The sequence below is a fragment of the Lemur catta genome, chromosome 2 (assembly GCF_020740605.2).
Source record: "Lemur catta isolate mLemCat1 chromosome 2, mLemCat1.pri, whole genome shotgun sequence".
Classification (NCBI taxonomy): Eukaryota; Metazoa; Chordata; class Mammalia; order Primates; family Lemuridae; genus Lemur; species Lemur catta.
This window is the reverse complement of record NC_059129.1, coordinates 70,950,698-71,094,876: the sequence shown is the minus strand read 5'-3', so window position 1 is coordinate 71,094,876 and position 144,179 is coordinate 70,950,698. Positions and strand designations below refer to the sequence as shown.

The 144,179-nt window shown below is 35.4% G+C and overlaps 1 protein-coding gene across 1 annotated transcript; it reads left to right on the top strand.

Moving 5' to 3' along the window:
* The first annotated feature begins 34,079 nt into the window (after positions 1-34,079).
* On the top strand, positions 34,080-142,332 carry LMBRD1 (LMBR1 domain containing 1). The gene is made up of 16 exons (XM_045543810.1): positions 34,080-34,381; positions 38,518-38,694; positions 48,446-48,506; positions 63,199-63,296; positions 65,645-65,712; positions 69,558-69,646; positions 72,813-72,886; positions 85,883-86,008; positions 90,088-90,240; positions 107,738-107,802; positions 108,155-108,257; positions 108,807-108,911; positions 110,572-110,721; positions 112,159-112,237; positions 141,602-141,693; positions 141,866-142,332. The coding sequence occupies exons 1-16, from the start codon at positions 34,307-34,309 to the stop codon at positions 141,977-141,979; spliced, it is 1,629 nt and encodes a 542-aa protein (XP_045399766.1). The 5' UTR covers positions 34,080-34,306; the 3' UTR covers positions 141,980-142,332.
* The last annotated feature ends 1,847 nt before the right edge of the window (positions 142,333-144,179 follow it).

The window sequence follows — 144,179 nt, the reverse complement described above, 5'->3', positions numbered from 1 at the left end:
CCAAATGGCTCCTACAGGCTAGTCCAGGACCTCAGACTCATTAACGAGGCAGTTGTCCCCATACACCCTGTGGTGCCTAATCCCTACACTTTACTCTCTCACATTCCACCCTCCACCACCCATTTTTCTGTCTTGGACCTCAAGGACGCTTTCTTTACCATTCCTCTAGACCCAGCCAGCTACAATCTCTTTGCCTTTACGTGGGAAGATCCTGACATGAACATGTCTCGACAACTCACTTGGACTGTCCTGCCCCAGGGGTTCAGGGACAGCCCCCACCTCTTTGGTCAGGCTCTCACCCAAGATCTTCTTCAATGCCCCTTACGACCAAGCACTGTCCTCCAATATGTGGACGATTTATTACTCTGCAGCCCCTCATACTGCCCCTCATACTCCGACAGCCACACACAAACTGCCTCTCTACTCAACTTCCTAGCCTCTAAGGTCTACCGGGTGTCCCCCTCCAAAGTTCAGCTGTCCAAGCCTACTGTCACTTATCTTGGACTTAGTCTCACCCCCATGTCCCGTCATGTCACTGTTGATCGCCAGCAGGCCCTCCGTGACCTCCAGCCTCCCACCACTGCAGAACAAATTCTGTCCTTTCTTGGGTTTGTTGGCTTCCTCCGACACTGGATCCCTAACTTCTCTCTCCTTGCCAAACCCCTTTACAAGGCAGCACATGATGCCTCTGCTGGCCCTCTCTTAAACCCTCAGGCTGTCTGCTGCACATTCCTAAAACTTTGCGACTCTCTCCTACAAGCACCCCCTCTAAGACTCCCTCATCCTGAAAAACCCTTTAACCTCTACACGGATGAGTGCCAGGGCCTGGCCCTCGGCGTCCTCACCCAACCTCTGGGATCTACTCCCATTGCTACCCCAGTGGCCTACTTATCCAAACAGCTAGACACCATGGTCCGTGGCTTGCCATGCTGTCTCCGTGCCTTAGCCGTGGCTACTACTCTCACCAGGAAGGCCCTGAAACTCTCCCTGGGACAGAACTTACATGTCTTCTCCACCCACCGTTTACAGGACCTTCTAACTCACCACTCTTTAGCCCTCCTCACTCCATCTAGACTACAGGAATTCCATCTCTTATTTATTGAAAACCCCACCGTTACTTTATCTCAATCCCCAACTCTAAACCCTGCCACTCTGCTCCCCATTCCCTGCCTAACCCTGTCCTCACACTCCTGCTCAGAAATGATTGAAGCCTCTACTACCCCTAGACCCGACCTGTCAGATAAGCCACTTCCTACAGCAGACTTAACTTTCTTTGTTGATGGCAGCTCTGTCACCGGTGAGGACGGCAAACGCCGGGCAGCCTATGCCATAATCTCTGCCTCTCGGGTAATAGAAGCCTCCCGACTTCTGGAGGGCACCACCTCCCAAAAGGCAGAACTCATTGCTCTCACTCGAGCCTTACACCTAGCCCAAGGCAGGAGTGTAAATATTTACACGGATTCCAAATATGTGTTTATGATAGCTCACTGCCATGCTGCCATACAGAGAGAACGGGGCTTTCTCTCCACCAAGGGCTCCCCAGTTATTAATGCCACCCTTATCTCCCATCTCCTCAAGGCCCTTCAGTTACCCACCCAATTAGCTATCATACACTGCAAGGGACACCGGACGGATGGGTCCCCCGTTGCCAAGGGAAACAACTATGCTGACACTGTTGCCCGTAGTCTAACATCCCCAAAACATCCTAGTCTGGCTCCTCTTCTTTTCCTTTCCATTCCTTCCCTCCAGTCTCGCTACACTACAGAGGAGCTCGACAGCCTTCTCGTCCAAGGGGGATCTACCACCACCAAAGGGTGGGTCCTTCTTAAGGATGGCAAGCTGGCTCTCCCTAAGGCACAGGCCCTGGAACTCATTGGCCAGGTCCACTCCTCACTTCATATTGGCACTAAGGGCCTCTTCCACCTCTTACAGCCTCTATTTTCATACCCTGCCCTATATTCTCTCATCAAAACTGTGTGCTCCAACTGTGACATCTGTGCCTCTGTTAATCCTCAAGGGGGCTTCAAACCCCCTGTAACCACCCACCAGATGCGTGGTCACCTCCCCGGACAAGACTGGCAGGTCGACTTCACTCATATGCCACCTCATAGGCATTCCAAATATCTTTTAACACTGGTAGATACCTTTACAGGATTGGTTGAAGCCTTTCCCACTGCCAATGAAACTGCTGCTGTTGTTGCCTCCACTCTCATTACTGAAATCATCCCACGCTTGGGCCTTCCTTCCTCTATTCAGTCGGACAATGGCCCTGCTTTTATTTCTAAGGTTGTTCATCAGGTCTGTGAGGCTCTCAAGGTCGAGTGGAAACTTCATGTTCCCTACAGGCCGCAGTCCTCAGGAAAGGTCGAAAAGGCTAACAGACTAATCAAAGACCACCTCACCAAACTCATTATTGAGACCCACCAATCATGGCTTGACCTTTTGCCCTTAGCTCTCACCCGGATCAGAGCAGCCCCTTGGCATCCTACCTACCTTAGCCCTTTCGAACTCATGTATGGCTGGCCTTTTCTCATTAACCACCATCTTCCAGTCCTTTGGCCTCCTATCTCCCATATCTCTCCCTCCTCAGGCAACTTCTCCGGGCCCACGCGGACAGATATCTAACTCAGCCTCCGGAGACTGACTCAGATATCTCTCTCACCGGTATACAGCCCGGCGACTCAGTACTTCTTAAAAGTCTTCACCCCAGGCCCCTTGAGCCCTGGTGGATGGGGCTCCATACAGTCATTTTGACAACACTTACGGCTGTAAAACTCCTAAACTATCCTACCGGTTGTTGGCATCACATCTCACGCATCAAAATGTCCTCATCTCAAGATGCTTCCCCGTCCTACTCCTGCCACCAGGTGGGTCCCACTAAACTCCGTTTTATGCGGGCTTCTATGCCTCCTGGCCCTTCCAACAGTGGCTCCTGATTCAATATATGTCTGGAGATTTAAGGTACGCAAAACCCGCCCCTCAGGAGACACCCGTGTAGCCGGCTCTGCTGACTGCTCTCCAAAAGGCTGTCAAATGGCCCTTACCATTCCCCTGTCCCTGACATCCGTTGACGGTGCCCCACTCCCTGTTCTATGTTACCTATATGACCAAACTTTTGACTATTGTCAGGTGCAGTCTGACGTGTATGGGGGGGTGCCCTAAATTGTCATGCCACTTCCATAATACTAGATATCCAAAGGGATGGCGGGGTTATTATTATAGGAAATACGGTTGGGGACCTAACACATTCTATTTCTGAGACAAAAATAAACTTCAACTAGATATCCTTGACCCTTGGGACCAGCGTTGGGAAATTGGAGTCACAGGCAAAGTATACTGGAAAATGCACGACTATTACCCTTCAGCGACTATTCACGTCAGCCGTAAATACGTCCTGGCCCACCAAACACAGGTTCAAATATCTATCAATATTCTGGAAGCAGAACAAATTCTAGCAGGACAACTTTCCTCCCACCCTAAACACCCCCCCAACCCCCTGCTTACCTCCTGGCTAAATATTATTCAACATACCCTCGTCTTCCTAAACTCCTCTGAAATAATCTCTAATGTCTCCCACTGTTTCCTCTGTGCCTCTCTTCAGCGACCCCTACTGGCTGCTGTCCCCTTAAACTTTTCTAACCCTCAGAGGACTCCCTCATCCAGGTCCCTCATGCTCCACTCCACTCACCCAAGTTCCCCTATGGGAACCTGAGCCCACAGGCCAACCTAATGCTGACCGTATATGCTTTCTCACCACCCTCACTGACCCCAACCTACAACTTCATGGACGCTGCCTCACCAATCATACTGTGACCACGACCACCTCCTCGGCTCCGGCTCCAGGACAGCTCTTCTGGTGCAACGGAACACTTACCCGCTGCGTCAATACATCCACCCCGGGTCCTTGTTTCCCTGTCATGGTCGTCCCTCAATTAACTCTATACAGTGAGGCTGAATTCGGGTGGCTTCTCCCGGGACCCCGCTCAAAACAAGCCGTCTTCTTGCCGGTCATGGTGGGTCTCAGCGTGGTCTCCTCCATCGCAGCCTCAGGGCTTGCAGGAGGAGCCCTGGGCCACAGTGTCATTTCTGCCCAAGACTTTGCAGATCGCCTACAGCTGTCCCTGGAAACCACGTCGGCGTCACTAGCTTCTCTGCAGAGACAACTGACTTCTCTGGCTCACGTAGCTCTCCAAAACTGGAGGGCCCTGGACCTATTAACGGCTGAAAAAGGAGGAACCTGCATTTTCCTGCGCGAGGAATGCTGCTACTACGTCAACGAGTGAGGCCTTATAGAACAAAATATAAACAAACTCGACACCCTGAGCGAAGAGCTACACAATCGCCATGGGCAGAGTACTTCCTCCTTTGGCTGGATACAGTCCCCACTAGCCACCTGGCTGTTACCCTTAATAGGACCCATTGTCACCATTTGCCTAATCTTTCTCTTTGCCCCCTGTCTTTTACAGTTTCTCCAACACTGCCTGCAGGAATTATCCAGAGTAGCAGTAAACCAGATGCTTCTTCATCCTTACTCTCCCCTTCCAGTCACCGCCCCACCAGCCAACTCCGGCCCATAACCCCAACTACACCCCTCAAAAGCAGGAAGTAACCAGAAAGACCGTGGCGCCCTATTATCACTAAAAGGCCGGAATGTAAGGCTGGTGGCAGGTACCCCTCCCTTCCCTAATAAAAAAAGAGGAGGCTCCTCCTGTCCCTCAGTGCCCACCCCAAAACTGAAACAAAGAAATTCCTTACTCCTGGCGCTGACATCTCCTGGCCAAAGAAGCGCCCATCCCCCAACCCCAAGGACATATATAAACCCACTCAGACTTCTGTGCCGCGTGACTTCCCGGGCCTCTCTCTCTCACGGGGCCCGTGAACTTCGCCCGGGAGCACCCTAATAAAGCCTCGTTGCTTTCCCCTTTTCAACTCTGCTTGTCTTTGTTTCTTTGGCACCAGCTACTTCAAAGAAACCTTACAATTATTGCGAAAAATGCTATACAAAATGAAAAATGATTATCAGCATACTGGTTATTTCAAAAGTGTCAGGCCAAAATCTGAAACAGGATCTGCACTTTGACGTCTCACACAAATGTGCACTTCTCATCTCTGGAGATAATCAAATCAAACCCAGGACTGACAGAGGCCCAGTCCTTACACCCCACACAGAAATCTCAACTACAACAGAGGATTCTCATGCTAATGGGTGAAAATTGCTCCGGTTCTTAAAATAATGGTGAGAGGATGGTGGACTAATACTTAAAAGACTGATTTCTTCAAACGCTCTCGTAGCAAGTATTGGAAATGCCAAGTTAGCTGGGCCTCAGCATAGTTTTGTCTGCGAAACCACCTTCGGTTTAGGGATGCAGAGACCAACCTTATCACAATTATGGTGAAGAGAGCTATAAAAAAATGGCAAATAATTCTCAACCTAGTGGTTATTCCAAAAGTTCTGCCACACACCGCTTGGAAAAATCCAGTTACCTGGGCCTAGCCTTAGATTGTTGTGGAGAACCACTCGCGATTCCCAGCTGATGAATCAAATGATTCTGAAAGGAACAGTGAAAAGTGCGGATCCTGTTTCAGTCTAAAGACTGAAACAGGATCCGCACTTTTCACCTCTCACACAAATGCACACTTCTCATGTCTGGCGGTAGTCCAATCAGACCCAGGACTGACAGAGGCCCTGCACTTGCCACCCCAGAAAAATATCTCATCTCCAAAGAAGGATTCTTATGCTAAAGGTTGAAAGTGCCTCCGTTCTTGAAACAATGGTGAAAGGACGGAGAAATAATACTGAAAACAATCGTATCTTCAAAGGCTCTAGTGCCAGGTATGGGAAATACCAAGTTACCTGGGCCTCAGTAGAGTTTTCTCTGCAAAAAGCATCATAGGCTTAAGGATGCAGAGACCAACCTTATCACTATTACGGTGCAAAAACGCTATGGAAATGGCAGATAATTGCCAACATTCTGGTTATTACAAAAGTGTCAGGATAAAATCGGAAACACGATCCACACTTTTCACATCTCACACAAATATGCACTTACCAACTCTGGAGATAATCAGATCAAACACAGGGCTGACAGAAGCCCCGCACTTACACCCCACACAGAAAGCTCAACTACAAGGAAGGACTCTGATGCTAACGGGTGAAATTTGCTCTGGTTCTGAAAATAATGGTGAAACCATAGTGGAATAATACTTAAAAGAACACTTTCTTTATAGGCTCTAGTACCAAGTATTGGAAATGCCAAGTTTACTGGGCCTCAGCATACTTTTGTCTGTGAAAACTATCGTATGCTTAAGGATGCAGAGACCAACCTTATGACAATTATGGTGAAAAGTGCTACCAAAAAATACCAAATAGTTCTCAACCTAGTGGTTATTTCAAAAGTTGTGCCGCACACCTCTTGGAAAGATCGAGTTACTTTGGCCTAGCCTTCCATTGGTCTAGAGAAGGAATCGCCATTCCTAGCTGATGAAGCAAATGATTCTGAAAAGAACGGAGTGAGGAGCGGCAAGATGGCGGAGTGGAGGTTACCTCCTGGATTCGTGCTCCCGGAGAGGAAGGCATGGATCTCGACCTGCCACAACGCTAGAGGATTGCTCCCCCACAGGAACGGCAGGGTGAACCCACGGAGCATCCCCGTGGGACACAGAGAACAAGAAAAAACAGAGGCGAGTGGGAAATCAGACCGAGATGATTTGGAGAGTGCGGGACGGAAAACAGACAGCGGAGTGCGGGACGGCCGTACCTGCCTCACCGATGAGTGAGGCAGGTTCAGCTCCACAGCAAAGCGGCTTGATCTCCCCACTGACCTCCACATCCACTCGGTCAGGGATCTGACTGAAATTGGTGCAGAATCACCGCGGGAGACGCGGAGCTCCGAGGACAGGTGACATAAGCAGGAGGGAGCTTAGACTCGGGAGGGTTTCCGCGGAGACCTATCTCTTAAAGGTACAGGCGCGGACCTGCGCCGAGGCGAGGGGCTGCGAGCGTGAAATATTAAAGTGGGATTTTTTTTTTTCACTTTATTTTTCCTCTTCTGCGGCTCCCCGGCCGGGGAGCTGCTGCAGGCCCTGGCGCCTGCTGAGCTCTGAACATTCTCGCCGCCGGCGCGCTGTCGCCATCTTGGTTCCCACAGCTTAGCCACCGCGGATCCATAGGGGGTCGTGTGGTCCCCGCGCAGCTCCCTTCCACAGCCTGAGACCCAACGCCAAGAGCTGTGGCTCTGTGTGAACTCTGTGGATGAGAGACATAAGCGGGAAGGAGCTTAGACTCTGGCGGGTTTCCGCGGTGACCAAACTCTTAAAGGTACAGGCGCGGACATGCGCCGAAGTGAGGGGCCGGAAGCGTGAAATATTAAAGCAGGATTTTTTGCTCTATTTTTCCTTTTGGGCGGCTCCCCGGCCAGGGAGCTGCTGTGGGCTCTGTGTGAACTCTGTGGACGGGAGACATCAGCGGGAAAGAGCTAAGACTCTTGATCGCAGAATAACAGGTTTGTTTTTTTTTTTATCTCTTTCTTTCTTTCTTTCTTTTTCTTTTTCTTTTCTTTCTTGTTTTCTCTTTTACTTTTTCTTGTTATTCATATTGGTTTTTTTAAATATTATTACTATTTTTTCTATTATTATAGTGGTTTTTTGTTTGCTTGTTTGTTTGTTTGTTTGTTTTGTGGTTTTTTTTTTCTGTCTTTCTTTCTTTTCTTTCTTTTTCTTTTCTCTTTTTTGGTGGCCCTCTAGCCCAGGAGCTACTGTATACTCCTGAGTGTTCCACACCCCCAGCTCTGATTCCTATCGGACCCTGAAAATTGCCCCCCAGTGCCAGTGATCTGCGGGTGGGCAGCAGCAATTGGGCGGGCCAAGGTCTAACTGCTGCAGAGCCATAGGGTGCCAGGCGGCTCCCCAGGAGGCTCCATCCCCTGATCCGTAGACCCTCTCCAGGTCCCCTTCCCAGGTGTGAACACTGAGTGTTTCTCCAGACGCAAGAGTGTGGAGCCTAGACCTTGGGAACACTGGGACAGGGTAGACCTTTGCCCATGGGAGCTGCAGCAGCTGGAGCACTGAGTGAGTGAGGGTACCGCCTCCTCCCCCTAGCCAGTGTCTTTCCTGTGGAAAGAGACAGAAACCACACATCTAGAGGAAGAACCAAAAGACAGGGGGAAAAAGAAAAAGAGAAGGAGAGGCTTTCTGCTTGCAAATAGTGTGAATCCTGTCTGCTAACTGAAAGTCCACAACACAGTGATTTAACTTGCCAAACTGGTCTTAGGTCAAGCCAACCCTCTGGGGGTGGACCCACCAGAAGCAGTCCCCCAACTGAAAGAGAAAAAAACTCTAAACAACACACAACAGTCTCCCCCTCTAGACAAAGGAAGCAACATACCTAGATTGTTTCACAGCCTAAGAACAGAGTACAAGACGTGCTGTTAACTAGACTAAAGCTGTGACAAAAGATCAAACGATAGAGCCAGATGGGAAGGGCTCAGCGGAAAAATATGGGGAGCACATAAAACCAAAAGGAAACCTCGCCCCCAAAGAGAAATACCAGCTGTCCTCGAATTGGCACAAGCCAGATTCAGAATACCAACATGTTACCAGAAGAATTTCAGTTTTGGGTTATAAATAAGCTGAATGATATACAAGAAAAAATAGATAACCAACACAAAGAAACCACAAAAAAAATCCAGGATGTGGAAGAAAAATTCATTAAAGAAATAGAAATATTGAAGAAAAACCAAACTGAACTCCTAGAAATGAGGGATTTATTCAGGGAGCTACAAAACACAGTGGAAAGTCTCAAGAACAGGGTAGATCAAATAGAAGACAGAATCTCAGAGATCGAAGATAACTCTTTCCAATTAAATAAGACAGTCACAGAGATAGAGCAAAGAAATAAGAAAAAAGATCAGAGTCTTCAAGAAATGTGTGATTATGTGAAGCCTCACGTGAGAGTTATAGGCATCCCTGAGGGTGAAGAAGATAATAAGCAAGGGCTGGATAAACTATTTGAAGACATAATAGAAGAAAATTTCCCAGGCCTTGCTAAAACTCTAGATATACAGGTTCAAGAAGCTCAAAGAACCCCTGGTAGATTCATAGCAAATAGGAAAACACCACGCCACATAGTCGTCAGACTGACCAAAATATCCACTAAAGAGACCCTTCTACGAGCTGTAAGGAGAAAGAAACAAGTAACATACAAAGGGAGGCCCATTAGAATTACGCCAGATTTCTCAACTGAAACTTTACAAGCAAGAAGAAGTTGGGACCACATTCTCACTCTTCTGAAACAGAATAATGCCCAGCCTAGAATCTTGTACCCAGCTAAGCTAAGCTTTCTATATCAAGGAGAAATTAAGACATTCTCAGATAAATAAGGACTGAGGGAATTCACCAAGACAAGACCACCCCTGCAAGAAGTACTCAAAAGAGAGTTACACACGGATCATCACAACAAAGACCCATGAATGTAAAACCACCCAAGAGGTAAAGATCAAATTCTAGCCACCACAATGGCTCAAGAGAGAAAACATAGCAATGAAGTTCTACCCAATAAGATAAACAGAAATCTGTCCCACTTATCAGTTCTCTCACTAAATGTCAATGGCCTGAATTCCCCACTCAAGAGAAATAGACTGCGCCAAGGGATAAAAAAACACAAACCAAGTATCTGCTGCCTTCAGGAAACTCACTTAACTGGCAAAGATGCATTTAGACTGAAAATAAAAGGATGGAAATTGATATTTCAAGCAAATGGTAGCCAAAAGAAAGCTGGTGTGGCAGTTTTAATTTCCAATAACTTAGTCTTTAAACCAACAAAAGTGATAAAAGACAAAGATGGTTACTACATACTGGTGAAAGGCACAATTCAACAAGAAGACATAACCATACTTAATATATACACCCAGATTCATAAACCAAACCCTACTTGATCTAAACCAAATGATAGACAACAACACTTTAATAGTTGGAGACTTTAACACCCCACTGACAGCACAGGACAGATCCTCCAAGCAGAAAATAAGCAAAGAAATAGTAGACTTAAACAGAATGCTAGAACAAATGGGCCTGACTGACATCTACAGGACATTCTACCCAAAATCCACTGAATATACATTCTTCTCATCAGCTCATGGGACATTCTCTAAGATTTACCATATCCTAGGACATAAAGCATGTCTTAAAAAATTTAAAAAAAATAGAAATCATACCATGCATCTTCTCAGATCACAGTGGAATAAAAGTAATAAAATGAACCGTAACAGGAACTCTCATTCCTACTCAAAGTCATGGAAGCTAAACAACCTTCTCCTAAATAACAATTTTGTAAAGGAGGAAATTAAGTCAGAAATCAAAACATTCTTTGAATTAAATGACAAAGGTGACACAACTTATCCAAATCTATGGGATGCAGCTAAAGCAGTCCTGAGAGGAAAATTCATTTCCATAAATGCCTATTTCAAAAAGACAGACAACTTACAAATAGACAACTTAATGAATAGACTCAAAGAGCTGGAGAAAGAAGAACAGACTGACCCCAAACCCAGCAGAAGGTGAGAAATTATTAAGATCAAATTAGAATTAAATGAAAAAGACAACAAAAATACTATAAGGGAAATTAATAAAACAAAAAGTTGGTTCTTTGAAAAGATAAATAAAATAGACACAACACTGGATAGACTAACCAAGAGCAGAAAAGAAAAATCTTTAATAACTTCCATCAGGAACATAAAAGGAGAAATCACAACCGAAGCCACAGAGATCCATGACATTATCCATGAATATTACAAAAATCTTTATGCACACAAATTGGAAAATGAGGAGGAAATGGACAAATTTTTAGAAACACACAGCCTTCCCAAGCTCAATCAGGAAGAAATAGAATTCTTGAATAGACCAATATCAAGAACTGAAATTGAAACAGCAATAAAAAACCTTCCCAAAAAGAAAAGCCCCGGTCCAGATGAGTTCACACCTGAATTTTACCACACATACCAAGATGAACTGGTGCCCATCCTACATAAACTATTCTTCAATATTGAGAAGGATGGAATTCTCCCCAACACATTTTACCAAGCCAATATTACATTGATACCAAAACCAGGAAAGGATGCAACAAAAAAAGAAAACTACAGACCAATTTCTCTCATGAACGTAGATGCAAAAATTCTCAATAAAATCCTAGCAAATCGTATCCAAGTGCTTATTAAAAAAATAATTCATCACGACCAAGTAGGCTTCATCCCAGAGATGCAGGGGTGGTTCAACATACAAAAATCTATAAATGTAAGTAACCACATAAATAGAAGCAAAAATAAAGACCATATGATCCTCTCAACAGATGCACAAAAAGCATTTGACAAAATTCAACACCCTTTTATGATAAGACCACTTAACAAAATAGGCATAAACGGGACTTACCTAAAAATGATACAAGCCATATATGACAAACCCATGGCCAACATCATACTGAACGGGGAGAAATTGAAAGCATTCCCACTCAGAACTGGAACCAGACAAGGCTGCCCACTGTCCCCATTACTTTTCAACATAGTATTGGAAGTCCTTGAGAGAGCTATCAGACAAGAGAGCAGAATCAAGGGTGTCCAAATAGGGACAGAAGAGATCAAACTCTCACTCTTCGCCGATGACATGATGTTGTATCTGGAAAACTCCAAGGACTCAACCAAGAGACTCCTGGAATTAATTAACGAATTCAGTAATGTCTCAGATTACAAAGTCAATACACACAAATCAGAGGCATTCATATATGCCAATACCATTCAATCGGAGAACCAAATTAAGGACTCAATACCTTTCAAAATAGCAACAAAGAAAATAAAATATCTAGGAATATATTTAACTAAAGAGGTAAAGAACCTCTATAAAGAGAACTATGAAATGCTAAGGAAGGAAATTGCAGAACATGTAAATAAGTGGAAGTCCATACCATGCTCATGGATTGGAAGAATTAACATCATTAAAATGTCTATACTACCCAAAGTAATCTATAGATTCAATGCAATTCCTATTAAATTACCAACATCATTTTTCACAGATTTAGAAAAAATAATTATACACTTTGTATGGAATCAGAGAAGACCCCGTATAGCAAAAGCAATCTTAAGCAATAAAAACAAAATGGGAGGTATTGATTTGCCAGACTTCAAACTATACTACAAAGCTGTGGTTCTTAAAACTGCTTGGTATTGGCACAAGGGCAGGGACACAGACCAGTGGAACAGAACAGAAAACCCAAATATAAAACCATCCTCATATAACCATCTAATCTTTGACAAAATAGACAAAAACATACTCTGGGGACAAGAGTCCCTATTCAATAAATGGTGCTGGGAAAACTGGATAGCTACATGTAGAAGACTTCACAGATTTCACCTCTCACAAAAATCAAATCACGGTGGATAACAGATTTAAACCTTAAATGGGAAACGATTAGAATTCTAGAAGAAAATGTAGGAAAGACTCTCACAGACATTGGTCTAGGCAAAGAATTTATGAAGAAAACCCCTAAGGCAATCGCAGCAACAACAAAAATAAACGAATGGGACCTGATTAAATTAAAAAGCTTCTGCACAGCCAAAGAAACAGTCATGAAAATAAACAGACAGCCTACAGAATGGGAAAAAATTTTCGCATACTACACATCAGATAAAAGACTGATAACAAGAATCTATTTAGAACTCAGGAAATTCAGCAAGAAAAAATCAAACAATCCTATCAAAAAATGGGCAAAGGACAAGAATAGAAATTTTTCAAAAGAAGACATAAGAATGGCCAAAAAACGTATCAAAAAATGCTCAACATCCCTAATCATCAGGGAAATGCGAATCAAAACCACAATGAGATACCACTTAACTCCGGTGAGAATGGCCTTTATCAAAAAATCCCAAAACAACACATGTTGGCGTGGATGCGGAGAGACAGGAACACTCATACACTGCTGGTGGGAATGCAAACTAGTGCAACCCCTATGGAAAGCAATATGGAGATACCTTAAACAGATTCAAGTAGACCTACCATTTGATCCAGCAATCCCATTATTGGGCATATACCCAGAAGAACAAAAGTCATTCTTTAACAAAGACACCTGTACCCGAATGTTTATAGCAGCACAATTCACAATCGCAAAGATGTGGAAACAACCCAAGTGCCCATCAATCCACGAATGGATTAGTAAACTGTGGTATATGTATACCATGGAGTACTACTCAGCTATAAGAAATAACGATGATACGACATCTCTTTGGTTCTCCTGGAGAGAGCTGGAACCCATTATACTAAGCGAAGTATCCAAAGAATGGAAAAACAAGCATCACATGTACTCACCAGAAAACTGGTTTCACTGATCATCACCTAAATGTACATCGGGGAAGGATACCAATTGGATATCAGACTGGGATGGGGGTGGGGGGAGTGGATGGGTGTATGCCTACATGACAAATGCGTTGCACACCCTCTCGGGAATGGTCATGCTTGAAGGTGCAGACCTGGGGAGGTGGGGGGGGAGGGGATGGAGGTATGACTACATGATGAGTGCCAGGCGCACTGTCTGGAGAATGAGAACGGACGCGCTTGGGACTCTGACTCAGGGGGATGGGCAGGACATGGACAATGTATATGACCTAAACTTATGTACCCCCATGATGAGCTGAAATAAAAAAAAAAATAAAAAAAAAAAAATAAAATAAAAAATAAAATAAAATATAAAAAAAAGAATATTTCCAATTCCACTCTTATAGTTATTTTAAAGTATAACCTAACTTGTTGTTTATGATCACTTTATTGTGCTGACAAACATTTGTTCATTCTATCTAACTATGTAACTATATTTTTGCACCCATTAACCATCCCCATTTTATCTCCCTTTCTCTCTATCCTTCCCTGCCTCTGGTCACCGTCATTCTACTCTCTGTCTACCTGAGGTCAATTGTTTTTAGCTCCCACATATGAGTGCAAACATGTGAGATTTGTCTTTCTGTCTTGGCTTCTTTTACTTAATATAATGTTCTCCAGTTCCATCCATATTGTTGCAAATGGCAGGATTTCATTCTTTTTGTGGCTATATAATATTCCATTGTGTATGTGTACCACAATGTCTTTATCCATTCTTCCATTGATGGACATTTATGTTAATTGCCTGTCTTGGCTATTGTGAATACCATTGCAGTAAACATGGGAGTGCAGCTGTCTTTTTGATATACTAAATTTTGCCCTCATGGCCTAATCACATCCACAAAGGCCCCACCTCCCAATACCATCACATTGAGCATTAGTATTTCAGCATATGAATCTGGTGGGGGACATAAAGATTCAGAGCATAGGGCACTATTTGAGTAAAAACCTTAAGCATTCCAAAAATACATAACAGTAGCCTTGAAACTTGAGCACACATAAACATCACATGTCTACATAATTACCAATAAGTTTTGTTTTCTGGAGTTAATTTTAAGTCAAATCAATTTTAAAATTTTTGTATAAAACAAAAGCAAGATTATGCAGAAAAATCTTGTAAAAGAAGGGCAAAAAGGGGCTTATTAGTTTGCTAGAACTGCCATCACAAAGTACCACAAACTGGGTGGTTTAAACAATATTTATTTATTGCCTCACCATTGTGGAGGCTAAAAATCCAAAATCAAGGTATCAGTAGGGTTGGCTCCTTCTAAGGGCTGTGAAGGAAGGATCTGTCCCAGGCCTCTGCTTGGTTTGCATATGGCCGTCTTCTCCCTATGTCTCTTCACATCATCTTCCTCGATGCATGTCTGTTTCCAATTTCCTGTTTTCATAAGGACAAAAGTCATGTTGGGTTACAGTCCATGCTAATGATTCCATTTAACATAATACCCCTGCAAAGCCACTGTCTCCAAATAAGATCATGTTTTGAGGTACTGAGGATTAGAACTTCAATATATTAATTTTGAAGAGTCATAATTCAACCCATAACAAGAGGTAACTAGCATTGCCAAATATTCAAATATACCAAAAAGCCAGTGTGATGCCGATATGAATAGACAGACTTATGCAACAGAATAATAAGTACAGAAATAGGCCCAAGCACATAAGCAAATTTAGTGTATGATAAAGGAGGCATTTACAATCACAAAGGAAACAATGATCTTTTAAATAAATGATATTGTAACAACTGATAGCCATCTGGAGAAAGATAAAATTGTATTTATATCTTACATTATATACCATAATAAACTGCAAAAGGGTCTGAGATCTAAATGTAAATACCAAAAGCATATAAATAAATATTAAAGGAAAACATGGGTGAATTCTTTTATAAACAAAGTGTGAAGAAAGCATTTTTAAGTCTTTCTTAAAACAAAACAAACAAAAAGACTGATTAATTCAACTACACAAAATTTTATAAAATGCACTTAGCAAAAAAGCAACATAAGCAAAGTCAAAAGACAAATGATAGACTCAAAGAAAATTAATGCATGTGTATTACAGTTTGGCTAACTTCCTAAACATACAAAGAACTATTAAAAATCAGTGGGGAAAAAAAGACCAAAATGAATAGAAAATGGGTTTTAAAAAACAAACACACACAAATATATCTCAGAAAAAAGTTAAAATAGTTCAAAATATATGAAAAGAAATCTCAACCTCAGTCATACTAAAAACTGCTAATAAACACTGTAGTGAGATATTATTTTCTACCTCTCAGATTGGCAAAGATTCAAATTCTTGACTACTCATTCTGTTGATGAAGTGCTCATTCATTGCTGGTGAGAGTGCAAAATGAACATCCATGGTGTATGTCTAGAAGACCATGGAAACTCTCCAGGAGACTGGTACCAACTGTCATAGTGCTTGTTGCCCCACACTGAACTTCAGAGCCTAACATATATGGCTGTAATTTCCCTTCTGTCTTCCAAATCTCATGCAAAATGTCCTTTGTGGCCAATACTAACCTGGCTCTATAAGGTCCGATGATTCTAGGAGTTGTAACTCCAGCCTAACTAAGTCAACACAGTGCAAGATACAGATGGTAAACTGAGCCTCTGAAGGTTTTAGTTATTTATATAGGGGCCCCCTGCAAGTGAGCTGCAAGTTATTTGATTTTAAAACTGGTACTTTTTTTTTGACACATTATGTTCAAATTTTTACCCAGCCTTGACTGTATATAAGTGGGAAAAAAATACCTGTAAGTGGAGGCGCTGTTTTTTTGTACAATCATGTATATGCTTAGTATAATATTAAATACGTATAACTGTTCTTGGTTCCATGTCACTTCTGTAGATAGACACATAGCAAAATACATGAGCTATGTGGTTGGAAATGTTGTCCATGAGAATATTGGGGAGCCAGCTGCTGCTCTGACAGGAGGGAATCCTGGTGTTATCTTTGCTCTTGGTCCCGGAGCTGTTGGGAGGCATCTAGTGGAATGATCCCTAAGTAGTGTTGGCACAAGGAAGCCACTTGTGGAGCTACCTACTGGTTCTTTAGTGTTTGGGTGGGCAAGATTCCTGGATGACAACAACATATCTGTGAATTTGCTATACTATAGAGGCACTTGTAACTGTTTTGAAAATGAATATTTTTGCAAGCAAGACAAATGAAAGAACTGCTAATAAAGGGTACAGAGATGGCTTCATGGGAATGTAGTTTGTACAGTCACGTGAAACGTCACATTCACCAGTGCCCTGTGCTGAGGTTAATGGTCTGCTCTCACTGTCTTAAAATTCTTAATAATATGTATTTTTAAACTTGTTTGAACTTTGATTTTCTTTAAGTGAAATCCACTGGGGAAATGGGACATGTGCATGAGCAAAGGAGATAAGTGGAAGAAACACAAAAGCTTTATATTTTAATATCTTTAATGACACATTTTTTCCTGCTTTTTGAACAAAGCGTCCTGCAAATGATGCAGCCACTCTAGAGCACAGTGGTAATGTGAAACCAGCCCCCTCCAAAATGCATAAAATAGATATTTGATGTATGTGTTAAAACTCACATCAAGCCAGGCGTGATGGTGCACTCCTGTGGTCCCAGCTACTGGGGAGGCTAAGGCAGGAGGACTGCTTGAGCCCAGCAGTTGAGGGCTGTAGTGCACTATGCTGACTGGGGGTCTGCACTAGGTTTGACATCCATATGGTGACCTCCTGGGAAGAGGAACTACCATGTTGCCTGAGGGGTGAACTGGCCCAGGTTAGAAACAGAGCAGCGGGTCAGAACTCCTGTGCTGATCAGTACTGGGGTGAAGCCTATGAACAGCCACTGCACTCCAGCCTGGGCAGCATAGAGTGACTTCGTCTCTAAAAAAAATAAAATTTAAAATAAAAAATAAATAAAAATTTTTAAAAGCCCACATCAATAGAAGTCAATAGTGAAAGACCACACTGTCATGCAGTAGTAAATTCTTTTAATTACTTAAAAATTAGCAAAAATTAGCAAAATCGGGTTGTCCACAGTATTGAACTACAGAATACTACATCATAGACTTATTAAAGAAAACCAGGATATTTGATAGGGAGCACGAACCTTTGGAAATTATAATCCTGGAGACAGACATCACTTGTGCCATGCTCTGCAGTGGAATAATGCAATAGATGGACATAGCTCCAAATAAAAAGCAATGATTACAATGCCTTGGGATTTGGAATTTGGAGACTCCCAACTTGTCCTTTGCAGCCACTGGATAAAGCAGGGAGGTCAGGCAAGTGTATCTGGAAGACAGAATATGGTTCTGAGAACTAAAATAAGTGGCAGCTGGGGTACCCCCAGGAAAGGCAAACGGAGCAGATGGGCATGTGACAGGAGAGGAGGATGCACAAGGGAATGGGCAGCGAGGCTGCTGGCTGGCCTGGGCCCAGGACGTGTGGGAGTAAGAAACTGGATAGCATACCCCAAGCGAGAGAGAGAACATTCCCTTTTACCAACAGGTTCAGAAGGGAAACAGTAAAGCAGAAGAGATTGTGGGGGAAAGAAAACACCAGATATATTCATAACAGGCAAAGAATTATATCTAAATTAACTGCTCCAAAAAATTGGGATATAATATAGTCATGTCTCTTTAATGTTAAATGAATTATTAAATCTCCAAAGTGTCTGTTATCAAGACGTTTAGTATCACCTTCTTGAGGTATTTTCCATTCACTCCACACAGCAACATCCAATAATCCCCAGGCATACTCATTCTGAAAGCTTCAGTGATGCTTCTAGCCACAGAGAGCCAGGGCCAGAGAGTGAGTGTGGTCCACAACTCCACTGCTGATTCCTGCTGCTTTGTGTTGTTGTTGGAGACTGGCTTGGTGGAGCTCCAGAGTCTTGCCTGTTGCTGCAGGGAAGTTCTCGCTGGTTCAAGGCCATATGCAAAGTCCGAGTGGTGCCCCACATTGGGAGACAAGGTGGCTTCTCTTTTAAATTAACTTTCTCTTGTTCAGTCCTTGTTCTCCAAAGCCTAACCACTGTGGCAGGGTCAGGAGACACTTTCTAGACCAAGTCAGAATAAATCCTCATGCAAAGCTTGAGGACCAACTTAAGTATGTTACTTTAGGGATCTACTTTTCCCAAAATAATTTTGTTTCAAAGGTTCCTTGCTCATCACCCTGAGGCCTAATTGGAGTGCTGTGATGGTCCAAACAGCTGAGTTTCCCAAATTTATATCTCAGGGAACAGGGTTTGGGGAATCAGTTCATTTTTTTCCCAGAAGGCCCTGGATTCTCCTCTCCAGTAACCACCTTTTACATACCAGGACTTTTGTGGGGGTACCATTGATCAAACTTAAAAAATTCAATTGCCCCTTTTCCCATGCCCACCATAAATGAGTCTATTTTCCCTGCTCTTACATAAGTGAGATTGACCTGCAGTGGTTCTTCATTGAAAAAACAGCTGTTTGAGACTGACTTTCTATCTTTCCTCTTAGAGTTAACAGAAGCCGATGCAACTTCTCTTATTAAAATGTGTGTGTGTGTGTGTCTCCAATGTATCTACCATACTCTATTTTGCACAAATGATTCACTATACATCGAGGTGATTAAAGAATAGTGTGTGTGTGTGTGTGTGTGTGTGTGTGTGTGTGTGTGTGTATTTATAGTTTTTTAGAGTGGCTGTTTCATTCATTCATTTGACAAAAAGTTATGGATCACTTCCTATGTGTCAACACTGAGGATGTAGATACATAGCCCCAGGCCTAGAGGCTCAAGTGGAAGAAATGGATAAGTAAATAGATCATTTAAAAAACAACATAGTAAATGTCTATGCTAGCTAATGAGTACAGTGTTGTGCAATTATAGAAAGGTTGTATTAATTAGGCCTTTTTTCTTTTTGCAAAGACAGAGGTTGCCTGAGAATGTCTTAAGTCATGTGGAGCTTATTAAAAGCCTCCATGTAGAAAAAAGAAAAACAAAAATGGAGCTCATTCATTCCAGCCTGTGGGAATCCAGGAAATTCTACCAAGCCAGCCCCCACAGAAAGAACTGGGATCTTCCTCTGTAGGGCTGAGTTTCATGGACTTTAGGAATGTAGAAAATCATTCAGGATCCAATTAGTTCTATGAAGTCCTCCACTAAATAAACTTTTTTTCATTCTTTCTCTTACTTGCTACTACTGTTTACATTTTCATTTACCTCCTTTCTGATTCATAGCTTGTGTTTCTTATTATTTTCTCTTGGTTTTGGTTACTCACAGCTTCTGCCTTTTGACTTCTATTGCCAGATATTTGTTATTGCCTTCTTTCTGTATAGATTTCTTTTTCTGTTCTGTTTACTAACTGATCAACTCTCTCCCTCTCTCTCTCCTCTAAATTTAAAACTTCCTGAATTTATATTCCATTTATCCTCATTGTCATTGTTGGGCAAAACTCCTGGGCCTGCCCCTCATTTCCTACCATCCAGTCTGCAAATTGGTTGCTCTCCTCTTCCACAACCTCATCACCTGGCCAGACTCATACAGGGCATAACACGACCACTGATGTGTCTGACTATTCCCTGCAACAAGGGTTGTGGGCAGGGTTCAAAGGGCCTGTGGACATGACAGGCACTTGATGACTAAGTCTGCCCAAGACAAAGGTAAATGTCAATATTTATAATAATTTATGAAATCCTTATAACAACATTCAAGTTACTAATCACAAAATTTTGTTGAAAATATAGTACACAGTTATACAGAGGGCATAAAGATACCTTTATAAGGTGGTGCCTAAAAGCTTTTAGGCTTCTATCTTGCCGATTATAAGCTTTCAACTTGAAGCCACACAGGAGTGGTTTCATGTGAGTGGCTTTATGTGAGTTCTAGTGTTATAATTTTTGGTTATTCGGGTTCACTCTTCTACTGCCTAGTTTTATGTGTATACCACACATAAATGTGTAATTGGATATTTTGTGAGCCTATCAGATATTAATATTTAAGCACAACTATTACAACAGGCTAAATTTATAGTCACAATTTTAGTAGTACATTTACAAGAAACATTTTTGTAATTACCTTATTTAGTAAAGTAAGATAATTAATAATTGAGTATTCTCTAAGTCAAAGTTTTTCATTCTGCATTTTTATTTCATAAATAATCTTGGATCATTTGAAGCATCTGATAACTGAGTACTACCTTGTAATTCATATTTACTGTCCCATTTGTCCTGAATAAAGGTCAGATGACAATCAGAATGAATGTGTGAAAGTGGTTCCTTGGTTGGAATAGGAAAATGTGATGGTAGAATAGATAGATCCATGATGATAATACAGACTTAGCAACCTCACAAGAACCTCCTTGGTTAGCCAGTGTCATACAGTATTCACATTATAAATAAATGGTTTTAAGAATCCTATCATGTATATCTCATTTTGTAATATTTCATTAGCAGAAAATTTGCAATGATAAATGGTTCTATTTCCAATTCCAGCACTAATTGGATTACATACCCATTTAATGCATATTTCAACAGTGCCAATACTCACATTATTTCTAAGTGAAGAAGAAAATTCATACAATTATCAAGTGACTCCACTTCAAAACTGGCACTCAAGGATCATTCACTAGTTGAGATTTAGTTAAGCATAAAGCCTGATTATATTTAATTAGCAAACAAAGGTTTGAAGTTATTAATACCACTTTGTACCACATACTTATGAGAACAGACATTTTCTAGATTTGTGTTATTGAAATCAAAATCCCAAAACAAATTAATTATAAAACCAGACATGAGTCTGCATCTTCCCACTGTTAAACTTAAGACTGGATGATTTTATTTCAGCCAAATGCCATCATGCATCACATCAAAATAATGTTATTGACATGGATTTTATCTTCTTTTTAATTTGTACTTGAATTTTTATTTAAACTTGTATAAGACATAGAAGATTAAGACATTAATACATAGTTTTATATTTTTACTTACTTAAATAGCATCAGGAAAATAAGATGACACTAGATTTCCCTAAAATGTTTCCCTATTCAAAAAGGATCATCCTTCCACATATTCCTCAAGTTTGAGAAATAACAGCTAATCATGTAAAAGATGGGGGATTTTATTCATGTTTAATTCCAAAGCAGAGAGTTACTTCTCAAGAAAAAATCAGTCAGAAGAGGGAAAAAAGAAAACCCAGATACTTGTAGGATATTTGGGAGTGGAAGCAGTATACATAAAATTCAGTAGGGTGATGGAAAGGTGAGGGGGGCACAGTTAAACAGGAGGTGGTGCTTAGTGTAAAAGGCCAGCCTCTATAGCTGTCAGGAAAGTTGTCTGGGAAGGAGTCAGAGAGAGGGAGGTGAGAAATTTTTCTCACCTGCAAAGCAGATCCAGAAGACTGAAACTTTTAACTTTGTGGGGGCTTCTCCTTAAGGAAAAGAATAGAAAATTATGAATACAAAGTTCCACTCAAAAGTAAATTTTCATTTAGAATGAGAAAAAAAGAACAAATTAGAATTTGTTTTTTAATTCAGCACAATTCACAATTGCAAAGATGCAGAAACAACCCAAGTGCCCATCAATACATGAGTGGATTAGTAAAATGTGGTATATGTATACCATGGAGTACTACTCAACTACAAAAAACAATGGTGAACTAGCACCTCTTATATTATCCTGGATAGAGCTTGAGCCCATCCTTCGGAGTGAAGTATCATAAGAATGAAAAAACAAGCACCACATGTACTTGCCATCAAATTGGTACCAAATTAGAAATGTTTAACAGCTGACAAATACCATACACACACATCACAAAATCTAGAAAAGTAGCCTGGACTTGATTCTGGCTCCACACTTTCAAAACTTGGTTCTCTCCCACTACCCACAAACTTCTGGTGTTGGGCGGTGTGAGATATATTCCTATCACAATACAGACCTCTGGGCTTGCCTTTTGTGTCACAGTGCTCATTAAAATGGATTAGTGGGCAATAAGAGTGTCCCTGGAAGCCACTCCTGTACCTGGATGCCTTGCAATAATTTAATTGTACATGAGAGTAGCTATGTGCCACATAAATACATCCCACTCAACCTAAACTAAATGCATCCTTAACCCTGCTTAACCTGAGCTGGATCCTCAGAATGCCTGTGGTCACTCAAATGACACTAGTATGAGGGGAAGTATAATGGATGAATAGTCAAGATGGAAAGAAACAGAGGCCTCAGGAGACTGAAAATATACTATTTACAAAAATTTTACAAAAAACATAGGACTGTATGAATGCATGACTATGGCTTCTTTCAGGACCATGAAAAATGCCTGTACAAGTGGGTCATTGCAGTTTAAGCTTCATTAGCATCATGGTAAATCTGCCCCTGCAGACAAATGAGAGAAAATGAAAGTAAGGTCTAAAGAGACTTAAAAGAAATTTAATTACCACAATTACCCTTTGGTAATTTCTCAAGAGACAATAAGATTTCACTTGCTTCTAATTATATTTTTACATCCAACCGGTGTTTCTTTGCGTGTGAGTCTGTAAGACTGGATTATGAGTAGCCTCAGAAACACACAGGTTACAGGTAATTAGAGAATATTAATAGTAAACGGATGATTTGGGTAGGTGATTAAAGACTGAATGATTTTTTAAAAAGTTGTGAAAACTTGAATTTGCACATGGTCATCGGGGGAAAAAAAATCTGGCCCGAAGAAAAATCAATTGTTATTGTCAGAAATGGGACAATTCTCTATCTTTTATGGAACTCCATACTCCCTTCAAAATTAAGCATATTCTAGTGCTAGTCAGACATTAATTGTCATAATGGCTTAGCAAAGAAAAGGTAGTGTGCATGTTTTTCTTTTATTGCTGAGCTTGCTTAAAAGATATTAAAAGTAGGCTGGGCGTGGTGGCTCACGCCTGTAATCCTAGCACTTTGGGAGGCTGAGGTGGGAGGATTGTTTGAGGTCAGGAGTTCGAGACCAGTCTGAGCAAAAGCGAGACCCTGTCTCTAATAAAAATAGAAAGAAATTAGCTGGACAACTAAAAACATATAGAAAAAACTAGCTGGGCATGGTGGCTCATGCCTGTAGTCCCAGCTACTCGGGAGGCTGAGGCAGGAGGATCGCTTGAGCCCAGGAGTTTGAGGTGGCTGTGAGCTAGGCTGATGCCACGGCACTCTAGCCTGGGCAATGGAGTGAGACTCTGTCTTAAAAAAAAAAAAATTAAAAGTAAAATTTTTGAGGATTTTCTATCAAATCTAACTACTATGGACTAAAAATAAAATCCTAAGCCCTCTACTATTGAACAGATCTGTCTCTGCCAAGGGAGACCCCAGAGAAACCTTAAAACTGAGTTCCCAGCCATGAAGGGGTGGGAGGTATAAAGCACAATTCCACATGAGCATGTTTTCTCTTTTCATGAATATTCATGACTCCTCCTATAGCTTGTAAAATATGTATATATAGCCACCCCACTCAGTATAAAATCCTTTCCCTTTGTCCCTCCCTTAAAGCACTTGTTCCTGTCTTGTGGCCAGGAGACCTGTTTCCCAGCCTGCTGGAATGGCCACTGCAGGCTGAAATTTTATGAGAAGTAAAGCTCTGCTTTTTTCAAATTATAAACCTCATTTTTTTTATTAGTTAACACTACCAAAGCTGCCTTCCATTTTAATATGAGAAAACTTTTGCTTCTCTGAAACAACAATGAATCCAGAAATGCATGTGGATATGTTTACATATTGATGGAAGTAATTTTAAAAATCAAAATTTGGTAAGGTCACCTTTTTAGAAATAGCATTGGCTTTCTATTTGGCACAATTTTTAAGTTGTCACCTAGCAAAAGCCTACCTATCATTGCTGCTAAAAATGAAGCAGATACAGAATCTATAGTACTAAAGTCACTTGGTCTGTTAAGATTTGATTAAGTATGTCACAAAGAAAAATAAAAAATAACAACCCTTTTTAAATGAATAAACCTTTTATTTCAAAATTAAATGAAAATACTAATGATCTATAAAAATTTTAATGTTTCGTTTTTCCCCAGGGCTAAACCTAACCAATAGTATTTTTTTAAAACATCAATTTATTCATGTTTTTGAAATGAGAAGCATCCTTATAATAGGAAAGCTGTATTATATTATATTTTATTTTTATTTTTTGAGATAGGGTCTCACTCTGTTGCCCAGGCTGGAAAAGCTGTATTTTAATATAAAGATGAAACATTATGTATTCAGTTATTCTGCAGAGAATTAGAATCTTTTTTTAACCATGGATTTCATTGGCTGTCTTCATTATACACAATACAAAAGGAACAATGGACTGTAATTAAAACAAGGATATTGGGCCTTTTCTTATATAGAAATATCAGTTTCTCATTAACTACACAAGAATTGAAATAGCATTGGTTTTATTTATTGTTAAAACATATAGAATCTGAAAAATATTAAATATGTTCTCTTTGTCTTTACCAGGAGTCCTGCTGTCCTGGGTCTTACTCCCGTTTGAACAAGTTTTCCTCTTCTGCTGAGTATCTCCCATTAGCCTCTCCAGATGCATTTGCCACCCTTCTCCACTGTGCTCTGTGCCCCAGGAGGCTGATCATTACACCAAATAGAATCCTTTCCCTCTGGTTTCCTGCTAAGTTCATTCAAAAGGAGAAACAAGATAATTACACCCTGGCTCTCTCCTTGGGGGACTGCAGGTTGACAATGGTTGCTAGGAAGCTCCTTCCTAAGTGGGTCTTCTTGACCAATTCTAGTAACTTCTGAGAAAGGCAGTATCTTTTCAAGGGTGGTAATGGCTTCCTGTTTGACAACCCTACTTACTCACATCTTCGTAAATAATCCAGTCATTAAACTCTCTTCAGTCACCCCTTTTAGACTTACTACTCTCTGTTCTTTCCCAGAATCCTGACTGACTTATCACCTTCCTTTTATCTGACTACCTCATTTCTTCAGAGTTCAAGTTATCAAAAAGATGATCTGACGGCCAAACCCAATTGATGTACTAAGTAAGAGTAGCCCATGCTTTTTTTAATTTATCTTAGAAACAAGTTCAAATCTGAATCACATCTAACAAAAACCACCTTTGACCTCATCCTTTATTTTTTTTCATTTTCCACCCCTTGTTAGTCAAACTTCCTAAAAGAATAGTTTACATTCATGACCTTTACTGTCCTAGTTCTCCTCCATTCCTTAATCCAATGCAAACTATCTACTTCCTAACCAATCCACTGAAATTGTTCTAGAAAAGTCATTAATGATCCCCATATTGCCATAGCTAGTGGGCACTTACTACTCCTCTTACTATATTTGACATTGACAACTGCACACTAGTTTTAATAGTTATCTTCTCCCTTTGTTTCTATGACATATCTTGATTATATTTTCTAACCACTCCTTTCCTTATGTTCACCTCTTAAAGTTTACAGTTTTTTAGGGCTGTCTATTTAGTGGCCTATTATTCTCACTTCTACCCGTTTCCCTGGGAATTTTCTCCATTTCCATTGCTTCAACTTTCACATAGTACAGATGACTCCAAAAGTCATATATCTGTGGCAGGTCTCTTGGCTGACTTTCTTGACTATACTTTCTACGACCTAGAGCTATCCATGTCCCTTAGGTACCTCAAACTCAAGATAACACTGGAAACACACTACCTTGTTTTCTTCAATTGAAGGTGCCATTGATTGTAAGATACACCATCATTTTTTAAACTATTTTTTAAAAAGATGCCAATTATAGTGGTAAGATGCCATTGATTTTAAGATGCAATGTAGAGGTTAAAATTTAAAGGAAAAATGTACCTCTTAGAATCTATAAAATACAGTATATTACTGTCATTCCTCACCACCAAACTGCTCTTCCTCATATGTTCCCTATCTTAATTAGCGACACTGTCATTCTCCACATCTCTCAATTGGATGTCCTAAAAGGCATCTCTAATGTCAACTTGGCTAGGCTATAGTACTCATTATTCAAACACTGACTAGGTATTGCTGTAAAGGTATTTTGTAGATGAGATACATATCTACAGTTAGTTGACTAAGTACAGTTGACTCTTGAACAACATGGGGGTTAGAGGTGCTGACTTCCCCCCATGCAATCAAAAATCCACCCATGCCTTTTGACTCTCCAAAAACTTACCTACTAATAGCCTACTGTTGACTGGAAGCCTTACTGATAAAAAAAAACAGTTAATTAACACACATTTTGTTTGTTACATGTATTACATACTGAATCCTAAAATAGAGAAAAGAAAATGTTATTAAGAAAATCATAAGGAAGAGAAAATATACTTACTATTCATTTAATGGAAGTGGGTTACCATAAAAGTCTTTTTCCCCATTGTCCTCACGTTGAGTATGCTGAGAGGAAGAGGAAGAGGAAGGGTTGGTCTTGCTGTCTCACAGACGGCAGAAAAGCGGAAGAAAAATCCATGTATAAGTGGACCTGCACAGTTGAAACCTGCACAGTTCAAGGGTCAACTGTAAATGAAATTATTCTTGATGATCTAGATTGCTCTGATTCAATCAGTTGAAGGACCTTAAGAGCAGAATTGAGGTTTTCCTCAGAAAGAAGAAATTCTACCTGTGGACTGTCAATGTCAGTTCCTCCCTGACAATTTCCAGCCTGCCCTTCTTAATGGCTTGCTCTATGAATTTCAGACGTGCCTACCCAGCCTGCACAATTGCATAAACCAATTCCTTATTTTCTCTTTCTCCTTCTGGTTCAGTTTCTCCGGTGAAACCTTGACAGGATCCTACATCCTTCCTCTTTCTTTTACCCTCCACACTTGGACACCATGTCTTGAAACTTAATCTTTATTAGCATCTCATAAATTTATCTTCTCCTTTCATATTGACAGCCTCTGTTTAGCTTTCATCATCTCTTGCCTTAACTGTAGCAATGGCATCTCAACTGAAATAAATTCCTGCTACAATTCTTCCCACCTCCAACTCACCGTTCAGTTTATCCTAAAAGGACTTTTCTAAAATGCAGGTCTGACTATTTCTCTTCTATGCTTAAAAAACTTCACTAGTTCTCGTTGCCAACAAAATGATGCCTAAGTTTCTTAGTGGGGCACGTACGTCCATGTATGATCTGTTCTCTAACTGGCTAATTCCCACGATTTCCACACTGATGGCTTAAGCAACACTGAACATGGCATCATAGGTTTCAGTGCCTTTGCACGTGCTGTTCCCTTGATGGGATATTTGCTCACTCTCCTCCTAGTCTGTTTGATAAACTCTTTTTTAGTCCTTAAAACCTAGTGGGTGAATATGATTAACAATTTATATGTTAATATAAATTATATTTTATATATGTAAGTATATATATATTTTTTCAAAGAGCTAGAAGAGAGGATTTTGAATATTTACAACACAAGAAAATGATAAATGTTTGAGATGATGGCTATGCTACCTCCCCTGATTTGATCATTACACATTTTATACATGTATCAAAATATCACCTTATATCTCATAAATATGTGCAATTATCATGTCATTTAAAAAGAAAAAAATGAAAAAAAAAACCACCTTAGCCCTATGTTAACTCCTTCTAAAAGTTTTTCATAACCCCAATGAATATATTTCATATTTTTAATTAAAAATATTCTTAAAAACAGGATTCAGATATAATGGTTGGCATTCCCTATTTTATATATTTATATTATTAAAAACAATAGAAAAGTTTATAGAACATATTTGGCGATAAATGAAAATGTAAAGATAAATGTCTTTAGTCTATTAATTATTTAAAAACTTAAAGATCATTTTAAAATTATTTCACATGGGCTGCGGATATGGTTATCTACAAAAGAGCTACTTTCACCTCATAAATTCTAATAAGACCAATTGGTTTTATGAAATTTTATGACCTATAAATCATTAACATGTGGGAATTGAATACTAAAGGTTACACTTTGAATTCAAATATAAGCTGAGAAATTCACAGAAATGAAGCAAACAAAACTACACTATGGAAAAGAATAGATGAATAGATGCTTGAGTCAGGAAAGGAACCCTATTGTTAGAAAAAAGAGCAACACACCAAAAAAAAGCACTTTTTGTTAAAATTATTGAGTGTGCTATGGATCATTCTTAAATGTCATAAATTTAAAAGCAGTTTTTATTATAATTTCTACTCATTATAAACTGACTTTGACATTACCTTATGTTTGAGTTTTATGTGGAAGTTTATTTTTTATACCTGAAAGTTCATAAACACCAAGTTAAAAAATTATACAATGAAAACACTTAGAAGTATTAAATGATATTTTAACTGTCTAAACTATGAATAAATCATTTCTTTCATAGCAAGAAGAAAAATCTTAAGAACAAAACTAACATGCATTACTAGTGCATGTGGAAATACTTGTTACATTAGAACTTTATAAACTGTATCCATTAAGAGCTTATAATTGTAGAAATATAGAAATGCAAATTTCATAAGTCACATTATGATATTGTGTGCAATGTAATTCTAGGATGACAAATTGGAAATTTGCTTCTGTGTCCATAAATCAAAAACACCCAGATATTAACATTTCAGTGACATTTTTCTCCTTAGCAGCTTTTATATCCAATGAGATAGATGAAGTATGTTTTTTAATGTACTTTATAGATTGGGGCTCAAAAAGAGCTATTTTTATTTTCAATAAAAATAATGTAGACCATAAATATTTAGTTTTCATAGATTGGCTCTTGTGCAAGAACCCTTGGCTCCCTACTGGGTTATATACAAATGAGCAGATGTTCTAGCAGAACCAAATGGACCTCTCAGCTATAGTGCTTATTACCTTATAAACACAGTTTTAGCCTTTTCATAAAGAAAAGAGCACACTTCTTAGGGTTGTGATGACCAATTTAGTTAGATGACAGTGGAAGGATTAGGGAGGAAAACGAAATAATGTAGTATTGGGAATGAAAGACAGGTGGGCTTAAACTTCCCCAAGCCCACATTAATGTTCACCCTGGATCATTGTTAAATCCTTTTGACAGAAGATTAAGTATAAGTAGTGCATGGAGCACAATAGAAAGCTAAATTCTAAATCAACACATTATGGATCAGGACAGACACGTGCAAAGTCACTAGGATCTGAGGCCAGTGAGGCTTAACTGTAACCTGACAGAAGGAATTAAAATAGCTAAAGAAAGAATTTGTCAATCAGAAGGAAGATTATCTGTTAGCAATAAAAGTACAGACAAAATGACAGTTGGAAAGTGGAAATTTGACTGTTTTATTTGGACTTGGATAGTTCCATGTTTTCATCCAAGAATATAACAAATTTGAACAATTTGATATATAATAATCAGCTATTTTAAAAAATATATCAATATGTTAACATTCAGTGGTGCAATACACATAGTTTGGATACATAACTAAACTGTAGTGTAAATATAATTTCAGGGTACAAACCGTATCCACTACTACAGTTCCTTATGCAGTTAACTTGACTCTTTTCAGGGGCTAAGTCCTGAAGCCATTTCTATAGGGCTCTTTCCAGTTCAAGTGCTAGTTAAATCTCTGTCTTCTACTTAGTGGTTTTTGGATTCAAGAAGATAACAGTTTTTTTCTTTGTCCTTTTTACCTCTTTTGTGTTTCATTGACATAAATTTTTCTTCCAGACTGTTCTTCTTTTCTTTTAATTAATACTTTCAGTATTTTTTTTGGTCTTTCTACCAATTCCTGTGTAAGAATTTTATAAATTTATCTCCCCATTTATGTCAATTGATCATAATCCTACCTTTGGTTTTCTAAAAGCAGCTCATAAAGGGAATGAGATACTGTTTTTATACCTCCTGGTCCACAAACCCACCCTAAACTCCCAGCTCAGGGAGGGGAACCCCTTCAATGCCATGGAGGGTAAAGGTGAGAAAAGTGTTTTTGCTTCATGAACTCTTTTATTGAGAGTTTTGACATCTATAGTCAGGGCATTTTTCTTTTTTTTGTTCTTTGTCTGGTTTTGGCATCAAGGAGATCTTTCTGTAGGTTATCACTGCTTGGTCTGGTTTCCAATGGGGGGCTACTCCCCAACTTTCTGTTTTCCATGTATTCCTGGTTTATTCCAAGAGAATTCTCAGAAAGGCTTCCTCCAGTAGAGGTTTCTGCTTCTCTCCTTACCTTTCCACAGGAATAAGCACATGGATAGGGTGATTTTCAGGGACAGTCCAGTAAAGCCTTCAATATGGATTTAATGGGTTCATGCTGTGTGTGTGTGTGTGTGTGTGTGTGTGTGTGTGTGTGTGTGTGTGTAGGGGTAGTATGGGGAGGAGCTAATCAACACCCTTTCTTCACCAAGATACTTCTCAGTACAGGTCTTTATGTCAGCTCAGCACCAGGTACTTCCGTGTGTCAGCCAGCCTCAGCAGTTGCAACAAGCTGTAAGGCCTCTCCCAAAATTCAGGTCATACCCTTCAGCTTTAGGGGTAATTCTCTTCTGTGTCTTCCCTCAACTGGCTTTAGGGGAGGAGGACTATTCAAAAGCTGAGGGATAGAGGAATGAAGAAAGAATAGTTGCTCCTTCACAAACTTTGCTTTTCTACAAAGGCCACTAGCTCTTTTAGTATAGCCAAGGAAGGGTTTTGTGGGATGCCTTCTCATATTAAACCCTTTGGGGTTGATTGGCTTTTTATGGTCATTTCTTTGAATTTAAAATGGAACAGAGTCCACAGAAATCCTGGTACCTTTCCATGAGTTGCTGGTAGGAGATAGAGCAAGTGCATTCAACAGTAACTACAGGGGAGCAGGAAAGGACTATCTATTGGCTTTCTATATCCTCATTGAACACATTAGAATGTACATGCAAAGACCTAGCTCTTAAAGGGAAGTAACTTAGGGCAAGAAGGATTGTGAATTTACAAGAACCATTTCTGTTTCTAAATTATTTATGATTGAAATATTTATAAATGAGCGTGCATTCCCTTTGTAATTGTAAACAACCACCTGGCCACAACTTTTTGTGACCAGAGCAGCACCGGTGAATGCTCATGCAGAGTGACTGTGTGTGTTCTAGGGGTAAACACTGTCACCACCGTGCTGGAGAACAAGAAGGCTCAGCTGGTGGTGATTGCACATGGTGTGGATCCCATTGAGCTGCTTGTCTTCCTGCCTGCTCTATGGAAGATGGGGGTCCCTTACTGCATTATCAAGGGGAAGGCCAGGCTGGGGTGTCTAGTTCACAGGAAGACCTGCCCCCGTGTTGCCTTCACACAGGTTAACTCGGAGGGCAACAGAGCTCTGGTTAAGCTGGTGGAAGCTATCGGGACCAATTACAACAACAGATATGATGAGATCTGTCATCACTGGGGAGGCAAAGTCCTGCATCTGAAATCTGTGGCTTGTATTGCCAAGCTAGAAAAGGCAAAGGCTAAAGAACTTACCACTAAACTGCGCTAAAAGTACACTGTTTGTTTTCTGTACATAAAAATAATGAAAGTTATCCTTCAAAGAAAAAAAGAAAACCAACCAATAAAGATATTATTTTTAACAAATTCTGGGCTGATTCAGAGGCTTCTTAACTTTAAGGGCTTCATTCAAGAGAATGTGCTCAGCTCTTGCTGGTCTGGTCTATATGTTAAATAACTAGTACATCCTGGCTAGACTTAATGGAGAGAGGGTTGATATGCATGCCTCTTCCTGCCTCAATGCCCTTTTTCTTCACTCTCTTTCAATTTTGCTGATTAAAAATGCTACTCTCCTTGTAACTAGTCACTCTTATCAGCAACACAGAGATGTAAGGCTTTTCCAACCTGAAAATAAAGCCACTGCTCAATACTACTCCAACACTTTGGTGGTCAGAGGCAGCAAAGGGAATAAACCAATTTATTAAATGTGCTTAATTCTATGGAGGGCACATCAGATATTAAAAAGTTTCAGTCCAGACTCAGTAAAAGCTTCAATTTCACATATAATTTAAAGTGGTGTGGAAGATTTTTGTCTTTAATTTTTTGTCTCCTTCCTAATTATGTGCAGAATTAAAAAGGGATTCAAAAAGGATTTATTCTATAACTCTCAGACCCCTCGCTAAATAAAATTTCAATAAATGAATTAGAGAGAGGAGAAGAGAAACTGATGAAGAGATTTCCTTAATGAGAACTGTTGCTGATTTGTGGAATCCCACCCTTAACCTCAAAGAGTGGTATGTGTGTTGTGGGAGAGTTGGAGTGGGGTGTTATCCTCCTAACCCTCTTAACACTAGCCTAGTAAGGGAGGCCTCAAGGGAGCAACTTGGAGAATTTGAAATATAGCAGCTGAAATCGAGAGACCTAGAATGCTGGCATCTGAGTCAGGCCTGAGAGAACCATAGTCAACTGTGGAGTTGAGTTAGGGTTGACTCCCTTGGGGATATCCAAGAAGGGCTGATTCCTTTGATGGTTGAATTAGGAGAATGCTGCTACATTGGGATTGGCCTGTGCTCCCAAATTTGCTGGTATATGGTATGTATGATCATTTCCTATAAAAGGGATTTGGGTTATGTGGGGGGGGAATGGGGAAGGACTGGCCTGGAGTTGTCTTAGACCTCCCTTCCAAGCCAAGTGGGCTTCTAGAACAGGATCAGAAAACTTCAGCAGGAAGATGCTTAAAGTGCCAGCAAATTGGAAAATCATTGGGGCAGCTAGTTAACTTTTATTCAAAGTCAGCCATTCCTGCAACCTGGTGAGGAGTTCTGCTAATCAGACTGCCCATTCTGCCCTGTGCACTATGGACAGTATGCCCTGGGAGGAATTCTCAGTAAATATCTGGAATAGAGATGTCTCTACTCATTTTAAGGAAACTCTAAGAGAGAGGTCTCCAGAGATGTGAATGTATTACAGAAGAAAGAGCCAGGTTCAAACATCTGCAGGTCTAGAGGGCTTAAAGTCAGCTTATGATGATACCAGTTCACATTAAAGCTATATTCTCTTGTGTTCTCTTCTTCCCTCCTTATTCTATCCCGGCAGGGAGGACTATCCACCACCTCCCCGCCCCCTTCCCTTCTATAGGCTTCTAGCCAGAAGTAGGTCCTAGGTAGGGGATAACTTATAACCAAATAATAAATTGGGAAGACATGGTGGTACTCATTCATGGAATTGTGTTTTGGCATCAGAAGCTATGCTTGTTTAATTTGGTGGTTAAATATGTACCCATACCCCAGTGGACCTAGGTAAACCATCCCAAGAATTCTCTCCTTCTGGTTCACTAGGAGCTTATGGCTGTGTCTGTTTTGTTCACTTATGCCCATTACAAGAGCCTCCAATTTCATTATGAATATGCTCACAAACTCAGATACCTTTACTGTATCAAGCCATCATAGAAATTCACAGGCATGCACAGATCTAAATAGAAAGGCCATAACATCATGGGATAAGTTAGTTCTCTGCCAACCAGTTGTCCCGGTTGGGCACCATTGCCAAAAATTATAAAGTCATTTGGGCAGCTGATAAACTTTCATTCAGAGTCAACCATTCCTGCAACCTGGTGAGGAGTTCTGGTAATCACACTGCCCATTCTGCCGCGGACACTATGGACAAACTTCGTTTGGGAGAATAAATGGAAACTCTTAAACGTGGCTTGGATCTTCAGGGCCACCTAGACCATCCTTTGTGGAGTTGCCAAGCTTCTCTAGTCAGTCAGCTTAAGCTGAGTCAACAATTAAAAAAAAGTTGCCTCGCTGTGAGACACCACTATATTGCGCAGCCCTCGCATCACAGCGGGCGCAAGATCGAGCAGCGTCGTGACGTCATGACGCCCCGGACGCGCCCCGCCTCTGAGACGTCCTCGACGCCCCGCCCCCGCCCCGCCCAGCTTGTCGCTCGTGGGTCGAGTCTCCTTGGCAACCACTTGCTCCGCCCCCTCCGCCCCTTTAACCTTTAGGGTGTGCGAGTGCGGCTTCCCTCGCACTCTCTCCCTTTTCCCCCTCCCCTCCCCCGGGTCCGTCCGGACCGGAAGCGAAGATGGCGGTGGTGGCTGCAGGCGCGGCCTCGGCGGATCTGGTGATCGGCTGGTGCATATTCGGCCTCTTACTGCTGGTAGGGGAGGCGCTTGGAGTTTTCCCAGTGTTGGGACTGGTGGGAGGCGGGAGGGGCCGGTCCTGTAGCTGGCCTCTCCGGGTCCGGGAGACCCTCCCCGCCCCGCCTCGGACTGTCAGGGCTCCTCTGCGTCCCCGGAGTGGGCCACGGCGAGGGCGGCGCTTGGGGGGTGGGGGCACTGATTTACGGCCGCTTTGGCTTTCCTTTCTCTGATGACTTCTACTGTTGCTGGTTTCCTTTTTCAAAACTCTTGCCCTCATCCCTGACTTGGGCGCTGGGACCGGTGGGGTTTGGGGGCGGAAGAGACCCTCGGGGTTGGGAAGGGGATGGCGGCCCTTGGTTCCCTGTAAAACGGGAGCACACGGTGCAGGGAAGCAGTTCAGTAGGCGCTGGCGTCGTTTGACTTGTCTGCTTCTCTGAGATGTGTTTTTTCCCGTGTTCCCTACCCTTGGGGTTAGTGAGTCTTCAGCCTTCTGTGCCCATTGTGCGATTCTGCCTTGGTGACGTGAGTTGCCCGTTCTAAGTGTCACATTCCTTTCCAATCTTTTGAAAGGTGTAGATACCTGTGTAGGGCAGAGCTATAGCCCTTTTCATTGCCAGTGTCAGGGTATTACTACCACCTGCTTGTCCTCAGGTGCTTTCTTTTCCAGCCATCTTATTTCTGCTTACTCAATGAGAAAAACGTGGATTGTAAATGGCCCAAAGTGGCCTTGTTATTACTTCCTTTCCCCATATTAAAACTCTATGGTTTATTTTATTTAAGAGTTCAGTTTGTTTTTCATTACACCCCTCCGCATTCTTAGAATCCTCTCTTGCCTTGTTATCTTTATCCCGTTCTGTTGTTATTTCCTGTTCCAATGTATTTTGATCTTTAGCATAAAAAACAAAAACCTTCAGTATGGAAATCAGGCTTGTTTGATTTTACTTTAATTATCAAAGTCCACTGGAGTGTTTTATGTAGTGTGTTCTAGTAAATTTTTGCAGCAGAGACTCTACAAAATAATAATAAAAGATATTGTGAAAATTTAAGAAAAGGCTTCTCTTCCTATTTCTCTTAACTGCCTTCACTCTCACAGATAAAAAACACTGGCTTTACATTGGAACATGGTTTACTCCTCTTTCATGGTGGAAATGGAAACCCCACAGATGCACTGTGGTCTCCAGAGCTCTCCAGTCCATACCTGGAGAGTTCCCTGGCTTTTCCAGTTTGTCAGATTCAGTTTATTTAGAAGAAAACAAGCAAGCATGTAACCAGTACCAAAGTCTAGTGGGACTCCCTTGGCAGTTATTAATAAGCATCTAAAGTACAGGGGTTGTGCTGTGAATTGTAGGAGGATGCAAAGGAAACAAAACATGGCCTCTAAAGAGGGTATGAAGATAGGTGGGAAAACTAAAATTCTTGAATCATGATGTATTTTAAGTACTGAAAGCCACAGTATGATTTTATAAATGAAGTAGGACTTTAGAGAACAGAGAATTGCAGTACACTTTAGAGAGATGAGGAAGGGAAGCCATATAAGTTGGTGATATTACAGCAGGAACAAGTAAAATGAGAAGGGGATTAGGAGTTTGAAACTTGGATGTTGGAGTGGAAAAAACATTAGTAATAAGGACCATTGTTTAAATTTCTGCAAATCTCCTTAATTTCTGGTTTATTAGAAGAGAGTTGGATTTTCATGTCTACTTCTACATTCAGTCTTTTGGGATATGTTATTTTGGTTTAAGTATATGGAGAAAATCCAGTTTCATGATATATAATTGGAAGCAGAAGAGTATGGTTTTTTTTTTTTTCAGATAATTGTGGAAGCTTCTTAAAGGTTAGTTGCTAAAGGGATCTGAAACCCTATCAGTGAATTTTTTGTTTTCCGTAACATTAAAATCTGTGAGTCCATTTTGCACTTTGGATCTTTTACCCATGCATGGTTTTATAACATGGTTTTACCACGCATTGGTCGTTTAGAAAATATTGGTTCACTGAGTTATGCACATCTTTCAAATATGGATATATTTTATTACACAGTATCAAAATATCACATTCATTAAATCACCTTTGATTTTGTCAGAAATCATCTCCAAAAATTCTAAGTACTGAGAAGTTGTCAGGCTCATGGTTGTGGATACAAATTTTTCAAAATTCTAATTTTCATTTGAAAACTTGAATTTTATCATTGGTAACAAATACTGTCAGTTTTTCTTGAAGTGGTATGTTCCCTTTGTTCATTTGACAAAATCTGCCAAATACTCAAGTGTTAGTTTGTCAATTCTTTCAAGTAAAAGTGGTGTTCCTTAAAAAGAGTGGCTGGGTTGGTGCTTCTTCGAGGTGCTTATCCTAGAGACAGCCATCATGCCTTGGTATGCAGCAGAAGGACTTTATGCAGGCTTCATATTTTACCCCACAAAATATTAAAAAGACTCGAGGGTTGAAGTTTAATAAAATTTTTACCGCTTCATCAAGCACAGTCTTAAGTTGATCTCTTTTTGAGTGTGTGGTGGTGAAAAATGAAATGACTACTAGAGAAGTTTGGTGCCATTATCTTGATTCATGTAGTTTTACCCACCATAGCTTGAGTGCAAATGTCAGCACAGTGAAAAAAAGGCAGATGACATCTTAGTATTATGAGAATAGTTTTCAACTTTTGAATTGCCAATAAGGGTTTTGGGACTACCAGGGGGCTGGGGACTTTACACTTTGAGAACTGCTGCCAATCAACTGCTAAAGAATCAGGACGTGGATGTTGCCTACTTTTGTGATTTTGGGCACACAGAATGGACTTCAGTTTCCTCCCTGCATAAGGAATGGTTAGATTTGGTCCCTCATGCCTATAATCTATCTATTAATATGTTTACTGTATCAAATCTAAACTATCTCCAAGGTTACACCACCTTTAAATTGTATTTCCCATTAATATAGGAGCCAGTCTCGATTTGGTAAAACAAGTTTATTGCAAAAACTCCTTAAAATGAGCATCACTTGGGAACTTGTTAGAAATACAAAATTTATGACCCCAGTCTCACTGAATCAGAAGCTGCAGTTTATCAAGATCCCAGGCAGTATCTATGCTCATTAAGTTTAATAAACATACATCTATTCTCATTCCTTCCTCTACGCTAATGTTTCTCAATCTTGGCCCCTCATTAAAACCACCTGGGGAGTTTTAACAATCCCAATGTCCAGACCAATTAAATCAGAATCTCTTTGAAGAGGTTGGGGAACTATTCTAAACCTTTCCTTATAATTGTTAGTTGTATATTATTTTTTTTTATAAAATGCTCTAAGATGTTATTTCATATGTCATTTAAAAACAATCACTACTATTTGTTAATATGTAGTTACTATGGGCAGTTACTATGGGCAAGCACTATGTTAAACTCTTTACATCTAATTTAATCCTTACAACCTGCTATGAAAGAAGTGTTCTTATTCCCAATTTATAAATGAGGACACTTGGTTTATTTTATAATATAGTAGCTATTGATGACATAAACAAAAAGTTCTTAGAGGATCTCAGTTTTAAAACTGTAAAGGATGTCTGAGACCAAAAAGTTTGGGAACCTCTGGCTTAACTCATTTTCCACTGGAAAGCTCCTTGTTATTCACATGTATTCATTTTCAGTGTTGACTTTTCTTTATTTTAATGCCCTTTAAAATTTGAATGATAGTAATATATGTTAATTTCATGGTGATTACTGGCAGTTAATCTTTAGCTGAATGGTAGTCTTGAACTGTCATAATGGGGTAGAAATTAATTTTTGTCCAAGTTATATTCTGTGATGCCTCAGTAATAAGTCTAGGATGGGACAACTTCTAGTTATATCTCCTTTAGGTTGGAGAGTTCCCCAGGGAAAAAATATTCAAAGTTAGTTAAAATGATGATGTGTGAAATCATTAATGGTTGTACCATATTTGATGAGGAAATATTAATATGTAACTGAGCACTGTTGTTAATAATATGTGTGTGTTTGCACCAAAGTGAAGTTGTACAGCAGTCATGAAATAGGCTTTGAAAATTCTAAATCTTGAACAAGTTTATAAGGTATATTGGACTTTCCTTACACATCTAAAAGAGCCTTTACTTGACCTCCGTGTAAGAGAATACACAAGGTGGTAACAACAATTTCTTTTTGTTCTATTTCAGGCTATTTTGGCATTCTGCTGGATATATGTTCGTAAATACCAAAGTCAGCGGGAAAGTGAAGTTATCTCCACCATCACAGCAATTTTTTCTCTAGCAATTGCACTTATAACATCGGCACTTCTACCAGTGGATATATTTTTGGTTTCTTATATGAAAAATCAAAATGGTACATTTAAGGTAAATATTATACTTTATTTTTTTTCTTTTCAAATTTCTGGCACTTAATTTTTAAGTTTAGCAGTCCAGTATACATTGTGTTTTATTTTTGTACCTGGGAATAAATGAGAATGGAAATGCAGCATAGAGGCTGTGAGAATGTGACAACTAATATGATAGAGTAGAAGCAGACTTATAACTGACAACTATTAACAGTCTTGCAAATGTGAAGAATGCCTTTTGTTAACTGGAAAAAATTTTAAGTATTTTTCGTAATTCGCTTGAAGCTTATTTGATTTTATTTACATTAATGCAATAAATAATTTAGAAGGGCTTTTGTTAGTGGCAAATCAGAATTTTAATCTGTTTCATATTGAGTTATTTAAGTCAGTATGGTATAGTGGAAAGATTGCTAGACTGGGCATTATAAGACCTGAGTTCTGGTCTTGATTCCTAACTATCTAGCTAGGTACTATTGGCCAAATCACTTAATTTTCTGGACATCAGTTTCCTCATTTTAAAAATGAATGGTGTGGACTGAAAGGTTTCTGAGTGCCCTTTCCATTATGTCAGTTAAAGTTTCTTAATAGTTTACGCGTCTATGAGGCAGGCACTGTGTCTTTGTTATTATATCCCCAAAATCTCGCACATAGTGCTTAAATATTTGAATGGTATAGTATTTCAATTATCTCAGTGATAAATGGTTACAAAATAACTTTCTGAATGGGCCAAATAGGCATAAATCATTTGAAATTGGGCCAAATGTCATAAATCATTTGAAAATATTTTTGTAGTCAGGTTTAGATATATTCTGATTGCTGTAAAAACTACACATTTTTTTCTATAGTTCAGTCATTCATTTAACAAGTATTGATTATGCCGAACCCTGTAATGTTATAAAGATGGTAACTAACATTTATTGTATATTTACTGTGTGTCAGACCCAGGTTTTTAAGTGTTTTACATATATTGACTTCCTTTGAACTCTCAACCAATACTATGAAGCAGATAGTATTATCCATGTTTTTAATGGGTGAAAAACAAGGTTCAGAGAGGTGAAGTAACATAGCTTGTAAATGCTATGGTGGGAATTTGAAGCTCTGCAGCCTGGCTCCAGAGCTCTTAGTTCACAGATTTCTTGGGAAGATGGCCTGTTAGGAAGTATAAGATACTCTCAAGTAGCTCAGTAAATAGACCAGTGAGTCTACTTTTTTTTTAATGCTTAATTCACATTTTGTATTTTGGGCTGAAACATTTTAGAAGAAAATAACTATTTTTTGTGGTATCATTGTGTTTTCTCTGCTTTTTATTTTTGGGATAGAAGTAATACATACACCTTTAATAATTTTGGGCATAGATAATTAAGTGGTTGAGGTTAACGTTATGAAGTCAATTTCTCTGAGAAATAAATGCCATCTTAGAATTAAATTCTATAAAAATGTTTATTTAATTTCTTTTGGCTCTGCATAGCTGTGTTTCTCAGATAAAAGATTTTTACATTTTACATTTTTTTTTTTTTTTTTTTTTGGCCGAGTACAGGGAACTTTATTGATGGTACATGACAAGGTGGGGCTCCCTAGGCCCCTCCCGTTCTTCAGGGGCTCTGGCATGGAAACTATGTCTTGTGGAGGGGAGATTCTCAGTGAGGTGGGAACTGAGTAGGCAGGGACACCCCAGCAGCTGAGGCCTCTCTGTGCTCTGGCTGGGGCTGGTGGTCCAGGGCTCTTACTCCTTGGTGGCCATGTGGGCCATGAGGTCCACCACCCTGTTGCTGTAGCCAAATTCATTGTCGTACCAGGCAATGAGCTTTACAAAGTGGTCGTTGAGGGCGATGCCAGCCCCAGCATCGAAGGTGGAAGAGTGGGTGTCACTGTTGAAGTCGGAGGAGACAACCTGGTGCTCAGTGTAGCCCAGGATGCCCTTGAGGGGCAATGTCTAGATATTCTTTTTATTTTAAAGCAGTATAGTATGATTCCAAAGGTACCATATGTAATTATAAATTTCTAGGTTATTTTCATTTCTAAAAGCTGTTAAGTTCAAATAGGCAAGTATATATGTATGTAGATAATGTATGAGTATTCTGATAGAAGCAGTATAATTATTATCCCTTATATAATTATTATCTGAATAAGAGATTTTTTAGTTTTGAATTTAGAATATTTGATTTATTTAGATTGTTGTGGGGAAATGTTTTTATTTTGAAATTTCTAGAGTATTTTCATAAAATTATGACCTTTCTCTTAGATTAAGCAGTTGTTTTGGGCACATGTGTAAATTAGTAGTCACTTTCTGGGTCCAATTTTTTTTTTTTTTTTCCTTTTCATTTTTTTTTTTTCTTTTTTTTTTTAAATCTACAAGATTGCATTATACTTGTTTGAGCAAGATTTTTAGGAATCCATTCACCTAAAGAAGCAAAAATATTACCTATAAAAACTTGGGTGTTTCTTTTATTATATGTCCCCTAATAGAAGAAAATACATAGCTGTAGTTAATGTACTTATTTATATTTGTTAAATCTAAATGTGGCACCTTTTAAAAACTGTTTTCATTTTTAGGGTATTATTTATTCAGCAATTGTTGGTTCTCCTTTTCTTCTATTTTTCATTACTAAGTGGTTTCTAGTTCTGTTTGTTTTTAGCCACCTCAGAAATTAGATAATGTATCAGTTTTTTTCTTGGTACTTTGATACTTTTTTTTGATACTTTGAAATATTCTTTGTATCTGTCTCTCCTCTCACCTCTTTTGTTTTATGGGGATAATTAGTGTCATTCACAGGAGTTTTAATTTGAAGCTGGCTATTTGCTATCTCTCAAAAACAGAACTAAAAAGATTTTTGAGAACTTTTTCCTAATCACTTCTGAACAGTATTTTCTTTAGGAAGTTATTGCTGAATTCTCTTTAGGTTCCTAGAAAGAATTAGTTCTTCAGAGTTCATGGCACAGTTTCTTACACTTCATGTAATTTTAGTCACATTAAAGTAAAAAGTATATACCACAATGGCTTTAGTCTATTTCAGCCTTATTAGTTAGGATAAATGACATTGTTTTCCATGATACGGTATTTTTAATTTTTACAGTGTGCATTTTTTATTCCTAATGTATATGCATTCTCTAACTTTATCCGTTTCTACCTCAAATATTTTGAAGTCTCACTCTAAGTTACTTATGGACTTGCTTGTAAAGTATAATTATTTGGAAACTCAACATGTCAATGATTGCTAACATTTCCCTTAAGAACAGAAGGTGCCCAGGCTTTTCTGTGAGCAGGCAGTCTATACTACTTTCTTCATTTTTGTCTTAGTTACCCTTTTAGCTTTCTCTGCCTTCTTATGGCAGGGGTATGTTGTTAAGCCCAAGTTGTTTCTGTTGAACTTCCTTTCAACATATGGCATTATTGATAATTCTTACTAGATAATTTGTTTCTGCCTTTGTTTTCTATCTTAATAATTAACTTTTTTAGATTAAAAAAAGAATCTTAAAGTACAGCTAGAAGTGCTCTATTAAACAACCTGGTATAATAGGCCAATAGTTTTGGATGGTGATATACACAAAGTGTACCAGTAAAAAAAAATTAGAAATTGATACTATGTGAGCAAATATTCTTTATTTTATACAACATATAAAAATTTTTAAAAATTAGTAGCTAAGATATGGTTTTAAAACATTTAGTGTTTTGATGTTCATATCTCACTCTCCCCTGCCCTGATGATTAAAGAAATTTAACAGATTAATATTATTAGTATGAGAGTCTGATTAGGTTGTGGGTAATTCAAGTAGGGGAATAGGAAGGCCAGATAGCTGAGATTACTTGAGATGAGACCGCAATGAGGAGCCAGTCTATTAAAGTAAAGAGCCAGTGGGAGAGAGCCTTTAGGGAGAAGAAACAGCAACTACAGAGGCCCTTAGGCAGGGGTGAATTAGGCTTATTTGGCTGAAGTTTGGTGTTGAAGATTTTGCTCGGGTATAAGCTGAGATCCAGAAGAAGGTGGGGCCAGATTGTTTATGACTTTTAAGTCATGTTAATGAGTTTAGATTTTTTCCTAACTGTAATGGGAAATTAATGAAGGTGAAAGATAAAGGTGACCTGGACTAGAGTGGTGCTAGTGGAGAAAAATTATTAAGATTGGTATATATTTTGGAGGTAGAACTGCTTGAATTTGCTGATAGATTAGATATGGGCGGTGCAGGCGAAGGAAAAAGAAAATTGGAGCACCACTGCTTTGATTTTTGTGTACCTTAGAGAAATAGGGAAACCTGGAGAAATAACAGGGCATGTGCATGTGTGTGGGTAAGTAAGGGAGTATAGAGAAAAGAGTTGTATTTTGGCCAAGTTACCTTCAAAGTGCTTATTATTCAACTTCATATTCAAATGGAGGTGTCAAGTAGGGAGTGGAAGCTCTGGGGATAGTTTAGAGCTGGAGAGAAGTATTTGGGAACCAACATATGGATGATATTTAGAACTATAGAGTGACTAGTAGCTGAGGGGACCGAGTAGTCAGAAAACTTGCATTGGACCTAGGATTGGAGTGTTCCTTTATGTAGAGTCCAGCCCACGGGGAGAAGCTGCAACCTGAGAGATAAGAAGGAAAACAGAAGAGGGAGAGGCTTCATGGAGATCAGAAGTATCTGTTGGTTTTGGTCAGTGTTGACCATGAAGAGTGATTTTTGGCATGGGGTGGGTTAAATGTGGACAGGGAGGTCAGGAAGTAGTGATTAGGGAATGCTGACAACTTTTCAGGAAGTTTTGTTCTCTAGGGGAGAATTAAGGGGGGCTGACAGATTTTTATTTCTGGTGGTTGTGTGTGTATATCTCTGTTTAATGGAAGTTACTAGAGTTTGTATATTTTAGGATTTAGTAGAGTGGGAGAAATTTTTGAGAGAGGAGAAAGGGTGTCATTGCAGGTGCAGTGTCCTTGAGAAGGCACAGGGGTTGGGGTTTTCAAAGCGAAAGAGTTGGCTGTGTAAATAGGAATATGGACAATTTGGAAAAAGGATGGCCTAAAATTTGCATATAAATGGAAGTAGGTTTTAGATTTGATAGTAGGTTGAGTGAACTCCTATCTTTTGGATTCAAATTATTTAAGGGACCTCTAAGTCAGTGTTTCTTAACTGTTGACATTTTGTGCTGGATAATTCTTTGTTGTGGGGTGCTGTCCTGTGCATCACAGATGTTTAACAGCATCCTTGGCATTTACCTACTAGATTCCTGTAGCACACTGACCCCTCCCTCCAATATCCCCAGACATTATCAAATGCCCCATGGGAATCAAAATGACTCCTGAGTGAGAACCACTGGTCTAAGGTGAGGTTATTAGGTAAAAGTGAGGAGAGTCATGTTGGAGATTTGGGTTGTACAGAGGGTTTCAAAAAGTCAACTTGAAGAATGGGAAAGGGAATTTACATATGTGACCAACTACATCCTTATTCTATGGAATTCATATCCTTTTGCTTTCTTCTGAAACATTCTTCATTAATATTCTCTATTTAATATTAGTTCTTGATGTCTCACATTTCTTTGGGTCTTAAATAACTCTGAAGTTCCTCTTTGGGAAAAGTTTCTACTTTGGGAGACAGTAGTTTATAAAACATATCAAGGGCCTAGCAGTTCTCAAAATATAGAAGAAGGAAGGTTTCTTAAACTAAGCTCTCTTGATAGTACATCAAATACCTTGGAGGCAAAAGAATACGTAAAAGCCAAATTCACTAATAGTACTTGAGTGATGTTGTATATTTTACACATATTTGTAGGTTTAAAATAGTAACAGTAATATTCTTACTGCCAAAGAATTGGCTAGACAAAAGATCATTATGGAGTAAAAAATGCTACATTTCTTCCCCCCTCCCCCCAAAAAATCTGTGTTGAAAGGGATGCTAAATTTCAGTGATTCTTTTGCTTTAAATTACTTTCAGACTTTCTACTTTTAATTTATTTTTTTGTGAGATTGGGCTTTTGTCCAATTTTAAAGTTTAACTTTTAAGTGATTCTCAATGGGGACATTATTACCTTCTGGGGTTGTTTTGGAAATTGATGGGAATTTACGTAGTGTATAATAAGTAAAAAGGAATAGATGTAATTATTGTCTGGCCCATTGATACATTGTTCTTAATTTGATCATCCTCATCAAAAATCCTTTTAAACTTCTGTTTTGATGCAGAAACAATCTCTAAAGAAGCACAGTTCTTAGGAGCTGAAGCTTTGATTATGTACGTATTCACTTGGATACTTGAATCATTGATGAAAAAATTTTCAGTCATTGCCTAGAATTTTCTCTAGTGCTTTCCCATTCCATGTGGTAAGCAGTATTTATACTTTATTTCCATTTTTCTATATATGGATGTTTCTTTCATTAAGAGTACTTCGTGGATATCCATCTATACCAGTATAGGTCTCATTGTTTTAATGCCTACATGTTATTCTATTTTATGAGTGTACAATAATATATTTTACCATTTCTCCCCTGAGCATTCTGATTGTTTTCAGTTTCTTTTTTCTTTTCTTTTTTTTTTTTTTTTAAATATTTTTGGCTGGGCGCAGTGGCTCATCCCTTTAATCCTAGCACTTGATCGCTTGAGGCCAGGAGTTTGAGACTGGCCTGAGCAAGAGCAAGACCCCATCTCTGCAAAAAATAAAATTAGCTAGGCATGGTGGCACGCCTGTAGTCCCAGCTACTTGGGAGGCTGAAGCAGGAGGATCACTTGAGCCCAGTTATTTGAGGTTTGTTGACACCACTGCACTCTAGCCCAGGAGACAGAGCAAGACCTTGTCTCAAAAAAAAAAAAAAAAATGACACTACCCTGAATGCTGTTGGGTAAAGGGCTCTTGGGTGAAAACCAATAACTGTTAACTTGGTTCAGGCTGAAAATTACTAGGATAAGGGTCAGTAAGTGCTCAGGTTCTTATATGACTTGACATTATGCAAAGAGATAAGGTCTCCCAAAGTGCAGATCCTTCATGAGAGGTGCCTCAACCTCCTTTTCTTCTCTCTTCTTATACAGGAAGTAGAAGAGTGGTCTTGCAGGTAGATAAACTGTTTGAACTTGAGTGCCAAGTTGTCTGAACTGATTAGGTACAAGCTGTTCAGTAGGTGCTAGGACATCCCAGTTACTGAGCACCTGAAGACTCTGGGCCCCTTTGTCTCATATGTAATTGAAATTGGTGCAGCTTCTCTTGTGTGGAAAAGGTAGGGCTCATTTGGGCTAGCTTGTTGCCCAGTAAGAGCTCCTGATGTAATTCACTGGACAATACTACTTGTCTTTAGAGAATATCTGCATACTGGTATCCAACCTAATTTGTGTGAATAGTTTTAGGATAAATTCAACAAAGTGTCTAGATTATAGGCTGTTTTTCTTATTGCTGTGTAGGAGATGTTTTTTTCTCCACATTTTGACACTATTGGATGTTATTGTTTCACATTTTGTCAATAGGTAGGGGAAAGTTACTATAATAATAGATTGCCATATTTTATTAGTAAAATGTAATAATTGGGTAATTCCTTATTGGCTTTTTTCAATTTTTTTTATGGCCCTAGCATATATGTTTTTTTTTTTTTTTTTCAGATGATTTTTAGAATGAACATGTTAATATACTCTACCCCCTAGAACATTGAGATTTTGATTGGCAATATATATTAATTTTAAGATTAATTTGGGGAGGAATTGGTATTAAATATTTAAAATCTTTACATATAAAACCATCTACCGCCAACCAACTGATCTTCAACAAAGTGAACAACAACATACACTGGAGAAAGGAAGCCCTACTCAATAAATGGTGCTGAGAAAACTGGACAGCCACATGCAGAAGAATGAAACTGGACTTCCATCTCTCACCATATACAGAAACTAATTCAAGATTGATAGAAGACTTAAATGTAAGGCATGAAACCATAAAAATTCTAGAAGAAAATATAGAAAAAACTTGTTTCTAGACATTGGCCCAGGCAATGAATTTATGACTAAGACCCCAAAAGCAATTACAGTAACAAATAAATCAATCAATAAATAAATGGGATTTGATTAAAATAAAAAGCTTCTGCACAGCAAAGGAAATAATCAACAGAGTAAATAGACAACCTATAGAATGGAAGAAAATATTCACACACCATACATCTGATAAAGGGCTAATATCCAGAATCTATAAAGTATGCAAGCAAATCAGCAAGGAAAAAAAAAACCGTTAAAAAGTGGGCAAATGACATGAATAAAAGTTTTTCAAAAGAAGATAGAAAAATGGCCAAAAAACATATGAAAAAATGCTCAACCTCACTGATCAGCAGGGAAATGCAAATTAAAACCACCATGAGATGTCAACTTACTGTTGTTAGAATGGCCATTATTAAAAAGTCCCAAAACAGTAGATGCTGGCATGCATGCAGGGAGAAAAGTCATTGGAAATCAAGAAGTGGGGAGAAGGGGGTGAGGGGAAGGGAAAAACCTACTTATCAGGTACAATGAACACTATTTGGGTGATGAGCGCACTAATAGCCCTGACTTAAGCATCATAAAAGCTATCCATTTAACAACATTTGTACCTCCTTAATATTTTGAAATAAAAAATAAAATGTTTACATGTGAGAGCAGTGTAGTTTCCATTTATAATTTAGTTTTTTTATATAGTTAACATAAACTTTTTACTTGCCCTATTAAGTTTTTTTGTAGTGTTTATTGCTATTAGGAAAATACTGTTTTTATTGTATGTTGTATATCAAGGTTTTGCATTTATAGAAGTTTGGGTTTTCTACATTTTCGTTTAGGCATTTATCAGCAAGAAATTCATAGATACTCATTGTACAGGTGTTTGTAGGCAAAAAGGAAAAAAAAAATCCTAAATCATTTTAAGAGAATTAAATATTGCTATCCTTCCTTAAGAACACTAGTAGTGGGATGTTGGCTTGAGCTTTTAAAGTGTTTATAAAAAAAAGTTGACCTGTATTCTAATTTGAGCCTTCCTCCTTAATAGCAGTGACAAGTCCCTTAGATTCTGCAGGTTTTATTTTTCACATGCACAGAATTTAGAGTTAGACAAAAAGACTTGGCATTGTACCTCAGCTCTAACTCAGTAACATATAGCTCTTTTCTATTTTACAAGATTAATTTGAATTATGTTTTCTAAGTTTAGTAATTTAAAGAACACTTGTGTAGGATGAATGCAAAGGAGTATAGATTGACTTTTAGTTTTTTTAAAAATGTACTATATGCTCAAATGTGTTCTTTCTAAATTACAGATCAGCTTTGTCACTCTGCATAAAATTCATCACTATTTTCCACTGTCCTTAGGACATAGTCCAAAATACTAAGCATGACTCACAAGTCTCTCAAACATATACCTTGCTCCTCCCTCCCTCCACCTGCTTTCTCTTACCTTTCTGTAAGCTCTAGTGAATCTAAATTTAGCTTCTTGCAGTTCTTTCAAACCTTCCTTGTATATTCTTTCCTCCCTCCTTTACTCCCCTTTCCCTCCCTCCCTCCATTTCCCTGAGAATATCCTGTGTCCTGTCAGGTCTCAATATAGTCATTTTTGTGAAGCCACCCTGATCTTCTATCTGAGTTAGGTGTTTTTGTTGTGTTTCCCCAGAACCATATTTTTGCCTTATTTTAGCATTTACATATTGAAATTTGTCTGTTATCTGTCTTCTACTTCTTGAAGACATGGACCATACCTTATTTGAATTGATAGATTTTAGAAATGATATTCCATCATATTAAAGATTAACTATAATCGTTGGGCAAAGGAATGTTTCATTAATATTTATATTGTTTCCTTTTTATCCTAGGACTGGGCTAATGCTAATGTCAGCAGACAGATTGAGGACACTGTATTATATGGTTACTATAGTAAGTATCCTTAAGTTTCATTTCCTATTTGGGCTGCTAACCAAAATATAGAATAAAACTGTGTATAAACATTTAATTTTGATATTACAGATGAGATTACTGTTTTCTACATCAGGAATAAGTAATAAGCATTATTATCAAAATCCTGAAACTTCTTAACCTATTTTGCTTCATTTAGGTTCACTTGTAACACTTCTTTGTGGTGGTTCAATTCAGTTACTTTAAATCTTGCCTCTCTCCTTTTGTTACCATTACCAGTTTCCCACACTTGTGCTCTTGATTTAAAGTCTCAGTTTCTAAAATTTTTTTCTAAGTATTGACAATAGTAGAATGCACTCTAGGGGAATTTGTACCATCAACTTTATTGTACTCTACAGAGCCTTTTTTTTTTTTTTTTTGAGACAGAGTCTCACTCTGTTGCCCGGGCTAGAGTACTGTGGCATCAGCCTAGCTCACAGCAACCTCAAACTCCTGGGCTCAAGCAATCCTCCTGCCTCAGCCTTCCGAGTAGGTGGTACTACAGGCATGTATCACCATGCCCGGCTAATTTTATATATATATATATATATATATATATATATATATATATGTTTTTAGCTGTCCATATAGTTTCTTTTCTATTTTTAGTAGAGACGGGGTCTCGCTCTTGCTCAGGCTGGTCTCGAACTCCTGAGCTACAGAGCCATTTTAACCGGAGTTGGTTGGTCCCTTCTTCTTTTCTCCTTCCTTTTCTTCCCTAGTGTTAGATTATAAAAGTTTTATGAAACCATCTAAATGTTTCCAAAATTGTCTTTGAATAAACATGAAACTCATGCTTTTATAAAAATGTATAATTGCTGATTTAGTAAAGGAATGCTTTTTTTCAACAATAAATTAAGATGTTGAATAAGATTTCAGTAGGAAATTAAATTGGAAATTGAAAGAAATCTACAGATGTTTCTATTGATGGGATAATTTTTTCAAGAGTTTTATTGGATTTTAATTTAGCTGCTTTGGCTCTAACCTTTGCCTTTTGTCCTGATGTAAAATCTATAGGACCCATGAAATTCTATTTCTTTGGGGTAGATTTTAGATTTTTATGATACTTTAAAATAGAATTTAATATTTCTGATAAATACTTTAAATATAATAAAACACAATTTTGACCCATTAAGTTAAAACCTTTGAAGTGGTGCTATATTAAGTGGAATGTTGCCTTTTCAGTATAAATTTATTAAAAGGATGCAAATTCTTCAAAAACAGTTTTGGGGAAGGGGTCTATCACGTGTGTGACACTAAAGTATAGTTATCCTATAGAACACGTGACAAGACAAGACAATTTGTATATTGGTGAAGTCTAAGTCCATACATATCTTATCATTGAACCTAGAGACCACTGGACTAATCCATTGTATTATAACTAAAGTCATAAAAGACTTACAAAATGTAATGTTAATTTATGTAGCTTTTTTCACTTGGTTCCGTGGAGAGAATTAAGCCTATAGCAAAGGTTTTTAGTGAGTATTTTTCTCAGTCCTCCTAAAGATAGTGTGTCCTCAATCTTCCCAAGGATAATGTGTCCTTAGTATCATCTTAAATGCATAGGAGATAAGTTAATCATTACAAACATTGGATGCTTTTAGGGGCTTATGGCTAGATTCTCTGCAGAATTTATGTTGTAGTGAGAACTATGCCTTGGAATAGGATGGTAGAACACTGATCTGGGGAAGAAATTTGTTTGAAAGCAAAGTTATGAATAGAACATTTCTTTATGACCATGGAATCCAAACAAAATTTAATTGGATAATATTAAATGTTATTGTCATAATGTTAGTCATGGCTACCTCAGCTATGGCTAATATGTCTTTAGCTTTGAACTCAGTAGTGACCCACAGCTAGAGCCTGAAATGATTGTGCAGCTTCTGAGATAGTTACTGTCCTCAAGCCCAGCTGTTTTCTCCTGAAACTGCCTATTAAGTGTCTTCTGGATCTTGGGGACAGCACAGACTCCAAATAATCCAAAATACTGTTTTTATTTATCCCTTCTGTCAGATTCTAAGTTCATCCGATCTCTTCTAATGTATCAATACATTTTCATTGTCTAACTTTGCCAGGCATTGTGTAAGACTTTCACATTCAACATTTTTTTTTAATTTACATGATCATTTCCCCCCCTCCTTTTTTTCCTACCTTTTACAGATGAGGAAATTGATGTTGACAGATGTTAAAAATCACTTTGTTAGTGAGTGGCATAGCCCAAAGTAAATCTAATTTCCTAAGCTGGAGCTTCTTACCATTAAGTGAGCTGCCTTCTAATAAGTGGTTCTGGGGATGTTACCTATGGGAATTAATCATTGAACCCCCAGAGCATCTTCAGAAATCATCTGGGGACCTTTAAGTAATACAGAATGCTAAATCATGTCTGGAGATTCTGATTTACTTTGGTGTGATAGGCAGCCTGGGAATCTATTACTGAAAAGTTAAAGGTGCTGATTCTGATTTTAGATGCTTAATTAGTAATAACAGAGTAGATTAGATACATACTTTCTTTCAAAGAGTTACTGATACAGGGTTTTTCCTATACTTGTCAAGTTTTTTTTTTTTAGGTGCCAATTTAGTTGCTAGTTTAGATGCTAGTTGGTTTTCTATGGAAGAGAAACTGGTTGAAAAGATTTAAACTCTTAAAGCTCTCAAAGGAGAGTTTTAGTTGTCTTATTCAATGAAGATGTGTAGGATTGTTAACTATTAAATACTTTGAAATTAGTGATTGAATTTTATACCCTCACTGTCTTTTCATATTCCATTATGTTAAAATCCACTGGTCCATTTGTACTTTGAATGGTTCTTTTACCCATGCACAATTTTTGACATTATGATTTATTCATTTGGAAAATATAGATTCACTGAATAATACTGGTCTTCCAAATGTTGACACATATCGTTATACACTGAGAAACTACATTCATTAATATCATCATTATTCTTATCAGAAAAGTCTGTGTATATATATTGAGAAGCTGTACAACTCAAGGTGATGGGTTTACACTTTCCAAAATTCTGATTTTCTCATGAAAGCTTGGATTTTTTCATTGGTAACAAATACTGTCACTTATTTTCCTTTGAAGTGACAGTCTCACTGTTCATTTTTTAAAAAGTCTGCCTAATACTGAAGTCTAGATAACCATTGCTCATCTATCAGTTCTTAGAAGTAAAAATGGCTAGTGTAGCTTACAACTGAAATAGCCCAAATAGCGTAAATGTTATTGAGACATTGTGAGATACAAGTAAAGTATGGTTTATGTATACTTCCTTCACACAGAATATTAAAAGGATGTATACTCAGATGTGGACATTTAATAGAATTTTTACTGCTCTGAAAGGGACTTCGTGAATAAAAGTCTCAAATCCCCCTTCCCCCTGAAGAATACAATGACTGCTAATGCAGTTTGGGTCTACTCTCTGGATTCCTTCTTAAGGGCCAGCAGTTTTGTCCAGTGTTGTTTTTGCACTATCAGTTTAAATGTAAATGTAGTGGAAAGGCAAATAAAATCTTGGTATGACTATGAAAATAATTTTGATATTGTGGATACCCTGAAAGGATCTCTGCAAATTCTAGGGTCTGGGAACCACATTTTTGAAGATCTTCTTTTATATTAATAGAATTTTGGGGGTTTTATCCTGGAAAGTTTGCAGAAGTCAGGCTGACTGCTGCTTCTACTTATGGATGCTAATTTGAGAAGAGTTTATGTGAGACCTTGAAGTCTTTTGACTTCTCTGATTTCTCCACCTGTGAAATGGTGATAAAATAGTACCTCCTTCATAGGATTAGGAGTTGTGAGACTTGTGGTTAGTTCTAAATAGGTGTTATCCGCTGTTGTTTATTCAAATCAGATAGGAGAACAAGAGAAATAAAATTTCTGTTAGTGCAATGATATGGGAAAGTTAATATTGAAAGAATTGACCTAGTTATGTTATCAAATTTCCATCTTTTTGACACTATTGTTTTGAAAACATCTCTAATAATATATTTCAGTGCTTTTTCAGACAAGATAGACTGGGACTAATTTTGGTGACTTGTTTGATTCAGGTCTGTAAAATACTTTTTGATACAATACTGTGTGTCCTGTCTCCTGCCCCTCCCTCTTGCTGTTTAAAAGAAAGTATTCTAAATCACAGGGGTATTTTCTAAGTGGTTTCTGGTCAACTTTGCTCAAGAGATTAGATAAAGACTCTTTGCAACCCAGTAGCCTAAGAATTTGTATTCAAATGGAAATATTAGGAAAACAAGTGATGGCTTGTACTTACAGCTAGTATGACTTGTACATTCTGTCTCTAAATAAACTACTGATTTGTCACATTAATGTGAACTTTCCTTCACACTGCAGATTTTAGAGAGACATATGCTCCTTGTTTTTCTTCTTACATCCCTGGTTGTGCCTTTTGAGTTTCCTTTGCCTTTTTTTTTTTCTCGTCTGGCCAACCTTTTTAATGTTTATATGCCGCAGGTATTAATCCTTGGACCTATTTTCTGTCTCAATCCTTTGATGATTTTATATTGTTGCTTGACTCTAAATGTCACCTAAATGCCAAACTCCCACATTTAAATCTTTGTACAGACCTCTCTGGAATTTCATTTTTTTTCATGAATTTCTATCAAGAAATCAAAGACATATCAAATTTAACATTTCTAAAGGAACTGACCTTCAATTTGTTATACACTGGAAGGTTAGAGTTATTCAGGCCAGAAACCTTGGAGCCATCTTTGAATCTTTATTTTTTCACATTTTGTATCAAATATGGCAGGAAATTCTCTTGTGCTTGAGTTTCTAGATTTATCCAGAATCTGATCACTTCTCACTACCTTCTGGCTACTATCCTGTTTAAGCCACCATTGGCTTTTTCTGGGTTATTACAGGAACCTCCTAACACGTATCTTCTCTACACTTGTTTTATTCATAGTACAGAATTCAGAGTGATCCTCTGAAAACATGACAAATTTTTGTTCCTCATCTGCTCAAAACTCTGAAATAGCTTCCCATTTAATTCGCAGTGAAAGACAGAGTCATTATTACAGCCTACACAGGTCCTTATGTGATCTGGAATTCTTCCCCACCCCACAAACCTCTCTGACCTCATCTACTACTCTCCTGTGGTAGGCAAACTCATCTCTACTTCCTACTATTCATGCCCTTAGGTGATCCCCTCCTCTTGACTGTGTTCTGGACCTAGTAATTTTCTTCTAACAAAGAGAATGTGGCAAAAATGGAATGTCACTTCTGAGATTAGGTTTTAAAAGACAGTGACTTTGGCTTGCTCTACTCTTTTTTCTTGCCTGTTCTGATTAAGCAAGTTGTCATGTTGTGTACTGCCTTATGGAGAGGCCTACATAAGTAAGGAACTGAAAGTGGCCAACAACTATGTGAGTGAACTTGAAAGCAGGTTCTTCCCCAACAAGCCCTGAGATAATAACCTTAGGAGAAATTCTGAGCTTCAAGACCTAGCTAAACTGTGCTCATATTCTTAACTCACAGAATCTGTGATAATAAATGTTCTTTTAAACCACTAAGTTTTGAGTAATATGTTACACAGAAGTAGATAACTAGTACATCTTCCTGTCACTGTTTATATTAATGTTGCTGTTAATATTACTTGAACATTCCATTTTCACTTCTACCTTAGGGCCTTTGCTTTATGTTCCCTTTGCCTAGAATGCTTTTCTTCCAGTTATCTGCTTGACTGCTTTAACTTTTTTAACCTTCAAGTCTTTGCTCACGTGTCACTGTGTGAATGAGGCCTACCCTCAGTCCTTGGTCTCTTTTATCCTGGTCGACTTTTTTTCTCTATAGCCTATAATCACATTCAGATGCACTATATAATTTAGTTATATTTATTACTTGTATCTCGTACTAGAATTTACACTCTACTAAGGCAGGGATCTTTATCTCTTTTGCTCCTTCATATATTTCAAGCACATAGAACAGTTAGCACATAGTAGGTGCTCAGTGAGTCTTTTATTTGTTGTGTAACTTAGAGCAACTCACTTAAGCTGCTTCTTCTGTTAGTAAGAGAGGATAATGTATACTTCCATATTGTTAAGATTGAGTGGGCTGGGGTAAGATTTCAGCCATGGCCAATTAAGAAGTTTGGCAGATTCTCTCCCCCAAAAACAATTATAAAGTTGGACAAAACTGAACAAAGAAACAACTTCAGTGCTTTGGCGATTAACCAAAGGCATACAACAGTTGGAGAAGTGTGTTTGTGTTTAAAAACTGTTAAAGGAAAGTGGTACTCTGTAGTATTTTATCCTGGCATTGTTACCTTTCCCCACCCCCACTTCTAGCTTGGTTATTTCATGACATCTACCAGGGTAGGGTGGGCCATGAGGACCAGCAGCTGTACTGCTCTAGTAGAAGGGGACTTACACAGTTGTATTGTGCTCACTTCTAGAGGTACTAATGGTGGAACCGATAATCTTGGAGTCAGGTGAGTAGAGATGGCCAATGATTCTGCTTGCACAGAATTGTGATTTTGATTAGGACAAACATATTCCTGGCCGAAAATATACACATGTATATTGGAGACTGGAGGGGGCCCAAGCTAGTCATATACTCCTGGTTGCCCTAAAGGCTGAGTACATGTGTAAAGGAGACCAGAAAGGGCTCAGCAGAAAGTAAAAGCCTGGGCCGACTTGAAAATAGTCTGAACTTTTCATATACTCTCCTACCAACATACAGATTCATTGGCAAGGGCTGGAAGCCTTACTGGCTCAAAGTATTTGGGCAGAATTTCTTTCTGGTCATTGTATGATATTAAGCTATATAGACACAGGGGCAATCCCCAGGAAGCTGGGCTTAAAAACAAGAATTAAATAAATAATAAAAATGACCAATTAGAGATATCAGCGGCTGCACACTTTGTGGAAAACAAATTCCACAGAGTTAACCCTGACCAGTAACTGAACAAACAATAATCTTTAGAGGCATATAGCACAATCCAGAATTGCTAAGGTATATTATCTAAAATATCAGTTTCAGTATAATTGTGAAGTGTGCAAAGAAATAGAAAGATGTGACCATGTTAAGGAAAAAAGCAAACATTAGAAATAGTATTTTCAGATGTTAGATTTAGCAGAGACTTCAAAGAAGCTACTACAAGTGAGTCCAAAGCACTAAAGGGAACAATAAATTAAAGGAAAGTGTGACAAATAGAAAAAATTTCAATAAGGAGATAGAAATGATTTAAAAAACAACCAAATGGAAATTCTGAGGTTGAAGAGTATGGTAACTGAAATGAAAAATTTACTAGAGAGAGGGTCTCAATAGCAAGTTGTTTGACATGACAGAACTTGAAGGTAGATGATCTAATTTGAAGATCAGAGAGGAAAGAAGATGAAAGAGAAATCGACAGAGCCTCAGATACCTGTAGATCAACATCAAGTTTACCTATGTATGTATAATAGGAATCACAGAAAGAAAGGGGCAGAGAAAAATATTTGAAGAAATTATAGCCAAAAACTAATCTATACATCTAAGAAGCTCAGTGAAGCCCAAGTAGGAAAAATAGAGATCCAGACCTACACACAACATTGTCAAGGTATTGAAAGACAAAGACAAAGAGAAAATCTTTGTCTCTGACAAAGTAAAAAGGTACATGAGAAACATCTGTATAATTAATGACTAACTTCTAATGTGAAACAGTGGACAACAGAAGGCACTAGAATGACATTTAAGCTACCAAAAGAAAGAAGAAAATCAACCAAGAGTTCTATGTCCACTAGAAATTATCCTTAAAAAATGAAGGTGAAATAAACATTCCAAGATAAGAGAGAATTCATTGCTAGAAGGACCTGCATTACAAGAAATAGTAAAGGATGTCTTTCAGGATGAAAGGAAATGACACTAGATAGTAAATCAAATTCACAGGAAGAATGAAAATCACCAGAAATTGTTAAATAGTTAATGTTTAATATAAAGACACTATAATTTTTCTCCTTTTCTTACCTTTATAAAAGACCTAAGATTGTAAAAATCAGTAATTATAACACTGTAATACTGAGTTTATAATGTATAGACATAATATGTGAAAATAGGACAAAGGAGAAAAGAGGGATTTGAACTATACTGGAGCAAGTTTTTGTTTTTATATTTTGTCTGTATCTGAATATTTATTGAAGCTGGATTGTGATAAATGAAGGTATGTGGTGTAATCCCTATAACAAACACTAAGAAAATGACTCAAAAGTATACTTACCAAATAAGTCAGGAATAAAAGGTTACACGAGAAAATAACTATTTAATACAAAATAAGGCAGTAAAGGAGAAGCCTGGAACAACAACAACAACAAAGGACAGGAGACATAATAAAGTGCAAAATGGGAAATGTAAATATAGCCATATCAATAATTATGTAACATTAAATAAATGATCTAAATATCCCAAACAAATGAGAAAGATTAAAAAAATCAAGATCAATGAGCTGTAGATAAGAGAAACACCTTAGATTCTAAGACACAAATAGTATGAAAAGAAGATTAGAAAAAGAGATGCTATGCAAATGGTAACTATAACAACTGAACACACTATATTGATAGCAGACAAAATAGACTTAAAAACAAATATTAGAGACAAAGAGGGATATTTCATAATGATTAAAGAGTTAATACATTAAAGAATAAATTATAATTGTATATGGCTATAATAACAAAGCTTTAAAATGCACAAATCCAAAACCAACAGAATAGATAGGAGAAATAGATACTTCAACAGTATTAGTTGGAGATTTGAGTAGCCAACTCTGTATATTGATCGAACAAGTAGACAAAAAATCAGTGAGGGTAAAAAAGACTTAAACAACATTACTAACTTACAAATATAGAAAATTGTATCTAATGTATGCAGAATGCAACTTGCTTAAAGTACTCATGAAAGATTCTTCACTATATAATATTAATAGGTCATAAAACAATTCTCAGTAAATTTAAAAGAAGTAAAAATCAAAGTGTTTTCCAACTACGATAGAATTAAATTAGAAATGAACAAAAGAAAATCTTGGAAACCCACAAATAATTGTCAATTAAACAACATACTTCTGAATAACTTGTGGGTCAAGATGAAATCACAAGGCAGACTGGAGGACATTTTGACCTGAATAAAAATAAAAATGCAACATATCAAAATTTATGGAATGTAGCTCAAGCAGTATTTGGAGGATAATAGCAGCTTTAAATTCCTCCGTTAGAATTCTCAAGTACTTACACTTCTGCCTTAAGAAGGTAGAAAAAGAAGAGCAAACTGAACTTTAAGCAAGCAGAAGGAAAATAAAAGAGAAGTCAATGAAATAGAAAACAGAAAAATGACAGAGAAAAATCAAACCAAAGTAGGTTCTTTGAAAAAAAAAAATCAGCAAATCTTTAGCTAGACTGAAGGTATGGGGAAAGGGGAGGGGAAGAAAGAAGATACAAGTTATCAAAATAAGGAATGAAAGAGGTGGTATTACCAACTTTGTAGGAATTGAAAGGATGGTAAAGGAATATTATGAATAACTTTGTACCAATAAATTAGACATTTCCTAGAAAGACACAGCTTTGTAATGACTAATTATTCTATCACAATATTGACTAAGTTTTTCTTTGTCATAGTGTTCTGATTTAAAGGTTAGCTGTTTTCACTGGTAGTTGGGAAGGATACATTTTTTGAATTTTAACAATTTAAAAGCCTAATGTATGCAGCTTAATTTTCATGTGAGTTATAATTTAATGACATATGAGCTTTTAAAAGGTCGATTGTTTGCTTTGGATATATTAAAAAATTATAGGAATTACTGTATTCTTTGCCACAGTTTTTGTCCATGGCCTTTTAAGAATTGATGGCTCTGTATTCACTTGTTTTGCTAGTTCTTGGTAAGTTGTTTTAAAAAAGAACTTTTTTGTGAGTTAAATTTTTGTCAATTTCTGTAGACATGAGGTTTTAAAATTTTTTCTTAATGTGTTCTTTGATGTTAATGGTCTACTAAAACAAAAGTCTATTTATCTTCTACTTGCTAGTAGCAATCTTTTAACAAAAACATTTGTAAGTAAAAGCATGCTTTATCTTAGGCTATGAGAGTATTGTAACTGTTGGAATTGAGAATAATTTGCCTTTTAAAATAGCTATGCATTTGAAGTAGAACTTTAAAAGAGGCAATTTCTGTTTCATGAGGGTGGTAGCAGCAATGTTTTTTTTCCCCCATTTGCAGACTTGTAAGCGAAACTTGAAATTAGACCTGATCCAAAACATATAATAAATGTTAATTTTGTCTTTACAGTCTACATTTATGGACTAAAGGAAGAAGTCTTTATGAAGGACACTAAGAAAGAACAGTCAGCTTATCAGAAGATAGCTTAGAATGTGGCATAAGGGAAATATATTTAGAACAGTTGTTCCTAACCTATTATGAGTCATAGACTACCGGAGGAATACTATAGAGTCTCTCCAGGTGCTGATTGCTAAAAACTGTCTTTTTGTGGGCACTCCTACCAGCTACATATGAAAATTTTGGTTGCCATCCTTGTATCTGTTTACTGTCAGGAGTTGCCGCAACCACTTTTTTGACTTCTCATAATAGATAAGTTTTGCTAGTTCTAGAACTTCCTTAAGTTAAATCATAGAAAATACACTCTTGTATCTGGGCCTGTTCATCTGTGTCTCATGCATCTTTTTTATTGCTGTGTGATAGTCTTTTATATGTATACATTTCTCAATTTGCTTATCTATTCACTGTGATAGACATTTGGATCATTTCCAATTTTTGTTTACTGCAAATAATGTTATTATGAACATCAGTCTTGTTGTGAAAGAGTTAATTCAGCTGACCTGATACTGTTGACTCTTATCTGCCTTTAGAAAGGGCTTGCTTGTGTGGCTGACCCTTGACCAACTCCTGAGAACTTAGCCCTTGTGATGATACCTATGTTACTAATTGATAAGGTGGTTTTGTACAGTTGGGTATGGGGCCATGCAGTACCAGCTTATTTAGATTGTTTGTGCAAAACATACAATTTTTGGTGAACTCTTGATTTTCTTTTTGGGGTCCATAGTTTTGGTAATCAGAGCTGGTCACTCAGGCAAATGTATCTATGTTACAAATCTCCAATAAAAACCCTGAACTCTGTAACTCAAACGGACTTCTCTGGACAGAAACACTTTGTACATACTGTTGTAATTCATTGATGGAGGAATGTGATTTTTGAGTCATGTGGTAGGTGTATGTTTAACTTGATAAAAAACTGTTAAACTGCTTTTTACAGTGTTAAAAAAATTTTTTCACTCCTGCAACTAAAGTATGCGAATGTTAGTTGTTTTACATTCTCGTCAACACTTGGTATTGCCAGTTTAATTATAGCCATTCAGTTGAGTGTGTGGTATCTCATTGTGGGTTTACTTTTCCATTTTCCTGATGACTTATAACGATGAGCATCTTTTTAAATGTGCTTATTGGCCACTGTGTATATCATCTAATGTGAAGTATAAGTCTTTTTGTCTACTTTTTCAAATGGGTTGTCTTTTTAATGAGTTAAAAGAATTTGTTTTATACTTTGTTATGCTAATTGAATATGATGTTAACTTATGCAGTCATAAGATCATTCATCATACAAATTCAGGAATGTGAGGAATGTTTATACAGTAGTCATTAAGCTCTATCTAAAGGCCAAAGCTACCAAGTACTGAGGCTGAAGTGAAACCTTACTGTATCTGTTTATTGAAGTTTTTGGTGTGTTGCTATCAGCCCACTAAAGTCTCTTGCGCTAATTCATGTTTTTTTCCAATTTTACACAAATTATTTGATTATTTTAATTATAATATTTGTACGGTATTTAGGGTGATTTACAATCTTGACATTTTATGTTTAATTTTGTAAAACTTTGGAATAACTTAGTTACTTTTTGAATATGTTTCTGTTGGCTCTTATATTTACAGTAGAAATGTTAATACTCTCTACTCTTTGGTTTATACTAGAAACACTAGTAGTCATTACCCTAAAAGATTTATTGTCACTATTAGTTGCTCATAATATTAAAAGACTGCATAAATTTCATTAAATATCTATAATGCCAAATTCAGAATGGTAGTCATTTTGAGATTGGTCAGTATAAATTAACTCTGACCCTTCTATTGGTTATTTAGGGTTCTGTTTACTCTTTGAGTTTTTTTAATCTGTGTTGCATGCAGTAGGACTGTTTCATAAGTGGCCTCCAGATAAATCCAGATAAATGAGAGAGTGCTAGCAAATATTGACATCATGTTTAAAAATTCTGTAACTCCTAAATTATTTTTTCAACAGATAATAAAACTGAGGTTTTATTATACATTTCTAACAAATACTTTTTTCCCCCCCTAGTATTTTAGTTGTGGCAAAACATACATAACGTAAAATTTACCATCTTAACCATTTTAATTGTACAGTTCAGCGATATTAAATACATTTATAATATGCAAGTATCACCACCATTTATCTCCATAATTCTTCATCTTGTAAAACTGAAACTCTATACTCATTAAACAATAACTCTCCATTCCCCACCTTTCATCCCCTTTCTGACAACTACCATCGTACTTTCTGTCTCTATGATTTTGACTCCTCTAAGTATTTCATATAAGTGGAATCATACAGTATTTGTCTTTTTTTGACTGTCTTATTTACTTCATTTAATGACCTCCAGGTTCATGCATGATGTAGCATATGTCAGGATTTCCTTCTTTTTAAGGCTGAATAATATTCCATTTTATGTGTATACCACATTTTGCTTCTCTGTATATCCATCAATGAACACTTGGGTTGCTTCCACATTTTAGCTATTGTTGAACGTGGGTGTACAAAGAACTCTTCAAGACCCTGTTTTCAATTCTTTTGGATACTTACCCAGAAACGGAATTGCTGAATCATATGTAATTCTATTTTTAACTTTTTGAGGAAGCATCATACTGTTTTCCACTGCAGCTATACCATTTTACATTCCCACCAATAGTACACAGAGTTCCGGTTTCTCCATATCCTTGCTAACACTTGTTACTATTATTATTTTTTGATAGTAGTCATCCTAATGGTTCTGAGGTGGTAACAAATGCTTTTACAAAGGAATGCAATAGTTATTCTGTAATTGCTTTGTATAATTATACTGGTACTGTTATTTTTCATGAACTTTCGAGTATGCAAATAAATGTGAATACACAGATTTTTAAAGACAGGTTTCTTAAGCTTAAGTCCCAAAATGTTTCTTATGTTGTTTTTATTATTAAATGTACTATGTCTCTGGCTATTCAAATTTTAACTTAAGCCCTATATTGAATTTAAACAAATATTTTGACTACTGGTTAAAAGAATCTCAAATCTAACATTTTAAAGCAGATAAATAGTAAATCCTATCAGTTAACTTTGAATCTAATTTAGAATCTAATCTAAGAATTGAAAACTGGGTCTTAAGAGTTCTTTGTACCCTCATGTTCATAGCTGCATTTATTCCCAATAGCTAAAATATGGAAGCAACCTAAGCGTCCCATTGATAGACTTTGCAGTGGTCCTCAACCTTTTTGGCAGCAGGGAATGGTTTCATGAAAGACAATTTTTCCACAGATGGGGTTCAGGGGAAAGGAGGAGAAGCTCAGGTGGTGATGTGAGCAATGGGAGCAGCTGTAAATACAGATGAAGCTTTGCTTGCTCACCCACCCCTCACATCCTGCTGTGTGTCCCAGTTCCTAACAGGCCACTGACCGGTACTGGGCCGTGTACCCCACGGGGGCTTAGAGACCACTGAGATAGATAATCTAATTTTACTGTTTTGTTATTCCTCTTGCTTTTTCTCTATCTTAATTTGTGTAAGATCAGTAACATAATACTCCAAATTTTTAAACTTAAGATGGAGAAATTATTTAATATTTTTTTTTTTTTGAGACAGAGTCTCGCTCTGTTGCCCGGGCTAGAGTGAGTGCCGTGGCGTCAGCCTAGCTCACAGCAACCTCAAACTCCTGGGCTTAAGCGATCCTACTGCCTCAGCCTCCCGAGTAGCTGGGACTACAGGCATGCGCCACCATGCCCGGCTAATTTTTTCTATATATATTTTTAGTTGGCCAGATAATTTCTTTCTATTTTTAGTAGAGACGGGGTCTCGCTCTTGCTGAGGCTGGTCTCGAACTCCTGACCTCGAGCAATCCACCTGCCTCGGCCTCCCAGAGTGCTAGGATTACAGGCGTGAGCCACCGCGCCCGGCCTAGAAATTATTTAATATTTATATCAAAGGAACAATATCATTTATAGCTGTTTCTTTAACTTGTCAGAGTGGCAAATGTTGTGCCAACGGTACTAAAATTTAAATGGGAGTGAATACAAAATGTAAAGTTCATTTAAATGAGATAGTTCACAGGAATTTCTCGGCACTGCAGTTAGTACATAGTAAGAGCTCAGATGTTAGCTGATACCATTATTGTTGACACAATTGTTGTTGTTTTTAGAAATTGCCCCATATTTAACTCGAATTATGATTTGTTATTCTAATAGTGCTATTGATTTCTTGGGACAGGGGATAGAAAAGGGTATCACATACTATACACATAGAGTCATGAGTGTAGGGAATCAGATTGGGAAGAAAATTTGGAAAGTGAGTATATATACATATAGATAGATAACTATGATTAAATATATATGTAATTAATAGAACTAAGTTTATGATTTGTTTCCACAGCTTTATATTCTGTTATATTGTTCTGTGTGTTCTTCTGGATCCCTTTTGTCTACTTCTACTATGAGGAAAAGGATGATGATGATACTAGTAAATGCACTGTAAGTATCTTTATTTCAGAAGTTTCAATATAGGAAAGAAAAAGATTATCTCCTCCTTTTCAAAGAATGACATGACTCTGAATTTATGTTAAAGGAGTGTTTAATCTAATAGAAATATAATATTAGCCACATGTGAAATTCTAAATTTTCTAGTAGCCACATTAAAATGAGTAAAAAGAAACAGTTGAAATTAATTTTAATTATACATTATATTTAATGTAATAGTAATATACCAAATATTATTTCAAATATGTTCAACATTATTAATGAGATATTAAATTTTGAAATTTAGATTGTTTTTTTTACATTTACAGCAATTCAAACTAGCCACATTTCAAGTGCTCAGTAGCCGCATGTGGCTTGTGCCTATTGTTTTAGACAAAGCAATGCTAGAGCCAGGGGTACAGAATTTTTTCTGTAGAGGGCCAGGTAGTAAATAATTTAGGCTCTGTGGGCTATATGGTCTCTGTCTCAACTACTCAAGTCTACCATCATAGTGTTAAAATATCCAGAGACAAAACTTAATGAGCATTTTGTAATCCACTAAAACAGGACAGATGTGGCACACAGAATGTAGTTTGCTGACCCCTCTTCAGGGGCGTCCAGAAGGATTGCTCGCAGATTGTTTTTACTCTTCCATGATAACACTAATACAGAAACCTGACAGATACAGCACACACGCGTGTCCAAAACTGGAGACCAATATCACTTTAAGTATTGCTATAAAATGTTTAACTAAAATATTAATAAATATAATTCAAGGGTACCTTAAATATATTAATATTGTATAATATAACAGAGTTGGGCCCATTTCTTGATTGCATGGGTGGTTTAGAATCAGGAAATCTATTAATATATAGTAATTAATAGGTCAAAGAAGAAATTATATGTTGGAAGATATTTGTCAAAATTGAATGCTTTTTCATAAGGGGAAAAAGTGTAATACGAATAAATGTCTTCTTATTGAGTTACAGAAATTTGTTTTATACCTTGTTTATGTTTTGTACTTAAATACAAAAATAAGTGTATTCACTGAAAAGCCAGCATCATGCCTAATCATGCATGAAACCTTAAGAGCATTTGCATTAAGAAGATCAGGAGCAAGTAATTAGCAGTATTTTAAATGACTCCTAGGATGATAATCAGTACTGTGTGTTAAAGACAAAAAAATAAGATGTTTAAATAGTTATAAAGAAAATCAAAATTATTATTTGTAGATACTGTGTGACTCTGTATTTAGAAACCTAAGGTGTGTAAGGTAAGGTAGCTGGTTGCAAATTTAATAAAATTTCAATGAGATATATGTGGTCTCTATTCACTTCTAAAGCACATCTTCTTCCACCCTTTGGTTGATTTTAGGATCCTTTTTACTTTTTCTTTAGTTTTTTCCCTAAAGACTATCTTATGTTCTTTGTGAACAAGAACTTACTATATGAAACATGAATTTAAATTTTAAAAGGTGATTTTTAGAGACTTCATTAGTCTGAGAGGACAAATGTTATTTCTGACTGATTTAAAATATAAAATTATTACTAACTTCTCCATCCATGTTCAGAATGTCTATTTTTTTGATCTTTTTTTTTGTTTTAATCTTTTTTAATCTTACATTGTGGGCACCAAGCAAAACACAGCTTTTAAATTCCCAAGTTCCTTGTTTCTAGTCCTTGTTCAATCACTTATGACCTTTGTGATTTAGGGCAAATTATTTAACCTCCTTGGGCCTCAGCTTCCTTATCTCTAAAGTAAGGATGACAGCATCTATTTTAGGGTTGTTGTGAGAACTAAATGAGTTAAAATATGTAAAGTTCTTAGAACAGTGCCTGGCATGATATATGTTATATATTGAAGTATATAAATATATACACATATGTGCATGTATACATACATGCATGTATATATGTGTGTATATATAATGTATACACACGTATGCATATATACACACAAACATGTATATTGTGTTTATTATTATTATAAACCATTTTGATGAATTGGATTGGGGGCATTGTAGATTCTGATTGTTGTCTGGGGGAATATTTTATTAAATATTCTGATAATTTTACTAAAGATGCCCACTGGAGAATGAACTATGCTTTAGATGTGTTACTTTTCACAAGGGCCTAACCACTGAAAAGATGTGAAAATCTCATGTATTTTGCAGAGATACTTAAGATGTGTGGTATACATGTTAATTTTTCTTTAAATTTGAAGGTTTTTTTTTTTTTTAGCAAAACTTTACACTGTAGACTATAAATGTGTATTTGATATGAAAATACTGTTATAAAATATAAAACATTTTATATTTTAAAGGGCTTGCTAAATGGCATAACTCTTTTCTCCTTGGCATCTAGCAAATTAAAACCGCACTCAAGTATACTTTGGGATTTGCTGTGATTTGTGCACTTCTTCTTTTAGTTGGGTAAGTCTTGACTTTTTTTACCTTGACAATGGAAATAGAATTATTTGAGTAATAATAATAATAATAATAATAATGAGGCTCATTCAGAAAAATCTAGGAAAGGAAAAAACAAAATGTGAAAAAAATAACAAACCACTTTTTATATCACCATTGAACAGTAGCCACAAAATTTAACATTTTTATCTGTTATTCCATCTAAACATTTTTTATGTGCTTGAATACATGCAGAGTGCCCCTTTCTTACACGCACCCTACATGTTTTAGTTTTATACAAATTTGATTATATTTTACCTAATTCTTGGTAATCTACTTGTCAACATAATGTAGGCCTCTCTACAGGATAGTAAGTGTAGATCCATCAGTTTTGTCTGTTTTGAATTCCCTTCTTAGATACAACAATACATTGACTGATCTTCTAGTAATGACTACCTAGACATACATGATGTTTGCAGTTTTCCCGTTATTATAAAACAACACTTTGGTGAAAATCCTTGTCCTTGCATCTTTTCAGATTTGACCCATCAGTCTTTAAATCTTTGTCAAGTTCCTTCCTTAATTCTTCTTAAGTTTTTATACTAGTATCAACAAAGTTTTGCATATTTATGCATCTAAAATTTGTCCTTGTTAATGGAAGACATCCTTGTTAAAATACGTCTTGATTCTTTTATTTTTTATGTTAGGAAATACATTAGATGCTAATACTTTTTTAAAAGTTTCTGTTTATAGTTTAGTCTCACAAATTTCAATAAATAACTTTCAATAAGTAAAATATTTATTACATGTAATTTGTAATGGGAATAAAATTGTTCAGTAACTTTTTCTAGTTCCAAAAGTTCTTAGAATGCAAATGTTTTATAGTCAACTCATATTTCTAATTCCCTTTGCCTGCCTTGATGTGTCATAAAAGAGTACTTTTTGAAAGGATATTTTTTTTATGGTTTTATTATTTATTTTTGCTACTGAATATATTCTTTAAAGTTTTTTTTTTTTTTTTTTTGGCTTTGTAAAGAAAGCCGAATCTACTTATGTTAATTTGCTTTGTTAATGTGGAGGTCCCTTGTCTGTAAACCTAAATTATCTAGAACAGGAATCAGCAAACTTTTCTTAAAGGATAGATAGTAAGTATTTTAGGTTTATGACCCATATGATTTCTATAGCTCAATTATTCTCTTGTAGCTTTGAAGTAATCACAGACAATGCATAAAAAAAAGAACATGCCTGTGTTCCAATAAACTTTATTTATAAACATAGGCAGCCAGTAGTTTACCAACCCGATTTAGAACATGACTGAGAACCATCAGAATAGAACTACAAATCTTGGCAGTTGCCAGAATAAAAGAATAGTGAATTAAAGACTAATAGTGTTTTTGGTTATCCAGGACAATGTTCTTCTCATTACCATATGTAAATATTTCAACAAGGTGTACATTTAGGTTAAATGATCAACTAAATTTCTAGAAGTATTTTTGAAGGTCACATACTCCTAGTTTAATTGATGTGTTTTTGCTGATTAAACAGTGGATGATTTTATGGCAAAGATGTGGTCTAGGTTTAACTACTTCATACAGCTCATACATTTTTGGAACACTTGTGTGTTGGATACTGTGCTAGGTCTTGGGGCTACAGATGGAGGATCATAGTTTTTGTCCTCAAGGTTCACATCAGGAAGACATGCAAATAAATATCTTGAATTACAATAATTAAGTGCTCTAAAAAGAGATAAATTCTAGATATTCATGGTGGAAGAGCAAGTTCTTACTCTGCCTTTTAGAATTGGGAGACTTAAGAGGAAGTAATATTTGAACTGAGATTTAAAGAAGTGGTAATTGATCAGCTAACTTGATAAAGAAAAAAATATGAATAGCATGTATAATGTATTAAGTATGAAATTTCCAGTTTCCTTAAGTACTAAGTTTGACAGTTGATATCTCTGGCATTTCACTTTGACACTTGTTTTATTTTTATTGTGAAGGTACAGCCTCAGTCTTGCAAATGCACATTTTGGCTTGTGATTATCTTTCAAAATTTTTTTTAGAGCAATTTTTTTAAACCATGGATAAGGCAAAAATTCGTGTTATTTTCAAATATTGTTTTCCATTGTGGAACCAATGAAGACAGCTCAAACTATCAACGAAGTGTTTGAGAAGCATGTGGCTAATGAACGCATAGTACATGGATGGTTTGAGAACTTCCTTTCTGGTAATTTTAATCTTGGAAATGAGCCATGTGGGCAACCCGAGACCGAAGTGGATAATGATGAGCTGAAAGTTGTAGTGGAAGCAAATCCATCTCAACCTACATGTGAATTAGCAGCAAGGTTTGATGTTACTATTCCAACAATATTGGAATTTGTTTCAAATGGCCAAGGTAAAGAAGCTGGATAGATGGGTACCGCATGAATTAAACAAGCATCAGAAGAGAAATCATCTCAAAGCTTGCCTTTCTTTACTGTCACAACATAAAAGTGAACCATTTCTACACCATATTGTTAGGTGTGATGAAAAATGGATCTTTTTGACAATCACAAGCATTCGGCACAATGGTTGGTTAAAGATGAAGTGCCAAAACACAGTCCAAAACTGAATATTCATCCCCAAAAGAGCCAATGGTGTCTGTTTGGTGGTCCAATGCTGTTACCATTCACTACAAGCTTCATGAACCCTGGTCAGTTGATTACAGTCGATGTCTACTGCAACCAACTGGACAGAACAATGAGGATGCTTTCGATTAAGCAGCCGAGATTGGTCAATAGGGACAGGCCAATTCTCTTGCAAGACAATACTCAACCACATGTCACACAAACAATGCTGCTCAAACCACAGAAGCTGGACTTGGAAACTCTCTGTCATCCACTGTATTTACCAGACCTTGCACCAGCTGACTACCATTTCTTCCAGGCTTTGGACCACTTCTTGCAAGGAAAATATTCAGTTCTCAACAAGCCAGTAGAAAATGCCTTTTGCAATTTCATTGCCACTTGCTCTCCTGGCTTCTTCACTGCTGGCACAAACAAGCTACTGTTAAGATGGCAAAACTGTGTCGATAGTTTAGGCACACACTTTGATTAATTGTACTACTTCTTGTTTACCTCAGTCTCTTGATTATCTTCTTCTTTATTGATATGGGCTAGATAATAAATAAAGTGACCATTTATTTATTCTGTCTAGTTCCCATTTTCTCTCAGTCTAAGCTCCTAGAACAAGTTACTTCTACAGTCCCCCTTCAGCTGTGGATGGAAAAACAAATAGAAACTACTTACATTATGTCTATCTGGTAGAATCTTGAAACATATAGAAAAATACTAAGAAGAAAGTAAAAACCACCCCTGATCCCACAATGAGATATTTATTGTTTATTTTGATATATTTATTTTCTGTTCTTGTCTAATGCATCCATATAAATATATTGAGATAGTTGTGTATATTTATATTCTGTTCTACTGATTTAACATAGAGATCCTTAAACATTTTTTGTGCCATGGACTGTTTTGATCATCTTAAATGATAGTCCCTTCGCAAAATATTATTTATTTATTTTTGTTTTGTTTTTCCCAGATTCATTAAAGTATAATTGACAAATCACAATATTTTAAATGCAAAAAATAAAATATATGAGAAACGAAACTAATTTTACTGAATACAGTAATAAAACTATTAAAACAAATTGATAAAATAAATGCATAGATAAACTTCTCAACACTCTTCTGTGCATGTTGCAGATCGATTAATTGTTTTGGGAAAAAGTTGATCTTTGTTTTTAAAAATTACTGAACATTTTGTTTCAGACCATTGTGTTTAACATTTTATCTTTAAAGCCATTAAACAAAGTTATTTTCTGCTTTGTAGTGCTTTTGTTCCATTGAGTGTTCCCAATAACAAAAATTCTACAGAATGGGAAAAAGTGAAGTTCCTATTTGAAGAACTTGGAAGTAGTCGTAAGTATTCTTTTTTAAAAACTCACAGTAATTTGTATTTCCTGATCTTTGGGACTTTTGAGAAAGCCTGTTTTTACTTTGTTAAGAATTCAACCTCTCAATTTTCTAACTTGTTAAATGTATGCTAGACAAAGTAGGACCTTTGTGGTGTTAAGGCTCACTTTTAGCTATCTAGCTATGATGTAGCTAGTTTCTTGACTGCTTTATAACATTAACATGTTGGAAAAAAATGTAATCTTTTCATCAAAGTATTTTAACAGTGAAGGTGTTATAATTTCTGTGTGACCTTTAATTTACTTAGGGTAATATAGAATAATATGTTAAAGAAATGTACTGGATGTATTGGTTTTATTGGCAATTTTTAATTAGTAAGAGAGAAACCTATGTATATATTTGAGATTAAGTAATCTTTTATGCAGAATATAAATTAGAGACTTCATATGAATTAAATAATGTTTTATTATAAATTTACCTCACCAAAACATTTTAGCATTGCTTTTCCAGAAATTTTCTTTAACTTAGTCCATGTGACATGAGATTTTAGAGGAAAAAAAGCTGGGCAGGTTCAGGGGGTTGGGTTAAGATAGCTTTGGCATTAGAAAATGATGTTAAATAAGAATATGTACCATGTTACTCAGAATTTCATGTGCATTTGAACACAGTAACTTGATTTTCAAAGAAATCTAGAATACTTATTTCTATAACCATTATATTGGAAAAGTTTATTGCTTTTGTACTTATTCTAATAGGTACTGTACATTCATTGATCACTTCTTTTTATCCAGATAAAATATTAAATGATGATTAAATTACATCTTGGAGTCTGCTGTACAAGTTCTTAATTTTCTTGCTTTCCACTTAAGATTTTGTCTTGTAAATTGTGGTCCATTAATATCTTGCTGATACCAGCAAGAATAAGGATGGTACACCTGGCATCTTCTAATAATACTGAATTGTCAAGATTTATGCACCTTGATTCTATTGCTAAGAAATAAATTGCTTCTTTTCTTCTAATTAGCTCCTTCATGTATTTTTAGTAACTAATCTTCTGTCCTAAACTTTATTTCATAAGTTATACTTTGAGTATTAGTATAACTTGATTAGGTAGGTAGCATTATTCTGATTTCTGTAATCTCATTCTCTTTAGTTTCTTTTTGTCTCAAATCTTAAACACTATATTCTAGAGTATATTTTGATTATCACTTTGGATCAGCTGTCTTTTTAGGTTCAAAACAGTCACCCAACTATTCTTAATTCTAGTCTTATTTGTCCATTACCACACGTTCCTGCATTTTTCAGGCATGAAGGATATTTAACCTTTTTTAAATATATGTTTTACATGTATTAATAGTAAAATGTATAGATCTTATGTATACATGTATATAATCACTGTAACTGATTGCATTAAAGGTATAGAACACACCCATCACTCTAGAAGTTTTCTCAGTATGGCTATTCAATTAATATCATCTCCCATGAGAAATACCACTGGTACAGTTTTTTCCACTTTATTAGTTTTGCTTTATTTTGAATATCATACGTGGAATAATATGATTTTTTTGTATGTCTGGCTTCTTTCATTAATGCTTTAAAATTCATTTGTATAAGTAGTTCGTTTTTATTGCTGGATAGTAATACATTTTATAAATATGCCATAACTTGTTTATCAGTAAGATCTATTTATTATATCCTAAAGATGTATGTGCCCAGATCATAGACCCTACCATGTCAAGAGAATTTATCTTCAAATGTCTTTAGCGCATGTTTGTTCATCCTTTACCCAAATGGGAATAATTCATAGTGATTAATTTTGCATAATTTGGTTTAGATGGTTTTGACTATTAGTAATATTAACTTTGTGATTGGCCATATACGTTAGCATAATACTCCATTTTTATCAAATCTAAGACACATAATTTTTGACATTTTTATGTCTGTTTTTGGGGTGTATTTTATAAGTGATGATAGTACCTTAAAATTGCTATCAGCCGGATACCAGCCCTGTCCTAGTTGTATGAAAACCTTCTGTTGATACTTCTGGTAAGAACAAGAAAGTAACAGCATCAAAATGTCTTTGATTTGATAAAATGTATTTTAAAAAATTTAGGCATAAAAATTTGCCTTGCGTAATTTGTGAATTTGTTAATAACATACTTTATGGTGTTATGCGAGGTCTGTCTGGGAAATATCCAGTCATGAAATTGTTCTTGCTATATTAACAATGGCTAGATACTTTCCAGACAGACCTCATATAAAACTGAGAAATGAGTTTTAAGAAAATAGATCATTATAATTTTATTGGTATTTATAAAAGATTAATGTTAATTCATTAAATTAATCAAAACCTTGTATTTGATTCCATAGGACCTGCATTTGAACTAGATCAATACAAACCTAATAGGACCTGTATTAAAACTGGAAAAATTATTACTCCTACTTAAGAATATTCAAATTTTCCTAGTATTTCATATATAGTCTGATATATTTGTGTGAAAGTATCACCCCTGCCCTCATGTACTGGCTTTTGTTTAAAAAATTTCCTAAATCCAACCCGTTAACATAGTATTCCCTTTTTTGGTGTTACATTTGAATCTGTTTTCCATGGTGTTTGCTTTTACTTTTCTATCAAGTAGGCAAATTAGTCCTTTCAAATTATAAAGTGAAATAAACTCTTTAATTAAGATTTTAGTTTTATGCTATATATTAAAAACTTGTCTGAAAATTAAGAACAAAGAAACTAAGTATCAAGACTGAGGGGAGAAAGGAGAACGATTAAGGTCAACAACTTTCCTATATAATATTATTTCTCAGGGTCTGTCATTGAGAAAAGCCAGGTGATCTTTTTATTACCTTTTGAGCATCTCTTATTTTGTTGATTTCTTTTTAGCCCAATAATTAGTAATTTTCCTCTTAATTTTAAGCGGTGAAGGAAAGAAAATCTTAGCTAGTCTGAAAGATCTTTTATAAATCAATTCGTGAAGAGCTCTTTACAAACCCTTTTCTCTACTTGAAGTTCGCACTTCAAGGACATGGTAAGATATATTGGTTTTTATTCCTTCAGAATGTCTAAGGAGACCAGTTTTTTTATATTTTGTATTGATTTGCTGAATATAAACATTTGCATAGTATATGTGTACATTTTTTTAAAGTTTTTCTTTCTTTACAGATGGCTTAGCTGCATTGTCATTTTCTATTAGTTCTCTGACCTTGATTGGAATGTTGGCAGCTATAACTTACACAGTAAGTGTAATGGTGATAATGGAGTTAAAGACTTGCCTTAGAAAGCAATTTTTTTACCTTGGTAATCTATTGAACTTAATTGTATTTTCCTTTTTAATATTTTAGTTCTTTTTTTAATTTTTAATTTTTTTTATTTCAGCATATTATGGGGTACAAATGTTTAGGTTACATATATTGCCTTTGCCCCATCCGAATCAGAGCTTCAAGTGTGTCCATCCCCCAGATGGTGCACACTGCACCCATTAGGTGTTAATATACCCATCTCCTCCTCCCCCCTCCCACCTGCCCTACACCTGATGAATGTTACTACTATATGTGCACTTAAGTGTTGATCAGTTAATACCAATTTGATGGTGAGTACACGTAGTGCTTGTTTTTCCATTCTTGGGATACTTCACTTAGTAGAATGGGCTCCAGCTCTATACAGGATAATAGAAGAGGTGCTAGATCATCATTGTTTTTTGTGGCTGAGTAGAACTCTATGGTATACATATAGCACATTTTATTAATCCACTCATGTATTGAGGGGCACTTAGGTTGTTTCCACATCTTTGCAATTGTGAATTGTGCTGCTATAAACATTCTAGTATAGATGTCTTTTTTATAGAAAGTCTTTTGTTCCTTTGGGTAGATGCCCAGTAATGGGATTGCCAAGTCAAATGGTAGTTCTACTTGTAGCTCTTTGAGGTATCTCCATATTACTTTCCACAGAGGTTGTACTAGTTTGTGGTCCCACCAGCAGTGTATGAGTGTTCCTATCTCTCTGCGTCCACATTGACATTTATTGTTTTGGGACTTTTTCATAAAGGTCATTCTCACTGGAGATAAGTGATATCTCATTGTGGTTTTGATTTGCATTTCCCTGATGATTAGAGATGTTGAACATTTTTTCATATGTTTGTTGGGCATTAGTCTATCTTCTTTTGAAAAGTTTCTGTTCATATCCTTTGCCCACATTTTGACAGCCAAGGAAACTATCATGAGAGCAAACAGCCAGCCTATAGAATGGGAGAAAATATTCGCATGCTACATATCTGATAAAGGGCTGATAACTAGAATCTATATAAAACTCAGGAAAATAAGCAAGAAAAAAATATTTTAGTACTTTCTTCAAGTTTTCTTCAGTTTCTTTGCTTAAGAGAAAAGTTTGAGCTACTTAGTCACAATCATTTTATCTGTATTTGGGAAATTTAATATTCAGAAAGAAATTTTATAACTTATGAACTCTGAAGGTGGTTGTATACTATAATAGATTTAGTGATTTATAAGTGTACTAGGACTCTGAACCATAGACCAGTATCTGTTACTGTTTCAGTAGATTTATCCTACTTGGGGATATAGGGATTTTAAAATCAGATAATTTATATAACTTGATACTTCTCTAGCATATAGGATCTAATCTTATCCTATCAGACTTTAATTTTTTTTTAATCTTTCTAGAAATGGTAAGGTGTGAATTATAAATGACTAACAAAGTTGTGTACAGACTGCTCTTTGAGTCTTTTGCTCAAATTATAGAGGAACAGCTAGTAATAAGTGCTGCTTTCTTATCTACCCCCAAGCATGTAAGAAGCATTAAAATTATCTGGAACCTTTCAGATTAATGAAGTTTATGTTTAAAGCACTCTTAATTCTTGCAAAGATGGAAAATACTGGTTATAAAGGAAACATTTTTGGATGTTTACTCAGTATGTCTTCCTTTAGACATAAGAAATGGGCTATTAGTGTAATAGCAGAATCTAGTTTTGTTACATGCTCATTCATGTGTCATAATGTGTAATAAAAGAATCCTAAAAGACTTGCCTTTTAATATCTTACAGAAGCTTATTTGGGTAGTCAGTTTTATTACTCCTTATAATTTTTGTGTTTTTATGCCTTACCATATAAGGAATTTGCCATCTAATATCAGTGGGTGATTATCCTTCTATCTCACAAAATATGTCTACACCATGTTAGTTATTTGTCTTTTAAGAAGCATTCACAACTTAACAAATTAGAAGTTAGGTCTAGATTCTAATTGCTATTCTCTGACTGATTTGTTATGTTAATCTTGGGTTTATCTTTTAACCTGCTTGGATCAGTGTCTTCTCTATTAAATGGAAATAGAAAATGCCTCACAGGGATTTTTGAAGGTCAGATGATACTGTTTGTAAAAGTGCTTTGAAAACTATAGGGAAAAGAGGCTATAGCAGTCGATGAAAGATTAGTTAAGAGTAACAAATGGAAAAAGACTATATAATGTCAGTGTCAAGAATTATGAAGGGGGGCCCAAGATTTTACCCTACTTGTAGCCTGTGTATTTATGGATGGTGGCTGAAGATGCAAGACTTCTGTGTCAGAGACAAAGAACTTTGTCACTCACAGCAATAGCAGTAGCCATAGGATCAGCATTTTTCTTGTGTTGGTTCCCTGAATCCCAGTTCCCACAGGGCAATGGAGAGAGAACCAGTGTTCTATAAAATTTGGATTCAGTCAAAAGGCTGCACTCAAGGATGTGGCCTCAAGGCCGCAGATTCCCCATCCCATTCTCTAACATCTGAGCAGAGACCTGAAAGGAGTGAAAGCAAGCCATGATGGAAGAGTAAGTGCAAAGATCCTGAGGTGGGAACATGTGTGCTGTATTCAGATACTAGCAAGAAGACAAAGCTCAGTTAACAAGGAGAAGAGTGGCAAAAGGTTAGATGAGAGCAAGAGGCCATATGACGTGGAGCCTTATAGACCATGGTTAGGGTTTTGTATTTTATTCTAATTGCGGTTAGAAGTCATTGGGAGGTTTTAAATGGAAAAGTAATGGGATCTGAGAAACATTTTAACAGTAATACCCTGGTGGCTCTGAATTATATAAGCTGTGAGGGTGAGGAGTGGGAGTGGAAAAAATAAATGGAGTTATTAAAACCATTGGAAAGACAGCTGCTCTGTAGGAACAATATTATTGTAAAGGTAAATATCTTAAACTATATTTTATATTGTTCAAATTGAAACTTTGAAAATTATCATTTAAATAATCAACTAAGCAAAATATAATAATCATACTGAATGAGTTAAAATATCTTTAGAAGAGCTTTACTTTTTTAGAATACATCAAGTCCTTATATAATGCCATTTCATTCAATGTTGTTTTGTTATAATAGTGCTGAAGAAAAAAAAAAAATCAATTCCTGACTGGAATACTGTCTGTGTGGAGTTTGCATGTTATCCTCATGTAAGCATGGTTTTTCTCTGGGTATTCCAATTTCCTCTTGCATCTCAAAATGTATACTTTAGTTTACTTAGCATGTCTAAATTTGTCCTAGTAGGAGTAGGTGTGAGTGTGTGTACCCTACGATAGAATGGAATGGTGTTCTATCCAGGGTGGGTTCCTGCCTTGTGCCCTGAGCTGCCAGGATAGGCTCTAGCCACTCATGACCTTAAACTAGAATGAACAGGTTGGAAAATGAATGAATGAACGAATACAGATTATCGTAAAATAAAAATCTGTAAATGATACAATATACAAATGCACAACAACGAACAATGCGGTATAAAAGCATTCAGCTAGCCCAACATATTTCTTATTGTTTTGAACTGTGTGGTGGTAGGAAGTGCACCTTAGAGTTTTCGCTTTGCAAACATTTATTCCTTAATTTCATCCGCCACCACTACAAACTTCATCACTCACTGATTCACCAAAACTTGGGTGATTATTTCAGTTGTTTTTATTAATCTTTCGTAAATATAGGTACAGCTTACCTTTATTTCAATGTTTAATATTAGAAGTGTTTGGGTCTTTATTTAGAAGTTTGGAGATGTTTTTCTGACCAGAAATAGGCCATAGGAACTTAATCAATTAGCCTGTGGTAAAATTGGTTTCATTGTACATTTTGCTTAAAGTCACAGTTTCCAAGAGCCCATCAATGACGTTAGTGAAGGCTCACTGTACAGAGGACTGGGCTGAAGGAAGCTGGTCAAACAACTAGAGGACCTTGTGCCCGGACTGAGACTGGGTACCAGAAAGACTTAGAAGAGTTGCTGAATAGCTAGGCCGGGGCCACTTAAGGCCTAAGGTCAGGGGAGAGATTCCAGTGTACTAATAATAGCACACTAAGATTCAGCTACCTAGGAGTTATATTTGTTTTCTTTAAGCAGCATGAGGACTAAAATTATGATTCTTGGTAGACAGGCTTAAGTGTGGATCTTAAGTCCATTGGTCCTTTGACCTACTTTACTATCTAAATTTCTTCATCTTTAAAGTGGGATAATATTTAAGAAATAAAGTTGTGAGGATTTAACTAAATAATCCACCAAATCTTGCATTCTATTGGCCACCCAATAAATGGTCACTGTTAAGCTTAAACAGGTGAATATTCACAACCTCTTTACTCTCAGTGAAAGCAAACCAAATGCTAAAAACAATTGTATGATGATCAATGAGAATGGCTTATTCAAAGACAAGGAAGTCAAAGAGGCATTCATAATTGAATGATGGTTAGTTGGGGTTGGGGGAGTGTGGATAGACAGATAATGTCATACAAATAGCACTATAAGTATGCTCAAAGTTTAGAGAATGCTTTTTACTAAACCGTGGTTTGGTCAGTTTTAATACCTATGGTGCATAGAGGGAGAAAGGGTAGGTTAGATGTGATCCTGTTCAAGGGAGCATTCATGGTGTGTATAGCTGAGTTCTAGTCATGCATGTGAGTCATTGTGTGAAATCTGGTATCTGATCCCTAGCTTCCCCATTGGTAAAAGTGGGCCAGTAATACTCAAACTTTAGCAAAAATTCACTGAAAATCAACCACTTACAGATAACTGGTTTTATGATAGATATACATGATTAATAGTACTAATTATATTTTCTTATAGTTGGAATCCAAAGTTTTCTCCTGAGTAATCATGGAAAAGCTTGATAATTGGGCTTTTCCTATGATGTAGCATGAAAGAGGGTATAGTACATATTCATGAGGAATGGAAGAGATATAATTTTAATTAAAGTACCCAGAGTGGGAAATTAATACTTAGAGTACTTTGACCCTGTGTATAGAGAATTAATTATTAAATGAAAAATCATGCCTGTTACAGAATTTGTAACTAATGTTTTATATTGAGATTAGACATGTTTTTGTACTTTATATGTATCAGTCAAGTGTGAATTTCTTAGATATGTTATTTTTGAAACTAGTTGATTATTTAAATTTTACTAAGGTTCTGACTACTATACCATATCTTAATGAACAGCCAAATAATTGGGCATTCAGTTTTAGGAGGAGAATGTCAAACAACGTATTAGCTTGCATATTGTTCTAAGTTTACATTGAAAGGGAATCTGATACTTTTTAGATTTAAAAAAGTGAAACCCATAGGCATAAATATCTATGTAGATATTTTAATTTTTTGGTGCCACCAAGTGGAGAAATGTTGAATAATATCTTCATGTACAGTGTATCATATGGACCAATGAAGTGCCCATAGAACCAATGACTGCTAAACTTTTTATTATATACCCTTGTTAATAAAACTTTAAATGTGCCCTCCAGGATATTTTTGAATTATAAATACATATTTACATATTATTATGCTAATATAATGTGAAATATAAACTAAAAGATTAAAGACAATTAAAGTAATAAATTAAGGATTCCCAAATACACAGATAAAATACAGAATATTTTCTTCTTGTACCCATCCAAAGTTGTCTTATCCCCGTGTCTTAGTTCAGGCTGCTGTTAACAAATAATGCCGTAGAGTGGGGTGGCTCAAACAACAAACATTTATTTCTCACAGTTCTGGAGCTTGGTAAATACAAGATTAAGGTGCCACCACATTTGGTGTTTGATGAGGGGCCACTTCCTTGGTTTGCAGTTCTTGTATCCTCATATGGTGGAGAACAGAGGGAGAGGAAGCAAGCTCTCTTGTGTTTCTTCTTATGACACTAATCTCTTTCATAAGGGATCCACCCTTATGACTTAATTACCTCCCAAAGGCTCCACCTACAAATACCATCACACTGGGGACTAAGCTTCAACATATGAATTTTAAGGAGACACATTCAGTCCATGGCACCTTATGAACTAGAACAGTGGTTCCCAATAGCGTTTGAGATAGAAATCCCCTTTAAGAGTCAAGTTTTTCAGGTTTCCATCTGATACCACATTTCATTGAGTATATGCCACTGATTGTAAGATGCACCATTACTATAAGGAAAAATCCCTGACATTGCTTTCGTTTTTTTGTTGTTGCTGTTGTTGAGACAAAGAGTCTCGCTCATCACCCTGGGTAGAGTGCAGTGGCATAATCTTACCTCACTGCAACCTCAAACTTCTGGGCTCAAGAGATCATGTTGCTTCAGCATCTCCCAAGTAGCTGGGAGTACAGGCATATGCCATGATGCCTGGTTAATTTTTCTGTTTTTAGTAGAGATGGGATCTCTCTCTTGCTCAGGCTGGTCTTGAACTCCTGAGCTCAAGCGATCCTTCTGCCTCAAAGAGTACTAAGATTACAGGCATGAGCCAGTGTGCCCGACTGCTTTCGTAATCATTTATAAGTTTTTCTTTTTCTTGTTTTTTGTAGAGATGGGATGGTGGGGGGGATCACTATGTTGCTCAGGATGGTCTTGAATCCTGGCCTTGAGCAATCCTCCTGCATTGGCCTCCCAAAGTGCTTGGATTCTAAAGCATGAGCCACCGTACCTGGCCATTTATAATTTTTGTTTTACATTTAGTGAGAGAGATTTCTTGGACTTTATATAAATACTTCTCAAAAGTTGCATCACTCTTCTACATACATAACAAGGAAAATATAGTAAAATAAATTGAAAAACTTCATATTTGGAGTCTGAAAATTCTGAATCACTTTTTGAATTGGTTATTGATGTCCATGTTTTACTATACAATACAGATGCTATGACTTACGATGGGGTTACTTCCTGATAAACCCATCGCAAGTTGAAAATACCATTAAGTTGAAAATGCGTTTAATACACCTAACCTACCGAACATTATAGCTTAGCCAAGCCTACCTTAAACGTGCTGGGAACACTTATATTGGCCTGTGGGTACACAAAGTCATTTAACACAAATCCTGTTTTATAATAAAGTATTGACTATCTTATGTAATTTATTGAATGTTCTCATACGTGGGAGCTAAAAAAGTGTATTGTCTTTTCTGCTATCAAGAGAATTGATGCAACTTTTCTTGAGTGCTCTAGTCTTGTCTCTGGGATTTTCTTTGAAGCTGCTACCATACCCATTCTGTAAATTTAAGTTATTTAATTGTTGCTTTTTGTCTTGACCGTGTGAAAGGCAATCCCTTTTCGTATACCTAAAAAGAAAAATGCAAAATAGCTTCTATTTTGGATATATCCCTTTCTTAAGCTATGAAGCACTTGACTCTTGCTTTGAAAGAAAATATAAAATTATGCTCATTGTTCCAATGAATATTTGCTTTACTATTTATGCTTCTTAATTCTCTTTCCCCTTACTTACATACTCTTTTTGTGTCAATGTCACATCATAGTACTATCTTATGCAGCATAAGTGGCAATTAAACTCAATAATTGTACCAAGAATGCATGTGACTCAGTTGAAATGACTATAATATAACCAGCTGTGACCAAATTTGTGAATATGCAAGTAATGATAATATGTTATAACTTCTGTCTACCCAGTGATTATAAAATGCCTTCAATTTCAAGATGCATCCGAATTTCACTGATGTTAAATTTAAGAAAATATATATGTCTTAAAATCAGTGAATACTTAAGAGGAAAGTCTTGACTGCTTATATTGTTCCATTAGTTGTAACAGCATATATGTCCTTGAATAATCGGTTTTACAAATATGTGGAAGACATTTATTCAGTCTATCTGTAATGCTTGGTGTTGACCCTTTGCAGTAATCCAAAGCTCAGAGTTGGAAACCATTGTTACAGATAAAGGAGAGGTGGGTAGAGAAACGGTGCCATTCTAAACTGAGCAGTGAAAGAATGTATTAGGAATGTATTTTGTATACATTATTTTAAAAACATTTCCGTTTTAAAATAGAGTTAGTGATTTATTCTTGGAAGTCGAAACAAATTGGAGGCAATTATGGTTGACCTAGAAGCATTTTAAACTATTTAGCCTTGTTGATGTTCCAGAAATGCACTAGAGGGCAGTAGTAAGCAATAAAAGTTTTGTGTTTCTGAAAAAGTCTTTTTGCTGTATATTTTCTTTAAAAAAGTCTGAGGTTAAATTCAAAAGATTGTTGTTTAAAGACCGTAAAAGTTATAATGTTTTGTATTAGGTTATTAAGTATAAAATGTCCAATTTTCTTAAGTACTAAGTTTGACAAGTTGATACCTCTGACATTTCACTTTGACACCTCTTTTATATATATATATATATATATATATATATATATATATATATATATATATATACACACATATATATATATATTTTTTGTGGAGGTACATTCTCATTCTTTCAAATGCATGTTCTGGCTTGTGATTGTCTTTCAAAAAAATGTTTGTGAAACCATGGATAAGTCAAAAATTTGTGTTGTTTTTGAATATGAGTTCCATTGTGGAGCCAGTGCAGTGTAAACAGCTTGAAATATCAACATATCAATGAATTGTTCGGGAAGGATCTGGCTAATGAATGTACAGTGTGTTGATGGTTTGAAAAGTTCCATTCTGGTGACTTTAATTTTGGAAATGAGCCATGGGGGTGACTCGATACCAAGGTTGATAATGATGAGCTGAAAGTTGTAGTGGAAGCGAATCTGTCTCAACCTACCTACGCGTGAATTAGCAGCAAGGTTTGATATTACTATTCCAACAATATTGGACCATTTGAAACAAATGGGCAAGGTAAAGAAGCTGGATAGATGGATACCACATGAATTAAACGAGCATCAGAAGATAAATCATCTTGAAGCTTGCCTTTCTTTGCTGTCATGACATAAAGGCCAACCATTTCCATAGCATATTGTTACATGTTGATGAAAAATGGATTTTTTTGACAATTGCAAGCATTCAGCACAATGGTTGGATAAAGGTGAAGTGCCAAAACACAGTCCAAAACCGAATATTCATCAGAAAAAGCTAATGGTGTCTGTTTGGTGGTCCAGCACTGGTATTATTCACTACAGCTTCATGAGCCTTGGTCAATCACTTACAGTGGATGTCTACTGCAATCAATTGGACGAAATCATGAGGATGCTTGCTGCAATTGAGCAGCTGAGATCAGTAGAGACAGGCCAATCCTCTTGCAGGACCACCTGTTGCAAAAGACAACGCTGTTCAAACTACAGAAGCTGGACTTGGAAACTCTCTGTGATCCAAGTATTCACCAGATTTTATACCAGCTGACTACCACGTCTTCCAGGCATTAGACCACTTCTTGCAAGGAAAAAGATTCAATTCTGAACAAGCTGTGGAAAAGGCTGTCTGTGATTTCATTGCCACTTGCTCTTCAGGCTTCTTTGCTGCTGGCATAAGCAAGCTACTGTTAAGATGACAAAACTGTGTTGATACTTTAGGCGCATATTTTGATGAATTGTACTGCTTCTTATTTGAGATATAATAAACTTTTGATTTGAAATAAGACATTTTATATTTAATGATCTAATATAATGTCAGGCTAATCATAATCTAAATATTGTAGTTAAATTTCCTGATAATGATTGAAATTGTAGTCTAAAAAGAAGCTAAATATTTGGTAACCAAATGATGGCGCCTTTCTTCTACTTGTTGTCTTCAGACAATTAAAAATATAAAACAAAGTTGTGTTCTGGTCCCATGTTACCAGAAGTTGTTACTAAGGACATATTTTTATTTTCTAAAATCTTTTTAAATAAGCTAAACTCTAATTTATCAGTTCCATATAAGGAAATAACTGTGTGAATTAAGAGCTTTCTCTTCTTAAAATGTTTGGTCAAATATTATCTCTCTAGAGAAATTATTTTATTAATTTAATAAATGTTTGTTCTTAGAGTAAAGGTAGGAGGAAAAAGAATTGGAACCTAGTTGTTATGTCCTATTTAGTTTACTGTAGTTGTTACTAGTCTGGTTTAGAAATCTGTTTAGCCAAGTTTGGCAGATCTAGTAATAAATGTACAGACTAGTAATGTTAATATACATTGTTATGCGTTATAATTGAGTTGTAAGCAAGGCACATTTACAAGTTAGGGAAGGTTTCTCAGATACAGTGTAATTAAGCTGAGACCTGAAGGGCACTGAAATTTGCTAATGAAGTAGGGTGAGAAGATAGGCAGTCAGATGAGGGCACTGCATGAATTAAAGTGTAGATGCTGGACAAAACTTGACGTAGTATAAAATTGTATGTTTTAAGAACTGTGAATAATTCAGAGGCATGAGTTAAGGATAATTAGTTGGTAGGGGTCAGGTCACAAAGGGCTTTGTATGCAAGATTACATTAATTGAAGTCTATTCACAAGACCAATAATTCTACCTTTCATTGAAAAACAATAGCAAAACAACTTTTAAAACCAATATTATATGAAGTTTTGATATATACAAAAAAACAGATGAACAGGTAGAATTGCTCTGGTTAAAGTAGTAGCAGGTCCCTCCATGGCTAGCTGCCTTGTTATCTTCTGTAGAGACCCTACAGGCATCTTCCCAGAATCCTAGGAATTTATACCAGAACATTTTGCAAAACACCCTTAATAGTCCTGGAGAATTTTAAGGGATATTAATTAGTGGAATGACATAATCTGACTTGACTGTTACAGTGAGATCACTTCAGAAACAGTGGAGAAGGTGGATTTGTAGAAAGTTACGCTAGCAGACCAGTTAGGAGAATTTAGATGACTTTGTATTTGGCAGTGGATTCTAAATAAGGGCCATGTTAATAATGACAGGACCAAAAGATTCCTTAGGAAACAATTTTGAGTATTGAAGTTAGTACATTGGGGGATCCAAATCTATCCAAAAGAAAATAAGTATTGAGGTAAAATAAGCCTAGTTTGGAGGTGGTTGGGAGGACAAGGAAACATAACTGGGTATAAAATGAGTTTAGCAAAATATTATTGCCTTGGCATTTGATTGTAAAAAGCAACATGACATTGGACTGTTAAAATGATATGTGAACATGAGGAATTGATAAATAATCATTATACTGTACATTCATCAGAGCCTTAAACAATAAAGGATGTGGAAATACTGGAATAATCAAATAAGTCAAAATGATAATAAGGATAGGAAAGTCCTATAAGGAAAGATTAAAGGAACTGTGAGATGCTTTGGTACCTTGGACCTTATAATTCATATTTTCAGTGTTTTGAGGTTATAAAATTTAATATTAAAAATATAAATTTTAAACCCAGTTTTTTCCTTTTTATATTTACCAAAGTATACATTTTACAAATATAAATTTGATAAGAATTGTATTAACCAGAAGGAAATCACTCTACAGGTTGAGCATCCCTAATCCAAAATCTAAAACACTTCTTGTCCCAAGCATTTCCTTGCGGTCCCCAACCGCAGGCCGGGCGCAAAGCTCTACTGCCCACCCCACCCCACCCCCATCCCCTGTCTGTGGAAAAATTGTCTTTCATGAAACCGGTCCCTGGTGCCAAAAAGATTGGGAACCACTGGGATAACTCAACCACTACACTATCTACATTATATTTTCTTCTAATACTAACAAAATCTTTCTTCATTGCTCTTTTTTTGGAAGGTAGGGAAATCATGAGAACACTAACTTAAGTTTTAGCAATATCTAAAAGGCAAGGTTTTAAGTATTTCTTCTCTAGCAAATATAACAATTTGTACATTGGGTAATTATATTGGTAATAATATTCAGCTATTTAATTATCTAAATATGACATGCTGTAGAGTTGATATTACATGATAGAACTAGTTGATTTCTGGGATTTCTTTTTATTTATGTTCTTTGTTCATATTCTCCGTTAATCAAAAAAAAACACCTCTGAATTGTCAAAATTTCTACTTTGCTATTTGAATTGTGGCTTAATCAATGTCTAAAGGAGGCTCAGTGATGAATATTAAAATAATTAAAATTGATACTAAATCAATCTGAGGTCATCCTTGGAGTTGACAACTCGGTAGCAGAGAGCATGAGAGAAAGTATACAGGTTCACTGAGGATATTTTGGGGTTTTGAGTCAAGCCTAAAAAATGGCATATTATCACTTCTACCCACATTCATTATGTTCGGCTCGATCACATGGTCCTACCTACAGGGGAGACTGGGTAGAGTAGTTTGGTTTTGTGCTCAGAAGGAAAATGAAAAAGATTTAAATATGCAATGTGGCATCTGCTTCAGAGTTTGTTGCTGCAACCAGGAGGTGATAGTTGTCAATGTTTCTTCTAAGGATTTAAGGTTAATAATGATTCTGAATAATGGTCACATAGCAAATGCCATTGTTATTACTGATTATAAATAAAAAGCTTTAATTTGGGACTGGAATATGGAATTGGATAGTACATATAATAACACGTTTATTGTTAATGCCGATTGATAAGTTAAAATTCCTTGTAGACAAATATTTAAAATACTTAGCAAAAAGTCTAGTTATAAATTTAAAAATTTTAAACTATATATAGAGATAATTGGTATGCTAATTGAATGCCATGTATATATTAAAATACTTATATTTTACTAAAAGTTTACCATATATAATTGGTGAAAATTGTTTTTTAAATAGAAAACAATTTTGTAAATTGTTTACTAATTCACCCTATCTTAAACTTTGAATAGCCTAAAGTTGTCATTTATTACTTTGATAAAGTATTATACATATTTAGATTAAATTTGTAGCTTGTCCTTTGAGGAATAGTGTTATAAATGTAACTCTGTATATACGTAAATGTGAAATAAACAGAAGAATTACTCCCATATACCGTGTTCTTCAGTGACTATACACCTTCACAACTACTGACTCTTAAGTTATTACTTAAAAGGACATTTTTTACCCGAATATTGTGTATAATATGTTTACAATAGTATTACTAAAACATATCATAAAACATATCATAATTTTATTTCTTTTAGGCCTATGGCATGTCTGCTTTACCTTTAAATCTGATAAAAGGCACTAGAAGCACTGCTTATGAACGTTTAGAAAACACTGAAGACATTGAAGAAGTGGAGCAACACATTCAAACAATTAAATCAAAAGTGAGTTGGTGTTTTGTTGTAATTGGGAAACACAAAATTACTTTAAGTTGCCTTCTGATGGGACCTAGATATTGGCAAACTCATTTTTTACATTGTTTGAATTTTTTGCAACTTGTCCTTTAAGAACTATGTCCCTATTTTTAAAAATCTGTCTTCTGTGTAATGTAGTTCACTGGCAATTTGAGAATTTCTATCAGTGTTCTAACACTTAAAAAACAAGTTCTTCTTACATATGATTAAGACCTTGGTAGTTCTTAGGTATCCTGATTCCATGTGTAAAATCAGATTTTAGTATATTACTTATGTTCAAGTTTTATGTACTAGTTAAATAAGCTAAAGATTACCAATTAAATGTACTTCTAAAAATACAATAAAAGGTTTTCATCCATTATCACCTTCAAGTAACAGACAAACCTTACCTACAGATTGTAGGAAAAAATGGCAAGTTTTCTAAATTATTCTATTAAGCTAGCATGATCCTGATAAAACCAGACAATGATAGCATACAAAAAAGAAGACCATATACTTTCTTATAAATACAAGCAAATATTTCAATATAAATAAAATACTTCAAAACCTATGCTGTAATAAAAGAATATTTCATAATTATCAGGATAGGTTTATCCCAGAAATGCAAACATGATACATTAGAAAATATATTGAAGTAGTATAATATATTGAAATTAAATGTGAAATATTAGCATCTTAATGTATGCCAAAGAGTATTTGATAAAAGTCAATTTGTAGTTATGATTAAAAAAATGCTTATCAAATTAGAATACCGAACAAAGGAAGCTTCTAATAAGCATCATAGTTACTAGTGAAAAAATAGAAACTTTCTCATTAAAGTCAAATGTAGGGCAGTGATCTCAGTGTCATTGCTACTCTTTAGCATATTCCTGGAGCTCCTAGTCAGATAAGAAAGAATTTAGGTATAAACATTGTGGAAAGGGGAGAAAAAAGGGAATACATCCTTTGTTAATTAGAGATATCATCTATCAAGAGAATCTAAAAGAATCAAATGAATGACATACTAGTAGAATTAGTAAGAATTCATCAAGGTGTCTAGGTATAAACTTATAAAAATCATTAACCAGTTGGAGGATATAATATTAATAGAAAATGATCTCATTCACAGTACCCACAAATTATAAAATAATAAGAAATGTCAGAATCTTCCTGGTGGAAATTATAAATTTTACTGAAATACATACAAGACACAAATAAATGGAGAATGCCATCAGTTCATAATTGAGAAGATTCAATATAGTAGAGATGACAGTGTTTTGCAAGTTTTGGTGTGAATTCAGTATAATCTCTAAAATACAAAAAATGAAATGTGCAAAAAGCCTCATACTGTAAAATATGGATTCTGAATTCAAATCAAATATAAAATGTATAAAACATTAGCAGAAGGTGAAAATAAAATTTTATCCTGGTGTGGACATTTCTAAATGATACACGAAACCCATGTGCTAATTAAGAGAAGATTGATGAGTTTTAAATTTTTAGTTGTAAAATTTGTGTACTGAAAAAGGGCACCAAAAAGAAAGTTAAAGACCAACAAAAATATGAGAAAAATCTGTAATACAGGTAATGTATAAAGAGCATCTTTAAGTCAGTAAGAAAAAGGACAACCAACACACAAACAGAAATATTGAACACAGGATTTAAGTAGGTAGCTCACTGAAGGAGCTATTAAACTATTCAGTAAAAATATGAAATCATGCTTCATTTATTCAGTAATCAATAGGTTGACCAAGCATCTCAGCTTACCTGGAACTTGAGGGGTTTTCCAGAACCTGAGACTTTCAGTGCTAAACTGGGACAGTTGATAACCCTAATAATCAAAGATGTGAAAATTAGAACAACTCAACTTTTTTTAATTCTTTGAAATTTTAAAAAATGTTTACTTGTGTCATGTGTTGATGGGAATTGGGAAATAGGTATGTTGTTTGTAGAAATATAAGATACACAACTTTTTAAAGAAAATTGAATGTTGTGACATATGCCTATACATATACATACCTTTTAATAATTAAAGTTTAATCAAACAGTTCACCTCTAGAAATCTATCCTATTGGATTATGTGTACACATTTGTGCCCAGGTATATAAGGATGTTTTTGGCACATTGTCAGTGGCCCTCACCAAAAATAAAAAAAAAAAAGGAAACAATCTAAATGTTCAAAAATAAGAGTATGTGTAGCAGGATATTGGCCTGCTTACCAGTGGTAACCAGAGGAAAGGGGAGTGGTAATATGGTAATTGCAGACAGTATGAAGGGAAGCTTTCACCTTTTACTTTTTTTTAACCCTTTAACTACATTTTAACCTTTATAATTACATTTTTTATTTCAAATGAGATAGATTGTTGACTGCTGAGTTTCTGTCCTAGTATTTGTTTCTCTGACCAAAATTCTTATATTAGTTTAGTCAATTGGCAGTGCAGAATGGACATTAATCCCTCATTCCACGGAAGCATTCACCAAATAGGTGGATAACTCGGGTTTGGATTGTTAAATTAGTTTACCAGTTTTTTTTTCTGAAATAGTGAAAACCAGCATTGAAATAAAATTACCGCATTGTTGGTATGTTTTTGATATTATTAATATAATGGAAGTTTTGAGAAAAATTATTGTGGTTAAAATATAAAGTGCTGAACCCTTCTCATGCCACACACTTGAAGTATTATTGCCTGGATCTGCCTTCCAGAGGGAGTGTTTATTTTATTCCTCTAACCTTCAGAAAATACCTTTCTGTAAGTTTCCCTTTTCTGCGATGTATTGTGATAATACCCGATGAACTTAAAGGAGTAAAGATAATCATAGTCCAGTTACATAAAGTGTGTGGTCTCTGGGCTAGTAGCATCAGCATCTCCTGGGAATTGGGTAGAAATGTGAATTCTAGGCCCCACTCAAGACCTACTAAATCATAGTCTCTGGGGGTAGAGCCTAGAAATTTGTGTTTAACAAACTTTTCAGGTGATTCTTATGTATGATAAAATTTGAGAAGGAGTAAGTTAAAATATGGAGGATGATGGTTGGTTCTAGAAGAGCATAGTGATACAAATATGTAAAGAGATTATAATTGTGTAAATCTTTTTATTAAAAGGTCTGTGGATATTATCTTCATTATATCTATGATTTCAGATTAAGGCTACACAAGAATATACAGATAGCAATATGCTATATATCTGCTAAGAACTCATTTAATCCTTAATAGGGCTGTTAAAGACATTCTAATATCTAATATCTTTGCATTTTTTAATGTAGTCCTATGTAAATATTTTTCTTGTTCCTTACAGTAAAAGCAAACAAATTTATGTGTATGTCACCTTTTTTTGTATTTAGCAGTTGTCTTGTTATCGTACCCAGTTGGAGACATTTGGGGGCAGGGGAGTTCAAGCAGGAAAGTGTACCTGTGATACATCATGAAAAAGATACTGCTCATGTTTACAAAAAGCATCATTTGAAAATTGATGGAAATTATCTGTCAGATAGGTTGGCCAAAGAAAGTATGACTCATTTGCAAATGTACTTAGAAAACAGGGAGATGCCAATTCTTAGCAATTGTTATAAAAACCTCTCCATGCCACCTATATTTGTGTTGCATCACTCTGCTGGTATTTAAATCAGCCTGAAAAGTTCAGGTAACACAGCTACTTGACTAAAGAGAAGGGAGGAGGCAGGGCTAAATATATTGAAATAAGAGGTAGGAGTTTGAAGGGGAGGGAGAATAACTGAACAAAATACATGGTAATTAACACTTATAAACAACCACCTTTTTTGTGAGATATTTTTACAAATATTTCTCTCTATATATAGCTTTACCATATATTTGGAAAACAGGAATGAAGAGGAAGACAGTATTAAATGTACACACATATACATTTTGATGCTGCTTTTGATTTAACTATGTTTATTGTCACATCGCAGTTGTCAATTTTTTTCACTTTGTAAATTTGCCTAAGGAGTGTCCAACCTAAAAAAGTTTTGTTGTCTGATCTGCTAAATATGGTGGATACTTTATTAAGACTTTAATGGTAAAAAAACTTTGATTTTGTTCTATACTTTTGCAGAGCAAAGATGGTCGACCTTTGCCAGCAAGGGATAAACGTGCCTTAAAACAATTTGAAGAAAGGTTACGAACACTTAAGAAAAGAGAGAGACATTTAGAATTCATTGAAAACAGCTGGTGGACAAAATTTTGTGGTGCTTTGCGTCCCCTGAAGGTAAATGGAGTTTTAAAAAAATATGCTGTCACTCTTCTCCTAACTGTATGACTGAATTCTCTTTTTGAGGCATTGGAGCATGGTACTTAAGATCTTGGATTTTGGAGTGTAAGTAATCTGATTTTGAATCACAACTCTCTTGTTGGTCATTTGGGCAAGGTGAGTAATTTTTCTGAGCTTCGTTTACTCATATGTAATGTAAGTATTATAACAGTTGTTGGGAAATTTAAATGAAAATATGGATAAGTAATATGCTGCTTGCATATTTTGCAAGTTTGGTTTTTTCTATAAATAGGGAGATGTGGGACCCATATTAGAACTCAAGAACCCTATCTTAAAGTAATAGAATTTGCCTTATCATTAGATGATGCCTCTCAAAGTATATAAAAAGGTATTATTTGGGGTGGAAAACCATTCTTTTCTTTTTTTTTGGAAACGTTTGTTTGCCTGCCTTGAATTCTTGGCACTGTGATACCTAAACTTAAATGCTAGATTGAATTAAAGTCATTATGGTATGACACAGACTCAAAAGTAACTAAAACTGCTGGCCCTACATAGGCTTACAAATTTACTCATTCTGTATCTGGGAGCACATCATACACCAAACCTTCATATACAATAGAATGCCAGTTGTAATTCAGAAAGTGCAGTGAATAGACTCCCTTGAAGTGAAGTTAGGCAAGATGAAGCTAGAAAGTGGATTTTGGCTAAATTAAAAAAAAAAAAAATGTTTCAGAGAACCCTGTCGAAGATGACTCAGTTTGAATTCTGGTGCTGATTTTTCTGTCTCTTTTAATTAGAAAGCAAATGCACTCACTGAGTGCCTACCCTTTAAAACTCCTCCTTTGAGTTTTCAAATATGTATTATAATCACTTAGTTTTTCTATGTAATCACTTTTTTAACCTTCTGTTAAAATAACTTTTTTAAAGACTCACCCCAGTCCTTTTTCCCAAGGTGGCTTATCTTCATATTACCAAAGGTATGAACAAACCTTCTCCAACCCTTATTTTAATCCTAAATTGTTTATAGCTTCTTCTAAATATTTATAACCTAGTCTCTACATCAGCTGCCTTCTTTTAAACATGCTTTGTCCCATTTCACTGAACATATATTTAGGAGGATTTTTAAATCAACTTTATTAAGTGTACAGATTGTTTTTGCCAAATATAGATATGTAAGTGGATATGGAAAATCCGTACCATCTCCAAAATGTACATTGTGCCCTCCCCTGTTCCCTTGAGTTCAGAACCCAGGTAACTACTGATAGCCTTTCTGTTGTTAAACCTTTAGTTTTATGTGTTCTAGAATTTTACATAAATGGAATCATAGAGTATGCAGTCTTTTATTTGGCTTCTTGGGCATGGGACAATGTTTTTGAGTTTTCATGTTGTTGCATTTTTTTTCTGGTGGTCCATCCCGTTTTACTACTCAATAGTATTCCAATGTGTGTCTATATCACAATTTGGTCATCTACTCACACAGTAGTGGACATTTGGGTTGTTTCCAGTTTGAGACTATAGTAATGCTGATATGTATGTTTTTGTACAACTCTGCAGATATGTGCTTTTATCCATTTCTCTTGGGTAAATAACTAGGAGTAGAATTTCTGGGTCTAATGTTTAATGCATGTTTAACTTTATAAGAAACTGCCAAAGTCTTTTCCAAAATGGTTGCACCATTTTTTATTTCCATAACAGTATGAGATTTCTAATTACTTTACATCCTTGTCAACTCTTTTTTAGTGTTTGTAAGAGTTATTCTGATGAACATGAAGTAGTATCTCATGATTTTGTTTTGCATTTCCCTGGTGACTAATGATTATTGAGCATCTTTTTGTATACTTATTGGCTATTTGTATATCTTCTGTAAAATATGTATTTGAATATTTTGGACATTTTCTAAATTAGATTTTTTTATTATGAGTGAGTTATAAAAACTCTTTATATTAATATATTCTGGAGCAGGTACATTATCAAGTATTAATACATGCATTGTGAAAATTATCTCCTAGTTTTTGGTTTGTTTTCTTTATGTTTTTGTGTTCTTAGCATTGTTATTCAAATAGATATTTCTTACATTTTTATGAATTCAGATTTATTTTTCTATATTTTTGTACCCTCAGAAATGTTTGTCTAGCATAAGGTCACAAATATTTTCTCTTATGTTTTATTCTAAAAGTTTTGTAGATTTAACTTTTATCTTTAGGTTTGTGGTCCATTGTAAGTTAATTTTGTGGTATGGTATGACGTAAGGGTTAAGGTTTATTTTATTTCCTGGATGGATATCCAGTTCCGGCATCATCAAAAAAAAAAAAGTTTTTGTCAAGACTATCCTTTGCTCTTTGAATTTCCTTGGCAGCTTTATCAAATCAATTGATTATAGGGTGTATGTGGGTCTATTTCTGGACACTGTCTTCCACTCCATTGCTCTATATGTCTATATGCTAATACTTGATTACTATAGCTTTATAATCAGTCATGAAATCAGATAGTATAAATTCTTCAGGGTTTTTTTTTTCTTTTTCAAAGTTCTTTTGCCTATGTTAGATCCTTTGCATTTCCATATAAATTTTATACATTTATAATTTCACAAAACATCCGCTGGGATATCCATTGGGATTACTTTGAATCTATAGGCAAATTTGGAAAGAATCTATGTCTTAACAATATTGAATTTTCCAATTCATGAATATGATATCTTTACATTTATTTACATCTTCTTAAATTTCTCTCAGCAGTGCTTTGTAGTGGTTAGTGTAGAGATCTTATAAATATCTTGATAAATTTATCTCTTTTTTTATATTCTTACAAATTATGTTGTTTTATTTCAGTTTTCAATATTTGCTGCCAGTATGTAGAAATTTGTTTTTGTTCATTGACCTTACATCCTGCAACCTGTCTAAATTACTAATTTTAGGAGCTTTATTGTAGATTCCTTAGAAATTTTTATGTACATGATATCAACTGCTAAAAGACAGTTTTACTTCTTCCTTTCAAATGTGAGACTTCCAGTTGTTTTTTACTTTCCTTATTTCACTGGTAGAAACTTCCAGTACAATCAGTTTATCATTTATTCCTTTTGTTATGTAAATGTGTCATTCCTGAATATTGATCTAAATTCTTACCTATCTTTTTATTGTCTGGTCCTAAGTTAAGAATAGGGTAATATGCATGCCTGAAGGAAATCTCTGGGGATACAAATTGATTGTTATATAACTGAGGGTTTAACATGTATATGAACAGATAAACATTGCTTTTTTTTTCATTAAATGAGATATGAAAGTTATTATTTATCACTTCTGTGTTTGTCTATAGTTGATATAATTCAAAAATAAAAAGTCACATGTTCCTTTAATGCTTCTTAAATATTAGCATCCAAGTCAATCTAGACTCACCATTCTGCACTGCCTACTATATGCTAAAGGTGATTTAAGACCTTTGAGAAGTTCCTGACAAAAAATTTCTGTGAAGTTAAACATTCTGTCTCAAAATTTTGTGCTAGTGTTGCCTTTTACTCTGTGCTATAATCCATGTTTGTTTTTAATTAAATGTATTAAGTATAAATTTTTGCATATGCAAATAATCTTACAATTTTGTTGGAAAGAGTAGAGACCCCTCCCCCCCTTGAAGATGGCCTGTAGTTCTTGTGATTTCACATTGCCTTGCATTCCCTAGGATATGCACACCTCATTTCAGAAATATGATTCAGAGCATGGGCTTTGCAGTCACATACCCTTGGGTTTGAGTCCTTGCTCTGCTTCTCACCAGCTATGTAATCTCTTGTTACTTCAAATTTCTAAACATTGGTTTCTCATTTGTAAAATGGAGTTATGTACTTATTTTTGTTATGGGAATTAAATGAAATAATGTGTGCAGTGCCCTGCCTTTTGATGTAAACAGCTCAAAAAATTGCAGCTGCTATTGTTACAGTTCTCTATATAGAATTTTTCAACTTCCTAAATACTAGCATGGAACTGAAGGAAGGAGATTGGTTTTGTTTGAAGATGATTATAAAAATAAGCATCTAATTAGAATAAGTTAGTGACTTATTAAAACAGCATTTATATATAATGTCAAACACATTTCTAGGTATATAGTCTAATGTTCATTAAATACTTGAATAAACTCTTTCCTGACAGAGAGGTATGCTTTGAGCTTGTACAACTAATTAGCTTGGGTAACTTATAGATCCATTAGGTTTTGTTTGTTTGTTTTTGTTTTTTTCCCCCAGAGTATTACAGGGATATTAATGCTTTGGTTACATGAATTGCTTTTGTACAGTTTGAGTCACAGTTATAAGTGTGCCCATCACCCGGATAGTGTGCAATGTACAAAAAATGGTGAACTAATACCTTTTGTAACAACCTGGATGGAACCGGAGACCATTCTTCTAGATGAAATATTGCAAGAATGGAAAAACAAACACCACATGTACTCATCATTAAATTGGAACTAATTGATCAACACTCGTGCACATATGGTAGATCCATTAGGTTTTAAATATAACTTGAGATATTACCATATATACTTATTTTTATTTAGAAAGTTATAAATTCATGTTTATAATTATATTGAATATGTTTTTAGATTTTTTATAGTGGTAAATATATATATCATAAAATTTATGATTGTAACTACTTTTAGGTGTACATTCAGTGACATTAAGTACATTCACAATGTTGTACAACTATCACTGCTATTCATTTCTTGATCTTTTTGAAACAGAAACAATGTATCTATTAACAATAATTCCTCATTCCCTGGTGATCTCTATTCTACTTTTCTGTCTCTTAGAATTTGCCTAGTCTGAGAACCTAGAGCAAAGAACACAGAAAATGTACACAAAATTATCTAACAATAAGACATTGTTGAGTCTAAACGTGTCAGTCATATCAATAAATGTGAATGGACTTAACTCACCATTAAAGGAAAAAATTTAATTTTCTTCACAAAGCAAGATCCAACTATATGCTGTTTACAAGACACACATCTAAAACAGTGATTCAGAAAGACTAAAAATACAGGGGTATTTAAAGGTATACTGGGCAAATAGAAACAATAAGGAAGCGGATAGTGATCCTATTAGACAAACCAGAATTTAAGCCAAAATACATTAAGTGCAACAAAGGAAGATACTTTTTGTGGTAGGTAGAATGCCTCCCTCCTCCTCCAGTGATGCCCTAATCCCTGGAACTTGTGAATATGTTACATTAAGTGTCAAAAGGAACTTTGCAGATGTAAGTAAGGTTATAGACCTTAATATCCAGAGATTAGCCTGGATTGTCCAGGTGGGTCCAATCTAATAACATGAGCCCTTAAAAGCAGAAAACTTTCTTGACTAGAGTGAGAGAGAAGTGGTGAGGGCAAATCAGAGATATTCAAAGTGTGAGAGTGACTTGAATTGCCATTACTGCTTTGAAGATGGAAAGGGCACTGTGGTGTAAGGAATGCAAGCAGCCTTAAGAAACTGAGAGAGGCTCCCAAATGATAGCCAACAAAGAAATAAAAACTTAGCCCTACAACCTCAAGGAACTGAATTCTACCAACAATCTGACTGAACATGAAAATATTTCTTCTTCAGAGTCTCCAGAAGGGAACACAGCCCTACTGACACCTTAGTTATGGGGCCCTGAGAGAACTTAAGTAGAGAACCAGATGAGCCTTGCTCTTAACAGACATCTGACCCATGGAAACTGAGATAATAAGTGGGTTTGTTTTAAGCCACTAGGAGGAGGAGGAGTTTGTCATGGCAGCAATTAAAAAAAAAAAAAAAAACTAATACCCTTTTAAATATAAAAAGTCACAATTTACAATCAAGATATAATAGGCATGAATATCTGTGAGCCAATAACAGCAACTACCTTTATGAAAGCAAAAACCATAGGAGATTCAAAGAGAGATAGATTGAAACATAGTGATAATAAGAGACTAATGTAACACCATACTCAGGGTAAAACATTTCAAGTAGACAAAATTAAGACTGTAGAAGACCTAGATATAATCAGTAAGGTTTAACTTATACCTTTTTAACTTTACCTCTAGATAATAGAGAATATGTCTTCTATCCAAGTGTGCATGGACAAAAGTTGATCATGTATTAATTCATGAAGTATCAGTAAGTTTCACAGAATAGATATATTAGAACTCTTCTAACAATGCATTAAAAGTAGAAATTATAACAAAATAAACTAACACACTTCACTTGGAAATTAACCTTATATGCAGCAATTCTTGAGTGAAAGGAAAGGGAAAATAAAAATTACAGCATTTCTAAATTATTTCTAAATTAATAATAGAAACATTGGAAACTATGGGATACATTAAAAAAAGAGTGATCAGATAAATTCATAGCCTGAGACACACTTATCAATAAAAATGGAAGTCCAAAAAGATATGTCCAAGCACTAAATTCCAAGCCCAAAAAGATAGCAAAAGATAAAAGAAAGCACAAGGAATAAAATAAAGATAAAAGCAGAAAATAATGAGGTCAGGAGAGGAAAAAGACAATTACAGTCATCCTTCCATATCCACAAGTTCGGCATCAGTGGATTCAACAAACCACGGATTGAAAATACAGTATTAATTTAGTACTACTAATAATTTATGTTTTAATTAATAGACCACTAGCTAACTTCATCAAAAAGAACCAGGGCTGCTTGGAGGAGTGGCTGATCCTAGGACTGTGGGTGGGAAAATACATAATAAGCTTGGAACATCTTATGCCAGAAAGCAAAAAGTGCTCATAGAATAGTGAGGACATAATAAAAGGAACCAGCTTATTGGGGTTCCCATTGCCTAAATCTGTGACCACTTAGGTATCAAAATAATGATAGTAATAGATGATAACTCATTGAATAAAATTAGAATCTATGAATCTATATTGATGTAAATAAATATATAAGTGGTAGAGAAGGGAAAGCTCTTCCCTATGGTAGAATTCCAACAGATAAACATAGATGGAATGACAGAAATAAAAGATCAACATTTGGCAAGGACTACATATTGTTTCTGGCAAGAGGTGTCAGTGGATACTAAAATTAGAATGTAAAAGTTTGGTGAGAACAGGATTTTGCATATTCTCAAAGTATCTCACTACAAAACATTAATTGCAAGGGGAAAATCGTAATTTTACAGTGAAGAAAGCTTCCTGAAACAAGGTTAACTGCATGATCCAAGTTAAGCTCATCAGTAACAGGGCAAATAAATGTGACTCTGCCACCTGATATAATGCATTCAGAGGGACTTAATAACCAGAATGGCTTCTCTGTCATTTCTTCCAAAACATAATCTGAATATAATAATGAGAAAACAGACAATGCAAATTGAAGAACATTCTACAAAATAAGTGCCCTTGACTCTTCAAAATGTAACAAAGCAATTAGGACGTGTTCAATACTATAAGATAGTAAAGAGACATAAGCAATGTGTGATCTTAGATTGTATTTTGGACTAGAAAAAGATTTTTTTTCTTCTGTAAAGGACATTAGTGGAACAATTGAAATTTGAATATTGCCTTTGGATTATATAATAGTGCTGATCAATATTAATTTCCTGAACTGTGATTATGTGAAAGATATCTTTGTTTTTAAGACATAGATAAGTATTTTATCTGTAACTTAAACAGTTCAGTTACATATAAAAAGAGAAAATGGTAAAGCAAGATAAAATGTTAACATTTGAAGAATATGGGTAAAGGATGTACTAGAATTCTTTGTACTGTTTGTGCATATGTCTAATATTACATCAAAATTAAAAATACTTAAAGTCTTAACTTTTATTAGGTCTCCCCTACCCTGCCTCCCAGAATTTTGACTCTATTCTTACCTATCCCCTTTCTTCAATATCAAGTTTTATAAAAATCTTTTTCATCAAGGTATTATTGAACTAAAGAAATTGCGTCTAATAGATAATAGGTAAAATTATAATCATGATCAAGAGCTAAGTGATATTACATTGACAAATCAAAATGAGAATGTTTGCAACTTTCAACAAATGGTGTGACAGCAATTGGATATCTATATGCAAAAATGTGAATCTAGGCATAGACATTACACCTTTCACGAAAATTAACTCAAAATAGATTTTACATCTAACTGTAAAATACAAAATTGTAAAAGTTCCAGAAAACAACAAGAAAAATCTACATGACTTTAGGTTTGGCAATGAATTTTAAAATGCAACACCAAAAGCATTATGCTTGAAAGAAAAAACTTAATGAGTTGGACTTTATTAATATTAAAAACATCTGCTCTGTGAAAGACACTGTTAAGAGAATGATAAGACAAGCAACAGATTGGGAGAAAGTATTTGCAGAATGTGTATCTGATAAAGGACTTGTCTGTGAAATATACAAAGAATTCTTAAAACTTATCAATAAAAAAACAAGCAACCTTATTAAAAACTAGGCCGAAAGTTCTAAACAGACATTCCATAAAAGAAAATACACAGATGGCAAATAAGCATACGAAAGATACTCAACATTATATGTCATTAGGAATTGCAAGTTAAAACAACAGTGAGATACCACTTTACATCTATTAGAATGGCTAAACTTTCAAAAGAAAATCTGACAGTACCAAATGCTAGCAAAGATATAAAGCAACAGGAACTTATTCATTGCTGATGGGAATGCAAAATGGTACTGCCATTTTGGAAGATAGTTTGGCAGTTTCTTACAAAGCTAAACATAGTCATTCCATAGGATCCGGAAATTGTAGTCCTAGCTATTTACCCAATTGGGTTGAAAAGTTATGTCCACACAAAAACTTGTACATGGATGTTTATAGCAGCTTTATGTATAATTTCTAAAATTTGGAAGCAACAAAGATGTCTTTTAGTAAATGAATGGATAAATAAGCTGTTGTACATCTATACAATGTGCTATTATTCAGTGATTAAATACGCTATCAATTTATAAATAGAAGTAGAGGAAATCTTAAATACATGTTGCTAAGCAAAAGAAGCCAGTCTGGAAAGTTGACATACTATATGATTACAACAGTATGATATTCTAGAAAAGGAAACAGTTTAGAAACAATAAAAAGGTCAGTGGCTGTCAGGAGTTTGGGGAGGTAGGGTAGGATAAATGAGATTTTAGGCCAGTGAAACTATTCTGTATGATACTGTACTGGTGAATACATGACATTACCATTTTTGAAAACTCATACAACTGTACAATACAAAGAATGAACCTTAATGTAAACTGTGGACTTTAGTTAATGCATCAGGATTGTTTTATCAGTTGTCACAAATGTTCCACACTAATGCAAGATGTTGATAATAGAGGAAACTGTATAGGGAAGAAGGATATATAATAACTTCTATAACTGTTGCCTTAATTTTTCTGTAAACCTAAAAATTGTCTAAAAAATAAAGTCTATGAAATTTTTAAAAATTGTTTTTTTTAGTTTGTTACACTGTTGCTTCTGATATTCACGTAGTGAAAACAACCAATGTCCATTAGTAGGAGAGTGGCTTAATGAATTGTTACCAGGGTATTAAGAAGTATGGTAGTATACAGCTACTAAAGTGAATGGAAGCTGTGTGTATTTCTATAAAAAGAAATCAAATCTTGAACAAACATTTAAAATTTTGATTAAGATGTGTTGTATTTTAACCAAAACTAATGTCCAGGTTGCAAATATTGTGTATGGTGGATACTCACACCCAGACCAGCATTATACCACTTCTGGAGGGATTCATAGGAAACTATTAATGGTAGTTACCACTGACAAGTTCAACTGGGAACTAGTGGTTAGAAATGTAACTTACCTTTTAATATTTTTAGCCAAACTTTGTTCTCAATTTTAAATTCTAGTTGTTTTTAAATGTGCCCTTCTACCCTTGACAGTGTACTTTTTTCTGTATTGAGGCCTATACCCCAACTTCTGACATTTCCTGTCTCCCTTGCGTCCCCTTTGTTTATTCAGGCTAGCCTTACCATTTCATATGTATATTTTTCTATATACTTTCTCACTAGATTATTGAAATCCAACAAAACTTTTTTCTATCTCTCTGGTTTTTTTCTACTTATACATTTAACAGATTATGTTCAGTATATTTGTCTTAGCTTGGGCTGCTACAATAAAAAGAAAAAAAAAATTCTGTAGACTGGGTGGCTTAAACAACAGACATTTATTTCTCACAGTTCTGGAAACTGGAAAGTTTAAGATCAAGTTGCTGGCAGATTTAGTTCCTGGGGAGCTCCCTCTTCCTGGCATGCAGATTGCTGCCTTCTTGCTGGGTCTTTATGTGGCTGAGAACAAGTGAGCTCTGGTATCTCCGCTTCTTATAAGGATACTAATTCCATCATCAAGGCCTCATCTTCGTAACTTCATCTAATCTAATTACCTCTTAAAGGCCCCATCTCCAAAAGCATCACATTGGAAGTTAGGGCTTCAACATAAGAATTTTGAAGGGGCCACAAACATGCAATTTGTGACAATAATATAGGGTCAAAATTCCTTAGCCAAAATCCTTGAGTCAAATATAAAATTCGGAATTTTTTATTTTTTAGGATAGGTGTGTACATTATATATTAAATAACACCCCCTGAATGGTCCAGAGTATCAGCCCTCATACCTTCTTTCAAACACATTAATAATTCTGTAGTGAATACATGAATATTCACAGTAAGTGTGTTAAATACTTTAAAAAGCCTCATGTTAGTTTAAGCCAGATTTAATCAAGGAATGAGTTTAGAAAGAATTTGATTTTTAGAACATTTTAGATTTCAGAATTATGAATAAGTGATTATGGATCTATATAACTTATTTTTTTCATTGAGATACAACTCCCATACCGTAAAATTCACCCTTTTAAAGTTTACGATGGAGCAGTTTTTAGTATATTCACAAGATTGTACAACTATTACTATCTAATTCCAGAACATACCCATTAACAGTCTGCCCTATTCCCTCAGTCCCTGACAACCACTAATATTTCTATCTCTGTTGAGTTGCCTATTCTGGACATTTTATATAAATGGAGTCATTCAATATGTGGTGTTTTCGGCTAGTCTCGGTGGCTCATGCCTGTAATCTTAGCACTCTAGGAGGCCAAGGCAGGAAGATTGCTTGAGCTCAGGAGTCTGAGACCAGCCTGAGCAAGAGGAGACCCTGTCTCTACTAAAAATAGAAAAATTAGCCAGGCATTGTGGTGCGCCTATAATCCCAGCTACTCAGGAGGCTGAGGCAGGAGGACCCTGAGCCCAGGAGTTTGAGGTTGCAGTGAGTTATGATGATACCACTGCACTCTACCTGAGGAGAAAAAAAAACATGAAAAAAAAATATGATATTTTGTGTCTGGCTTCTTTCCCTTAGTATAAATGGTTTTAAAGATTCATTCATGGTGTACATTTAGCATTACTTCATTCATTTTTATGGCAGAATAATATTCCATTGTATGGATAATACCACCTTTTGTTTAGTCATTCATCAGTTGATGGGCATTTGGGTTGTTTTCATAATACTTTTTAATATTATGAATAATGCTGCTGTGAACATTTGTATACAAGTTTTTGTGTGGATATATGTTTTCAGTTCTGTTTGGTATATATCAAAGACTGGAATTGCTGGGTCATATGGTAACTCAACTTTTTGAGAAATTGTCAAGCTGTTTTCCGAAGCATCTGCACATGTTACATTCACACTAGAAGTGTATGAGGCTTCTAATTTCTCCATACCCTCATCAACACTTGTTGATTCTGTTTGTTTGTTTATGGACAAGCTAGCCCATAGACACCCTAGTGAGTGTGAAGTGATATCTCATTGCGGGTTTGGTTTACATTTCCCTAATGAGATATTGAGCATCTTTTCAGGTGCTTATTGGCCATTTATATATTTTCTTTAAAGAAATGTCCACTCAAATCCTTTGTCCATTTTTAAATTGGGCTGTCTTTTTATTATTGAAGTATAGGAGTTTTTATATTCATGAAACAAATATTTTCTCCCACTCAATCGGTTGTCTTTTTCACTTTCTCAGTAGTATCCTTTGAAGCAAAAATGTTTTTAATTTTGATGAAGTTTAATTTATCCATTTTTCTTTTGTTGCTTGTGCTTTAGGTTTAGGTGTCTTATCTAGAAAATCATACTTGTTTTTTGTGTTTTTTTGTTTTGTTTTTTTTTTTTTTTTTTTTGAGACAGAGTCTCACTTTGTTGCCCGGGCTAGAGTGAGTGCCGTGGCATCAGCCTAGCTCACAGCAACCTCAGACTCCTGGGCTTAAGCGATCCTACTGCCTCAGCCTCCCGAGTAGCTGGGACTACAGGCATGAGCCACCATGCCTGGCTAATTTTTTTGTATATGTATTTTTAGTTGGCCAGATAATTTCTTTCTATTTTAAGTAGAGACGGGGTCTCACTCTTGCTCAGGCTGGTCTCGAACTCCTGACCTCGAGCGATCCACCCGCCTCGGCCTCCCAGAGCTAGGATTACAGGCGTGAGCCACCGCGCCCGGCCTAGAAAATCATACTTAATCCAAGATCATGAATAGTTATACCTATGTTTCCTCCTAAGGGTTTTATAGTTTTAGCTCTTACATTTAGGTCTTTGATCCATTTTAAATTAATTTTTGTATGTGGTATGAGGTAGAGATCCAACTTCTTTTTCACGTGGATAGCTACTTGTTCTAGCACCATTTGTTGACAAGACTTCCTTTCCCCACTGAATTTTCTTGGAATCTTTATCAGAAATCAATGGACTATATATGTATGGTTTTATTTCTGGTCTCAATCCTGTTTCAGTGACCTACATGTGTATTTTATAATGCCAGTACTGTATAGTCTCAATTACTGTAGCTTTGTAGTAAGTTTTGGAATTGGTAAGTGTGAGTCCTCTAACTGTATTTTTTTTTTCAAGATTGTTTTGACTATTCTTGGTCCTTTGCATTTCCATATAAATTTTAGGATCAGCTTGCTAATTTCTGCAAAGAAGTCAATTGGGAATTTGATAGAAATTGCATTGAATTTGTAGATTGAGTTTTACCATCTTGAAACTATTAAGTCTGATTCATGAACATGGATATCTATTTATTCAAGTCTTATTTCTTTCAACTATATTTTAAGGTTTTCTATGGACAGATCTTGTATCTCTTTGGTTAAATGTATTTATTCATTTTGATGTTATTGTAAATGGAATTGTTTTCTTAATTTTATCTTGGACTGTTCATTTTAGTGTATAGAATGTAACTGATTTTGTGTATTGATCTTGTATCCTGCAATCTTGCTGAATTCATGTATTTTCTCTAATTGTTTTATGGTAGTATTTTTAGGATTTTCTATATATAGGATGATGTCATGTGGAAATAGATATAGTAGGTTTTTTTTTTTTTTTTTTTTTTTGGTCTGTCCAATATGGATATCTTTTCTTTCTTTCTTGCCTAAGTGCCCTGGCTAGATCCTCTATTACAGTGTTTAATAGTACTAACAAGATTGGACATCCTTGCCTTGTTTCTGATCTTAGTGGGAAAACTTAGTTTTTCATCATTACACATAGTATTAACTGTGGAAGCTTTGTAGATGCCCTTTAACAGGTTGAGGAATTCCCCATCTATTTCTAGTTTTAGTATTTTTATCATTAAAGTGTCTTAGCTTTGTTCAGTTTTTTATTCCTGCCATCTATTAAGGTGACCATGTGATTTTGTTGTTGTTATTCTTTGTTCTTTAATATGGTTTATTGTATTGATTGAGTTTCACGTTTGACCAAGCTTGCTTTCCTGGGATAAATCCCACTTGCTCATGGTATGTAATTCTTTTTACATGTTGCTTGATTTATTGTTGCTTGATTTATTGCTAGTATTTTGTTTAGGACTCAAGCAGGTATTTTCATCAAGGGTAAAGGGATATTGATCTGTCATTTTCCTTTCTTGTGATGTGTTTGTCTGGTTTTGATATCAGGATGATACTTGTCTCACAGAGTGAGTTCAGAAGTATTCCTTTCTCCTCTTTTTTTTTTTTTTTTTTTTTAAAGTTTGCAAAGGATTCATGCTAATTCTTCTTTAAACCTGTGGTGAAATTCACTAGTAAAGCCATCTTGTCCTGTAGTTTTATTGTGTGAAGTTTTTTGATAACAATTCACTCCCTTTACTCAGTGTAGGTCTCTCCAGATTTATTTTCTTCCTGAGTCAGTTTTGATAGTATGAGTCTTTCTAAGAATGTCTGTTTCATCAAGCTTTATCTAATTTCTTTTGCCACTTTCTCAGGTTTCCATGGTTTCTGATGGAAAATAAGGATCACTTTTACATCAGTCTCTTCCCTCTTGCTGCTTTCAAAATCTTGCTTTGGCTTTTCTTTTTTCAGTTTTTGATGTGCACAGGTTTGGGTGTCTTTGAGTTTATTCTACTTGAAGTTTATTGAGTTTCTCAGATATGCAGATTAAAGCTTTTCATCAAATTTTGAAAGTTTTTGGCCAGTATTTTTTCAAATATTCTTTCTGTCTCTTCCCTTTCTCTTTCTTGGACTCCCATTATGCTTAGGTTGGTGTACTTTATGGTGTCTCACTTGTCTCTGAGGCTCTGATCACTTTTCTTCATTGTTTCTTCTTTCTGTTACTCAGATTGGATTATCTCAATTGATTTATCTGAAAGTTTGCTAACTTTTCTTCTGCCTTCTCAAATCTGTTGTTCAGTCCTTCTAATGAATGTTTTATTTTAATTATTGTATTTTTATCTTCAGAATCTTGATTAACTTTTTAAATAATTTTATCTCTTTATTGGTATTCTCTACTTGGTGCAACATCATTCTCATAATTTTCTTTATTTCTTAAGATATAGTTTTTTAAAAGTTCTTTGAACATATTTAAAGTAGCAAATTTTAAGTTTTTGTCTAGTAAGTCCAATGTCTGGGCTTCCTCAATTGCCTATTAATTGGGTTTTTTCCCTCTCTATGTTGGCCATACTTTATCATTTCAACACTCAGGCAGGCACTTCACAACTCAGCCCTGGCCTTCACTTCCTGTTTGTGCAGAGCCTCAGGGTCAGCCCTAGTTGGGAGTTTAAGCCTTTTCATATCTTACCTCATCATCCACACAGCCCTGGGCAAGCACAGGACCTCTAGATTCCCAGGAATATGTTAGAAATTTTCAAAGCCCCTTTGAACATCTCATTCCCTAGGTTTCTTTCTTTTTTTTTTTTTTTTTCTGTTAAGCTTTTTGGTTAGTTTATTTTTGTCTGTTGTTCATTGGCTCTATGGTCATGAAGTTCATTGATTACTTGCAAATTTTTTTTGACAAATACTCCTGGAAAATGGTTTTTTGTACTGTGTTAGCTCCAATTAAGGTCAAATATAGACAGCCTTGCAAGTGTGATCTTCCACAGAACCACCAGGCAGGTCAAATAATGGCCATTCTCTGGGAATGAGACTTTGAAAGAGCTCAGCCCCTTTTTGCTCCCTTCGGTGACTGTTAGTGTTAGGCTGCTGACTTTTACAGGCTATTTTTCAAGGGTACCACAGCACTAGAGAGGAGATACAGGACTAGAGCAGGTTAAAATGTCACAGTGCTTTTTGTTCTTACTGATATTTAGCCACTTTTCTTGAATAAATACTCCTGGATTGCCAAATGCTTTAGGTCAATTTCCAAAGTGTTGAAAAAGTTGATTTTGACAATTTTTGCCAGTTTTCTTACTGCTTTTATGAGGAGAAAATTTTCAGAAGTTTTACTCTGCTGTTTTCACTGATGTCACCTTTATATTTTAACTCTTATTTCAAAATTGACATCATAGGCAAAGTATAACATATAGCATTTAGGTCAACTCAGTGTGCTCATCACTGACATTGTAAGTATTAATTTAAGTTCTTATATTTAAATTATATAGTTTTTTGGTTTCTATAAAATGTTTATCTTTTTTACATTTATTCTGTGTTCTGGTAAGTCACTGATTAAACAGTCAACTCTGGGTCCTTTATTCCAACAGATTGGGAAGATAGCTAAGGATATTTTTTAACTTTTTTTTTTTTTTTCCAAAATGAACATCAAGGGAAGGGAATCTTAACCTCAAGTGCTATTTCTATGTATGTTCCTCTACTACTAATTGGCATCTGGCAGTTACACTGCCTCATGCTACAAGCTATTTATTGCTAACAAGCTATTAGGAAGGAATATGTTTCACTTGTGGATCCACAGTATAATGATATTGCCTTCCAGTTAGTCACCTAGGTATCAATATAGGTGCCTGAATCTAGTAGAAGAATAACGTGTAACTCCTTCATGCCCTCTACTAATGAACATTTGTTACTATAAAGGAATCACTTTAAAGTTCTTTAGCAATGAAACCCTTGTTAAATTATGAATTATCATGTGAAACCCAATATGAAAGATAGATACATGCAGTGTTACTCTATTTCAAGAGATGACTGTAGGCTTCATAGTCCCTTCTTGTTGCCAACCCTCTTCTTCCCTATGATCCCCAAAGGCACTTTGTCAGAACTGAGGAACTTTACAGACCACAGGTCTAAAATTACTTCCAAAAATCATCTTTATATGCTAAGTAGGTTGTGCTGTAATTTTTACTTCTTTTATCTCCTCAGTATTCGAAAATTTACTTCAGCAATCATGTGAAGTGAGATGAAAAATCTCCCTAACATTCATGATTTTATTCATCTATTTTTACCAATTTCAGTCAAATAAGGAGCCCAAAACACTTAACTGGGCTCAGTAGGACTCCCCTTTTTGCTTTGGCCATGCCAACTCTTTAGCCTAATTGTCCCTGGAACTTGGGGAAGAAAGGGGAAAAAAGAGCCTAGGTTTTTGGCTAACGTAGATTTAACTTCTTTTATATTATGAAACTATTCATTAGAGACCCAGTTCTAATATTTTTCTTCCTCTTTCTACCATCCCTAATACAAAGTTCATACAGTAGGAAGAAATGTGTTCCACTATTTATAATGCTTAACACATTTTTCCGCAGAAACATTGATTTACATGACAGTTTTTTCAGTGCTATTTGTACTTTGTTTCAGGAATTGTATCACTTGTATAGACTTTTCTCGGTTGTGATATAATTTAACACACACTCTGTGTGTGTGTGTGTGTGTGTGTATGTGCACACACGAGAGAGAGAGAGAGAGAGGTTACTTCTATGAGAAAATGTTCCAAATTCCCTATTTTAACTAACAAGATAATATAATCCAATGAGTTTCATGGTTTTGTTTTGTGTGTATGTGTGGTAGTCTTAATGTACTTTTTAGTTAATGTTAAAGTTTATATTTGAGTGCAATAGAATAAAAACCTTGTATTTAATCTAACAACGTTTCATTTGTTTCCTTATTAGTGAAGACTTTTCAAATGCTTTGTCTTTTTTGTGTACATGTTCCCAAGTAGTCTCATAATGAAAATTCAGGTACAAATATGAAGTGTATCTAAATGTATGCTAAATTAAAATGCATATTCGATCATTTTAGTTAAATCATTGTCATATTCTAGCAACTCATACTGAATGTAATGGTTCTGTGCTTTTAATACCAACTTTTAGAACTATGTTTTAATGAATGTATTTTTGCTTTTAGATCATTTGGGGAATATTTTTCATCTTAGTTGCATTGCTGTTTGTAATTTCTCTCTTCTTGTCAAAGTAAGTATAATAGGTACATTTTCTAAATCACTTATACAAATCCTGTAAGATTATACATTTTTGGTGTTAGATTCCATTAGTGTAGCCTATTCATCTTAAGTAGCTATTTCACTTGAAGTGTTCTACTGTAGCATTAACTCGAAGAATAGCTAACAGGGCCAGTAATAGACAGTATTTCTTTATTCTCTATCAATTGAATAATACCTATGAGATATTTAAGTGAGGTTTAATTTGTTATCCATGGTTTTCTTTGACTCAAATGAATTTGCATGCCTAAGTTACGACATTCTTTCTAAATTGAAGCTTTGATAGTATAACATAAATTTCACTCTTTATAAATTTTTTGTTTTAGTTTAGATAAAGCTCTTCATTCAGCTGGAATAGATTCTGGTTTCATAATTTTTGGAGCTAACTTGAGTAATCCACTGAATATGCTTTTGCCTTTACTACAAACAGTAAGTAAAATATCAGTCATTTTATACTCTAGCAAACATTCTGTTCCACATAAAATTATCATGCTGCAAGCCTGTTAATACTTTGATATATGCTTGTGCCCTTTGCTAATTTAACTTTTTATTTGCATATAATTTCCACTTTGACATGTTGCTTTAAAGGTTATTATATTGATATATTGCTGGATTTTTATACATAATTTGATTTGGGATACCTTATATAATATAAGGTGAACTTTTTCAAGTAATTTTTGTTTCTAATTTTTAATAAAATCTTTTACATATAAATGTAATTTTTAGTTTATTTTGTTTTAGGATTTTTTTATTTTAGGATAATGGTACCAAATATTAAATGATTTGGTAATAGTTTGGTACTAATTTGTTTTTTTGCGTTTTTTTTGTTTGTTTGTTTTTGTTACTATCACAGTAGCTTAATCTAAATCGTGGTTATTTTTAACATAGGCCAAATATGAATAATGTTTTCAGGTAATGTTATGTAACTTCTAGAGCCCTTATAATTTGTATGTTAAATTTAATTTCATCTTTTTTTAGGTTTTTCCTCTTGATTATATTCTTATAACAATTATTATTATGTACTTTATTTTTACTTCAATGGCGGGAATTCGAAATATTGGCATATGGTTCTTTTGGATTAGAGTAAGTATACATTACAATATAATTTGATTTTTTTCCTCATCATTCAGCGCATAATCACCATTGCAAATTATCTTAGATTTAGAATATAGAAATTATGAGTATCTTTATACCAAATGTGAGGGAAATATTAGCTTTTTCTTATTTCATGTGAACATAAAAGTGCTTTTTGTCTAGATCAGTGGTTCTTTAAAACAGGGGCAGTGTTGTCCTCCAGTAAAACATTTGACAATATCTAGAGATATTTTTAGTTGTTATAAGTAGGAGGTGCTACTGGCATCTAGTGGATATGGGCAAGAGGTGCTACAAAACATCCTATAATGTACAGACCAAAGACTTATCCAGCCTAAAATGTCAGTAGTGCTGTGATTAAGAAACCCTGGCTCAGAAGTTAAAAAATTTTCCTTAGTGTTTGGCTGCATGGAAACACATTGAAATACAGTGGAATCACTGAAGCTCAAAAGATGGTCCTCCCTATTAAGAGTTAAAGATTACTATATGATTGGTTATTTTCTTCTTATGCTCATTTTGACATACAAATTTCAAAATGAAGCTGTATCAGATAAACACTACTTCGAGCCATGAGTAAAGAAACCGCAGTTAAATAGTGGCTTGAACTAATGTAAGACTTCTTGCTATAGGAAAAAAAAAATCTAGTATTGCTTCAGTAGCTAAAATATGTCAGTTCTAAGATCTCTACAGTATTTCTCTCATAATTGTAGTCTAGCTGCTGCAGCTTCATTTATCCTGTCATGTTCTGTAAGGAAAACGGTAGAAGGAACGGGTATACACCTATATCAGTAAAGCAGGACTTTCCCAGAAATTCCTAGCAGACTTCTGCTTTCCTTTTAATGTTTAATATTTTATCTCATGGCCACTACTAGCTGTGAGGAAACCTGGGAAATGTAAATTTTTAAGTGATCTTATTATCATCACATCTAGAATTGAAGTCTATTATTCTGTAGTGTGCTACAATATAGTAAAAGCATGCTCTGCTATTGAAATGAAACACGTTACCTGGTTCCTTGTATTTCAGTTATCCTATGTTTTAATTTTTCTTTAGTATAGATATATGTGAAAACATCTGTAGTCAGATTATCATAAATTATCATAAACTGAATTTTATAGCAGAATATATGAGGATGTCATGAGTATTTCATAGAAATGGGTTTATAAACATGTGACCTATCTATTCTCATTCAGTATTATTATATAAAACCATAAATATATTACTAATAGTTGTAGTTTAAACTCATACTTCTAATCTTTAGATAAAACTAGAGGTAGTTCACAATTAGCTCTATGAACTTCTAACAGATGCTATTACACAATAAGTTTAAAATGTTTGCCTGAAAACAGACCATGTGAATACTAATGTATTCTCTAGGTCCTGAGTTTAATCAGTCATTTATATGATCCTTTGGATATAGATGCTTTGCCATTATTTTAAAATAAACATAAAGCTAAATCTAAAAGCTATGCAGAGAAATAATTATCTTTATCAATCATATAATTTTTTGGAATGATTAAGAATTTTCAGTATTTGGGAAAAAAGATGGTTGATTGAACTGTGCAAATCATTCCCTATAACACAAGAGCAAGACAATTTTTTTACAAATAAAATATATTGCTGAAATTTTGTCACTGTCTTTTTTCTTTCCAGTTATATAAAATCAGAAGAGGTAGAACTAGGCCCCAAGCACTCTTATTTCTCTGCATGATACTTCTACTTATTGTCCTTCACACTAGCTACATGATTTACAGTCTTGCTCCCCAGTATGTTATGTATGGAAGCCAAAATTACTTAATAGAGGTAAGTATTTTAAACTTGATTATTTTGACATTTTAAAGATAATGATACTTAAAAGCAAATTTTAATTGTGATGGCTGGCATAAAATATTAGCTCATCAGTTTAAATTTAATATTGCTAAAACTGGTTTTTCATTCCATATTTGAGTATATTGATACTTGTTTCACACTGTTGTTTTTTAAAATAACACATGGAATTTCATTATAATAATACCTCCTTAAATGAAACCTATGGTGCTAAGCTTCTAAGCTTTATCTTAGCACTGCATTAGAATTCATAATATTTCCTCTAAAGTAATGTTTTAGGTAATTTTAATAATATGGCTCCCAAAAAAGTTTTGGTGAGCACAGTATGCCTATTCATTAGTACTGTGAATCCCACAGGAGAGGCTTTATAAATATTTGTGGATCACTGGGCTTTTAACATAACGGGTATCCATATATCTGTTGTACTGATTTCTTGATGATGTTGATCTCTCAAAAGCCAGCTGTGGATTTTAGTTTTAATAGGACAGTAAGTTTGGATTTTCTGTCAATTTAAAATATTTTGACTGTATCTGATTCAACATTTATTTTGTTTGTTTCCTTTTCCTAAAATACTTCTTGCTCTGCTTCTTAACAATTCAAGTCATATCCATGTTTCAGGGCCTCATTTGAGCATTGCTTTAATGAAGTCTTTCTTTATTAATTCACTCACCTAGATCACTCCTTTTGTATCCTGTTCTTCCTCCAGTTTGTCTTTAACATATAATTTGAAACAAAAATCTAACAAACATATCAAACCCGCTAAATGTTAAAAAGCTAGTTCATTGAAAAATATTAAGTAAGTAATAAAGTTGGTGGAACAAATAAGGTGCAGATCATGGTGAAGGTACATGAATGACCTGAGTTTGGGAAATATTATACTGGAAGATCACCGGAACCCTATTTCTCACTTCTTACACCTTTTTATTCTCTTTCTGCCTCATCCCCTGCACCTAGCTCATGAGGTCATGCTTGTCAAACATTCTTCTATAAATGAATAATGGAAGATTATGCTTTTGCATGGCCAAAAGCTATTTCTTGCTTATTCTACCATCTAAAACTAAGTACTCTTTTTCTTTTTGGATGTCATATTTGGACTTGAAATAGGATTTGTTTGTTCTGGGAAGAAACCCCAAAAGGATTGTTGCAAAAAGCCCTGATGTTAAATTTACCATAATTCTTTTCTTTTTTTTTTTTTTATTTCAACTTATTATGGGGGTACAAAAGTTCAGGTTATATATATTGCCCATGCTTCCCCAATTCTTTTCTTCTAATTTCAACTTTGCATAGAATTTACCTTTTAGAATATTAGATAGATGTAGTTAATACAGAACAGTGTAAATAAAGTTTATAATGTGATTACGAATGTATTTATTAATGTAATGTTTACATTTTAACTATATTTTCTTCTCTCAGAGCAATATAACTTCTGATGACCATAAAGGCAATTCAACCCTTCCTGTGCCAAAGAGATGTGATGCAGATGCTCCTGAAGGTAAAGCAACTTTTTCAGTTGTCTTAGAGTTTATAACTCAGTAAGAAAACAATTGTCTCATATTGTTATGTTAATCACTTGATGTATTTGTTTTAAAATGTACTAACAAAGAAACTTTCAGCAAGTAGAAGTTGCAAAATCTCATCAATAGAATTTCTTGGTGATGGAATGATTTCCATTAGGGAAAGAACTATTACATATTAGTTACTTAGGAAGTAACAAAAGGTGGTTATTATTTATCACATTTGCCAGTATAATGAGAAATCACTCTTAAATGATTTTTTTTCTTAAAAAACTCAAGAGAGTTTGGAGGAATCTACAATTTTTAGTACTGAGACCAGAAGTACCTATAACCTAGAATATCTTTTAATCCATCCAAGTCTAGTCACTTAGGTTAATAATAATAGTGTTAACTATGATAGCAATTAACTTTTAAGAACACACAGTTGTGTTCCAGTTGTGTTCCACAAACAGTTGTGTTAACTATTTTATGAGTATTCCGACAAAAATTCTGATTCTGTGCTCTTAACCTCTGTGTATTTTTAGAGACTCATTTTTTTTCTGTTTTCTGTGAGTTGTTAAGGTGATTTTTTTTTCTTTGAATATTATAGTATTCAGTTCTGATTAAGGATTTCTGATTCATTCTTTGAAAATTTGAAAAAAATTTTTCTACACTTGCCTTCAAAATGCTTTTAATTTCATGGTAATGTTTCAAATACAGTCTATTTCTTCATAAATCATTCATGGATACCATTATGAAAAATAAATCCTGAGTTTCTAGCAGGATCAACTGTATAATATGATCCAGTAATAGGAATAGGTACAGAGTACAGGGATAACCCAGAGGATGAAGCAATTAACTCTGTCTAGTGGGAGTACCATTGTGAAATAGTAGTCCAAAAGAAAGGTTTAAGAAAAGATATACCAGAGCCACATTTTAAGGTTAAAGAAGAGTTTATCTGGTATGTTCATCAAGGACAGTCTGTTTTAGACAGAGAAACAAAATGCACAAACAACATTATCTTAATTTGTGTAAGAGAGTTTAAAAGTCTTAATTTGTTCAAGAGAGTTTAAAACATTGTTGTTTTGTTTTATTTTTTAAATTATAGGGGTGGGAATTTGAGGGAGGGAGGATATGAGATCACAGATTTAGAATCAGAACATAAAAGGTTTTGGAAAGTGGTTACAGAGCCAGTGAAGAGTTTTCAGCAAGAAAGTAGAAGTTATGATTTGATTTATTTTCAGTTAAGTCAATTATAATATTTATATAAGGAATTTGAGAAATTGAAATCAGAGCATGGAAATCACTTAGGGAAGGAGGCACTATCTAGAGTAATCCAAGAGAAGTAGTAAAAATCTGAACTAAATACTAGTCGTGAGGGTGTGAAATGATCAAAAAAATTAAGGGAATAAATTGAAAGAATTTCTGATTGCTCAAATTTCAGTCAGTGGTAAGGGAAACAGAAGATTCTAGAATGGCCCTCTAGTTACTGAGTAGTTTAATAAATTTTAGTATCACCAGTTGAGATAAAAATACATACTAATATTAAAGAGAAATGTAAGAAATGATTAGTTGACTTGAGATGTCTCAAAAATGTTCAGGTGGAGATCTCTAAGCATTTGGATATGCAATTGGCCCTCCATATCTGTGGTTTCTTTATCCATGGAGTCAACTAACTTCAGATTGAATATATGCAGGGAAAAAATAAAAAACAACAATAAAAATAACACAAAAAAGCAATGCAGTATAACAACTATTTACATAATATTTGCATTGTATTAGGTATTATAAGTTATCCAAAGATTATTTAAAGTATATCAGAGGATGTTGCATAGGTTATATGCAAATACTATGCCGTTTTATATAAGGAACTTGAACAGCTGCAGGATTTGGTGTCCACAGAGTCCTAAAACCAGTCTCCCACAGGTACTGACGGACCATTGTATATGTATGGTGTATCTCCAAGGGTAGCAAGTGAAAAAAATATAGAGACTGGAACTCAGGATAATCATTATCTAAGGCCAGGCAGATAAAGAAGGTAGGAAAAAGAAGAATGAAAAAAGATGAGAAAAATTTTAATGATGGAGATAAAAACTAATTGAATTGAATAAAAAGGAGTATGAAGTGTAGTGACTGAGTTTGTATTAGTCTTTGTAGAAATTCTTTTTTTTTTTTTTTTTTTTGAGACAGGGTCTCGCTTTGTTGCCGGGGCTAGAGTGAGTGCTGTGGCGTCAGCCTAGCTCACAGCAACCTCAAACTCCTGGGCTTAAGCGATCCTACTGCCTCAGCCTCCCGAGTAGCTGGGACTACAGGCATGCGCCACCATGCCCAGCTAATTTTTTCTGTATGTATATTTTAGTTGGCCAGATAATTTATTTCTATTTTTAGTAGAGACGGGGTCTCGCTCTTGCTCAGGCTGGTCTCGAACTCCTGAGCTCAAGCAATCCACCCGCCTCGGCCTCCCAGAGTGCCAGGATTACAGGCGTGAGCCACCACACCGGGCCTCAGAAATTCTTAACAGAGACTGAGAGATTAGAGAGAAACTGAAAAAGATATATAGGGTTAAGAAATTTATTTTTTATTTTTATGTTTTATTCTTATAAATTAGGAAGAGACAGACTTCAAGGATAGTGGGGTAGAACTAGTGGAGAGGTTGAAGAAAAATGTCAGAAAAGATGAATGATGGAACAATATTCAGTTTTGGAAAATACAATATTAAGAATATCCAAGACAAAATGTTTTAGAAAGAATGAGGGATACCTCTTTTTCTGGATTGCAAGGAAAAAAGCAAGGATATGGGCTCATATAGTAATTTTTTACTATCTGAGGATGGGCAGGAAGTGGAATTTCTATATGATTATCTCAATTTGCTGTAAAGTATAAATTCCCATCATCCACTGAGAATTAAGTGGGCTATGGGTTAGACAATTGAAGAAAGTAGCAAAAGTTTTTGATAGTCCATGAAGGGGAATAGAAAAGGGACTGAAGCTAAGTTAATGATAGGTAAATATGTCAAGAGACAGAGATGAAATCATCAATTTATATTTTTGTTGAACAAATCTGCACAACTGTTTAATTGTTCTCCATCAGTACTTAGGTTGTTTGGGGAAGGTATGGATTGAAGGACTGAAGTAGGATTGGAGATTTAAGGATGGAAAGCAAAGGAAAGTTGAGGATTAGAGAATACAATGACCAACCACAGAGTCTAGGACCCATAGAAAAATAAAGGAGGAGACTAAAACTGAGAGAAAGTAGAAAAATCAAGAGATGAGATGGAGAAACAAATGTGGTGGGGATGACTTTATTTACGTGTAAAAATAATAGTAAAATCTTGTTAGTATAAATAAATCCCACTTATTAATAATTTTCCAATTCTACTTTACTAATGACTTTAGTCTCAGATTTTTCACTTTGAAATGTATAAGCACATCACAAGTAGCGTTGATAGTTGAAATGCTTTGGGTTGTCATTTTTAGCCAGATGAAAATAGAGTGAAAAATTAGTGTTAAATTGGTTTGTCATTTTTTTAAGCTAGGGGACAATGACTTTGAAGATTTAGAATAGATCGATCCTCAAATCATCACAGTTGTAATGAAACCTTAGCAGAAAAAAACAAATAAAAACAAACTGAAGTTTCAAAAATATGTTGCACTGGTAAAGGGGGCTTTAAAATGCCCCTATATTGCTGAACTGAGTGAATTTATAGGTTATAGATCAGTAAGCTTTAGTGAAATGATGCACTTTAACTTTTTCATGAATCACATTCTGCATTTTCTTTTTCAGTCTAATTTACAGTGGTTAAAATTACTCCATTGACTAATGAATATTTTTCTCAAATAGTTCAGTTGACTCATCTTTTGAAATGTTATTTTGCAGTACAAAACATACCCTTTGGGTTTATAAGTTTTATTTATCTTTCCTAACTTTTATTTTTGGTTCTATAGCCCATCTCTAAACATTAAATTTGCCTGTGCATACTTGAAAGAGGATTTTAGAAATAGGATAATTGGATTTGGCGTGGCAGCATAGTTTTTTCAAGAGGAAACTTTAAATAGTGATAGCAAAAGATGAAGCAGATTAGAGCATGAGATTAGACACATAAAAATAGGGATGGCATATATGGTGAGAGATTGGTGTAGCAGTATTCATTTAACTGGAAACTAGGAAATCTCAGCATGTGGAGAAAGAAAATCACTATTCTTTGTGTCATTTTGGTGGGAACATTTGACTAAAGTAGATGATACCATAATATAAATAACCCATAAGGCACTTGATGACTCCTTTGCTATGTGTCAGTTATAAGTAACAGAATTTTAAAGAATGACTTTTAGAAACAAAAATTGTAATTTACAGTGTTACATTTCAAATTATTTCTGAGAAAAGATAGCCTCCTTGGGGAGATGTTAAAGCACCAATTTCTAAAACTACATATATTGATCTCCTATCAGTATTAAGCACATTTAGAGACTTTTTGAAGTAACAATTATGTATTAATATACATATAGGGTAGTTTGACATATATTAAACATATAGAAAATATTGCTGAAACCGTAGTTGTGTTTATAATGTTCAGGATTTAAAAAAGAGTCATTCATCTAAAAATAGTTTAAGTGCTTTGTGTTTAAAATAATCTGTTAAAGAATAGAATGAGTTAGCAGTAATCTTTTAAAGAACGCACCTGTCTTACTATTTTTATAAAATTTTCTTAAAACTATGAGATTGCTTAATTTACCCTGACAGGTAATGCATAGTTCATGTTCAAAATGAGTCAACTGAGCAAATTAGAAGTCAAGTTTTAATGCTGTTACTGCAAAAGAGCATTTATATCTCTATTTTTATATTCTTTAATTACTTTAATTTAATAAGCATTAGCACATAGACAATTTATATGTAAATGTGAATAAAATAATTTAAAATAATTATTAAAATATAAATTGGAAACTATAAATATTTGAGTCAAAATAGGAAGGTAAAAGTCCAGTGTGCCTTTAATGGAAGAATACAAAAGACATTGTCAGTACTGGGTTAGATTTTGGGAAAGAGAAAGTATCAGAGAAAACACTTACACAATCCCTCCCTTCAAAAAGCATACAGCCTAATGGAGCTGGATGTGAAAATAAATAATTGTGATAGAAGGAAAAATAAGGGGCAAGCTATAATGAAATTATAAACAAAATGCTGTGAGAAGGCAGAAGGGGATAATGATTTTTACTGCCTCGGGGGGCAGTATAACATTTCAGTTGGGCCCAAAAGAATAAGTTAAATCTAAATGAACAAACCAAAAATAATGTGAGGATATTCTAAGCAGAGGAAAAAAGCCTTCATTAACAGGGTATAAAGACATAAATATGGGGGGGGGGTAGATGTAGAAAAAAAGACATAAATGTATTTGATATGGCAAGAACACTGAATATTTGGAGAATACAGCGAGGGATAAAGCAAGATAATATGTTCTCAAATGATCGTTTTTAAAAATCCATTAACTCAGTCTTATTTATGTTGTCCTACTTAATTATTTTATTTTTTCTGGAAATAAACTTGTGTTGTGTTATTTGGATGTTAAAGTAACTGGAAATGGAATGATCTCTGTAAATAAAACTTGATTTTTGTGAGTTAATTCAAATTAAGTATAATAGCTAACATAATACATAGAGAGGGAGCTTTAAAAGGTAACCATAGATTTTAGCTTGAGGATATGATGTTATCAGGACAAGTGGTTAAGATGACTCAAGTTAGGAAATGCTAAAATAGTAATTGATCTATTAAACCAAACTATGTGAATTACAAACAACTGAGCAGATAAAATTAAAAGCTAAACCAAGCTTGTAATTATCTATAGGAAGTACAAAGGGAAAAAGTGAAAATTATTTTGCATAACTAATAATAATGTTAGAAAAATTAATAAAGTAAAATGTGTATTGATACTTACTTTAGAAAGTAGTTTAATATCCGTCTCCTTTGCAGATGCAAAAACTAGGGCCCCAAGAATAAGAGTTAAAAGTTGTACAAATAGTTATGAGATTTAGTATTTTAATGCAAGTGTCTGTATTCCAAGTCTCTCTTTTTCAACATTTAACATTTTTGTGTTTTGTGTGAGAGAGAAAAAAATGTAACACTATTGCATCATCTGTCCTTTAAATTTTAAAAATGTGTTATTACTGCTTTTTAAACATAATATAATAGAAATGGTTGCTTGAAGCCACAAGGGAATCAAAGTAATAGACAATATAAAGAAAAAACAGAGGATCAAAAGGCTAAACCTAGGTTATTGGAGGAGACATAAGAGTTTGGAAAAGGAGAGATACTATAGCATTATAAATTGAAGAAGAAAGTAGCATGTCCATAGATCAATAGTGTTGATGCTATAGAGAGAGATTGAGCAACTACCAAATCTTAAAACTTTGAGAATGCAGTTTCTAAATGGGATAGTATGGGCTCAAGTAGTAAAGAATTAAGTGAAAAGATTTTAAAATGATGAAAATTCTGAAGGTAGTGACCAAGGTGGCAGAGCAGAAGCAGCCTTCACACACAGCTCTCACGGAGAGGATTGAAAGTGGCTAGTAGATAATCACGTTCAGATCAGTTGTCTAAGAAAGAGCATTGGGAATCAACAGAGAGGTAATGGGAGGCACCCAAGGTGAAGGAGAGGGAAGTGGCGTGACCTGCTCAGCCAGATCAGAGATACCCAGGGAATGTACATGAACCTGGGGAAGGGACAGAGGAGAGAACCACGGGGCTCCACAGCCCTCCCGTGGCCATTGCAGTCTGAGCTGTGGGAAGGCCCCTCTGCTGCTCTAGGCCTCTGAACTGATACAGGGAGCTGCCTGGAGACTGTGCAGGGGCATTGCTCCAGAGAGAAGGCACGGCAGCATCCTGCTGGCATCTGAACCCAGAGTGTTGCAGCTGGCACCATTCTGAGGTCCCATTCCCAGAGTACTGCTTCTACATGGGGGTCAGCTCTGTTGCTGCTGCTTCTCCATCACCCTCACCAGGCTGGGGAGGGAGTGGGAAGGTTCAGGCACTCTTGCACATTCCATGAGTGGGGACCGTGTACCCCTGCCACAACCAGGGGACCTGAGTAGGGCAAATGACCACACCCCAGTGCCTGCTTCCACTGCCTAGGTAACCACTGCTGCCATGGGACCTGAGTGGAGTATGCAACCACAGCCACTGGTGCCTGCCACCCTCTGGTTAACGCAGCTGCCGCCACTACCCAGGTAGCACCACCATTGACAGCCCTGGGCGGGGTGGATGCCCATGCCGCCAGGCATCACCTACCACAGCATGCTGTTGCTGCCACCAGATCTGGGCAGAGCAAATGCCCACAGCCCAGGCACCTGCTACTGCCACTGATGTAGCCCTGCCCAGCTACCACTGCTGCCACCTCTAGGGAACCTGGGTGAAGCAAATCCCCACGACTACCCGCCCCTGTGGAGAGGGACCTGCCCTGCCCCCACCCAAGCTTTCAGCAGAAGCCTAGGGAACCACCCCACCCCTCCCACAAGAATATCCCCCAGCACCTTCTTGGACTGTGGCAACTGCAGGGGAATGGAGAAACACAGGAGAGCAGCAGCGTTACAGGCTGACAGTGCATCTGCCCCTTTCCTGCCCGGTCAATCGCCCAGAACAGGACTCAAGCACATTATCCAGGGACTTCTCCCTCTCTTTGCTGAGCAAGAGAGTTCTCAACAGAGAAGAGGTATACCGCAAATATATCTGTTTCGAGCTAAGAGAAGAGGTTCTCGATGAGAAAGAACCAGCATAAGAACTCTGGCATCAGTAAAAAACAGGCTGTTTTGATACCTCCAAATGATCACACTAGATCTCCAGCAATGGATTCCAACCAAAAGGAAATTGTTGAAATGTCAGATGTGGAATTCAAAATATGGATCACAAGTAAGATCATTGGGATTGATGAGAAAGTTGAAAACCAACACAAAGAAACCAAAAAAATAATTCAAGACATGAATAAAAAATTCACTAAAGAGATAATCTAAGAAAAAATATAAAAATTTCTAGAAATAAAAGAGTCACATAGGAAATATCAAAATACAGTGTAGAGTTTTAACAAGACTAGAATAAGCAAAAGAAACAATTTCAGAGCTTGAAGAAAAGACTTTTGAACTAACCAGTCAGTCAAAAATGAAGAAAAAAGAATCAAGAAGAATGAATAATCTCTCTGAGAAATATGGGATTATGTAAAGTGAACAAATATAAGAATCATAGATATCCCTGAGGGAGGAGAAAAAGCAAAAAGCATGTAAAACCTCTTTTGGATAATAATGAAGTAAAAATTCCCTGATCTTGCTAGAGATTTAGAAATCCAGATACTAGAAGGACTTTAAACACCCAAAGATTCATGGTAAATAGGGCACTCCAAGGCACATAGTAATCCGTCTGGCCAAAGTCAAAGTGAAGGAGAAAATTTTACAAGTTGCAAGATGAAAACATCAAGTAACTTACAGAGGAAAACCCAAGAGATTAACAGAGGGCTTCTCTGCAAAAATCTTACAAGCCAGAAGGAATTGGAGTCCCATTTTTAGTCTTCTTAAATGGAATAATAGCCAAGAATTTTGTATACTACAAAACTAAGTTTCATAAATAAAGGAGAAATAATGTCTTTCCTAGACAAGCAAACTCAAAGGGAGTTTGTCACCACCAGAAGGTCCCCTATAGGAAATGCTTAAAAGTGTTCTATACATGAAACAGAACAATCAATACCACTAGTGAAACAAAAAAAGCGCTAAAACTCACAGCTGATATAAAACAGTAACACAAGGGGAAAAAACAAAGCAACTAGGTAACAATAACATGATGACCAGAAGAGTATCTTGCATGTAGTAGTAACACTGAATGTAAATGGTGTAAATGCCCTGCTCTAAAGATATAGATTGGCAGAATGAATTAAAAAAAAAAAAACAAATATATGCTGTCTCTAAGAAAGCCATGTAACTTGCAGAGATTCTTATAGATTCAAGGTAAAGGGTGGAAAAAATATTCCACACAAATGGAAGCCAAAATCAAGCAGGAATAGTTATTCTTATATCAGATAAAATAGACTTTAAATCATCAACACTAAAAAAAGACAAAGATGGTCATTATATAATGATAAAGGGCTCAATTCAACAAAAAGATATAACAATCTTAAATATATATATGCAGCTAACACAGTAACTCCCAGATTCATGAAACAAATTCTACTAAATCTGAGTAAAGAAATAAATAGCAACATCATAATAGCCAGGGACTTCAGCACTCTACTGACAGAACTAGACAGATTATAGAGGCAGAAAATCAACAAGAAAACACTTAACTTAAACAAGACTCTGGAAGAAATGGATCTAACAGACATTTATACAACTTTCTACCCCAAAACTGCAGAATATACATTCTTACCAGCAAATGGGACATTTCCAAGATAGATCATATGTTAGAGCACAAAACAAGTCTCAACAAATTCAGAAAAATCAAAATCATACCATTGTATCTTCTCAGACCACAGTGGAATAAAACTAGAAATCAATTCTAAGAGGAACTCTCAAAACTATACAAATACATGGAAATTAAACAACCTGCTGTTGGACAATCCTTGGGTCAATGATGAGATCAAGATGGAAATAAAATTTTTCCAAAAAAAACTTTCAGATTGAACAACAAGGACAACACAAACTTCCAAAATCTCTGGGATATAAAAACAGTGCTAAGAGGGAAGTTGATAGCCTTAAATGCCTACATCATAAAGACAGAGAGATCACCAATTAACCACCTTATTTCACACCTCAAGAAACTAGAAAAAGAACAAACCAAACACAAAGCAAGCAGAAGTAAAGAAATAACAAAGATCAGAGAAGAGCTAGCAAAATGGAAATAAAAAAACAATACAAAGGATCAACGAAACAAAAAGTTGGTTCTTTGAAAAGATAAACACAATCAGTAGTCCACTAGTTAGATAACCAGAAATAGAAGATAACAGATTTAAATAAGCTCAATAAGAAATTAAAAAGGAGACATTACAACTGATACCACAGATATACAAAATATCATCTGTAAATAATATGAAAACCTCTATTATTGCACAAACTAGAAGATCTAGAGGAACTGAATAAATTTTTGGAAATAAGGCCGGGCGTGGTGGCTCACATCTGTAATCCTGGCACTTAGGAGGCCGAGGCAGGTGGATCGTTTTTGCTCAGGAGTTAGAGACCAGTCTGAGCAAGAGCAAGACCCTGTCTCTACTAAAAAAATAGAAAGAAATTAGCTGGACAACTAAGAAATATATAGAAAAAATTAGCTGGGGATGGTGACACATGCCTGTAGTCCCAGCTACTCGGGAAGCTGAGACAGTAGGATTGCTTGAACCCAGGTGTTTGAGGTTGCTGTGAGCTACACTGATGCCACGGCACTCTAGCCAGGGTGACAGAGCAGGACTCTGCCTCAAAAAAAAAAAAAAAAAAAAAAATTTGGAAATATATACAGCCTCTCAAACTTGAATCAGGGAAAAGTAGTAATCCTGAACAGAACAATAATGGAGCAGCAAGACTGAAACAATAATACAGAATCTCCCAACAATAGAAAAAGCCCCAGACTGAATGGATTCACATTGAAATTCTGCCACACCTACAAAGAAATGGCACCTAACCTACTGAAACTGTTCCATAACATCAAGAAGGAGGGAATCCTTCATTCTGTGAAGCCAATATTACCCTGCTACCAAAGCCAGGAAAGGACACAACAACAACAACAACAAAAACTACAGACCAATATCTCTTATGAACATAGATGTAAAAATCCTCAACAAAATGCTAGCAAAATGAATCCAACAGCACATCAAAAAGATAATTTACCACAGTCAAGTTGGTTTCATCATAAGGATGCAAGGATGGTTCTACATAAGCAAATCAATAAATGTGATTGACCTCATAAACAGAATTAAAAAAAAACATATCATTAGAATAGATGCAGAAAAAGCATTCAATAAAATCTGACACTACTTTCTAATTAAAAACCCTTAACAAAGTAGGTATAGAAGGAACATACCTCAAAATAATAAAAGCCATATATGAAAAACCCATGGCCAACATCATACTCAATGTGGAAAAGTTGAAAGCATTTCCACTAAGACTTGGAATAAGACAAGATGCTCACTGTCACCACTTCTATTCAACATAGTACTGGAAGTCCTAGCCGGAGCAATGAGGCAAAAGAAAAAAAGGGCATCCAAAGTGGGAAAGAAGAGGTCAAACTGTCCCTGTTTGCCAATGATCTGTCTAGAAAACCCTAAAGATTCCACCAAAAGACTCCTAGAATTGAAAAATTCAGTAAAGTCTCCGGATACAAAATTATTGTACACAAATCGGTAGCATCTCTATACACTAATAACAAATCTAGGAGTCAAATGAAGAACTCAATACCATTCACAGTAGCTACAAAGAAAATAAAACACCTGGGAATATCCTCAACCAAGGAGGTGAAAGATCTCTACAAGGAGTGCTACTAAACACTGATGGGAGAAATCATAGATGATACAAACAAATGGAAAAACATCCCATGTCCATGGATTAGAAGAATCAACATCATTAAAATGTCCATACTGCCCAAAGTGATTTGCAGATTCAGTATAATTCCCATCAAAATAGCAACCTCTTTTTTCACAAATCCAGAAAAAACAGACCTAAAGTTCATATGGAACAAAGAGCCTGAATTACCAAACCAAACCTAAGCAAATAGAACAAATTTGGAGGCATCACATTACCTGACTTCAAATTATTCTACAAGGGTATTGTAACCAAAATAGCATGGTCTGGTATAAAAATAGACACATAGACCATTGGAACAGAATAGAGAACCAAGAATAAAATCGTGTAGCTACAATGACCAACTAATTTTTGACAAAGCAGACAAAAACATACACCGAGGATAGGACTCCCTATTCATTAATGGTGTTGGGAAAATTGGATAGCCATATGAGAAGAATGAAACTGATCCCCATCTCTCACCATATATGAAGAAAAGACTTTTGAACTAACAAAAATTAACTCAAGATAGATTATAGATTTAAATGTAAGACCTGAAACCATAAAAATTCTAGAAGAAAACATAGGAAAAACTCTTCTGGTCATAGGCCTAATCATTGACTTTATGACCCCCAAAAGCAAATACAGCAACAATAAAAATAAATAAATAGGACAGCAAAGGAAATAATCAGCAGAATAAATATACAATCTACAGAATGAGAGAAAATATTTGCAAACTATACATCTGACAGAGGACGTATATCCAGAATCTGCAAAGAACTAAAACAAATCAGGAAGAACAAAACAAATAACCTCATCAAAAAGTAGGCAGATTTTTTTCAAAAGAAGATAGACAAATGGCCAACAAACATATGAAAATATGCTCAGTATCACTAATCATTGGGAAATGCAAATTAAAACCACAATGACATACCAGCTTAACCCCTGTCAGAACAGCCATTATTAAAAAAATAAAAAAAAAAACAATAGATATTGGGGCTGATGCAGCAAAAAGAGAACACTTATACACTGTTAGAGGGACTGCAAATTAGTACAACCTTTGTGGAAAATATTATGGACATTCATCGAAGAACTAAAAGTAAACTCCATCCAGCAATCCTACCCCTGGGTATCTACCCAAAGGAAAAGAAATCATTATATCAAAAAGATGCCTACACCCAAATATTTATCACAGCACAATTCACAATTGCAAAGATATGTGCCCATTAGTTGATGAATAGATAAAGAAAATGTGGTATATCTATACCTTGGAGTACTCCTCAGCCATCAAAATAAATGATATAATGTCTTTTCCAGCAATTTTGGTGGAACTAGAGACCATTTTCCTAAGTGAAATATCTCAGGAATGGAAAAGCAAATACCACATGTTCACACTTACGTGTGGGAGCTAAACAAGGGGTATATATATGGTCATAAAGTAGTGTAATGGACATTGAAAACTAGGAAGTGTGGTGGTTGGGAAGGGGGTGAGGGACAAAAATCTACTTACTAGGTACAGTGTACACTATTCTGGTGACAAGTACACTAAAAGTTCTGACTCTAGCATTACACAGTTCATTCCTGTAGCAAAAAACAATTGTATCCCCTCAATCTATTGAAGTAAAAAATAAAATTCTTTATCTTAATGTTTTTGTTCGGAATTTTTGCCATGCTTTCTAAATAACCTCTAAAAATCCCATATATTGAATACCAAATGAATTAAGAGCATGTAATTATTACTGAAAGTTGTATATAAATCTAGTTTTAATATGGAATTTTAATAAATAATAAAAGACATTCAGGAGTTTTCTTATTGGCTAATTCTTCTTGACTCTTTTTGCAAAGTAAATGAATTCTTAATTCCGTATATTGATTTTCTTAATGCATACATTGAGGAAGAACATAGAGTTCAGTTTTGAGCATTTTTGTTTGAGTCATTCATTAAACATTCAAATGGAAATCTTGAGTTGGCAGTTAAGTTGGATCTGTAGTTCTGGAGAAAAAAATATATACTGGATTAGTCAGGGATAGATGTATAGTATAACTATGAGTCTGGAAGAAAGATCACCAAAAGAATGAGTATAAATGGAGACTTGCAAAGACCTGACATTGGAATTATCAACACAGATTAGAGAACAGCTAGCTAAAGGAAATGAGTAAGATCAACTCAGAATATTGGCAGGGAATTAGAACTTTAATATTAAAAAAAAAATGACTAGCACTCTGGGAGGCCGAGGTGGGCAGATCGTTTGAGCTCAGGAGTTCGAGACCAGTCTGGGCAAGAGCGAGACCCTGTCTCTACTAAAAAAACAGAAAGAAATTAGCTGGACAACTAAAAATATATATAGAAAAAATTAGCCGGGCATGGTGGTACATGCCTGTAGTCCCAGCTACTCGGGAGGCTGAGGCAGAAGGATCGCTTGAGCCCAGGAGTTTGAGGTTGCTGTGAGCGGGCTGACGCCACGGCACTCTAGCCCGGGCAACAGTGAGACTCTGTCTCAAAAAAAAAAAAAAAAAAAAAATGAATGGCTAAATGAAGCCCTACAAGTAGGTTATGTGCAAATTTTATATAAGGGACTTTAGCATCTGTGGATTTTGGTATCTATGGGGGATCCTGGAACCAATCCTCATGGATACCAAGGGACTACTGTAAGTTTTGTATGATAATATAAACAACCTAGCCTTTGTCTTTCTGGTTATTTTTCATTGTCCATTCCCAAGTACCACATTTAATTTTAACAATTCATAAATTTTCAAAGCTTTTGAATCTCATAAAATGTGTGGAGCTGACACCAACATAATATTGCTGCGCTAAACAATGATAGGGCAGACATATTCCCTTGCATCTGTGTTAAATCTATATTAAATAATACAAAAAATAAGCAAACAGTTATCTACTTGCTCTATGAAATACACTTGACTATGAAACAACTAAAATATTAATAGCTTATTTATCATGATTGATGGCCCAATAAGGCTTGTTTCAAGACTTCTCCTTTCATTGTGTTCACCAATCCAGAACTATTTTGTCATAAACATAGCTCAGTTCTAACCAGGTCCCCACCTTTCATGACCTTGATTAAAGTGATCCAGCCCACCTCAACCCTAAAACCTTATAAATATCCTTCTTTGTCTTTCCTCCTCTTATTCTCCCTCACTACAGTTTGTCTACTAAACTGAGCTTTGGTAAGTCATGAGGTTTTTTAATGGTGTTTGGAGAGTTGACAGTTGACAATATATAAGCTAGTTATGCTTTTTCATTCAAAGAGAAGAAATTAAGAGTTCAGAATATTACATTTCTTATTTTCTATTAATAACTGCCTGCTAGTTTATCTGTATGGACATGCATGTCTTGCCAAGCCCTGAAATCTTAAGTTTGAGCTTGAACTCCTATCCTTGTCTCTTCTACTTTTCTTTCTCAGTCCCTCTCACCTCCCGCTGCCAGTCCTTTTAATGTCTTCTAAATTATTTACTCTGATGAAAGTCTTAGAATCATATTCATGTTTTCTCTCACTTCCAATAACTAACCAATGCCATATCCCACAAAGGTTAGGTAAGAAATAGCAAAACAAAAGTAAACAACTAGATATTTACCCATCCATAAGGATCCTTTAAATAGCACTACATGCAATATGATGATATAGCTTTATGTGTTTTGACATAGGAAAGTAAACACTGTGATGGTAGGTAGAAGAGTGCATATGTTACTTCATTTTTTAATGCTTCTGTGCATAAACAAAGTCTAAATGCCTGGTTGTACTTCAGGCAAGACGTAGATAGTCACTCTTAGTTGTTTTAGTTTGTGTTTTAATAAATATCTTTTATTCTATAATTTAAAAAAATCACTAAGCATTTTTAAGGATGAAGCAATGAGCAACAACAATAATATGCATCTGCCAAGTACATATTAATTTTAGAGAAGAATTTTTTTCCAGTTTATTGAAAAGTAGGATTTGGAAAGAGTTACTCAAACATTTAAAAAATTTAGTTCTTAAGTACCATCTTTTTCCAGAATATGAATTATTTCTTTCCACTTTTTTTTTTTTTTCTTTGGAGACAGTGTCTCACTTTTTTGCCTGGGCTAGAGTGAGTGCCATGGCATCAGCCTAGCTCACAGCAACCTCAAACTCCTGGGCTTAAGCGATCCTACTGCCTCAGCCTCCCGAGTAGCTGGGACTACAGGCATGCGCCACCATGCCCGGCTAATTTTTGCTATATATATTTTAGTTGGCCAGATAATTTCTTTCTATTTTTTTAGTAGAGACGGGGTCTCGCTCTTGCTCAGGCTGGTCTTGAACTCCTGACCTTGAGCGATCCACCCGCCTCGGCCTCCCAGAGTGCTAGGATTACAGGCGTGAGCCACCGCGCCCGGCCATCTTTCCACTTTTGAGGTTCTTGAAAATTTTATTTAGAAGTCTAGGTACGTAAGCAATACTGTTTAAACACTTACATTGTCACAAACAATGAATTTAGGTGACTATTTTTTATTCCTTCCCCTCAAACTTTGGCCTATAAGCAAAAAAAGAAAAGGAAAAATATGTTTTCCGGAGAGGCTTGTTTCTGTTTAAAACCAATATTATTAAAAGAGTTTCTGTGTTAGTTGACACCTGATGTTTTATTTATACAGTTAAAGTTAAAAATGTTCATTTTAGAGAAAGCCCCTTTTATCAGTCTGAAAAGGAAGATGGTCGAGGAAAGGATTTCTCTAGAAACTAAGCTGTAAGGGCTGAAGTAAAAAAGCGACACCGATGCTTCGTAGTGACAGTATTCATTAATACCTTCTGTGGTGCTGTGGTCTATAAATATAATTTGGAACAGAAATGGTGCCAAATTGTTACTGTCTTGATTTAAAAGGCAAGTTTGAATATGGGCTGTCAACTTAATACTTCCTACTCCATATTAAGTAAAGCTAATTTATTTTAGCTTCCTAGAATTTTGTAACTAACAAGATAACCCTCTTCAGAAGAATAGAAGTTGTCCAGTTTCTCAGACTCAAGAACATGGGGCAGTGACCTTTTAAAAAACTATATAGTCTTTTTGTTTTTCCAGTCTGCAAATTTGGGGATAGAGGTGGGCAAGTTAAGGATAGTTTTATTTAGTTTGTAAGATAACAATAAGTCATCAACTCTACTAAGATTGTAGTAATTTTGATAGCTGTATTTAGAAAGTTACCCTATTTGACAAATACATTAAGTAATGGCTTTGTCGCAATTCAAGCACCTTTAAAAGATATTAACATATCTTCAGTAACCGCAGTCCTATTAGTCTTGAAATTCTAAGATAAATTTATAAATATCTAATTTCCAGTATTCTATATGGTTGTTTAATTTTACTTATGTATTATTCCTGTGCTTTTTCATTTTAAAAATATTTATTGATGTCTGCTATGTGCTAGGTACTATCCTAGGTGCCAGTGAACAAAACAGTCAAGTATTCCTGTCCCCATGGAATTACTTAGTAGAAGGAGACAAACAAATAAGTATGTCAGATGATAAGTATTATGGGAAAAAATGATGTGCCAAAGGAGGTGTGGTGCTCAGAAAGAGGGATGATTTGAAATTGTAAGTACAGTAGAAAGAAAATTCTTACTGAGTAGGTGACATTTGAGCAAAAAGACCTTAAAGAAGTGAGGAGCAAACACAGATATCTGGGGAAGAGTATTTTAGGTAGAGTTAACAGCAAGTACAGAGTGGGAGTATGCTTGAGGTGGTAGAGGAACAGCAAGCGAGCAGATAATTTTAAGGGCTTCAGCTTTTACTTTCAGATGGAGAGTATCTGGAAGATTATGAGCAGAAGAATGGCATGATGTGACTTATGTTCCTAAGGGATCACTCTGACTACTCTGTTGCATATAGATGAGGGCTTGGCAAACTTTTTCTGTAAAGAGCCACATGGTGAGTATTTCAGGCTTTGTGAAACATGCAGTGGTCCTTCATAACCACTCAGCTCTACCATTATACCGTAGATAATACATAATGAATGGCTGTGGCTGTGTTCCAGTAAAACTCATAAAAACAAGTGGCAAGCTTGATTTGCCCTGTGTGCCATTGTTTGCCAACCCCTGATATAGGCCATAATGGACTAAGGGCAAAAACAGGTTGACAGGAGGCTTTTGCAGTAATCCAAGGGAGAGTGTATGGTGGTAGTGGCAACGTCAAGACGTTGTCGGAATCTAGATATATTTTGAAGGTGGAGCCAATAGGATTTGATGATGAATCTGGTAGAGGGGTGTGAAAGGGAGACAGAGAGAAAGGTGTCAGGGCTGTTTTTTTGGTTATTTTGTTTTTTTTAAATTTCAGAATATTATATTAAGGGGGTATAAATGTTTTTGTTTCATGTATAGCTTTTATGATGCTTAAGTCAGGGCTATTTGTGTGCCCATCATCTGAATAGTGTCCACTGTACCTGATAGGTAGGTTTTTACCTCTCCTTTCTTCTCCCCTCCCTCCTTGTTAATTTTCAGTGACTTTTACTTCTCTCTGTGCCCATCAATTAGTTCCAAATTATTAGAGAGTACATGTGGTGTTTGTTTTTCCATTCCTGAGATACTTCACTTAGGATAATGGTCTCCAGTTTCATCCAAATTGCTGCAAAAGACATTAATTCACTCATTTTTATGGCTGAGTAGTACTCCATGGTGTATATATACACCACATATTGTTAATCCATTCACGAATTGATGGGCATTTAGGTTGATTCCACATCTTTGCGATTGTGAATTATGCTGCAACATTCGAGTGTAGGTGTCTTTTTGACAAAATGACTTCTTTCCTTTGAGTAGATACCCAGAGGTAGGATTGCTGGGTTGAATAGTAAGTCTGTATTTATTTCTTTGAGGAATCTCCATACTGTTTTCCGTAGAGGTTGAACTAATTTGCAGTCCTACCAACAGTGTATAAGCATTCGTTTCATTTTGCATCCGTGCCAGCATCTGTTGTTTTTTTTGACTTCTTAATAATGGCCATTCTGACAGAGGTAAGGTGATATCTCATTGTGGTTTTAGTTTACATTTCCCTGATGATTAGTGATGTTGAGCATTTTTTCATCTGTTTGTTGGCCATTTGTCTATCTTCTTTTGAAAGCTTCTGTTCATGTCTTTTGCCCAATTTTTGATGAGGTTGGTTGTATTTTTCTTGCTGATTCGAGTACTTTGTATTGGATGTATAGTTTGTGAATATTTTCTCCCATTCTGTAGGGTGTCTGTTTACTGTGTTGATTATGATACCCATGTTTTTTAGAGTTTTAATTAGAAACTATTTGTTTAACGTTTCATATTCTACTTTTGATAAAGTCTAGAATATTTTTTTAAATTTATTTTCACCTATTAAGGTTATACATTTCTTTTTTCCTTTGAGCCTATTTGACTTTGTTTTGTTCTGGGTATTCCTTCATAAACAGAGAACTAATAGTATTACTTATTAACTTTTCAGCACCCTACTTGCTCATTGCATATTATCTCATTAGGTTTCCCTTATGGCTGAAAGCATGTGTGTAGTTGCAATGTGGTGTGTAGGTTAGGGCATGACCTCATGGTCTAGGAAGAAGGCAAAATAAAGATGTCAGCCTGTTAGCTATCTATGTGTAGCTCTAAATGAGACTTATCAATAATGTGAAATTGATATAAAGAGCCTTACATTATTTTGGTAATGTATTTATACCAAAACACATGGGGAAGGTAGTGCAAACTATAAGATAAGGACTTTAGACTATACTGACTGATTTCACTATTTCTCATACTACTACTTCAAGTACAGTTATCTTCGTTCACTCTTTCTCCGCACCTCTTCAGTTAGGGCTGTAGAGTCTATTGCCATAATGACCCTCACATCTCACCTTCATTACATCTTATTTAAATTACTGTACCTTTTAATTAATGCCGCACTCTAATCCACACTACACAGCTAGCTTAATTGTTCTGAAGCAGTGATTATCAAGCTTTTGTATGCATCAGAATCAATTGGAAGGTTTGTTAATGTATAATAAGATTTGCAAAGTTTCTGATTTAGTAGATCTGAGGTGAGACCCTAGAATTTTCTGATGGTTCTAGTCTGCGAACCATACTATGTAAACCATTGTCCCAAAGTTCTCTGATACTGATAATGCCCATTCTCCAATAACTATAGTGCTCTCCCCTCATCATCTGATAAATTCAGTTTAAGATTTTGGAACTACCACTATTTAACCCTTCCTATAAGTTTTTAGCTTTTTTTTATACATTTTCTGGACATGGCCGTCTTTTCTACCTTTGCTTTTCAAAGATTTATTGAAATGTCACACCCAGTGTTCACCCCAACCCTCCCACTTTCATCATTCAGAGTCCTGATGACATTACAAGGTGTATTTCAAACTCAACCTTCTTTTTTGAATCTCCAAACATGTGCACTCTCTTTTTTCCTTTGAATTCCCGTAGCATTTATCCTTCTTATAATATTACCTCACTCTCTCCCAATTTTTAATCATTTATATATCTTATCTCTATCCTACCCTTTTATAGGAATGTAAGCTGCTTGTGGATAAGGAAATATATGTAACTATATCGTTGTATCTCTCAAACAACATTTGTAGAGTTGAACTACATTTTTTTCATTTGTTCCTTTTTTTATTTCTCTTTTTAGCTTAACGTGTTGTCAAAATAATGTAAGATATTAACATGCCTAATATCTTCTAGCTTCTTGTTCGCTTTATCTGTTGGATGAAACCCTTTGTATTGACTTGAAGCCTTTCTTGGAGCCTACTGACTTCATGTTCTTATTTGGATCAATAATTGCTTTCTGATTTTGCTGCTCAGCTTTACGAATTATAATTATAAGCTATAATACTATAATTTCTGTTCATTAGACTTCTGATGCATTGTAAATCATATCATCTTTCTTGATTTCTCCTGCAAAGACGTTGGCTCTTCTAGAGTAAAAAACAAAATTCCTTTGTGTGAATTATGTGTGAAATATGTATCCAAAAAGTCTTCATGTATCTGAAAAGTATTTTGTCCTCACAATTGCTGGGTAGTTTGGTTGTGCTTAGAACTCTACATGAGAAATCATTCTCTTTCAAAACTTTAAAGGCATTACGTCATCTTCTACTTTCATTTTAACTGGTGAGAAAGCTAATGCCAATCTATTTCTTCTTTTGAAGCTAACTTCATGATTTCTGTAGTCTCTGTTTTCCCTTTTGGGAGCTCTTATTCTTTAGTTGCTGAATATCTTCAACTGATCATCTGTCTCATCTTATTTTCATATTTTCTGCCTTAACATTTTGCTCTATATTCTCAGCTTTATCAACTATATAATGAATATTTTATTTCATAATTATATTTCATGTAATAAATTCTTTCCCTGAGTATTTATAGTTCTGGTTATTATTTTTCAAACATCTTTATTTTATGGATGTAATATTTTCAATATCTGAAGATAGTAAACATTTTTATTAATGATTTTTTTAAGTAAAATTACAGTTCTGGTTATCTTAGAACAATTCTATTTATCTTGTCCTTTCCCCCTCATGCTGATAGTTTTCTGTATGTATCTCATGATCCATTCATATTTATGTCAATTTGTATTTAAATCTCAGGAACTGGGAAACCTCATTGCTGGGAACTCTGTACATTTGGCTGGACTTCTTGCTCTTCAAATTATACTTTGAAATAAATGAGAGGGAAAGTAGCTGTTTTATTGGAGATCTTTTAAGTATGGCCTTCCATCTTCTAGATTATTGTGGAAATCTCTCATCAGCTGTTGGTCCTACTTTCATTCTTTTTAGCTGATAAAGGATTGCTGCTGGCTTTATCCCTGCACTATAACATTAATGAGGTCTTTGGAAGAACAAGAAACAAATTATTATTCTCAGTCTGTCATGTTGAACCAAAAAGCTTAGTTTTCAACAGGTTAAAATAGTTCTTCATGGTTAAGTAGTATACATTATAAATGTTACAATATTTTATTTGACAGATAAGTTTGTGTTGATAACCTCATTTGATTTGATTTTAGTAAAGCCATAAGATGGGTAGCACAATACCAATGTTAGAGTAATTAGATTATTATCTAATGTGGTATATGTATACTATGAAGTACTACTCAGCCATAAAAAATGGTGAACTATCTATTATATTAGCCTGGATGGAGCTGGAGCCCATTCTTCTAAGTGAAGTGTCAGAAGAATGGAAAAACAAACACCACATGTACTCACCATTAAACTGGTACTAATTGATCAACACTAATGTGGACATATGGGAAGTTAACATTCTTAGGGTATGGGGCAGGTGGGAGGGGGAGGAGGGGATGAGCAAATTCACACTTAACAGATGGAGTGCGTGTTCTCTGGGGAACACACTTGTAGCTCTGACTCAGGCGGTGCAAAGGGAATTTATGTAACCAAAGCATTTGTACTCCCGTAATACTCTGAAACAAAAATAAATAAAATGAAATAAAAAATAAAATAATCTAAGAACAGCCATACCTTGTTCTCCAGCATCTGTATGAAGCTTTATGTAACCAAACAGAGAAGAGACTAATGTATCAGCCAAATGGCAGTGTGTTAATTTACCATAGGAAGTATAACTAGTAAAGAAACTAAAGGTTCAGGGTTAGAGAGAAAGAATTTGCATGGAAAACCAAATTTCTAGTCACACAATGTCTAGGTAAATGTGGAGTCAGAAAGAGGGCTTCCATGATCTTATTGACTGGTATCATGTAGCCTGATGTATTATGTCCATTGTCAAGCAAGATCGCCATGCAGGACAGAAAATTGGGTATTGATCAGAGCATCATTTTTCTTGGTTGTTGCTAGAGATCCAGAAAGTCTCCTGATGTTGAGGTTCTTTATCTAGGTGACATTTTGATTGTGTTAATAAAAGTTCAACCAATACAGAATGTAGTGAAGTTAATTAGCTGTATGCTTTCTAAGTTTTGCAGAGTCTGCACCAAAGCCAACCTAAGTAATTTCGTGAAACTTCTTAGCCACTCACAGATTATTGCTTAAGGTTGCTAACTCCTAAAACATCAACCCTTTTCCTTTTTTCAAGTGTGGATTTCTCTCTAAATTTAATTCTCAGAAGGTTGATCTATCCTACCACCATCTACCACAAGCAAACATTATCTGTATGTCACTTACAGAGAAACTGATACTTAGAAGTTAAATGACTCACCTCAAGAGTCTCACAGTATATTAGTGGCAAATTTAAGAACTAACTTTCAATTTTTTGTCTCAAACTTGAATCTTTTATAGTATACCCCATAACTTACTTTTGTTTTATGAAAAAGATAAACTAATAGAAAACAACTGCTTTATATTTGACCAATCTTGAACAATTAAGACTAGCAGATAGTAAATCTCAGTAATTTAGAGTTCACTCGTACAGTTTGTGATTTTACAATTTCTGTAGATTATATGCTAATACTTACCTTTTACTCCCTTTTAAAAAGTGTTATATGGCCAATTAATAATAAAATGAAATTAGGAGCATTCTTTCTTAAAAGACCAATATATATTGTAGCACCTTGGAAAAGCTTTAAGCTTACTTAAATACAATCAGAGCATAACACAAATTATACTTGTTCTTAAAAAATGGTTACTATAAAACTTATTCTTTAATGCAAAACATCTGGCAAGTGCTATCTTTATTAGCCTTATACAGTTTGCATATTCTTAAGATATAATAAAACTGTGTCACCATATCCTTTAGATTTTTTTTTTTTTTTTTTTTTTGAGACAGGGTCTTTCTCTGTCACCCAGACTGGCATGCAATGGTGTAATCATAGTTCACTATAACCTCAGACTCCTGGGTTCAAATGATCTTCCTGCCTCATCCTCCCCTGCAGCTTAGACTATGGCCCTGGCTAATTTTGTAAATTATTGTAAAGGGAAGGTGGGTCTCAATCTTATTTCCTCTTATATTTTGCCCAGGCTGGTCTTGAACTCCTGGCCTTAGGCAGTCCTCCTGCCTCAGCGCTGGGATTACAGGTGTGAGCCATTGTGTCCAGTCCTTTCTATGATTTTTGATGTTCATCAGTTCTCTTCCCCTTTACCAAATCTCCCAGTGAAATTTAACAAAATATTGATTTAACTGACCATTTGTTAAATTTTAAGATAAATATACAACTTGGTTTTTATTACATATTTTCATTTTTTCTGCCTTTCTGTTTATATGGATATATATTGCTAGTTTCTTAAATGTTTTTATGTATATGTATTTCATTTTCTCTAAATCCATCCGACAATAAGACAATGATTAAGTAGGATTTTACTTTCTAAAAATCTCTCAGGTCAACCTTTCTTTCCATCCCTACACCTCATTTTTTCACTTGAATAGTCTTCTAACTTAGTAAACCTCTTTCTTCTCTCAATCACCTCGTCCAGTCTATACTCCATGTATTCCCTTTCATAAAACCATTTGATAAATAATTCCCACTCATATCACAATAAAATCCAAACTCCTTAACCTGCATATAGTTAAAATTTATATATCTGTTATAAATACTCAATACTAGCAAGACCCTAATCAGAAACCAAAGTTAGCATAGTCATGGGCAACCGTGAGATATGAAATGACATTCTAAATATTCCAGTCTTCTACTAGTTTTTTTGTGTGTGGCTTTTTTTTTTTTCATCATTAGACAAAATGCTTGCTTTAAATTTGTTCTCCATCTTTCATGAGTTTTTCAACAGCCTTCTCTGTATATATGCATGTGTAACATAAGGATTCATTTTGTAAAGTACAAATACAGAGTAATTATAAATTGATTTCAAGTGAAGGTTTAACATGATTCAATTGTGGCTTAAATCAATGCTAAATTTTTTAAAAATATATTTAAAATGAAAGGTGCTGTTCATTATAGTTAATAACCAAAGTTACCTTAGTGGCAGTCAATATACATTAAAGATGACATAACAAGTGGTCTAAAAGGAAACAGAAATATATAATATAAAATTTATCAGGTAAATAAATATGCTGTTAAATGACAAACAGTGGTTTAATTGCATTTCCTATTATTTCTGTGTTGATATGAAACAAGAGCTAGAGGAAGCGTAGCAGAATTCAAAAGTCTTTCCATTTTATTCATGTACTCTAGAAAGCCTTTTCTTGGCTCTTTTAATTTTGGTCTTTTTTGTATGGCCACTTTGTCATCAGAAAAAAAAATGTACCTGAGCCCCCTATTTTTAGTTTTCATTGTTAACATTTAATCTCTAGTTTAATTGGAAATTTAATCTTTAGTTCAATTTTATATGTCTTTCTGAGGAACAACAATCAAAAGTCTCCTGAACACTTCTGGTTTTAGAACACAATTCCTAAAGGAAACATCCAACAATTTAAATTTACTTTAAAGGTTAGACCAAGTTTAAAATCTTTATTATGATTTCCTTAGTTGGATAACTGTGGAAAGAAATCTATAGATCTCCTAGATATTTGTGATTCAGGTGAGCAGCTGGAAGATGGCAGACGGTGAAAAAAGAAGCTCCCCTCCATTTATTCAGTGTGGAATCATCACTTGAATGTAAAATATATGCATGGAGCTTATTAACAAAAACTTTTCCGTGGGTATATACCATTTTATATAAATATAATGATACATAACATATATATAAAGATAACTTTAAAGAGCTGTTACATATTCATTGTGTATGTGGATTTTTAGTTTAGTGTCATTTTTCAACAACAAAGCAGAACACTAACAATGATTTTACCTTTTCATGTTATTTTAGAAGGCTTGTGTCACAGTCCACAACCTTTAAAAAAGTAAACATGTATAATAAAGTGATAGGAAAAATATTTAAGATACGGTTTTGGTGGTGAGCAAAAGAATCAGAGGATAAGCCAATTTAAAATGTCACTGAGTGGATTATTAGACCTCTGGGAAAGAATGATGTGATTTTTCTTCTGCCAGCTCAGCTTCTGCTTTGTAATCCTTTTTCTGGCCCTGAAATTTCTAATACAGTCAAGTTTTAACTCCCAAAATATCTTTTTAGTATGGAAATGAGTAATAGACTTTTTTTTTTTTAAGTTTAGAGCATTAGCAGTATTGAGAAGGTTGAATTTTTCAGGCAGGTTTATACTTGTACAGTGGAACTCATGTACTTAAACCATGAAAGATACTGTTCTTGTTTTTAAAATAATTGTGAACAGGTATTTTTTTGTGTAGATTCCAGCCTATTCCTCTCTTCATTTTGAAACATTCAAATGGGTTATTTTTATTTAAGGGTAACTGTTTAGCAGTATATCCTGTTACCGATTATATACATTTAAATTTTGCCAGATTCATTTGAATTTGTTTTAACTCTAGAGACCAAAATAATGGACATGTACAAAGTAGTCATGATACTTACGACTAAGCAATTATTTTGTTTAATACTATTGGATATATACTTCTAAACTCTTAAGATTAGTTGTTTATCTTGCAACCGTTTGAGCAGAAATGTTGTTCTATATCATTGGTTCTGTTATACCTTGCAGAGGAAAAGGAAGAAAATGACTACACCTGCTACTTTGCAGGGGGCTTTTGATAATACCTCATTTGGTTTTTACAGTGATCCTGTGAGGAAAGCTGGTGATATCCCCATTTTACAAGTGCACAGGCTCCACAGTTTAGATTTGCCCATACACATGGCAGGAAAGTGACCAATTATATTCACCTCCAAGTCTGTCAGAGTCCAGAGCCTGGGCTTTCTTTACCATGTTGGGCCTTTTAGTTATACTTTCATTTTCAAGACATAGTCAGTGTCTTGTTTTGACATCATTAGAATCTTGTCAGATTTTAATAAAGAAAAATTAGAAAATGTACTGTTTAGCAATATGAATTTTAAATAAAATATCCTCTCTTTTAATATTTATCTTACAGCCGTCATATTGAATATGAATGAATATGAGTACTCTGTTAGGTACTTTAGAATTCTCTACTGGAAAGAAATGACAAATTGAATAGTTATATCACTGTAAAGTAAGTTCTATAATAGAAATGAGAATAAAATGTGGTGGGAGCACAAAGTAAATGAGGAAGAAATTTCCTATCTAGGAGCCTCCTCTGCACGACTGAACTTCTAGCACCTCGTGTAAAGTCATAATCTTCGATGCTAACTCTAGGAAGGGACAGAAGCATTTGTTCAGCCACTGCTGCTTGAAGGATTTTTAGTTTTCTTAGAGAGCTGTGAATATTCGTTCTAGAGTTTTCTGTTGATAAAGAGAACAAAGAATATGAAGGAAGCCCTGAGGGAACAGTAGGTAGGAATTAGATGGGCAGTCCTTGCTCCCGAAAGGAAGAGATTGCTTCTCTATGAAACCGCATGTTTCCTGCCAGAAAGAGACAGCTGTGTCCGGTTTGGTACTGAGCAAATTCAGAAGTAAATGTTGAAGTACAGTAGAAGGCATTAGAGTAGATAATATTTAGATTATCTAAATCTTTACATAGCTGAGGCTTTATATAACAGGTTTTATATTTTGATAAAATAAAACCTAAGTGCTACTTTTCAGAAAACCATGTGACACACACACACACACACACACACACACCATTATATTCCCTTATGTAATAACCTGGACTACAAAACCTTCAGCTCAATTTTATGTTTTAAGAGAAACTAGCATTTATTGAAGCAGAGAAGAGAGCTCATTAGAAGAGAAATAGAAAGTATGTTTTCTTAATCAGCAATAGCATGTGATATTGGTCTCCTAATTGCATGTAGGATTTTTTGCCATTGCCCATTTTGGATAAAAATATGTAGAAATTATAGTCTCCTTTATAATTAATAGAATGAAAAAAAGTTGCCTTATAAGATCAGGACTTTCTTATGTAAAGAATAAAGTCCCTCTGAAATTTGTGATGTTTGTACCCTCTATTAGCTGCAGCATATATAATTTCTTTCTCAGTTACATTATACAGTTGACCCTAGAACAACATGGGTTTGAACTATGTGGGTCCATTTTTATTGGATTTTCTTCAATTAAAGTTACACTGAGAGTGCTTGCCTCTCTTGCCTCCCCTTCAACCTCCTCTACCTCTTCCACCCTTGAGACAGTCTGCAAGAACAACTCCTCTTCCTCCTCCTCCTCAGCCTACCCAATGTGAAGACAATGAGGATGAAGACCTTTATGATGATCCACTTCATTCACTTAATGAATAACAAATATATTTTCTCCTCTTTATGATTTTCTTTTCTCTAGCTTACCTTATTGTAAGAATACAGTATATAATACATATAATGTACAAAATGTGTGTCAATTAATAGTATGTTATTGGTAGGACTTCCAGTCAACAGTAGGCTATTACTAGTTAAGTTTTTGGGGAGTCAAAAGTTATATGCAGATTTTTAATTGGGTAGGGAGTGGGGACCCTTAACCCCTGTGTTTTTCAAGGGGCAGTTATATTGTACTGCCCCAGATCTTACTGAATGGCTTGAATAAATATTTCCTTAGACATCATTTATTAGATATATATCTATATATATATGGATGGCTTTGTAACCTATTGGAAATAATGTATTTGGATAAAACTAGCATGGAATTTGACACAAATATCAAATAACCAGTCTGCTCTTTTCTCTTTAGGGGTTATATTTTATTTGAAGGAGAAAACGATATGATTTATTTTTAATTCTAGCTATAATGCTATCTAAAATTCAAACAGGAAGCATCTCAGTAAATAATTATAGATTTTCTTTAGAAAAAGTAACTGTCTATTCAATAGAATTCTTAAAAAAGAAAAAAAGCTCAAAATCTCTCAAATTTGAGTTTTCCCAGAGAACTGGTTTCTTAGAAAAGTGTGTTGAGGTTCAGAAAATAGTACTCCAGAGTATGGAACTTTGGCATGCTGAGTACTTTGAATTGAAGGACATTGGAAAGGCCTTAGAAGCAAAGTATCTTTCCGACCTTCCCCTGCCTAGCTTTCTTTTTCTCTCCTTTCTCCCCTAAAGCACACCATAGAAACTAGAATTTCTCTTCCCCAAGGCAGGTCATAGAAACCAGAACTGCTTCTCCACAAAGCCAGCCATATAACCTAGAAATATTACTCTAACCTTCCCCTGTCCTTTCTGTGTAGGAACTGACCATAAAGTAATTTTCTGACCTACCTTGTCTGATGGTGGGTCCTAAGACCCTCAGTTCAGGAGTCCTGCCCTAAACCCAGAAGGAGGGAATGCTACAAAGAGACCAAGAAGAATCTGAACATACAGACCTTACTGGGTTTCTACACTTATACTCAGTTACCATTAGGTCATACCTTTTATGACCAATCATATTTCTACACAGCTGTCCATTCTCCATCGAATCTAAGCTTAAAAATGGATAGTTTTTCCTTGAATCTTGGGTCTTAATTTTTGAAGGCTCCTGTCATATAGCACTTTGATTTAATAAATTTATTACGCTTTTCTCTTGTTAGCCTATCTTTTGTTATAGGAGTGTTGGCCATGAAATTTACATTGGGTGAAGAAAGGTATCACACACCTTTCTGCCCCTACAAGTGCGACTTATTAGTAACCACATCTGATTATTTGTTCATTTTTTTCTTGATGTTCATCAGGAAAACTTTATTTTGTTTTAGGATATGTCTGGCATTCCAAGTTAAAATGACTTTTCTATTTTAAATAAATTGAACTAGCAATATAATTTTTTTATATTTAAGATCTTGATTACATTAGGGGCATTCATGTATTTAAAATATGTCATATTAGTTGACAATTTAACACTACATTAAGGTGATTGAAAGAGTAGACTTTGGAGAGAGACTTAGATTTCAGTCCCATCTCTGAGACTTACTGGCTGTAAGATCTTGGTCATTAGCCTTGGTTAATAACCTTTTAGATAAAGTATTAATCTTCAATTTTAAGAGATAAATTATCTCACCATAGGTCCTTTGTTTGCTTTTATAGATCAATGCACTGTTACCCGGACATACCTATTTCTTCACAAGTTCTGGTTCTTTAGTGCTGCTTACTATTTTGGTAACTGGGCCTTTCTGGGGGTAAGTATGTATATCCCAGGCATGATTTGACCTTCCTTTATAAAGTTAAATGTACAAATTCTTTGTATCTTAGTAGTCCATTTGTATCATTGTACTGCCATTGAATTTTAAAGCATTATTTCTAGATGATTTTAGATGTGAGAAATAACACATAGCTTATTTAAATTTACAGGTATTCTTGATTGGACTAATTGTATCCTGTTGTAAAGGGAAAAAATCAGTCATGGAAGGAGTAGATGAAGATTCAGACATAAGTGATGATGAGCCCTCTGTCTATTCTGTTTGACAGCCTTCTGTCTTAAAGGTTTTATAAAGCTGACTGAATATCTGTTATGCATTTTTAAAGTGTTAAACATTAGGTTGAACTAACTAGCTTTCATCAAAATGGGAGCATGGCTATTAAAAAAACTATATTTTTTATGTTTTCTGAAGTAATATTATTGTATCATAGATTAACATTTAAAATTGCTATAATAATATTATGTAAATACAAAACTACCGGCTTTGTGAGGGAATGTTTGTGGATAAATTTTTTTCTCTAATGTATAATAGTGTTAAATTGGTTAAAAATCTTCCAGAATTAATATCCCTTTTTGTTGCTTTTTAAAAACATAATAAATCACTTGTATCTGTGCCTTAGGTTCTCCAGAGTGATGTGGACTTTTAAAGTATTTATATCTGATTGTCTAAAAATAATATTTACAATATAGCGGATGAATAAATGTTACTCCCATATGCAACTTGTTTTCAGTTTTCTACATAGTCATTAATGCCACACAAGTATATTTCATGAAAAGATTTCAAATAGCTAGTACTCTAAGACCGTGGCATTCCAAGATGTGTTATATTGTTCAAATATTAGTCCATTAAAATATCTTACCACCTCTACAGTATTTAAGGCATATATATTGTAGGTAGCTTTTGTTTTATACCTGACCTCAAAATTTGTATTCTAACATAAATGGTAGTATTGTCAAGAATAATTAATACTGAAAAAAAATCAGTTTACTGATCAGTTTAAGATACATGGTATCATATTAATATTTTGGCTTTAGAGATATTTTTTTCATTCTAAAGATTTGAAACTCTCAAAAGATATAGTGAAAGCTATATAACATCAATAGGGTATTTTGAACACATTCTGGATAATAAGAAATAATCACCAATGATTACTAGTTTACTAATGTAAACAAATTAGAACTCATAAAAAAAGAACATGTCATGATCCTTGAAGTAAAATACCATTAAGTTTCTGAAAAAGATTTGGCAATTAGTAACCATCTCTAACTTAATTCTTCTCTCCCTTAATTTTTATACCATTTTTCTCTGTTCTGATTTTTTGCCGTCACAGCTTTCATGTTTGGCTTTGGCTTCTTCATCTACCTTTTAGTGTTATTCATTAGAATTTCATTTCCTTCAGTTCTTATTTTACATTTTCTTTACGGACAATTTCACCTATCCTTAGCTTCCATCTATACTACTTTTTCCTAAGCTCTGAACCTTTACTTACATGTTAACTAGAAATTACTGCTTCAATTGCAACATGTTGAAAATTGAAATCCTCATTTTTTTTCTAGGCATACTAGGCCTCCTTCTATAGCCATTTTTTTTTTTTTTTTTTTTTTTTTTACAAATGGCACCAGCACATACCTGATTGCCTAATCCAAAAATCAGCCAGACTTCCTCATCTCTTGTGTTTAACTGATTCATCAGTCAAGTCATAGTACTTTCTACTTCCTAATTTTCCATTTGTCCCCTCTTCTCTTTTCTTACTGCCAGTTGTGGGGTTATGGACCAAATTGTGTTCCCCCAAAATTCATATGATGAAGTCCTGACCCCTAGTACCCTAGAATATGACTGTATTTAGAGATAGGGCCTTTAAAACAGTAATTAAGGTAAAATGAGGCTATTAGGTGGAGCCCTAATCCAGCTTGACTGATGTCCTCAAAAGAAAGGGAAGAGACATCTGAGATGGACATATACAGAGAAGAGTGTGAGGACATAATGAGAAGGCAGTGGTCTGCAAGCCAACAAGAGAGGCTCAAGAGAATCCAGTCCTGCCAGCATCTTGACTTTTTGACTTCCAGCCTCCAGATTTGTGAGAAAATAAATTTCTTTTGTCTAAGCTATCCAGTCTGGTATTTCGTTATGGCAGCCCAGGCAGACGAATACACACTGGTTATTGAACTTTCTCACTGGGCTTTCTGCCAAGTCCTGATTCTTCTCAGTCTTTTCTCAACATTTTAAATACAAATCTGGTTATTTCATTTCTTTGCTGTGAAAAGCTTTCAGCTATTTTAGAATGAAATCCATAATCCCGCATGCGATACATAAGGCCTTTCTGGTGTATTTCTTACCTGACTCCAACTTCCTTTGCCATCCCCACCCCATTACGTGAGCCAGACTAGCAAATGTCTCACTATTATCCACATTACTAAGATTCCTCACATCTCTGTTGTGTTGAACTATTCCTTCTGCCTGTGGTG

Coding starts and splice junctions, on each gene's coding strand:
- LMBRD1 (XM_045543810.1), top strand. CDS start 34,307: ATGGCGGTGGTGGCTGCAGGCGCGGCCTCGGCGGATCTGGTGATCGGC. Junction 34,382..38,517: donor TATTCGGCCTCTTACTGCTG/GTAGGGGAGGCG, acceptor GTTCTATTTCAG/GCTATTTTGGCATTCTGCTG. Junction 63,297..65,644: donor ATGATACTAGTAAATGCACT/GTAAGTATCTTT, acceptor CTTGGCATCTAG/CAAATTAAAACCGCACTCAA.